Source organism: Accipiter gentilis, chromosome 25 (genome assembly GCF_929443795.1).
Source record: "Accipiter gentilis chromosome 25, bAccGen1.1, whole genome shotgun sequence".
NCBI classification, from domain to species: Eukaryota; Metazoa; Chordata; class Aves; order Accipitriformes; family Accipitridae; genus Astur; species Astur gentilis.
The window spans coordinates 14078731-14212871 of NC_064904.1; the positions used below are offsets into that span (position 1 = coordinate 14078731).

The window sequence follows — 134141 nt, forward strand, 5'->3', positions numbered from 1 at the left end:
CCTGAGTTGTTTCTCTGCCCCTATGCTGTGTTATCATCACCTTTATCGAGTTGTACCATCTCAGAACAGCACTTGGGTATTTTGTCAGGCTTCACATCAATAAGAGACTGTTTGTCTGTCTTTTAAAATCTGTTGTTCTTTATTCACTTCCTTCTGCTGATTCAATCTGCTGCAGAAAGGAGCCATTTCATGGTGGCTCCTCCGAGCTTCTGGAGGAGCCGTGCATTTGGGCAAGGTGCAGCCGTGTCCCCCACCCTCCCAGAGAAACCATCAGCTCCTTGTTCAGTGGTGGCCACCTCCTGTGGAAGTTCTCGCCCAGGACCTGCTGCCAGGAGGATCTGAGCCATAGGGGGTCTTCAGTTAAACTCATCCCAAAGCACCTGGTTTGGTCATGGGCTCTTTCCAGAGCCTGAGGAAAAATCACACATCCTCAGTTTTGCAAATGGTTTTTGGGAGACCAGGTTTCCAATGCTGAATGCTGGGAATATATGTTATGCATCATGGACGTAAGAGGCACAGCAGCAATAGAAGGACAGGGGAGGAGGGGAGACCTTAGAGACAGTCCCAAGAAGCTGAGTCTCTCCTTAATTTTAGCAAAGAGGACTGAGAGACAGCCTGATATACATGCTTTGAAGGGGTGAAAATATTAAGTGCTACTGCGATCTTTGGCATTACCAAAAGCATAGGTGGTTTAAGAGTTAAGGGCAAGCATATTCGAACCAGAAGGAAAGCACGCGACTGAACAATGATGGTGACCGGTTATTGGGACAAAGAGGCACTCCATCTCCCCGTGTCTTCAGAGCAATGGGGGCTTTAGTGAAACAAACTACTGAGCTCGAGCGATTGAGCTCAGTGGTCTGGGTAAATCCAGATTTAGCAATTCCTTCTGGCCATAAAAGCTATGACCCTGCTGGTTCTCACAGTTTACCAGTGGGAAAGGGCTGAATTTGGTAAACTCAGACATAAATGTTGTATGCTATATTTACACAACCCAGTGCAGCGTTCTCCTTGTAGGGGAGCAGCCCTGTCCCTGCGTGGCGGCAGTCACTCATCGAAGGGTGGCAGCAGGTCTGAGATGGGGGGGCCACCCCCTGGGAGGGTGGCTGGAAGCTGTCCACAGCTGTCCCTGGGTAGTGGTGGTACTGGGTAGTGGTGGTACTGGGTAGTGGTGGTACTGGCCTCCCAGACGGGCTTCTCGGCTCCCAAGGAAGCTCAGAAGCAGAGAGGGAGGGTTTTGTGCACCCAGAAAGGCACCGCTAGGAGGTCCGACATCAGCAGCACCCTGCAGCGCCTGGACAGGAGCCTGACACAGAGGGGTGTGCTGTTCCTGAAGATGCCAAATAAACAGCATCCGCACCACTGCGACCAGATCTGATGGTGGTCTGCTTCATTCCACATTCATGTAAATGCAATTCTCTGAACACCCAGAGACCCCTAAGCTTTACCAGCCAACTGCAGTAGCCCCAGCCCACCGATCCCCATGATAACAAAGAAATAAATGAATTAAAACACTAGCAGAAATATAAGCTTGTAACTCGCCAAACCCAGTTTGGTTCCAGGATGTTGCTCTTGCAAGACCGAGGACAATTTCCAGCTTTTGCAGGGGAGACAGCTTCACCCCCTGTGCAGAAACCCCTGGCATCAGCCCTCCGTTCCCCTGCAGGGCACACACAGAGGTAACCAGAAACGCTACCCCAAGCCCAAAGCTGAGCTTGGGCACTAGTTTTTTGCAAGGCTTGTGGTATTAACCAGGCTTCTATGAAAGGATCTTGAGCATGGAGGTAACACAGGGAGCGGCATGAAACCCATGGGGGAGAGTAACCAGAGCAGCAGCATCGCTATGGCAATGGAGATAAGGGGCAGCCCTCACACCGCAGGTGATGAGTGACATGTTTTCTAGCCCTTTCAATGCCTTGAAGTGTTTTCCTTCTTGACTCAAACTAGAAGTAGCACAACTTAAAAACAATTAATGTCCCCTTGGAGGGGGGAAAAAAAAAAAAAAAAAAAGCAGCGATTTTTCCTTCTATTTTTAAGTCTCACTTCACCACAATAGCTCCAATATTTCACTCCTGACTCAAAGGCAAAGTCCGAGGGAGCAGGATATGCTGTAGGGTATCTCTCCTGCCACACTATTCGTGTTATTTTCAAGTTCCTCTCTCCCGGGTTGATCTTGGCAGCAGATCACAGCACCAGCGCAGCACAATGTAAACCGGAGCCATTGTTACTCCATCTCCCGCTCCTCATCGCTGCAACAACATTTCCCCACACGCCTCCCAGCAAATTGTTGCCGTGTCCCGTCCCTCTTCCCCCGCTCCAAAATCCATTAGGCTGCTGCAGTTCAGCTATTCATCTAGCCCCCTCGGAGGCACCAAAATAAAACGGTTTCCCTTTGTCGGCTGACATTAGGCAGGCCTTTGACGAATGGTCTCGGTGACAGCAGTAAGTAACCATGCTGCAGGGCTGCCCGATGGTTTGCATCATGTGCGGGCAGAAAAGGGTAGCAGGGAAGCGGGCAGCTATCAAAACAGCCTTAAATCGCTTCATTCCCTTCAATCACCTGGCGAAGGCACAGCAGCACATCTGCTTGAGGGCCGGGAAGGTGAGCCCTTCACGTGGGGTCAGCCCGTTTTGCTGTCTGAGGAGTACACCAGGGTTTGGACCAACACAGTCTTCATCAATGGGGACCGGTCAATGGCAGCAGACTCTGTCTGCTGGGGCTTTTGCTTACACATTTGCGGCTAATGAGACCCTGATATACATAAATATGATGTTGTCATGGTTTAACCTCAGCTGGTAACTAAGCACCACACAACCTCTTGCTCCCTCCCCCCTGGTGGGATGGGGGAGAGAATCAGAAAAGTAAAAGTGAGAAAACTCGTGGGTTGAGACAAAGACAGTTTAATAGGTAAAGTAAAAGCCGTGTGCGCAAGCAAAGCAAAAGAAGGAATTCATTCCCCACTTCCCGTGGGCAGGCAGGTGTTCAGCCATCTCCAGGAAAGCAGGGCTCCATCACACACAAGGGTGACCTGGGAAGACAAATGCCATCACTCTGAATGTCCCCCCCCCCCCCCTTCCTTCTTCTTCCCCCAGCTTTATATGCTGAGCATGACATCATATGGTCTGGAATATCCCTTTGGTCAGTTGGGGCCAGCTGTCCCAGCTGTGTCCCCTCCCAAGGCAGAAAAGGCCTTGGCTCTGTGTAAGCACTGCTCAGCAGTAACTAAAACACCCCTGAATTATCAACACTGTTTTCAGCACAAATCCAAAATAGTCCCACACAAGCTAGTATGGAAAAAATAACTCTATCCTGCTCAAAACCAGGACAGATGTATATATGTGTATGCATGTGGGCTCACTCCTTCAACAACACAAAGCCAAAGGACACAGCACAGCATCAGCATGGTGCTGAACCTCAGGTAACCCACCTTGCTTCTCATGGGTGCACATCACCCCGGCCCCAGAAGCCGCCGCAGAAGGATGCTCAAGCAGCAAAGCCAGCCCCAACCCCACAGAAATCCTCACAGCCATGCTCTGCCCACACTTTGCCCAGGCTGGTGGTGGACGGTACCCAAGACGGGCTGGGAGCTGCGATAAAAGTGATGTCCGTGGGAGTTTACCGCCAACTTCAGTGAAACAGGATCAAGTCTTCTGTCACTTGGCAACCTGCTTTATCAACGTGAACTTGTATCTCTCTCTGCTGCTGTTTTTCCAAGGGCTATTCATGGTTCAAAGCTGTAGACAATACCGTTCCTTTCTTCACTCACCGCCACCTAGTTATCTCTGGCAGAGTGTGACTCTGGAGAGAAGCAATTTGAGAGAGGAAATACATTGGAGATGGAAATAGCATGGAAGATACAACAAGGACTCAACTTTCTTTTTTCTATCTTACTCAAGATTATGTTTCCTGACTGCATCCCCAAAGTCATTTGAGTTGCTCTAAAAATTATGGAAGGAACAAAAAATCTTTTTCATGCACAGTGCAGAAAAATCCAGAATGATTCTGCTGACTTCCACGGTGTGGAATTGGAAAACAGGGATCGGCAGCTGGCCCATGGCTAAAGCATGAAATATAGGGGAAGTCCAGGGGCATGAAAGAAAGAAATGCCATGTCCCAATCAGATACCTACGTGGGAACATTTATGTCAGCACCCCAGTTCATAGCCCATTGGAAAACTCATTGTGGTCTATGCAAACATTCAACGTCATAAAAATTCAGTAGGTGGGAAATTCCAAGAATAAGACTGTGGCAGGACAGGTTTCGTTGGGAGAAATGACTGATGAAACCCAAAGCCATGGTGTCAAATCTTGGGTGTGCTCCCCTTCCCTGGAATTCTGCTGGATCACTTCACCTGTACAGCAAGGAAGTTTGTCTTCTCATCCTGAGCTTACCCTGGCTTTCCTAATTTTACACTGGAAATTGGCTAAGAAGCTCTCACAAAATTGGCTAAGAAGCTGTCACGAGTTTCATTCACAGAAAGGTGAAATGAAATAGTGCACATAAACACAGGACAATTTTTGTAGTAAGGGCTTTGCAATCTCAACAAAACTTTTCTTGAAAGGCTAAAGTTATCCTCCCATGGGTAAATCTGATCTGATTGATTTGATTTTCTGAAAAATGTATACATAGACACCAGGTGATAAGTTTGTAGTGAATTAACAAAAAGGCGTGACGAAGAATAAACAGAATAGAAAGAAAATGACGGGAAAGTTGTAAAAACAATAACCTTGAGAAACAACCAAAAACTCCAAGCAGATTTTTCCCCACTTAGCTGACCTGCAACAAACAATTCGGGCTAAAAGGTCACCGAAGCCCCTGTGGGAGGGCTCAGCGGCGGGGGCCCCCCCGAGGCTGGCGGGGGCTCAGGGAAGCGCATCGCGGGGCACAGCTCCTGCCGCTGCCCCCCTGTCCGACACCCTCGACACAAGCCAGGACACCGGGCTACAACGCGGCACTGGGACGTAAGCTTGTGCCCTCCACGCTTCTGGGGCCGTGTGTCGGAAAGCGTCCCCGAGAGAGGGGCTCTGAAGAGATCCTGGGCTGCCCAAACTGAAACTTCTTATCTGGTTTGATCAAACTCAGCTGGATCGCAAAGCTTTTCCCTGCCTGATCCCAAATGGATTTGCAGACTGGGAAATTTATGAGAAATAAACAGCTACAGTTAAATAAACACTTGCAGGCCTCTGGCTATCCTGGCAGGAAAAAAAAAAAAAAGAAAAAGAAAGAAACCTGACAGCAAATATTAGCAACAGATTTTTAACAGGTGGAGGAATTATCGTATGTATCTGGGAAAGAAAACAAAACAGGCACTCCTAAATCAGCAGTGCTGATTTAAACATGAGCTTTTAAATATAGTGTGTGAGCAGCAAATGAGTTCTAATTGAGAAGAGCTTGTAAACAAACAACAGCTTTCATCTGCAGCATCACGCGCGATACAGGCTTTGTGCTGGGGGCCAGACCGTGCTGCCGAAGCCCCAGCCTGGGACCGGATTCGGGTGCGGGCTCTAATCTCCCTAATGAATTTCAGGGCAGAAGCATCCTGGAGCAATGAGGAACAGCAAACCTGGACTCCCACTTCTCAGGGTCTGGATGAGGAAAGGGAGCAGCGTCAGGTCAGTGAAGCAGGCACACGTGAGGATCCCGAGGCTGCTCCATCTCGTCCCGGCGCTGCAGAGAACCAGAGCGATGCCTGCGGGCAGCCTCGGAGCGGTCAGCCCACGATGAGAGTCCCTTCTTAAAACCACCCTTGAGAGATGCCACTTGTCTTGAAGAGGGTTGAGGGCCCTTTCCAGCGCCCGTGTGGGCATCTGCTCCTTGCCCCCTTCACTTTGCATCTCCTGCTCGAGCACCATGAAGAAGTATCTAAGGGGCAACCTGGGAAAGTGGGAGTAGCAGAAAGGAGGGAACGTGGCTGGAAGCAAGCCTCTGAAAGATAGCTGGGGCCGTGGTCCGGAAAGAAAGGTCTGTTGCAGCAAAGCATGCAAAGTTAATGCTCAGCCTGTGTTGCAAGAGCAGAGGAGATACAGCATGTCAGGAAACGTCTAAGCAGTGCAGATACAATCAGGCTGAAAACACACAGAGCATGCCAAGGAAGTAACCTTGAATGTCTGCTGGTATTTTTCTCTGGAAAGCAACAACAGGATATTATTACAAAGGGACAGAAACAGGGACATGGTTGCCATTGCTTACCTAGATACATAAATTACCTGCCCTGGAAAGGAGCATGAACAGGAAAAGTGTTCATGTGCGGTTCCAGACCAGGGCTCCTTAAAAAACAAGTGCTGGCTCTGCCGGCAGCAGTGCCCCACTGAGCTGTTGCAGCCAGCTGGAGGTTTTGACAGCGGGATGGTTGCACTCAGCATTAGAGCTCAGCTTTTCCACTGGATCTGCAGGGGACAGGCCATGAAAAACACTCCTGTTGCAAGAGGCATGGACCACAGTGGCCAAGCTGTGTGTGCATCAGGCACCTGCTGCTAGAAGAAAGTAGTCCGCCTTAATTCAGATTTTATTTCCCAAAGTTTTAATTGCTCTCTGCTCCAATAAATGATTAATCGCTCAGATGAGCTGAACCAGAAACTGGCAAATCAAAGCCGCCCTTGTTTTGAAAACACTTTGCCCACAAATCCCAGTTTAGCACCATACCCCACAGCAGGAGAAACACAAACCCAAGCAGAATATAGCACCCGCAGCTCCCAACCCAAGTACCCAAATTTAGGCATGTAGATAGAGCAGCTTAAGCCTGAGGACCCATATAGACCACCAGAGTCAATGGAAGCAGCAGGTGCTTGGAAACACTGCAAATCAAAGCACTCATTTAGGGCACTAAATATAGAGCAAAATTTAAACACCCAGGCTGGAAAATGTCGGCCACGTAGTCCCTCCGCTGCATTTCACTGCGGGTCCCGCGCACCCAGGCTGCCGCTGCACGATGCCCGTAGAAGGTGCTGGGTCTCTGCTCCCACCACCGCTGCTCATTAACAGGTTTTTATCCACGGCGATACGGTGCAAAGTAGGTTCTCCTCCTCACTTTTTTAGAGGATATTGCTGCACTCGAGATAACCTTGCTGGTTTATCTGTACTGAAAGCGTTGTCAGCGGGCTGTCAGAACACCTCCCTGCAGACCCGCCGTGTCCGCGGAGCCTCGGGGCCGTGCGCGAGGGTTGTCCCCGTGCCACCATGCCGGGGACCCTCACCAGGCTGAGGTTTGCATCCAGGCACCCCCAGCAGCCCACCAGAGTCTGGGGAGCCAAGGCAGCACCCTCGCGCTTCCCAGCACACGCACAAGGACATCATGAGAGAGCAGAACTCTGCTACCAACTTTTTAATTTTTGGGGTTTTTTTGGCTGCTACTTTATTTAAAAAATAAGAAAAGGGAAGGGAAAGAGAAATAGAGAGGATAGCCTGCTGATCCACACTCACATTTTAACTTGCCCAAATGTTCAACTCCAGCAATGCCTTATTTTGACTCCTGTTGAGAACCTGTTGCACTCAAGATTTCCATTTGCTTTTGGGAAATGGAGGTTAGAAAACGCTCCAGCAGTTGAACCTTCGGTGCCTTGCGGAGGGGCCAGCCCTGCCCAGGGAAGGTTCGGCCCCACGGAAGGCAGGCCAGGTCAGGAATGTCATTTTGGCTGGAGCAAGGGTGGCTTGCACATCTCCTGCGCAGGCTGACTTGGGGTTTCAGCACGAAACAGCCCTTTCTCATGCCCCTTTATACCTCCTTGTAAGTAACGCACAGAGGATTTTGGAGTGTAGCCCAGTCATGCAGACATACATCAGTGAAGAGACCACCAAAGGGGGAAGAACTAGATAAGCCACATGGCAAAAGGAGAAACAGACACAAACTATTCCTGAATTTCTAATCCATAGAGAGATCAGGTCCTGGGACTGCATCTAACAAGGGAACCAGAGGAGGAACAACCCCCCGCTCCCCAACAGCTATCATATACTATTTATAAATGATGTAACGCTTATAACTTTATATAAACTACAGCTCCTAAATATACAAAACTAATTTTGAGCCATCTCCGAATGGAGTTGTTTATGCTGTTGCTTTTTCCACCACCAGCAGGTACCAGGACCTAGAAAAACCCTGCCAGGGTATTTCCTCTGCTCCTAAAACAACGAGCTGTCTGCAGCAGTTCTTAGACGTGGGCAAGCTTCTAATAACGGGCAGTCCAGTGATGAACAGGAGCTGCTGCTCTCTGCCGGATAATGGTATGGAGAAGCCACCCGGGTTGCTCTCCTCCTGGCTTGAGCAGCCATGTGTCTGCCCAGGACTGGGCACAGGACAACGGCCACCAGCCACCCAACCCTTCTTCCTTCTCCTCTCGCTTCTCCCTTTTGCTTCTCCTCCAAGAGCAAATCACAAGTGCTGGTGATACAGCATGAACATGGCCATTTTGGCCTCACCTTAGAGAGCATGGGGCTGCGGATACCCCGCTTTTGAGAAAGACTCTCTCGGCCGTGACTTGTTCCACAGCTCTTCAGCAGCAGAGAAATGGAAGAGAAGTGAACCGATGCAACGTGGTACCTACCCAACCCTCACCTCTGGATCTTGCTGATGTAGCGTTCCCCAAAACACAGTCCTCTTCCATCCTCACTGATGCCCACATCCTTTTCAGCCTCTTCCCTGCTGGAGAGGCTGCAGGATTAGGTCTTCTACTAGCCTTGTATGCACGAGTCCTGGACACTGGCATATTCCCCCCAAACAAAGGGGATCACAACGCTCAGGCCCAGCGTGGACCCTCTCACCCCACTTCCCGGTGCTGCTCCTTGCAGACAGTCATGGGTAGGGTGAACTTCTCCAGGGACCCCCGCACTTGGAGCAGTGGATTCATACAGCTTTGCACCCTCGCTCTAACAAGAACAAGGCACGTGCGGAGCCAAGGCATGAAACAACCGTCTTCTGTTTCCTCATCAGTCTTGAAGCCAGCGGGGGCCAAAAAGTAACCAGCCTTCCAGAGACTGTCAGGAAAGGATTTGAATGGAGAACAGTGCTGGTCTGTGTGGGGTGCCCGTGCATCAGATGCTGTTCAGTTTGGTCATCTTGACTCAAAAGTGGTAGAGAATAATTTGGAAGGGCATGGAGCTCATATAGGAAAAACAGCTGGAGATGTGGAGCAGCATCTCTGCAAGTAGAGATGGAAGAGACCGGGACTCTGAAACCCAGAATTTAGGGACAGAGGGCTGTCTGCACTGTAAATCCCAAACATCATGGAGATGGGGGAGAGGGAACAACGGCTTGCTGTATACACATCATCTTATCAAGGAACAGGTTCACGACAAACAGAAGGAAGCCCTTTTCCACCCAATTCATGGTGCAGTTGAGGAACTCACTGCTACAGGATGTTGTGGAGGCCTGAATGATAAAAGGGATGACATCATGCCATGGAGAAGGGGTGCCTATCAAATGTGTCTGGCTCGGGAAGCCCCTAAACCACTGATCGACAGAAACTGGATGGGTCTGAGAAGGTCTCACGAAGCAATCTGCTGCTTTCTTGCACTTTCTCTAAGCATCTTCCACTGGCCACTGCAGGACACAGGATACTAGACTAGCTGGACCTTTGATCTGCAGCAGTATGGCTGTTGGCTGAATGAACTTCCACCCACAGGTAGGGCTTTGTTAATTAATAGGTGGGGTTATGCCCAGAGTTATGCCTCCAGGCAGATGGCCAAGCCTTCAAAGGGCCTTATGTATGCCGCTGCCACAGCAGTTTCCAAACCTGCTCCGCAGCTCCCTGCTCAACCTTCTTTCATATGTAGCCTATCGGCACAGCAAATCTGCCACAGGGAGAAGTCCCCTCCAACCCAAGCCTCCTTCAGATGGGTGGGAGAAAAGATAGGATAGCAGCTGAGAAAGATCGACAAGTTAACAAGTCTTTCTCTACCAAACAGGGCTGAAGGATTTGCATTTGGTTGGTTTTGTGGGTTTTTTTGACACAACATTTGAAAGCGATAGTCTCTCCTGGGAACCCATAGGCCAGAAAACAGCATGATTCCCTAGCCAGGGTCTTGCATCCTTACAGGACTGTCGCATTTACACCTGTGAACTGATTCTTCTGCCTTATCCACCACTGAAAAAAAAGAAATCTTAGTCAAATTTTCAGAAAAGCACACATTCTTTGTGTCTCTGTGGTTATAAAGAGTAAAATGGATGGAGTATCATTAATATGAACAAAAGCATAAAGCCTCCTAAACACTGCCTATATAAGGTTTCCATGATTTTATTCTTTTTTTGCCATCGAGAAAAATCTGACACAGCTTTGTTGCTGTGGAAGGAAATTTAGTTAATTTCCTTCTCTGAGTTTCTAAACACCTGGTCATTTTTCACTCAAGCTAGTTGATTTACATACTCCTTTCATAAAGGTATTGCAAAGTACCCCTTGAGAAAGATGTACTCCATCTGCATAGTTGTAGGACCAGGTTCTATGTATGAACTATGGGACTTGTTATTGGCTGCAAGAATCATCAAGATGGCATCGTTCAGTCTTTGGGAAATTACATGCCTTGTGCAAATCATGCTGATTCTCTGCAAATAACCTGGATTGTTAACTTTGAAGCAGGAGAGTTGGGTCCCTGTCCAGCTCATTTGTAAGACTGACTTGGTGCTATGAATACAGACACCACCCTGTACAATGTCTGCTTCTTCTTGCACCAGAAGTAGTATACACAGCGTAAAAAGGAGATTCATATAAAACACCCAGATTTTACTGGCTTTTGCAGAGGAAAAGGTGATCCAATGAACCATGAAACTTAGTGATGCTTGCAGGAAGAAGAAGAAGAAGAAGAAAAAAAGACATTCCATATAAGAATATTACCTATGACGTTCATTTACAAACATTTGATGGCAAGCAGATGTTTACAATCAGGTGTTTGAAGAAGAAGTATTTTTGCACTCTAAGTCCCTGTCCTGCTGAAAGAAATCACTTGTATACAGAGCAATAGCAAAAAATTCTACATATCCACATAGAAAAATTGTGTACATGAGAATGGGTGCTGTAAAAGGGATGAACGTGGAAAGGATTTAGTCATATCTCCTTCCCAAGCAGACCTTTTGTTCCTCTAGTTTTATAAGCCCATTCTTCACCCCACCATCTGTGATGAAATTAGGACAAAAGGCTAGTTAGGGACTGCTTTGCAGCACTGAACAAAGCAAGACTGAGATTCACATAATTTTTCCAAAGCAAGAGCAAGATTCTTACTAACAGTGACTCAAACACCTACTTTACTGTTGAGAAAGGAGAAAAAGCAAAGCCAGCCTCTACCCTCCTTGCTCACAATAAGCCCCCCAAAGGTCACAGCTAGGCTACCTAACAGAAGAGATGCTGACTGCCTAGGAAGGTTCACAAGCTACTGAAACTCTTCTCTTCAGGCTCATCCTTTTCTGTTGCATCCAAAGGACTGATAGCCCATCAGCACTCAAGAACAATGAGACAGAGATACCACACGTGTGACTGAATCAAACCAACCCAAATTCCTGTGCAAGTTAATTCCATGCTACCCCAGTCTCTTTCTGTCCAAGCTACATCACAACTAGCATTGCAACTAGTGTCCTCAGCAGCTTTTAAGGGCAGCGACTAAAATGCCTTTCAACTTTTAGGTTGTTCTTGAAAAAGTATGGGTCAGCAGTAAGTTCTTTTGCTATATGAACTAGCTTTCCATCCAAGAATAGTCTGACTTCAAGAGGACTAATTACACGGTCTACTGGAGAACCAGACAACAGAGAATGGCCAAAAGAAGCAAGCTCACTAAGAGTTTCAGGTTAGCATCAGATCTTGAAAAGAGCACCAGAGAAGAAAAAATTAGCCTGGAACTACTCATTGCTTAGAAAAACCTCAAGAAGAGCCCATTTACTAATTTTCCTCATTATGTAGTCCTTTAACAGATATGATTCTGGAAGTAATATAATGCTTAGCACATATGCACGGGCAAGAAGTTTAGATGTACAAGTTCAACATTTCATGTAAAAATAAGTCAAAAGGAAACAAAACTACTGAATAGGGTGATATGGAGCAAGTGGAGAAGAGATGCAATTAATTTAAGAGCAGCATAGAAATAAAATCTGCATGAAACGGCTCTAATGTTAAATCACGTAAGTAAAAAAGTTTACTCTTTATTCATCATCCTCTTTTATTCATCTAGTTTCACGTATCTCAGTCTACATAACTCACTCTTGGTCATGACATGAAGGTGGCATAAAATAATTCTTGGTTTTGGCAGGCAAAACGCACTGCCAAGTTGAATACTTGTCCATGCTTGTTTTGTGAATCCACAGGGGAACAAGTCCCTGACATGGTACCAGTCATCGGGGAATGCTCTGAACCTTTGTTTAGAACAGTGGGTGATGCTGATGACTACTGCTGTGACCCCATTACTTTATATACTATTTCAGTAATACAAAGAAGCAGAACTAGTACCTTAATGAGCAGTGAGCCAGCTCACTGCTGCATGACAGAATAACAGCCTTATTCTATATGTATATAAAAAAATCTATTATTTCTCCTTTTGCCTACAGCAGCAACACCCACTGCATGTAAAACCTCCAACAAGGAGCATTGTCTCAGCTATTTTAAGTACATTGTGACTATCAGAAATTGCCCTCTGCAGTACTCATAAATACTGCAGTCTCTGAGAACAGAGCATCTTACAAAAAGAGATTTTTCCAATCTGGCACTGTCCTGAATGGTTCTAGCATTGCTCCCACTATTTCTGAGGAGCTAACGACGGCCACTAAGTTTTCCCAAGGCACCATGGAGTTCATTTTAGAAAGTCATCATTGAAGAAGTGTCTGTTCCTTATCTCAGCTTTGGATTTCCCCCGACCCCCACCAACCTTTGCTTCAAGGGCAGGAGACATATTTAAAAAGTGGAAACCAGAGATAACAATAGAATTTGATTTTGAGAACTGATTTCGAAACAGCTCTCACTTATCAACATAAAGACAGGCCAATACTCCAAGGAAAATAGTAACAAAGTAACTGTATGATGACTGGAATAAAAACTCTGCTAGTATCTAGAATTCTGCTTTGGGGGTTGATAGCTACTAAGAAAATGCAATTTTTAATTCCATATTATCTTACATAAGAGTTCACCTTTCACTACAGAAAATATTCTATACAAAAGCCATTCAAGTCACCACAGAAAACAGGCATAGACCTACCAAACTGAAAAATTGAAGCATGACAAGGGCCGAATGACTGCGGAACAGAGAAGAACGGTATTACTTAAAAAAAAAAAAAAAAAAATCAAACTCCATTTGGCAAGAAAGAGCGTGCAGGGGCTTGAGGGAAACAGCCCTCTTATCACCCCAGGAAGCAAAACAATACTGCTTAGACAGGCTTCTGCTCAGCAGCTGGACAGAAAGCCATTTCAGAAAAGGCGCATCATACGCACGGTCAGTAACCGTCAGCTTTGCAAAGAGGCAGCACAGGGAGAGTCCCGGTTTAGGTACTGAAGGCGTCCCTGTCTCTAGACCAGATGTGGGATACCACCTCCCTGCGCAAACCGTTAGCGGTGCAGCAGTGGGCAGAGGACAACGCTGCCAAGTTGGCTCAGGAAGTATCGGCACTTGGATGCAGGCTGTAAGCTCAGGTTACAGGAATTACCGTGCGTTAAACCAGGACTTTCACTCCTCCGTCCTTCAGCCTCATCGCATCAGAACTCCAAGCACTTAGAAAGCAAACACAATCTGAAGTATCTTACACACAATGAGGGAATCATTTTATTAGATTATGGAAGACAGCAGCATTACAGTACAAAAAGTTACAAGAGTAGCAGAAAAAAAGTGTTTTTGGTTTAAATACTCAGGATTATACTGGGGAACATGAGAAGGATAGTACCCTTTTCTAAACTAACTCCTAACCAGGTTATCAAAATAAGTTTTGAATATTTAGCACAAGTAAAAAAGTTACAACAAACATCATTATAAAATGCTTTAATAAATAGTTTCTTTTCTGAAAGTTTTTTTTTTTTTAAGAACATGTCAAACAAAAATGTATTAAAACAGAAGATCCTGCAAAGCAAATCCTGCGTTCCTGTATAAAATAACTGGTTTCAAAACATTCATGTTTACATTGTTCATGGGCCAGAGTTTATACTCTCAAACATCCGCTCCTCTCACTGGTTGGGTAACTAGGTGTATGTAGTGTTATGCTTCTTCAGTAATTAAAATAAACTTATAGTTTGCCCAGTTAATAGCAATAATAAAGCCTTTTTAAAAAAAAAACAAAACAAAACAAGAAACGCATAAGCCTTCCATTACAAGTAACCATTTCTAATGAGGTACTCCCATCTTCTGAGCTTGCCAGCCTTTTTTCTTTAGAGCGAAAGATGAATAAAGCACAACACAAACAAGATTGAGGAAAATATTGTTCCCTTCATTAGGCCTGTATTTAAACGCAAAAAAGTAATACCACATGTAATTAACATATTCACAAAAGAAAAAACAATGCCTCGCTATGTTGGTACTGTACAGTAGATGCACCCGTTAGTGTTCTTGAGATGGGCTGAACATGGGGATAAACAAACATTTCTGGATCTATTTACACGTAAGTGGTTATGTTCCTATGTAAATACAAATGACCAACAGATTCCTAACATTGATTGTATTAACATCACTTTCTAATCTGGACATAATACCAAAAAAAGTCTTATAAACTGCCATAAAAACCTCCTTTTCTGCAACATAAATTAAAAGGAATGACATGTAAAAAAAAGACCAAAATATTTAAGTTATTAAATCAAATATACAGAGTGATTCATTTAATATGTACATATTTACAAAAAAGCACTATTAGAAAATAAATTGTGTCAGTTGGGGAACCTAGAGTTCTCACAATTTTAATATATTGATATGGCAGTCTTTGACAGTTGCTATAGAAAAAGTTTAATCTCAAGGCACTTGTCACATGCTTCAATACTGCAATTCTAAAGTAATTAAACAGAAATAAAAAGGCCACTTTTAAACCACAGTTGAAAGATCTCTATAATTTTTTTTGTTCCTATTACAAAGTGTGTAAGGCAAATTTGGAGAAAATCTTACAGAAGCTACTAACGTAACAAGTGCAGTGAGCTGCCATTAATAGAGATTCAAAGTCAAGAAAGCAGTTTAAAGTTCACACAATTTCCTCAACCAGGAGGTTTTAAAGCCACCATTAAATTAGAGCAAGTAATAAAAAGAAATACATTCTGTAAACAGTGTACAGTCTTTTGTAATAAACTTTACACATATTGAAAATACAACCTCTCCTCTGCCACACAGCGAGTGTATTATAAGTAAACTTTACAAAAATAGCAACTATCAAAGATTACTCATTTTTTTCATCTGACAGTCATTGAATAATTTATACAAGGCTAAAGAAACAAAATAAATTTTATTTATTATTTTTATTTATTTTTTTTTTTACGCAAAATAAAGAAACTATGAACATTTGACTCCAGATATTTTTAGTCCTTGATACAAAGTGGAGATGTCAATTTTTCTCCTCCCCAGTAAGTATAGGCAGACTCTGCCTACATTCCAAATACAGGTTAGTCTCTACTGCCTTCAAAGTTTGATGCGTTCACATTTTTTACAGATCTGTTGTCCATTTTGCCTATTTGATGGGATTTCTTTACTGGACTGCTCTCTGATGTGTCAGATGCCTTTGTTGGCAAAGGCTTCGCAAGTTTGTGAGAGAGGAATTTGTCCATTTCCTCATCTCTTTCCTCCTCTTCATCCTCCTCTTCCTCATACTCTACATACTCCTCTACTGCATCACAAGTTCTTTTTTGAGGAGATATGAAGTTTTTGCATTCATAACGAATGTCTTTGTTACTGTAAGATCTGTCTATAGGATTTCTTATAGGATTTAAAGGTGCCCACTGGTTATTGGCACCCTCTTCTCTGGGAGGACTTCTTCTCTCTCTCTCTTTTCTTCTCTTCCGAGTCCACCACACGCAGATGATTATACAAGTCAGCCATACAATGCTAAATACTGCACAAAGAATTGGAACCAAATAATCTAGGGGGCAAATGAAAAAAAAAAAAAAAACAACACAAAGTCTTGAGTTAACAGAACTAGATACATAGCACCAGACATCTGCAAGAGAAGTATCCACACGTAACTACAGGTTAGCCACAGAAAGACTTTTAAGAGAAAGAGAGATGTCATTACAGCACAGTGATAACTGTCCGAATGCACTAGTTCATCTAGGAATGCTCTTTACTAGTTTAAGTTAGTTTTCCCTGCTTAATGATGATGGGGGGAAAATGTTACGTTTGAGATGTTTTTTCCTCTCCAACAGACAAGCTGGTTATAAGCAGCATCTCTTTCTCAAGCACCTAAGCTAAGTTGGCCCAGAAAACCCCAGTAATGCCTCTCAAGAAAAAAAGTCTATTGTTGTAGGAGGCAGGCTAAAAAGAATATTATGCCTCTAAGTTGCTCTAGAAGTCCTGGCATTTGCACCAGAAATATGTCCTGCATTTACTATCAGAAAGAAGAGTGCTTTACCATCAAGGGTACAGACCATTATGTATCAACTGTCTCAAAAAACATTCAGGTTAGAGCTACGTAACCAAATCAATCATGCACTCCTTAGGATGTTCCAGTTTTACTTCAGAGTAGAGCCCCAGAATATTGTCACTAGAAATTGTCTTCACCGCTCAATGAATACACAAAAGGAGTTGAGGCAATTGCTTTTCTCCACATTCCCAATCGCAAACCCCAGTAGTGCTCTCCCAGCCACACAGACCCAGACTATTTCTCAGGGAAACCATTCCTGAAAAGTTATGTACGTTTCGACTTTCCCCTCCCCCTCCTCAAGGGCTTTACTGCTAGGATAGAACAACAACATTTTTCTCCTCTTCTTGATAAGCAAGAATTCACACATGGTAAGACGCAATAAGACATCAGGTGCTTTGCTTTTTGTAGAGACAGCAGGATTGCTCAAAAGCTTTGCAGACAAATCCTGTCAACCTAACACTCCTAGCCTCTGATCCAAACACAAATTCCCTCTACAGTTTTAAACAACTGCTTCCAGAATAACCTGCAAATGGCTGTACAAAAACAACCGACTGCTTCAACACCACAGTCATTCATTCTAATGTTAAAGTGTCTTCTGAACATACCCTTATGTGGAATATGTCACCTTCTCAAATGTTTCCTTCTGGTAAAGAGGGATGAATAAACTGTGAACATAGTTGGCCTCAAGCAATCCAAAAATTGTATTTTAGCAGTTTTGGGAAGAATTATACTCTTAGGAGTAACTGCTATTCTCTTCTCATTTTTCATAAGCAATCTAATTCTAAACCATGAATGGGGGGAAAATACTTTAAGGAAAAAGGAGCTCTTCATACCAGCTTCTTCAAAACTACAATACAAAACTTGCATTATCACTGCTATCACATCTATTATTTCGTCATATGACTGAGAATCCAAGTTTACTTAATAAAAGGTTCTTATACAGAGAAACTGTCTGTGTACAGATTCCAAATTCAGAATGTTTTTTCTTAAAGCTAGAGGAAATTAAGTGTCTAAATGATCATCTCCATCTAGACTCTTAAGGATCCCACAAAAATGAGATTCTCAACACAGACATAGGGCTTTACATCAGGTTTTGTGATAGATTTCTACCTATCTCACCCAATTAAGGGGTATCAAACCAAATCAAAGAACATGAGAGTCCAGGTTACAGCTTACTTCATAATAACTCCACTTAAAGAACTAGAGGCCAGTGGTCAATACTGAGCATCCATATTAAAATGAGGAGTCTGGAAACCATTCTCTAGCACTAGCTGCAAGAGAAGTCAAAGCCTATCCACTTTCTTAGGAGAATCTTTGAATTTTATTGAGGTGAGAGGCAACGTAATCTCCATCCCTTTTGCCCGAGCACTTAACACACAATCAGAAGAAAGAAAGGCTGAGGTACGTCAGAATCTCAGCTCGATTCTTTATCATCTAAGGGATTTCTGTTCAACACAAGACCAAAGCTGGTACACTCCTTCAGGGGAGCTGGGGAAATAGTACATTTGCCAAGGCTTTAACAGATGAAAGGCATTCCCTAGAAGGGAAATGCAAGGGAAGTGGAACCAGGCAATTTACTAATTATTTGGACTATGGGTGGAAGATCTTTCAGAAGATTATGTTGGGAAGGTCTAGGAAAAACTTGGGAGAGTCTCCTACTATTGTAAGATTTCCACTCTGGGGCTTAGCTGAACTGGAACCTACCAGGGGTCTTCCACAAGACTGTCTCCTGCCTCCCCCACGCAGGAACAGAGGCATGCAAAATCTTCAACTGCTTATTTTGGCATAGCTCTTGGAAAGCCAATATTCAGAGGTAAAGGTCTTTCCAATCACACCATATCCTCATTAAGAGGAATGAACATTACATTTTAAGCCAGCTGTGCACTAGTGAGAAACACATGTTGAAAAACAGAGCAAAGTTTTACATTATCGTGGCCAAGTATTGGAAGATACTAGACATCTTTAAGTATTGTTAAGGTAAATAAAACACAAGCACTTCAGAAGAGACTTGGTATCACACTACGTGTCTTCCCCCTCCCCATATTTTCGTTACTTCACAGCCTCAGTTTCTACGCTGCACAGCAGGATCAAGGGCTGAGGTTGGCTTAACATTAATGTAGGAGAATCAGAAAGGATTTGAACAGCTCATGAGAAGAACTCCTGATCTTGTGAAAGGTATGCTTAGACTGGAGAACAGGGTTGGAAGTCAGAGCCAAAACAGTGGCAAGGGTAGGTGGGGATGCTAAGGATGGGGTTAAGTTTAAACTAGCATACAAGCACAGAATTTTGATTTTAAAGCCACTTCCTCTTCAGTTAGTAATAGCAATTAAAGAAACAACCCGATCTATCATTTTCCCCAGCAAGTAATGGAAGACAAGACTGACAGTAAGGGAACAGAAAATGCTTACACACAGAGAAGATGTATGCATTGGGAACCTTACCTGATGATGAATTCCCAACAACGATGGTTTCTACTTTGACTTCAGTTACTGCCAACATAACAGTGCTGTTTTGCCGCTTAGTGATTGCATTTACTATTGTATTAGCAGCATTCTGTATGAGACTATTATCTTGTTCATCTTGATGTGGAACAAAAGACTAAAGGGAGTGAAGGGGAAAACCAAAAGTTATTGCAATCACCTAACCATGGAAATCTACTTTTTAAATTCAGCTACATCTTAATTGTGTTCACTAGGTTGAATTTACCTGACAGTAGTTACAAAAGTAACCTAGTAGTACAAAAGTTTACTGTAGCAATAGCATAGCTGGCTCTATCCAAACTGCAGATGCAGTGTCAGACTTGGTGGGTAACACGCCTACTTGTTAATCAAGCATACCTCAAAAGCCAGCTGACTTCCATGTTACTTACACTGCTGAGCTAAACTTAGTCATAGTTTGGAGCACTTCAAGTCATGTGGATTATCTAGATAGAAGCTTGGACTAATAACAGTCTGCTCTATTTATACCGTACACTTTGCTTCCTGCATCATGGCTCAGCATGTTCTTTATGGTACTGGTAGAGACAGACAGTCCAGCTTCTGCCTGGATAAACACTTTACTATGAAAATTAACTCTTTCTTGGAAACTAAGCAACATACAAGCACTGAGTGATTGGCCTGTAAATGCCTCTGAAGCTAGTCTTTAGCTCAGTAGGGCAACAGCTACTTTCATCTACTCAACTTGCACCTTCTTCTACTTCCCACTTAGCACATATGTATTTAATGAACATCCTGAAGCAGCCATACTTTAAATGCACAGCAAAAACTTCTTCACAAGAACCAGTCCAGCCACCTGCAACCATATCTCCTTACTGAAAAGGTCAATAGCCCAAGATTTCTGACATAACGGGTAGGTACCTGTTCACTAATTTGGGCTGAATTAGTTTTTAGAGTAATTTATCAGGAGGTTGTGGTAGCCTTCTGTTATTAATGAAACCTGCAGTTTCAGCTATCTGGCATTATAGGAAATTGCAAGATCACAAAATTGCTTTGCAGTCAGGCTAAGTCACAGACTGCAGTACCTGCATTGAAGTGAAACAAGCTTAAACCTCTACCCCAGCATAAGCTATTAAGAAAACATTTTTCTATATATTAATACAAGTCTCATACTTACAATAGCAACTTCCACTGCATTCTCTGTGGAGTAAGACAGATCACATAGTATTATCAGAGTTCTGTCCCTAGAAACAGTCCTAGTAGCTGGTAAATACCGAATTTCAGAACAGATATTTTCAGTTGTAGTGCCCTGTTAGAAGCAAGAGAGATTGCATGACTTTTAGTTTAAGTAAAAAATAGTACATAAAAGTAAACATCTTCAGAGTTTTTGCAGTTACTGAGACCTGACGAAGGCAGCAAGAAAGGGCAAAAAAAGTGAAGAACAGGGTTTTGGAATGAAGGGTGAGAAACTGAGCTTGCGTAACTATCCTAGTATAGTCTGAGCCCATCTTGAAATGTAAGAAAGTAGTTCTTTCAGATTTAAAAAACAAAAATAAAATATTCAGTACAAACCCTAATTTTGCCTTGCCCTTTAGACAAAGCACAATTAATAGCAATACAGAACTCTAATAATAAATTTTGCAAGTTTATGACAACAAGGAGTCATATTAGAAACATTCATCTTCCATGTTTTGACATGGAATATCCCTACATATATTGTCATACGTCATTAATAATTTTGTTCTCACCTGAGGGACTTTGTCTCCGTTAAAAATTAAAGTAATTCTAGCACAGTCATTGTCCAAGTACCCAGAATTAGGCAGACACTTGATATTGGCAGGCAGAGGTTCAGAGGCACCGCATTCTCCCCAGTCTGTGCATGGTGGCTGAAAACATTTCATATACTTCTCCTGGCATTCTTGACCCATGGGACACTGGTTATTTGAATTATCCCAGTGTTTGTGTAACAGACAAGGTTTTTTCCCACACCACACCTAGAAATTAAAAAGAACAAAGTACGGTTACAGTTAATTGCTCTTATACATCAAATCAAAATAACCAATTCACATAAGATGGTCAAGCTCTACTACCGTCTGCAAAAAATCCAGATTTCAATACTGCTGTAGTCCTAGTAGCAGATGGAGTTGCTCTTCCACAAAATGAGAACATTTCGTATGGACAAAAGAGTAAAAACGGTGCAAAGATTACCCAAGATACCACTGACTGGGCATATCTCCTTAGAGGCTTATGGATTTGTCCCACATAACTGAGTTATACAGAAATTCAAGCATCTATTTTGAACTAGTCATCTAGGCTTCTATAATCTAGAAAGATAAACACCTCCACAAGGATTAATTTCTCTTCAATAGTTATACCAAGATCCTTGCCACAGAAAGTTGAAGATCTTAAGGGCTGACGCACATTGGTGATAAGCACTGTCACTTCAACCACTCTCCCAAAAGAAAACAGTATGCTGGTACCCCCAAGTTACTGAGGTGTAGCAAGCTCCAAATGTGGCTCCATTTCATGATGTAAACTCTAAGATTCTATATAATACTATACAACTATTAGTTTAGGAACCTATGGATTTCTTAAAGCACAGCTGCAGCAAGAACGAGTATTTTTTCCATTACGCATGAAAGCGCCAAACACCATATATGGGTAAGTTGCATTTACTGCACCGCCATTTCTGAGATTCTAGTTACCTTCATGTAGTTATCTTCTGAAGACATCTCAAATTTGAAATCACACCACCATAAAGAGTCTAAAATAGCATTTCTAAATGACTTAGTTATTTCTTTGCCTACAGCGCATACCTAGCTAAACAAAATAAGATTAAGGCTAGATAGAGTAGTAAAACCCAGAGGTTTTTAAACTGGTGCTTCCAGTGAAACATGGGAGACTGCTCTGTAAAGTAATGTTCTAAGTGCTATTAGCGCTCATCTGGACCCACCCACCTAGCCCTACAACTTGTAAGCAGCACTGATCTTGTCTATCTCCAACTGTGATGTAAAGCTGCACAGGTACCACAAATCCACTGAGAAAAGCTATCTTGGGAGGGCTGAAGGCTTGGAACACATATACTAACATGTTCAATCTGCATTTAGCTGGTTTTATTTTTTTTCTAAGTCACAACCACCAGGATATAGTCCATAATAAATATATAAAGGTTGCAATTTGTCAATTCATAAACCTACTGAAGGACAAGGACAATACAAAAAGATGATTATTACCCACTGAAGAAACTTTTCTTCCTACATGTCCTTTACCTTGGAACTAATGTTTCACAAAATTAAGATCTCTAAAACTGTGTTTGTAAAGCTTTGTCAGAGTGATTTATTTATCCTTTCAAGGGTCATTATTCCATTCCAGTTCATATTTCCTCTTCTGCAAGAAATGCCTGTCTGCTTCTAGAGAGCTTCTTCTAGCAGGTAGAGAGCAGGACAGTAGCTTATGATTATAAAGACAATCCTATAAGTATTTTCACAGGAAGTCATTAGACACATTTTTCCTTTTTTTTTTTTTAACCAAAGGCAGTTTGGGGGAGACTTATGCAAGAGTCTAGATGGGAAAAAAAAAAGGAGATTAACTTGTGCACAATGAACAACAAGTTTGTTTCAGCCAGAAGGATGTAAGAATATAGGTCAAAATGCCTACCTTGGTGCAGTCAATACGGCCATCCAAACAGTGGCAGTTGTTGCATTCTTGATCCCATCTGCTGCCATGGGGAAAGGTCATTCCTTTAAGCCAGCAAGGCTTTCCAATTCCAATCACTAAGGAGGGGGGGGAAAAAAAAAAAAAAAAAAAAAAGCACACTCAGACACTTTACCTCTTCAAGTTACTGAAGCCATAGAAGTTTAAATCAGAAAAATACTAGCTACTGTTCCTTACGTATCAGACTACTATATATAAACTCTATACTGGCTACATTGTACCCTATTGTTTGGGTAAAGGTTGATTGCAGATATAGGAATACCTTCTTGGCACCTAGGACCAATTCTTCCAGGGGGACAAGTGCATCGGTATCCGTTTATTTCATCAATACAAGTGGCACCATATCCACAAGGGGAAGACTGGCATTCATCAATATCTAGATAGAAAATAGGTAAAACTCAATGGCAAGTATGTAGAACATTTTAATTAAACATTTACTGAGACGTAATCTGACAATACCCACTTTCTTAACAAAGAAAGTACAGTTTGGCTTCAGAATTAATCCTGTAATTGGATAGTTCTACCATTTCAGCAGTAACCTCCAACAGATTTCTTGTAACTGCACCCTAATTGAAGTTCTGGTGATCAAAGAAGCAGTCATATGCTGACTCATCTCACAGAGCAAAGGTGTTAGACAGCTGAAGGTGCTAATGTCTTCTCCACATTCAGCTATAGAACTGAAGTCACACATCCTGTTCTGATACCAATCTTAGGCATTTAGTCTTCCCAGAAAAGCACATGCCTTCAGGAAGTTATCACAGTGCAAGAGCTGTACAATGACTTGGCTCAACAGTGCTTGAAAAAAGTGACTTACTACAATACAATTCACCATAAGGAAGAAGAGGAATAGTTTAGTTTGTAACATTTGATGTTACTTTTCTTAATAACCTTGAAATAGTGAGTAGATTAATTTAGTACACACACAATTAGCACAAAAGCCTCTTAAAAACCAACCTTCAAAGATTCAGAGGCTTAGCCATAGAAATCTATTGAAAAAGGCAGGGAAGCATAGTCCATTTGATGGACAGCAGTGTGTTGTTATCCTGGGGAACTGACCAATACTAATTTATGCAATGGTCTGCCAACAAAGGCAACAGAAACCAACCTGTCAAGTTGCGAGCCACAGGCACCAACTGCTTAATTTTCAACTATAACCATTCTCTTCCAAAACATCTTTCAAAAGGTTTCCTTCCATTGAAAATGAAGGCCCACTCCAACCCCTCAGAAAAACTGTTTAAACACCAGTTCTTGACTGATGCACAGTATCGTTTCATCTTCCGTGTCTGAAGGACTGGACTTAGAAAGTGAACATGATAAACGGTAGTAGTGAGACTGTTACCCATGTAGGCCATGGAAAATACCAAATGGATGTAGAAGGGCTTTTGGTGCTATTCTAGCTTCTTTCAGAAGCACTCTAAGATGAAGTTTGATGCAAATACGTAAGTATCTAAACTATTACAGGGTTTAACTACTCTTTCCTCCTCTCTTCAAGCTATGTTGGTTTAAGATTATCCAGCCTCTGTATGCTGAAAAAAGTGACTGTTAATTCTGTTTCTGTTATTAGCCATAAGCGGCATTTTTGTCAGAGCTACTCCTTTTGTCTATACCAGTCTAAACATGAAAAAAAGTCTGCAGTCCCATTACAAATGCACAGTACTTGCCTTCAACTACAAACAGTCCTCTCTGCATTTCTTGTCTGGAAAAGGAGAATTCAATATCCCTCACTGCATGTCTGGATCTAGACACATGATTTATCTGCCATCCCTGGTTCTATGTCCAGAGATTACTAAGATGATGCTACCACAAGTACTAGTCACCCTCTGACTAGAGATGTTGGCTCATTTACTACCTGCCAGAATGAGGATGAAATCTCAACTTGAAAGCACACCAACATACTGATGGAGTAGAAGGACCAAGCCCAACAGACTCAGTCTGATCTTCTGAAGAGGTAAAAATAAAGTAAAAATAAGGTATCACATGCAAGTCAAAATGGTAATATTCCATTAAAAAAACAAACAAACAAAAAACACACAAACAAAAAACCCCACCAACAAAAACCCACCAGCTCTTCCACAACACTTCAATACAGTTTTAGGGTCTTTTGTTCTCCCTTCTTTTCAGTTTCTATCCTTCAGGATAATTCAGTGCAACAGGTTTGTTTTATAGCTTTGAAAGACCTTTATCATACTTCTGTTGTTCACATGCCAGCACTACAGTCCTGATGTTTTTGTTTTCATTTGCAATGCCTCAGTGGATTTCAGTTACTAACGTTAAGTGGAACACCTAGTGATATATGTCATCTTTAACAAGTTGCTTATCAGTAAAAATACTTAATAAGCTTCTATGAAGCCAACATCCCAGAACCTTCACAAATGTCTGACAAAGTTCAGCAACCGGTCTTTGAGTATAATTTAAGCAACGCAGTTCCATTTAATGAAATGAAGAAAGGAACATAAGTTGCCATTATTTACAAGCTATCAGTACCTGGCTGACTGACAGGTGGCTTCTGCTTCATTATTTGGAATTCAGCTAACCTAATGAAAAAAGGGTAACAGGGTGTTCTTTCCAATTTGTGCGTCAGAATGGTACAATCTTTCAGGTCTTTACCCATACAGGTACTTACTAATTCTGCAGTCAGGACCAGCAAACCCAGGTGCACATTCACATCGGAACCAATTCACACCATCAACACAGATGCCTCCATTGTAACTGTAAAAATAATAAACCTATCATTACACCAAGCGTTCTCGGTGTAGATTCACTAGTCTAAAGATGAGCAAAAACCATAGGTCTCATGCAGCGTGTTCAAATGCATATTTCTATTGTCCCTAGTCATAATACTTTCTCACTATTCAATAATGAAGAATGTTAAAGTCCATGCTAATTCATAATATGAGTCTACTTAATAAGCCATATACACTGTTTCATTGGTCTCTAATTAAAGCTTTGTTAATTAAACCTCCTGTTTATGGGGATGACCTATTCCCATCAACAGAGAAAGAATAATGTTAGATAAAAAAATACTGCTTGGTAAGTCACCTATAAAACAGCAACATCCTACAGAAGTGCATGCATGTGTGAGGAAGTGGATCAACAGAACTCAAGGAGATAAAACAGCACTGTAAAGTGAATATGAAGAAAGCCTAGGCTTTTGGAAAGTTGCTTTTTTGTTGTTTTTTGTTGTTGTTTTTGTTTTAATACACAAAGTCCAGGTTATTGCATCAGAATGGACAGCAGAGAAAGATATGGTAGATGGTTTGCCTCATCCCCATATCAGTATTTTTCCCTTTCAATCATAAATATCAATGTCTATATTTAAAATACTCCCACTGTATCTTCCAAAAAATTAATTTTGTTTTAAAAACACATTTATACATAGTATTTGATCTAACAGGACTTTTTTATATTATCTATTTATTGTAAATAAACAGGTTTTGATTTTTTTTTTTTTTTTTATCCTAAAACTCAATGGTAGGTGCTTGAAATGTTATGAAGTCTGATTCATTTCATATCACAGTAATTTACTAGTCAGTTCTGGTACAAAGACTACACTAAAATACTTCAACCTGTTCATACATGAATCTACTCAGCATTGTTTTGTTGTCTTTGCTGTCAAGGAATAGATAAGGCATGGCAAAAAATGGTTTTAAGATTTTTACAGAGGCCGGCTTTAATTATAGTAGGGTAGAATTAGTTCTAATCTGGAATGGAAATCCATATTACTATGCTCACTTTTATTTTCACAATAGTTACAGAAGTGGCATTCGCATACTTACCATGGATGAGGGTTGCAGTCATTGGTGTCTATAAAAAAAAGAATACAGACTAGTGTAACTAGTGGCACATTTATGTTCTAATGTCTAATATAGTTCAAGAGACACTATATTTGATGGAAAGCAAAGCAAAGTAATACAGCATTGAATGTTTTCTTCCACACTTGCAAAGAAAGTTCAATTAGACTTAACTGACCAATGAAAGACCTTAATTCTACGAATACACTCACAAATGCAAAATTTTATGACTTTGCTGTATTTTGATATATCAACAGCACAGACTGACACACAGTGTGATGGCAACGTAACGGAAATAAAACAGGGTATTGGTTACATTGGTCATGGATAATTCAACCAGGCTCTAAAAGCTTTCTAAAGGATTACTACTACTTCAGCATTTCATATGTATACCTGCAACTAGCCAGATTTCTTAAATGGCTCCGAATTCTTTGTTAGCATTTATACTAGCACTGTCAGCTTTAAAACAGCTGATTAGAGCATATATCAATACAACAGTAATTTCACAGTAGATTTAGAGTAAAAATGGAGCTCAAATTTAGATATTCCCCCCCCCCCCCCCCCCCCCGCCTCTGTCACACTTTTGGGGGGGGGGGGGGGGTTAAAAAAAAAAAAAAAAAAATCAAAGTTGCAGACTTTACTCCACCTAACCAATTCATTGTGTTGGTATGTCAACATAGTTAACTGCTATCCTCAGAGAAAATGGAATATACATTAATGCCTGTCTTTCCACATATTTTTCATTATTAAAACCACTATTTTCTGCAAGGATTTTTTTGCTCTGCACATGTTTCCAAAAATTGTATTTCTATAGAAGGCTCAAAGTCTTATTTTGGCAGAGACTAGGTACAAAAAGAAGCATGCCAAATTCTTCATTCATTACTCGAGCATCATCTTCTTTACCTACCTCCCACCCTGAATGATTCGGATGTTTTGGCACGTGAACTCTATCAACTTGCTTTGTTTCAGTTAACAGCTCCGTGCCAGACACTCCTAATATACCAGGGGAAAGCAGGGGAAGAAAGGAGAAAAGCCTTACTCTGTGTGCATGTACGTCCTTCCCATCCCTCTTTGCAGATGCAAGAAAAGGAATCTCCACTGCCAACACATGTTCCACCATTCATGCAAGGGTTTGGAATACAGCTGCTGTTTTTAGCTTTGAAAACAGAAAAGGTCTCGATTTAGCACAGAAAATAAAAACTATCTAATCATCTGGATATGTCAATATCACAATCCCAAAGAGCATTTAAGTCAACAGTACAAGACTTACAAGATGGTCAGAAGACTCCAAAAATAGTCACATCACATGATAATCTCTCACCTACCTTTATCACCATCCCAATTCAATTGTTTGATTGAAACATTAAGTTTCACAGAAAAATTATCTATTTTTTCCCTATCTGTGTAAGCGTCCTTCAAATACTTCTGAATTCCTACTTTGCAGTGAGTTACCTAGGTCATGAGGTGTACTTCATAATAAAATACTAGTATTTAAAGTTCAGATTTTCATTAAATGCCACAGTTGTATGCAGAAAGTAGAAAAGCTATACTAAGTTATCTTCATCCAACTTCTTGGACCTAATGGAAGTTTCGTGTTCAGAAAAATGTACCACAGAGACTGCATTCAAACCTCAGAAAGATCAAGAGTAGTTCCCTATAGCAGACAGTAACCCTGCAAATCCCCTAGGAAGAACCACTTCATTTCGTTTTTCCTGAGTATGTCTGCTCATATCCCTTTCGATCACAAACTTACTCCATTATGAACCTTCAAGCAAAGTGGGGGACTAAGTTACCAAGAAAACTTACACAGGATCTCTAAAGACTAACAGAGAAGTCAAGACTCAAGTCTAAGTGTTCCAAATCTGCTTAGGAGAAGCTATGTGAAAGACCATGTAAGCAACCTGCAGAGAACAGCTTTCTAAAAGTCAGTATTGTGTCAGGTGAGTGGAAGAAATTAATCTAAACTTCAGTCACCAGCCAACTGGAACAGCTTTGAACTAGCCAGCTAGAAGAATGGTGTGCCTATTTACTAAACAGTTAAGTATTATTTAAACACCTCTCCACCTCTTCTGGCTTTATCTGTAGACAATTTAAAAAGCTTACCAGTGTTGCAAGTACTTCCTATCCATTCTGGAGGACATGAACAGCGGAATGTATCTCCATCATCATAGCAGGTTCCACCATTGCTACAAGTATTTGCATCACATTGGTATTCACCTATCCATCACAATAAAACAGTTTTAATTTCCACTGGTCATGCTGAATTTTAAGACCAGGTACTTTTTGATCACAAAAATACTTTGAAAGAGACTTCATATTTAAATGCAACAGTACTAGAAATGCATCGTTCCACTTGCTGCGTTACAGTAAACAACCAAAAGAGTGGAATCTAAGGGCATCTCTTACAACATTATTTCACTACATGAAGGAATAAATTTTTTTAAATGTTCCATTTTGTTGCTGGGAAACTGGAAAAGGTAATGAATATATGCCTATTATTTCACTGCAATTGTTTTATTTTAAATTTCAGGAACTCTAGTCTCATGAGAAGAAAGAAAACAAATCTTTGGATAAACTAAAGATCAAAGTAAAGAACACTTACGTGAATGGCAAGTTTTGCCTTTCCAGTCATTCTTACACTCACAATAGAAGTCATTTACCAAATCAATGCATCGGCCACCGTTGTGACATGGATTAGGAGAACAGTCATTGAAATCTAGAAAAAGAGTTATTCAAATTAGATGATCTAGCCCAGCCAAGGCCATGAGAAAGTATAAAATACTTCTTCATAAAGGAAATAAATTGTGTACTACTTCGGAAGACAGCATTCCTAATTGTTATCTTTATATAAGCAAGGAAAAAACTCTGATTTAATACAGAACAATATGAAAGATTTTCTGACAGCTTAAGAGAAAAAGTGTAATTTAGTATGGCTTTTAAGTAGAGCACCAAAAGTAGTTACATTTTTTCAGCAAAGAAGCTGTATTCTGAACTTCAGAGAAAACTTTCTAGTAGGGACCACAATGTCCTGAAAAGGATCCCCAGCCCAGTACATCCACATTAGGTTCCCTCTCCTGCTTTATGTCTCAAAATACAGAGAGTTAAAGCCATTAAATGGCTTAACTGTATATACACATACATACATATATGTGTACATACACATACATATATACATACATATATGTGTGTGCATACATACATTAAACACATACATAGACATACATGAATTTTAGAGGAGGTTCTTTTCCCTTGAGAGAAACATTTTAATAGGTAGAACATAATCATTCCAGACAGAACTTCATCTAGACCACACAGAAAGCTCTTCTGACAGCGATAGCTGCCAAAAGCTTCTCAGTCTTTATTTCACATCTCAATTGGTGCATGTCCTGTAATAACTCTCAGCAAGTCCTTGCCATCATGTTTTAGAAGGGGCTTCATTCAGAGCAGAAAAAGAACCAACTGCAGTTTCCTCTGAGGTAACATAACCATGAAATAGCCTAGTAGGCTTCTTTGTCAACTAAGGCCCAATATGTCTCAAGCCAGAGCAGCAAGAGTGAAGGCCTGCTCCCATTGAACCCAGAATACAAAACACTGACTCATGATATTAATTGAGTAAAAATTCAGACTTCAACAGGTTTTTTTCTTACTAAAGGAATAGATATTAAACTTATAAATTTCTTCAGTAAGGTGGAAGTGCATTACAGCTTGCACTGGCTTGAAGCTAAAAAGCTTTTCAAGTTTGGGAACTACTGTGTATGAGTAGATTGGGTGAGGGACAAACTGTTATGTACAGTAAGTACTAAAAAGTATGTATGTTATAGCAATAAATGCAATATAATGACTTGACCCCCCCTAACAGGGTATATTCACTTTTGCCTCTACTCAGAAGAAAAAGAAGTTCTCTCCTCCTGAGATACATCCTGTACTATACCAAAGAATCAGATTATGGTCATATTAAAGGAACTGAGCCTTTTAGAGCTACTACCCAAAAATCTTCTTGAAAATACTTTTGCAAACAATACTGGGTAGACTGTAATTATAGAACAGAGAAACTACCCCATTATTATTAACCACATACCAACCATCAATAACTGTTACAGCAAAGTTGTAATATTTGACCCTGCAATGCTTAGCAGTACTCACTTGTGTCACACAATTCTCCTTCCCAGCCACTTGAGCAGAAACATCTAAATGAATCAACTTCATCAATGCACGTCCCACCATTCTTGCAAGGTTTCCCAAGACAATCATTGATATCTATGACAAAAAGTCAACAATTATCACTTAAGGCTGTCTTCACCTACCTAAAGGAGTGATCTACACTTGTGTCTCTAGGAAAAGCAGCACAAAGTTATAGTCCATTTGTACATACATAAGAACAGGTCAAACATCTGTTTTTCAAGTCTGGTAAGGTTTCTAGATGTAGTCTCTCATGTAGCAAGTCAAACCAGGGCATTAAGTTTACCTGGCAAAAATATCCAGGTGTTCAAGAAATACCTGGAACAACAATATACACACTCCTAAGTTGTGCTTCAATGTGTCTGTCCCTTCTTTATCATTCCCATGTTGGTGAAATGCATGGCGTCTTATAAGACTGTACATAAAGGTAGTGGGTACAGACACATTCACAATGAAGTTGGAGAAAACCAGTTTTCTTTCACAGAGGAAGCGTGAACCACTACAAAAGACAACTGTTACCAGAAGAAACTGGATTTCAAGCAGTACACCTGAAACAATGCTCTGTGAAACTTTCAAATAAAACATTAAGATTTTAATAATGTTGTTAAGATTCATAACAAAAACTAAGTTTTAGAGCAACAAAGTAATTTGGAAGAAACTCCTACTTACTCTCATGACAGTATATTCCAGTAAAACCTCTTTCACAGGCACAAGTAAAATTCCCTCCTGGCTGACTAATACACCGTCCGTGAGGCCCACAAACATTAGATGAAATGAAGCGAATTCCTTCTTGGGTAGCATTAGTGAAGACTTCTATTGTACAGCTGTCTATTACTAAGAATGAGAAGTACATCATCAGACTAATAATCTGCACCACCAATCAGGTTTTTTAGTTTTGAAAAAAGTTATAAAAAAATTAAGACTAATCACAATTTAAAAGTTACATAACTAAGTTACCCTCTACTTCTTCATAAATAAGGACTGTTACAAGCTTTTCTTCTCACTACCTCACTATTTCACAAAGTCCAAGTGAATACAATAAAAATGTTTCTGCATTATGCTATTCCCAGAAATAATACCTTTCTTTTTAATGTACCACCAATAAATTAAGACAAGTTTCTGGACAACAGCAGGTACCTTTACAAGAATTGTTCTTGCAGTGGTCCTTGAGATGAGAACAATTCTTTCCATCATAGTCATCAGGGCAGGCACAGTAATAGTCTCCTCCTAGATCATAGCACTTAGCCCCGTTCTGGCAAGGGTTAGGTTCACAGAAATCAATATCCATCTGTAAGAGAGACCACAGTTAGCAGCAGCTGCTTCATTTCCCAGGAGTAAGCAGCATTATCTATGTTGCCAAAGACACAGATGAAGCTAATGTACAGGGAACCTCAAGTTTATAAGAGGGTTTATGAATCATATATATTGCATTCCATCCTGTAACACAGAGAAACTTCAGGTTACATTAGTCAATCCTAATACAAAGCTTTTCTAACACTGCTAAAAAGTTATTCCTTTGCAAGAGGCTCAGTAAACACATTTGCAATAACTTAGCAAAGAAGCAGCCGTTAAAAGACATCTTACTGTGACTATTCTGGATTATTATAAGTCACTTCTCTGTCCTTCACACCCACATACTAAGTGCGATGATGCAAGTTAAATACCAGTGTGCTTGTCAACATTGTATCTGCAAGACACTTAAAATACACAGAACCTTAAAAAAACCCAACCCTATTCTCTAGAGCATCCTTATATCAATTAACACATAGAATTTTTTAATAGAACCACATAGCTTGGAAGGGACCTCTAGAGGTCAGCTACTCCCCACCTCCTGCTCAAAGTAGGTCTAGTTAAAATCAAGCTGCTCAGGGCCTTATTCTTAGAAGTACTATCACCATGCCAATTTGCACACGGAAATACTAGGTACATTTTGAACACTTCTTACCATCTAAACCAAAAAGCAAAACTTAAACCCAGCTTTCGTGACATAACCCTTAACACAGACAAATTGCTGTAGCAAAGCAATTCTGCTTCTTCTACATTTTAGACTGAAACATAATATCACTGATTGGTGATGTCCTAAATTGGCCTCAAAATCCACAAGGCAGCCTCAAAAGGTATACTGTTACATCACAGTATCTTTCCTCCAAATTGTTATTCTTAAGGATTGCTCTTCTCCCCCCGCAAATGAATTTTTTCCTCTTCACATATCTCTTGAAAGATAGCTTTCCTAAACCTTACAGACATAAAATTAAGTCCAATAGTGGATTTGGTCAATATTTTCAGTAGTTCTGTAGCTAAAACAGGAGAAAAATGCAAAGCTTACCAAAACAGAAGGAACACAAATAGTGTTAAGTATTTAATTCAGAGGAGCACATACAATTCCAGCTGCAATGGAGGGACTCACAGCAAGCTATTTCGTGCTCTCGTATGGAACATTCAAAGCAAACTACAAAGAATAGCTAAGGTCTGAGAAAGATTCTCAGATCTCCTCTATCAGATGTCTCCATTTGTTTCCTTCCATTAGTGTAAATTTCCCCTTCCCAATGCAAGTTCAGTAGCTGGTACTTTAGCATCTGGAATCAATGGTAGATATTTCCGGCAACACACAAGGCAAGCAGCCAACTCCCCCCTATTATTCAAACAGATTTGCTAAAACTTTAATTACACTGTATGGTATGAATCAGCCAAGAGTAAACCTCTAAAGCTATGATCCTTATGTAGAAATAGTACATGAGCTATTAGGTACTGCACCAGTTCTATTAAACCAGTCAGAATTTGCAACCCTTTTTAATTTTGAATAAAAGGATGGCATTGTTTCTTCAACAATGCAAATAATACAAAATAAAGTTACTTCAGCATTTAGAGAGATCACTCCAATGTCCTCCATGAAAAATTCTGAAGCAAATCAAACAAAATTCTAACCCAATGCCTCCAGTTGATGCTGTCTCGCTAACCGTAACACTTTCATAAATTTGGCTATCAGCGAAAGCAGAAAGGACATACTTAGGGTAATATAATTTTACATTGAAAAGTCTAATGTCCTCCCTAGAAAAAGGAAGACCTTCATTATCAGGAAGTACTTTATGAATTATCACTAGCACTTCAGTATTTCAGATCTGAATCCTTATTTAAACACTAGAACTACAGGTTCCTAAAATTATCTCAAACAGAAAGTTCTGAGAGTCGACACTTGCATATCTGCCTGCCTTTAATTATATGGATACTCCTACCAACAACAGCAGGATTACTTGAAAGGTAATTTCATTATGTACTTCAGAGTTATTAGCATGAAGACCTAAAATGTGCTAGCGTAACAAAAGGACACAGGTCCTGAAAATTGCAAAGGAAAACATTTCAAGCTTAAGGAATACTTGCAGCCTTAAAACATTTAGGAGAGCCAACACCTACATGCAACAACTCGCAGTTTACCAGACTGCAAACTCAAGTGTTACAGCTACTATGACAGCACTACACAACAAATTTGCTTATTCAAAGTATCATGTAACAGCTACGTTAGTAATGCTTTAGCCTTGGGTTACTCCCATTTAAACCCAGAGATATGTTTCTTTCAAGAATTCAATCCATGAGAAGTATTGCAATAATGTCACCACTGCCCTCACCTCACAGAAGACTCCTGAGAAGCCCTGTGAACACAGGCAACTGAATCCATTCACCAGGTCTTTGCAGCGGCCTCCATTTTGGCATGGATTGCTTTCACACTCATTTGTTTCTGTCTCACAGTTTTTTCCTGTGAAACCACGAGGGCATAAGCAATGGTAACCATTCACTTCATCCTTCACAGAGGGGAAAAAAAAAAAAGGCAAAAGTAGAAAGATTTGTTTATTGATAAAACTTGCACACAAGAACTCAAGTTATTTCTATACTCTGGATTCATGAACAGCAGTAACAGCACATAAAATTATTTCGTGAAATGGTACAAGAGTCTGCAAGTGCAACATTACACTTTTAACATTTAACCTCATTTAACCAAATGTAATTCCAAACTACAGAATTCATAACTATCCAGAAAAAGATTAGTTTTCAATATGGCACATAATAAACAAGAGTTACCTTACAAGTCCCTCCATGTTGACATTGTCCATGACAGTCATTAATATCTATGGATAAAATATGCAACACATTAGAATTTACACTGCAAAGTCAAAGTCTAGCATAAAAAATGGAGAACAAATAATTTGCAGGAAGGATTTTTTTCTGGATGTTTCAATGGAAAGCAAGGATGCTTGATGTCTTAAGAGGTTCTTATTTTAAAAAATATGCAATAGAAAACTACATATTACATGTTTCTATTACAGTGTAATAGAAATTCAATCAAATGCTATCAGATAAATTTCATATCTAACATTTTAGCTTAGAAGTATTTTAAATTTAACCAGTATATCATATCATTCAGAATAAGGGATGAGTGAGTAGGAAGACATTAGAGTTATGGAAGTGTATATCTAACCTCCTTTTAATACCATTTACATGTCTCAATAAATTTTCCAACAGTATTTTCAATTTATGTTGCTGGAAGTTAGAAAAATCCTGACAACAGGTATTTTTTCTTGTACAAGTATGTGTACTATCATTCATCATAAAACCTATTTTAAAGAATAGTGCATCCTATGGTCAACATACATACTAAAGAAATACTAACTGATATGACAATTTACTCCTGTCCATCCTGGAATGCAGTCACAGTAATATCCACCAATGAGATTTTTGCAAGAGTAAGCATTAACACAGGGTTTCCCCTCACACTCATTAGCATCTGTGAAAGAAGATAAAAGAAAGAAGAGAATAAAGAACAAACCCAGAAACAGATTACCACAGCACCAAGCAAAGTTTCCATGCAATCCAAGCATCAGAAGCTCATATTATACATTGGTAGAGCACTAAAACCATTTACATACCACAAGTTTTTAATGCATACTTGTCTATAGTAGCACATGCATATTATCTTACTTTTTCCCCTTTGCCAAAATTCAAAAAGGTATTATATGTTAGTCAGGTCAAATCCCTTCCTTGCCTCTGTAAGCTTATAGTCACTGTTCTGCCACCATGAAGGAGCTACCATCACCAATGCTGTATTTTGAAACAGAAAAGTTACTGGGCATTCTAGAAGAACTATAAGTAAGCTTAAGTTGCAGCTTAAATAGTTATAGGTTCCCTTGAAACTTCTGGCTTTAAGATCTAAAGAAGAGCTAAGATACCAATAGCAACACACATCTTCAATGTTTTCTTCAATAAAATCATGTCAGAAACACACTTACATAGAGTTATTCATTATTTGGGAATAATCTCCAGTAGTCTTCAAAACTTTAGAGGGTAATTACTTACCGAGCTGACATGTTGCTCCAATCCACTGTTGTGGACATATACACTCAAATGCATTAACGCCATCAATACAGGTCCCTCCTTGAGCACAAGGGTTAGATGCGCATTCGTCAATATCTGGAAAGTCAAAGTGTGCCATGGTTTAAAACTTGGCTTAACCTGTTTTGGGTTTGGGTTTTTTTTGTTTTGTGTTTTGTTTTCTTTGTTGTTGTTTTTTGTGGGTTTTTTTTGTTGTTGTTTGTTTGGGGTTTTTTAAAAGTTATTTTGAGATGAAGGGGGAGAATGTACAAATAAGCTTAGGAACAGACTAACATTTCTAACCTAATTTTTACTTAGGCTTTTCTCACATCTTTAAGATAGGGTACAGAGGAACTCTGAAATTTTCTATCTGCAAACAGCAAGAAGATTGAGTTAATCTGCCAATGATGAACACATTCATTGAAAGTCATGTTCCTAGACCATGACACAAGTTTAGCCAGGTTTTTTTTGGAGTTTTGGTTGGGTTTTTTTGAGGATAGTTGATGTTAAAAAATGGATGACACATCCCCCCCCCCCCCCCCCCCCCCAGTGTTCCAAATCACAGTCAACATGCAAACCAACTACATAAGTCTCCAATACATTTCAACTACTTCCCTGTCTTCCAAACCAGACTCCTTTAAAGAAGTAATCTACTTTTCTACAACCTTAAGAAGGGGAGAACCTTTCACGTGTATATTTGTATTTCTTAAAATGAATCCATTCTGTATTTTGCTTTAGACTAGCTAAAGAGTCAGAAAGTGTCCTACAAGCTTTGGCAACAGGGTATTTCTTTGGATATGGTCTAGTTATGCTTTTGATAACCTGTGGATTTCAACTGTTGTTAAATAGATACTGCTGGCTGCACAGTACCATTACTCTTTTCAGAGCTGTTAAAAGACAGGTAAGGTAAGACTGTCACCAAATTCCATACCCACAGAGCATGATATTGTCAAGTAAGCTGCATCAACCCTTCCAACCTAACAGGTCAGTCATCAATAAATGCATACCCACCAATGGCACATGTTGGTCCACTCCACCCTGATGGGCAGTGACACTTGAAGCCTGACGAAATTTCATGACAAATTCCACCATTAGCACAGGGATTAGATACACAAGCATGCTCCGCTGGAAAGAGGGAAAGAAATTCTTGCTAAATACTCTTCCAGTATCAATTAAGGACAACTTACATGGTTAGAAATTGTGTTCTGATTAAAAGTGACCAAGAACATGACCAGTGGAGAGGTGCCTGTACAGAAGTTTGAAGCCTCCCTCTCCCAGCTGCAGAGAGCAAGATTCCCAGTAGGAGACTGAAGCATGATTTTACTAAACGTGCATCATGCTTCAATATCTACTGACTAGAAAGCCTAAAGGTAGACAAGTCACTGTCTCAGTATCCCAGGAGCTAGAGAAGTGTCCTATTAACCTACTGCTTCCAGCCACACACTTGCACTTCCAGGGTGCTCCAGCACTGTTTTTTTTTTCCTTCAGTGAGACAAAACAGATATGCTGTATGCAGAGGTCTGAACAGTAGTAGTAGTTTCAGTATCAAAGGTCTGTTTAGCTTCATTCTAATACTGTTCCTTGGAAACAGCAAAGAATACAGCTACTTGCAATTATAGGTAGTACTGCTTGTTGTCACTCTATTTAGGGCTGTAACACTTGCAGAAGCTGCACTAAGCAACAATCAAGTTGATGGCGTACAACTTGTCCCTCCTCATTTTTAATATTTTCCCTCTCAAAAGCCAATGAAGCTTTTGGAAAGAAGAAAACAATCCCCTTACTAGGAAGACTTTCTAATTGTTGCTAGCATTTATATTTCGGAATCTTTCTTGCAGGCATGTTATCTAGTTTGAAAACTGAATTTACATTTTCATGATGTTAGGTACTAGTACCTAAAGCAGCTGATATACCAATCTACTGTACAGTTAATAATCCGTACAGAACTCATCAAGTGTATGGCTCCCTTTTTTCCCTGCCTCCTCATCTGAAGAGCCAAGGTGCTTCCCCACAACTTTCAGGGCAAGCAAAGACAAGATTTCAACCATTCTAGCTAAAACTTTGCATCACATTCTAACAGCTGAAGCAAAATTCAAGTTTTGATAGTATCATTAATATCACATAGCACTTTATAGAAGTTCAAATTTGTTCTACATCCTGATAAATGTGAAAACCTTCTGCTGATAATAGTTTAGTGAACTTAAGGTCAAACAGTTAAGTGAAGGAAAAAAATGGGTTCTTTCCACCTACACTTACATCTATCAAGGAATAGCAAAATTCAAAGTGAGAAGACTGGGAATACCACATTTTAAAAAAAGGGATTTAACAATCCATCATGGCAAAGAAAGTCACTGCAGAACACCCAACTGAATACTACACATGAAAAAGCTGAAGTGAAAGCTTTCCTTTTTCTCCAAACATCAAATCTTTAAAGCAAAATAGGAAAGAAATAGAAATTGCACACTTGCCCTTTCATCTGCAGACACAGCATAATCAGGAAAAGTCTCCAAATACCAAAATAGTCTCCAGTATGTGAAAATTTTGGTCCTTGTGCAACACATACACAGATAAAAATGAAAAAAGCAATATGCTATCTTTGTACTGTGGTCAAGATATGAAGCAGTTTTTCAAGTTGGATTGACACAGATCTGTTATGAGTCTAGTCAAGAAGGCGTACTTCATCAGAAATATGGTTCAAATGCTTTCCTCCATTTTGCCAATGGGAACAGGGAAGACACTTAACTTTGTTTATAGACTGCTCAAGGTGACTTTGTAAGAGGGCTTGAGCACATTTCCATAGTGGTTAACATCTAGATTATTAATGCAAATGTATTACAAGTCCCATATTAAAAGAAGATTTTAAAAATCAAGTTTCAATTGATCAAAAAGGATAGTGACCATATTCAGGCAGCTAAAAATTGGGCCAAAACCCCACACCACACTTAAAACCGAAGCGTTCATCACTACTACCTTCCTTAGTCTCCAGCTTGTATAATATGCATATTTGCAAGCAAGCCAGAAGACAACAAAATGGGTAGCAGGGAGAAAGGTAACAGGGAAAGCTGCACCTGTAACCCATTTCCATAAGACTATAGCGCAATTGCATGTTTGGATTAAAGAAGCAAAGAAATCAAAGGAAAGAAATATTCTCAGTCTTATCTAAATCCAAGGGAAACTGTTGCAGCATTTCTATTATCTTCAGTGGTTTTTGAATAGCCAGCCTAAGACACTAGACAGGAGAGACAGCTGGCATATCCCTGCTGACACACAAAGTAACAATCAAGTTGAAAGGACAAGCTGCATGACATCACTTTTCACACTTCCCCTCTCAGAAACCAAGCTAGCTTTTGGAAAGGAGAAAACACCTCCTCTAGAAAAATAAAACCAACAATGAGCATATAAAAATGCCACCTGGCTAACTAGAACATAGCCATGCCTAAAACAGTTTCAGATTTCTGAAGATACATGCAATATCCAGAAGTACCAATTTCGCAGTTCTTTCCGGAGTAGCCATCTGGGCAAGCACAGCGATATTCATCTGGTTCGGTATTCATACAGGTTCCACCGTTCAGGCAGGGATGGTGATTTCCACAGTAATTCAGATCTGGACAGAGAAAAGTGTCAATCAAGAGGGAGCACAAATCTCACCAGTTTAATCCCTTGTCAGACATACAGATACCTTTCTAGCTTGAACATTATTTACCCACATCATCCCCATATTCCATTAGTTAGCCTGTCACCTGGTAACTATCCATGGAACGGGGAAGGATGAGCAAGAGACAACTACATGAGTTAGAAGAGTCAGGACCATTCCAAGCCTTTTGTCATAAACTTCCTATACTTACGATGTTTAGGCATTATCTGCCATAAAAGAATTAGGCACAGAAATACTCAGGTAGTTGCACACTAGCAGAAAAAAATGGTTAATGAGTTATCAGTTAATCATGCAATTTAATTTATTTTTCCTGGACATTAATGTTAAGTACCTTTGTTACAGAGCAGGCCACCCCAGTTGGTTTCACAATTACACTGCCATGGTTCATTACAGCTCCCATGAGCACAGCCTGGGTAGCGGACACACTCATCACAGAACTGTCCTTGCCAACCATAATGACACCTAAGATGTAAGTTCACATGTTAAAAGTTAGCAACATGATGCTTAATTATCAGCATTACAGGTATTTAGAACACTACACTTACCATTCTCAAGAACAAGTTCAACTGTTCAATGGGCAACAGAAAACAAAACTTTGTTTCTCCTGTTTAAAAGGGACATACTAGTCCTGTTGAACATCCTTACTGGAACTCATCTTGCTCAACTGTATTACATACCACAGCAAACAACACCAAGCACTACTTGTTATAAGAACTGTACATAAATTAGTTGTTCTTTCAGGAGAAGTCCCATCTGCCAGAGAGGCAGCTGTCTTGTCAATTTCTCAGGACTTAGTTTCTCAAGAGAACCCTTTTTAAAGATTTACTCTATTACATCCTCAGTGTTCTCTAGTGACGTTTTGAAAAAAGTGCTCTTTGGAAAAAGGAGGAGAGAGAACAGAAACAAAAGCCACTAATAATTCATTTGTTTTAAACAGAGTTGAAATTTCAGCACAAGATTTCTTCAGAGACCAATATCTTTGTTATCTGTAACAAAATTCTACTAACAAAAGCAATTGTTTATGCTACAGGAAAAGTGCTAAAGTCTGAACTTAAAAAAAAAAGAAAAAAGGGACATAGGCTAATTTTTTTTTTTTAAACCTATATTTCACACCACATTTTAATAAAAAAGAAATAGTAAGCTTACTCTTTTGGGCAAAACCCCACCCCATTCGGCCTGTTATTTTAAGAGTATTTCTTACAAACAATTTAAGAGCCACACTAGCAACAAAGAGATGCATAAAAACACACTGAATGGGAGTTGGGCACATGCATGCCAGTGGAGCCCTAATGCCTAGGGGAAAAAAGCATTAGAATGGAAACTACATTTTTACATTTAACACCACCATTCTATTATTGGCATGCTTTGAACATCATAAAAGAACAGAAAATAAATTCTTAAGTCTTTGGGGTGTGGTGAGAGAAGACAAGGAAAAGTGTCAGTGAGGAGTCTTGGTTCCTTGTGAATCAATCTACTTCCACCATTTTCAGTTAACTGTATCAATCCCCAGAGGAATAGAACAGGTTATGCTGGCAGCATTTTATTTCAATTTCTACTATTTTCATAGGCAGAAAGAGTCTAGATGCAGATCTTTGCAAGTTTGGTTGTTGTTTTTTTAAAATATAAAGTTCTAGAACTACTCCAAGTTCTTAGTTTCAGTATCTGTTCCTCATGCTCCCTCATAGTCGTGGGATCCCTAAGGAGAGCCTCAACTGTGTACCTAGTCCAGAGGCCTCCAATCACTCATCTTAAGCAAGGCTGTCAGAAGCCTGGAGAACATACGTATTTCAGAAGCAGCTTTCTTTTGCTGTATTAGCAGTAAGAGGAAACAAATACTGCTCCTGCTAAATTTGATCTCTTCCTTCCTCCTCAAGGACAGAAAAATCTTTTCAGGGGCTGGTAATAAACAATAAAAAAATAGCACACTGTAACTCACTTTGCTGGCCCCAACCCAAATCTTCATCCATGCCAAATGTGGCACTACTGCCAGTGATTCACCATGACTATCCTAGCCAGAACCAACTCCCCACCCACATATAACAAGCACTTTCAAGGGCTGAAAGTCTGCATCACAAAGCAAATAATCACAATAACTCAATTTGGTTTCCATACCCAATGGGTAACGTGTCTTTGTTTAACACTGCACTAGTGATTAAGGGTGCAAAGAAAAATACAGCTACCTTCTTAGAACTTGAAGGCACCTTAAGGACCTACTTGAGTTTGTAGGTATGCTTGACTGCATTAAAATTAGTTCAACAGAAAAGGATTGTTGCTTTTTCATGATATTCAAGATAGTCAAAGTTTACTGTTAAAGTCACCACCAAGCCCGAGGGAAATAATTTCTAGAGGCTAAAAGCAGTCCAAAGGAACACAGTGTTTACAAGTCAAAAGGTTACTATGTGGTAAGCTGATCAGCCTTCAGTTTACAAGGAAGAGTAAATTAGGATTTCCTCTTGAACAGGAAGTCTGGTCGCATCCTACATTAGCAGGTGCTAGAGCAGCTTTAATTCCACTTCCTTCTAAAAAGATAAGTTTACATGGATCTCAGCTCACTCCTAGAGCAAGATCAATAAAGTGAAATCAATTCAGAAACAGGCATATTGTAATTTATGAGAAAAATATCAAGCCAAACCACAAGGATTAAAAAAGGCTAGTGATCCACTATGAGAAGCCCAAAAGGTACAGATACAAAAGCAACATCTTCTATAAAAAACCCAAACAACAAAAAAAAACCAACCCAAAAAAACCAACCAAAATTCATTTTCAAGTAACAACAACTTGTGTAAAAGCCAAAAGGAAACTACTAGTTACTTAATGGTGGGCTAGTTACTTTTTCCCTGCTTCTCCCAGGTGAGAATAATTTGTTGGAAGTTTCTGCAATCCTAAATTTTTCACATCTGACTAAAGAAAGCCAAATTTAGAGAATTCATAAGGATTCCCATTGTTCAACAGACAAAGAAAATTCTTATTGGAATCAAGATTCTACTTCCTTTGTCCTTCCCCTCTGCTGACTTCATGGGCTCTAACTCATCTTTACAACCAAACACACGCAAAACAGAATCAGAGATGGCTTAATCTTAGCCCTTGCTGGGTTATTAGCAGTACAAAAGAAGCTACTATAAATAGATTGTTACAGTTTAGTAACTTCCGGATGGAAGGCTGAAGTACAGGCATCTGCTCCCAGACCAAAGTGTCCCTTCAGGTCAGGATTAACGCAGAGAGAGTGCAATAGGAATAGAAGAACAATTGCTAGTTATCTTGAAACCAAGAACTTGAGGAAAGATCCCGATAATTCTACAGACATGCTTCACAGCTTCCATTTTCCCTAGATCAGAGTCTGGTGGCAACACAAAATGAGAATTTAAATACAAGGCTGGAGGAAGGGGAGGTGGCAGGAGTTAGCATTAGCAAAGCTTCTAGATAACATTTCAGTCTTGAGATTAGGGAAACTGCAACTGTGCAGGAAAAATACTGTTGTCATTAACAAGTAGATAAAGCCACAGTGGTTCAACTCATAGTGTATACTTGGTTACAGTAAGACAGTGGGGCTTCAAACAGATGAATTCCAGGATAAGGAGGAAAGACTTTCTACGGTAAATCTCAATGTGTTTAAAGTAATAAATTTAGTATCAAGGAATCATACAGAAGCACCCGTCACTACATACAGTTCAAAGATACATATGTACTCCGAGGCTGCAATAGGGGGAAGTGGGGAAAGGAGAAATAGAAGATTTGAGGGTTTTGCTATTTTCCTGGTGCTATTAAAAAAGCTAAACTGGTCAAGTTCAATAAAATAGAGATTTTTCTATAGAACTGTACTTTCCCTATATTATTCTGAAACAGTTATAATTAAGTAAAAAGCTGATACTCATCTTTGCTTTCCTCTGAGGAGGTTTGTGTTATAATTATTTAGTGAAAGCTAGGTTGAAATTGAGCATTTCCAAACCAGATGACACAAGGTGTTCAAAAGATCCCATGTTGCTGTATGTAAACAGATACATTATTTGTGAGGATAAGGCCCTGAGCAATCTGGTCAAACTAGACCTCCTTTAGGCAGGAGGTGGAACTAGATGATCCTGGAGATTCTTTCCAAACTCCATGATTTTATGGTAAATCCTACAACAGCAGTTATGGAAGTGATGTGGAAAGGCAAAGAGATGTACCCAGATCCTGATGGTCTGTAAACCATGGTCCCTCAGGACTTCACATGATTAGCTCCTCCTTAACCAAAGGGAAGACACCTGTTACATAGCAAAAAGTTAGCATGCTCTCAACAGTCAACTTTAACTCAGCTGTTTCATACTACCTTCACACATGGTGTATTCTCCTGGTTCAATCCCTTCTAGTTAATTGAGAGTCCTGAACTTTCTGCACAGAAAGTTCAGCTGAGAAATTTCATATTGCAGGTCTCATTGAATCACTAATCTACTCTAGTTAACCTTATCAGAAGGCTCATAATACACAAGAATGAGAGGATACCCAAATAAATTCTGTTCTATGCCTAGCTACAGAGTTTTGTCAGCACTTCATGCATAAATACACCTAAACCACCAATGCGAAGGAAATCAAAACTAAACTACTCTGAAGTCTAGATCAGAATATGGGGTGTAAAAATAAATTAAAAAAATCCTAGGGAGGATGTAGGCAATGTGGTATAAGCCTTTAATTACCACAGGTTATACCTTACTAGTATATTACACATCCTACAAAGGCTGAAGTGACGATCACATTTACACATCATTTTTTAAGCAGGCTTTTTGGAGGGAGCTTCTCCCACTCATATTTCAAGTGGAAACTGTGGCCAAAACACTAAACACAGGAAAACGAAGCAAAACAGTGACATTAAGAGCAGAAGCAAAATGCATCATTCAGGGGTGGGGGAGAAATAACCCTCTTAAATGGAAAACCACTGAATTTTCTAATGACGTGAACAGGATGGCGTTGCATAGGCCAGAACAATAGCTTTATATTAGTTATTTACTTAAAATAACTATAAGAAAGTCTGTTTAATCTTTTAAGAGATTAATTGTTGCATAGCAGGCAGCAATATGGTCTAGCTGTTAGATCCTACAATCCTGAGCCTCCAGATTCAATGTTATAGCTAGTATGGTACTCACTCCCTAAGATTTGTCACAGAAATGCTTTCTCCACTTTCCTACCTTTGAAATAGTCATGATAATTTTGTGACTAGGGAAGGAAGAGATGCTCGTTAATGAACTCAAATAATTTAATTACCTGAAAGCTTGTCAACTTTTCCTCTCACCCCAAGCATTCTTATTAGACCAAAAGATACAAACCTTTCACTACAAACTTTTTTCTCCTCTAATAAAGTTATTGAAAGCTAATATTCTCATTCCAGTACTTTGAGTTTTGTGAAGGAGCTGATAGAGAGGATGGCTCAAAATTGTTTAGCCAGAACATAATGAGCAAGCATCCCTCAGTTAACTTGCAGTAAGTGGCTCTAAGGGTGTGTCTATATTTGCATTAGTTCACACCAGGAGCACTCTTTTTAAGTGAGCTGCCTGACTATTCCTGTTGATGGTGTGTTGGTTCACATCACAGAGTTGTTTTGGAACAAAGGAACTGGATTCCTTTTAGGTTAAACTAAGGTAATGTAAAAACACTGTATGCCAGGAGCACACCTAAGGTGTTGCAGCTGCAGACAGGCATTTAGTCCACAAGAACAGACTAGAGCTAGTCTAAAATTAAAAAACCTGAAGTGTTTTTAGTATGAATATTGGGTTCTTAACACTGCTTTGATCTACTGTTCCAATTTGTCTGCACTACCTACTATTGTAGATACAAGTTAAAGCACTACATATTTTTACTTACTGTACACCACCTGCTCACATTCTCCTGGAAGCAGCGTCCACCTTTAGGATATATTCTGTGCCTTACTACCCACTAACCATCCAAGGAAGCCAGTGCAGGGCATGCAACGGTTCCTTGACCAATAAAGAAATAAAACATGGGATTCTTTTTTGTCTAAATTAATATGTCTACTTGGGAAATACTTGCCAACAATCCCAGAAGGCTCACCACTAGGACATGAAAAACAATAATAAAAGCATACTGGTTATGATAACAGGCAAGAGAACTTGTATGATGAGACACACAGCAACTATAATAATTTTACAAGTTCTTTGAAACTTGAAGTTGTCATACAGTATCTTGTATCAAAGAGGAAACAGGAGAAGATGTCCAGGTACTGGTACCAAGTGCATTCCTGCAGGGCCAAACAACAGCCCTACACTCTTTAGGGACCATAGCTAGTCCAAGATTGCAGGAATTGAAATGGTCAGATGACATGGCAGCTAGCATACTGCTCAAGACTTTCTAGTTTACTGTTCAGAGCAGCTTTTGAGATTTCTCATAATTCCAATTGTGGAATAATTGTGGAAGGAAGCCATATAATTTAGATCTGGATGATCTAGCTAGTATGGAAGTTCTCCATCTATTACTGTCACCCACTTTCAGAAGCAGGTATTGTATTTCCTTCTTTTTTCAGTCCTCTACAATGTTTTGTTAGTCCTCTACAGTCTTTCAGTAACAACCTGTTTTGAAATGCCTCACCAGATCCCCTTGTACTCAAGAATGAGTTTACAAGAATCCAGCTGCCTTTTTTTTCCCCCCCCTCTAATTTTAGGCAGAGTTCCCCAATGCTGATGTTAACCATGTTATCCACCCAACTGTCATGAAAACATAAATAAGACATTAAGTGATACTGGTAGGCCTCCTACTGAAAAGGACAGGAAGACTATGCAAGCCTTTAACATTTAACAAAGGATTTCTACAACACTACTACACCCCCAACACTCCAGGTAGTGGTAGCTCCTTTTGCAACTCAAGCATTTGTTCCTGCATCTCTGTGAAGAAAGCATTGAATAATAGTTGAGCAGGTTACAGCCCTTATAGGGACAGATTAAAGGAGCAAAACCACTTGGGAGAGGCCTACAGCATTTGCAGGCACTGCTGGACACAAGAAATCAGTGTTCCAAGCAGGGCTGAAATGGAATACAAGGACTACCAAAAGGCACGGCACTGGACATAAAGTTTGAGAAATCTGTTTCAACAGGACAAACATAAGATACATGATTAAATAAAAACAAACAAACAAAAAAATCACCAACACCGTAAAATCAAAATTTTGTCACATATAGTTCAAAAGCAGTTCTAGAGTAAGACAGTTCAAAGCACGTGGATTAAACAATTAATTTACTTTTAAAACTTTTAAACTGTATGCTTGCTTTGTTCAGCTTGCACAACTTCACATTACAGTACTATTAACAATCCCATTTCTAATTCATTTCAGTTAGTGTACACATTCTAAAGAAATCTTTGTATCACAGTTGTGTGAAGTAAGGTTTGCATTTCCCAGGACATAACCGAGGTCCTACCATGGCTCAAGAAGCTGAACACAAGCTGAGCAGTGTTAGGGATTTGACCTCTTTTGTTTTGCTTTGGAAGAGAAATTTAAACATTCAAAGGCAACAGGAAGCCTACAAAGACTTCTGAAAATACCATCATCCTGGCAGGAATATGACAATGTAGGCCAGATAGGATTGAGCCTAAACCAGTTATAAGCCATTAGATCCCATTCTTCTCTAGACAGTTTAATGGAATTTAACAAAGTACTTCAAATGATGCAAAAACATACAGAAGGCACCAATCATCATGGCTTGGCAATGTTGCTTCTTTGACAATCCTTCCTACTACTTAGGGCTGGTGAAGTGAGTCAAGACCACCATTTGGTCTGCCACTGCAGGCAAAAAAAAACAAACCCACAACATTACAGTGACCAAACACTTTGAGTCTTGATACAGATAAAGGTTGGGTTTGGGTTTTTTTGTTTTGTTTTGTTACTTTAAGATTGCAATTTCCCATCCTTGCAAGATTCAGCTAAGTTGCTTTTGTTTTCCTCAAGGAAGTATTTTTGCTCATTATTCAGTAATTTTTTTATTTTTGCTGAACTGCCTCCACAATGACAAAAACTTATCACCTGGACCCAGCCATACCACAAAATTGTTTCCTATGTCAGGTCATTTGAGACATCAGGTCATCCCCTACTTAATTTCCATCCATGAAAGTTCAACAAAAGAAATGGCAAACTTAAAACCACCCTAACTTCCTCAAAACAATGGTTACATGAATTTGCCCAACAGACAATGCACAGTTACAGCTGATGGCATATCCTTTATTAACAGTCTGCAGTCATTTAGCTACTTTTAAGATCTGGTTTTGGTATAACATTTAATCCAAGAACAGCTCTAAATTACACTGGAACATCAAAGCACGGAGGGTAGGTCCTTTCTGTGAGAGTTACGCTGAAGCCTCAGAGCTATTGCTTAAGTTACCTGCATGTTCATGCAAGTTGAAGATGGAAAACGTTTTCCAACTTCTCTATTTATAAATGCCACCGCAGATTTTGGCAACCAAGTAGCTATTGGCATCAGCAGATTTCCATACATCTCACCCATGTTTTTCTCACATTTTCATTTTCTTTCTGAATTAGAAAAAAGACATTGTTTTCACCTGTTATATGACAGTGGCAAACTGTCCAAAAACCAGGATGAAGGAATCTAGATTATAATTCAATAGCACTAAACATAGCTGTTTCTTTTAAATAACAGCTTCCTTTACACTGCTGAAGATAAAGGTCATGCCTGTAAGCCTTGCTTATTTTTAGTTCAGCATCCTTTTTCTACAGAAAGTATTACCCATTTGGGTTAAAAGCAACATTTGTAATATAACCTAATAACTATTACAGAATACAAGTTAAAGATACCTATGTGAACAAGCTCAAGCTACCAAATCACATTTAAAGAGGTAGCTGAGAACCTTCTGCAATACTGCAAATAGAGTGGCCAGACATAGAAAGGCCATTGTTTTCCTTCAACCTGCTGATCACAGATCTATTGCTTCAGCAAATAGGCATTAAGAAAGAAGGCAGATGGCATACAATCCATCTGAAACATTAAGTCCCTTATTCCTTCCCCTGGGTACTTTCTTTCAGGTGAGAGAATCCATCTAACAAAATAGTGAGATTTCTGGTCAGAGTCCTTCAATAGACTCAGTGTTATTTTTGTGAGCTTTGTTTAGCTGGGCAGGTTAGAAGGGGGCACCTAGACTTACAACACTAGATGCTTCTTCATGCCAGTGACATGCTGAGAGGACAGGCTTTGCTTGTATGAGACTACTTATTGACAGACACCTTAAAAAATAAAAGGTACCATAGCCACCCAGCCCCCCCATCTTCAAAGGTTTTGTATTCCCTTCTTTAAACCTTCTTCCTCCTCTCCAACTTCTGTCTTCCCAGACACAGTTGGTATGAGAAAAATGAAAGCGAAGAAGGAAACTGCACCACCCCCTCTCACCTCCCCCCAAAGGGTACTGTTTTGCATTTGCTTAAACCTGTTGCTTTTCCACCTTTATTCAAAGGCTCCTTGCATTCGAAAAGCAAACATTCACACTCCTTTGATACCTACAGGACTCCAGAAACCCTTATATGAATCAAAATTCACTAGAGTAGGTTCTCAAGGGGAAAAATGTGTTCTTGGAAGGCTCAAGGAAAGGATTACTTCTTAGGCAGAAGTGATACTGGCCCAGCTCTCAACCACAATCTCTATTTGTAACCTAAAAAAAAAAATATAATCACCAACAGCAGTAGGGCCACACAATACTTGAAATCACAAGCAAAATATTTTATGATATGAAAAGATCACAAAAAAACACTAAATAGAAATATTCTTTCCTACAAAAAGGAGGCCATAGTTTAAATATCTGCCTTGAAAAACATCTTTTAAGGGCAGTTTTATAGCTCTTCAGAAGTGAAACTGCAAATGCACTCAAGTGCTGCACTTCATACACTGGAATTTACAGTTTCCAGTCAGATTTGAGAGCTACAACACACCAAATTTTCTACAAGACAGCAGCATCTGATGGAAGTTTCAGGAACTAAGAAACCACTCTGCGGTGCAATAATTTAAGACTTACTTTGTTATCTACCATACCCCACTGTCAGAAACTTCAGGGTCTCCAGCAGGGTGGGACTTGTTTGCACGTCAGCTCAGAAACTGGCACTTCAACCCCAGCTTAGCTCTAAGCCTAAGCTAAGTGACCTGCACCTTATTTCTGCCACTTCTGTGATGGCTAGTTACTAGTAGGAGGATGAAGCAGAATTGCCTTAAACTATCACAGCTTGCCACAAATGGTACTTGTCAGTTCTCGGGGAACAGGCTTCTGGCAGCCAGTTCAGTTCCACATCATTCCAAGCAAGCAGATTCACTACAGCTTACAAAGGAATCACTGCATAAATCTACTCTTGCAACAATGCATACAACTCTGACCACAAAAGAAACTCAAGAACTTACAGCATCCCAAACTTGCAAGTAGACCTGTCCTATTTAGCCAGTGTAAAAATAACACCCATTTCCCCCTGACCTACTATGTTGGATGCCTGAACTCCTACATGGAAACAATCAACTCCTTTTGCTATCGCAGAGCCTACTTAGGCTTCATCACCAAGTTAAGGGAACATTTCAGACACTGTTCTCTTGAATTTAGGGTCAAAAACCACATTCACCTGGGGTAGAAAGTTTCGGTTGGGGTTGCTACTGTATCTCCATTGCCACCAAAAACCCCTTTTTTCTTAGAAAAGCTAAGTCTACTATATTTTGGTCATCAAACATGTATATTGAGTGTTCTAGGACTGTGAGCATTTCCTAGTCATAACAGTCCAAAGAGAAAGTTCCCCTTTTTATTTGAGGGTAACAAATAGTACATAGAGATCAAAGCTCCTAAGGATTTTGAAAAGAAAAAAGATTATTCTCACTTGATAAAGGCATAGTTTTGGATTACATGAAGCAAATCTGTTCAGGCCTATATGTACAAAAAAATAGCATAGGATTGCAAAACAGTATGAAGTATATGCAGTTCTTACACATGTGAAATCTACTTCAAATCTATTTCCATCCATGTTCCTCTATAGAATTTTTTCCATTTTAAAGTAGACTTTTAAAAAGTAGCAATATACATGGAAAATGCTAGAAGAATCAGTACTTACAAAAAAAGATACTCAAGCATACAGACTTACTTGCATTCCCCAGGTGTACTGCAACCACCATGGAGCAAATTACATCCTTGTTTACATACAGCTGTAAATAGAAAAAGATTTAGGCATTAGTCTGGGCAGCTAGGTATCCATCAGTACAGCAGCAATCTGGAACTGTTCAGCTAGGGCTTCTGTCATTTAGCCTATATGTTTTTTGTGCAAAGCAGACTACCTTTTGCCATATTCCAACAGTTGTTGCTTCCAGCTAGCTATTTCACAAACCACAACCCCATTACAACTGTTTATGGAAAAAAAACCCCAAACCTTAAGATAAGTCCTTGAAAAAGTTCATATCGAATAGGTTTGCAGCAAGAGTGTCATCACTGAAATATTTATCAAATACAGTTATTTTTTAAACCTGGTATTAGACTGGCATTATGCTGGAAATCCCAAGCTTCAAAAGATACACATGACCTTGAGTAAGCCCTAAAAATGGTCTCCCTTGTCATTAACAAGGTTTTGCTGACAAGGAACAGAAAACAAAACCAAGAAGCCCTCAACAGAAATAAGAGTATGTCAAGTAATTTTAGCACTAATTACTCACCAAGACTGAAGGCAAAACGCAGAGATTTGATTGAGTGGTACATTAAAAAGGAGGACTGCACTTGAATTTCTCTTCATATTAAGAGGTATCAAAAAGCTTTCAGCTTTGCATACATTACACTTAAAACCTTTTCGTTTGCAAATAGTGTTACAAGGGTATTTTTACAGGATTAAAGTCTACAGTTATACTACTGATAACACTGTTCAATAAAATCTTACATTAACAGATGTGATACATCATTTTGTTTTGAAGTAACACCACTATTGAATAAAGTCAAATAGTAAAAAGATGTTTGACTAGTTCGAATCCTGAATTTGTTGTGTAGACCCCATAGCACACACCAGAAGCAACACTGTATCCTGCACTAGGCTCCACTCTTCAATAAAGGATGTTTTTTTCAAAGACTTGTATTCAAAGGACAAAGTCTGTATGTGTTAAAATTAACATGCTACAGCCCCGACACTACAGAAACCTCTCCTGCAGTTTATACTTAACATATATACACTAGAGCTAATCTAAAATGAAGCACACAGTACTACCTTGTTTACATTCTTCTCCCATCCAACCTTCCATGCAGGCTTTGTTTCCATTTTGATCACACGTGTAGTGACCAACAAAGTCATCTCGAGGACCACAAAATTTATTGCACAGAGCACTGTAGTAATTTTCATCACACTTCACTCTTATTTGTACTTCAAAATGGGCAACAGGACCATTAAATTGTAGTGTCTTCCACCGATCTTCCGGGTTGATCATGCCAGCATGTGCCACTCGTTCTATTAACAAGTCTTCACCTTTTTAAAAAAAGGTAAATTCAACAGGCAATAAGTTCGATAGCACACAAGAGCATATAAATTCAAATCAAAAGTATTTAACTGGTTAAGAGAAAACCTGGTAAAGAAAATGTTAAGATGATAAAGATCTACTGTATAACTGAATTTTCCTTTGCCTTGCAAAGTTCATTACAGGAAGGCCAATTTAAAAAAGTGTCCCAAAGGAAATATTAAAAACCCCTGGAACATAATCCATAGGAAATAGCTTATTTTCCAAGGCAGCCAAACATACCACACCCACACGCTGACAACTAGCAGCTTTATCTTGATCTGAGGCTCTTTTTGGCTCCTTTCTGTTCTTATAAAATTGCAAAATCTGCATAACCTAGTAGCTGAGATATTAAAGTTCTATAGTGCAAGTTTAATTTTAGAAATAAAGCAAAACATAGTATACTCAATTTGCTGCAAAATTACTAAGCAATCATAAACACTCTGGTAGGCTTGCATTATGTACATAAACTAACTTGTTTCCATTTTATCATTCTCTCTACAGTAAAGGAAAATTATCTTTAACAAGCATTTCATAGAACACGGTGTAGCTAGTATTTGACATTTTGAGAAGAAATATACAAGTGAACCCAGGATTGTCAAGGGGCCATTCTCAACCCTGTATCCTACTTATCCTTATCCCCAGTGGAACTACCGATAATTGTGATCACTGTTGCAATATACTCTATAAGGATCCTGCCTTGCCCTCAGAGAAAGCAGCAGCACTGCTACTGCCAGGTTTCATTAACTGAGACCAAATGTGCACAAAGTATTATCTATCACATGGGACAAGAGGATTCCAGGATATAAGATTATGGAACTGCCAACACAAAGTATTTTCATTTTTATGAATATCCATTTTGTATTTTTATCCATTTGATTCTTGGTATAGAAGCTTCAGTACTAGGAGTTGAGACAATTATAGTCAGTACAGTGAAATTATACGATTGCTTCAGTAAATGTTAAGAATAAGCAAAGCACAGTAAGGGTAAAGATAGACAGCGAGTAACCCCAGTAATAAGAATTTTCAAATGTTTTCACTATTCAGATCTGGTAACATCCTACTGCAAGAATTTTTCTAGGTGACTCTGCAAGCTGTAGCTGGAACTCCAAGCACTATTTAAGGACAAGAAAAAGGTACACAAGCTCCACTTTTATACATGAATTTCACACCCATTTATGAAATAGCGATAATATTGCCAGCTCAGAGCTTCAGAGTCTATCTTCTTTAAATAATAAAGATAGTTTAAAATTCATGTTGAAAGAAATGAGGAACCAAAAACTTGCACAAGGCAAGAGGCTGCAATGGTAGCGAGATAAAGTCTAAACTTCAGATTATTAATAATATAAAACACACCAAGCTGGGAGCAAGCAATACTAAACTATCTTTTTTCAGCAAAGGCATTTCACCTACTTTCTTTCTAGAAGTCATTAACCTAATCTATTTAGAAGATAAAACCAAATGAGTGACTGTTTCTCACCTAGGAGGTTATTGACAGCATAGAAGTATCTTGTGCATCTGTTAACAAAACTGCACTTCCTCCTCAGTGTGTAAAAGGACTCAAGCAACAGTTTTCAGTCACTCCAACATTAAAGGAAAAGGGAAGCTACAGAAGTAGTGGGCCCTGCAATGTATTTTTGTTACCTTAACATCTTTTTTCAAGCTTGCTTCTACCATAAAATCTTTCCCCTTAAAATTAAAGAATATTGAACTTTAAAAAAAAAGCTGTTTTAATCAAGCATTGAGAGGTTCTCCAATTTTCAAGAACTCAAAGTATCTCTCTGCTTTAATATTAAAAGTGGTATTGCCATGTATAGGCTACAATTCATGCTTACCTGGACTAGTCTGCATAAAACATTTTATGGCTAGACAAGACACACTGATGTCTATCCCTGTTCTTTAACTCTCTAAATCCTGCATGTGAATTCCTCTGTCATCCAGCAGCACATGGTCAGTGGCAGAGTGGACAAGAAACATGCAAGCTAGAAAAGGCTGCCTGCATTTTATTTTTGACTGAACAGGATATCTATCATACCACCAGCCACCATTAAAAGCTTCATGATTAGATTCAACATCCTTTTATAATCATCTTCTTCTCTAATGACTATTGATCTGAAAAACTGTAAAGGAAAAATGCTGAATCATTGAATGGTCTAAGAATTTGAACAAATAGCAAATAGGCATTATAGAGCTATTTTCCAGCTATCAGCAACACAGGCTCATTAAAAATGGCTGCAACAGCCACTGCTATGAAACTGTTTTCTCAAAGTGCATCAGATGGACTGAAGAACAGGTCCCAAGATTAAAGGAGTGACTTATATAATAAAAAGCTTATCAAGCATCTTCAGGCTAATGCAGATTCAGGCTCAGTTAAACAACTGGAACAAGCATTACAGCCATTGCAAATATACCTATGCAGAACAGTCCTCTTGATACCTGGGGTCAAGAACAGGGGAAATAACCCATTAGTTCCTTTTTTTTTTTTTTTTGAACACTCAAGCTTTATCTTCACAAACTCCTCTGAAAAAGAATGTATTCTGAGTCTTAAGAACTTTTCCTCTAGCTTATATCAGCAAAAGTAGGGCTTAACAGCCTAAATAAGCAAGCCAAATAATTTACCCTGAACCACAAAAGGCATCAGGAAATCAACTCCAAAACATTTAGTTTCTAATGCTAAATTCTTAAATACCAGAGTAAGTATGAGAATTCTGCTTTACTTCAAATTTAAAACTGATCCCAAATAGAATGTGCATCTTCCAAAGAGATCTGTAATTGCAGGGAGGAACATGTCTGTCGAGGTTCCTCCTTCCTCCCCCACAATGCCAAAGTGTTTCTGAAGATATTCAGTCTCACGTTTAACCGTTCTAATGAGACAAGTTTGCTCCCTGCATCTGGTTTACCATTAAAATTCCCCTTAGGAACTCACACAAGTTACCTTTAGCCCTCAGTAAAGGCAAAGAGCTGCGTAACTGCATTTGTCTGGCTATTAGTCAAAAAAGCAGCATACACTACTAGAACCTCCTCCCTCCAATACACCTCAGAAGCAATAAGGCTTCTCTTCCTTGATGACTAAGAGGTTTTCTACAAGCCTCTCTAGAAAAGCAGATAGTGAAACAGACATTTGCATAAAAGGACATAATGGCTAAAAGGTGGTTCTTTAATTAATGTTCCCAAAGCATCTGATTTTTGGAAGAGAAAGCCTCATCTGAAGAGTATCTAACTGTGCAATCAGGAACCATCACTGCACTTAAATAAGAACACTGCTCATCAACACCCTAACTTTTAGCAGAGGTCAGACATTCCCAACAAGCCAGTCACAGGGCAATACAAAAAGTGATGCTGGTAGCTGTTTGCAAGGAAACACACACAGTAGTGTATGGACTTCATGCCCAAAGGAACAGGAGGTGCCCAGCTCAGGAAGCACATTCTCTTCAGCATTTTTCAAGCAACCATTTCAAAAAGCTATAAGGACAGATTAGTCTCCTACAGACTAACATGAAAGAGGAAGGCAACCACTGTATCCCTGCGGTAGACATGTAGTCAAATGGAAAGTTACTTTACACATGAAGATGCCAACTTGCTTCATAATGGCAGCACCGGGCTAGGTGTTGCCAAGACTTCTGCTATATAACTAAAAGTTTGCCAAGTCAAATCACTTACCTGGAAAGCAGTTAACTGCTGTGACAGATGACAGAGAACAGGCCCTTTACAGTGACTTTGTATCTAAGGCAGTTTCCTCTCCCCCTCCTCCACTCTCCCAAAGCAAACAAGCCGTAACACTATACTGCCACAAGCTACCCTCCGAGCCAACCCTGCTGCACAGAGGAGGAAAAAAAGCACAGGAGTAGTTCATGAATCAGTGTCTGAAAGCCCCTTAGAATTTGTAGTTCGAGGTAAGTATTGGGGAAACACTTGCCCTACCAGATTTGTTCTTGAGATGGTACTTCACAGATCTGCTCTGAGCACCCTTCTCTTGCTTTCGATGTGTGCAAGGAAAAATATAGGATGCTAAGACATAGAGGGGAGGATGAATAACAGCTGTTCTAAATCTTCAAGTTCTTCACTGGAACCCCCTCTTTCCAGGTTTGGGGGTTTTTTGTTTGTTGGTTTTTTTAGGCTTTTTTGGGGCTGGTGTTGTTTTTTGTTATTGTGTTGGGGTTTGTGTTTTTTTTAAATACCCACTTGAAAGTCCAAGCTGGAACACAGGACCTGCATTTAACTTTCAGCCTTACTCATACCCATTAAAGGAAAGCAAAACCTGACTTTGGAACCAATTAATCAGCTTATAAACAGACTCTTGCAATTACTTTGATTAATCTATCTTACAGTAGCAACAGAAGACACATGTAACCTGATCCAGAGATCAGCGTAGTGTTCAGGATATGTTAGGGAGTTCAGCTTTCCACAGATAACTCTGTTCACCCCTCCAGGATGCAGATATTGTTCGTCTTTTCTCTGGAGGAGTTGCCATATTCCCTTTCCTATTCTCTTAGATATGAATTTTTACTGATTTTTCCCTGTTAGGCAGTTCAGTACATCTTGCAGAAATACAAGGTAAGTAGTGTCTTTGCATCTTGACAGATTCACAAAGGCAAAACCTGCTGGAGGACTCCCTGCCAAGACCACTCAAAAAAAAAAAAAAACAAACCCCAAAAAACCAAAAGAAACCCCCACACCCACAAAAACCAACCACAAATGAAAAACTTCAGCATTAAGAATTCTTCCTAGGAATCTAACATGCAAGTCTAAATTGAAGCATGGCAAAGCAACAGGTCTGTATCATGGAATCAGTAAACAGACTACTGAAACATTTAACCAAGACAAGCGTTTAGCTAAGTCTTCTGCCAAATTACAGGCCAAGAAAGCCTTCCTAAATTCACATGACAAGCCTTCTAGGTTTCAGATGCAATACAACTTAACAGCATCTCTCTGGCAGCCTATATTAAAGGGAAGTTCAACTTCCATTAGCAGTTTCTCATGAGAGCTAAGTTGTCATCTGACACATACAGACTCCTGGAGTTCATGGAAACTTAAATTAAGGAGATGGCCCACCAGCCCTCCAGAAGACACTATATATCCTGTTGGTCTGAAGTTCAAGGAAAAAAGTTACATCAATGCAAGTAAACAGATTTGTTACAGCATGTTAAAAAACTAAAAAGCTAAGAAAGACTTAACAGAAATCTAAAGTGATTGTCCCCTTACCAAGTGTATTTAAAAAGAAACGTTGAGTTTTAAAGCTACAGGTTTGCAGAACAATTCTGCAGATTCTAAGACATAAACATAGCAAGTTACAAGACCATTATTTGTTAAGTAGCTTATTAAAAAACAAAATTCAGAAGTTAAATGGATACAGATCTGTTTTGCAGGATAGGCTCTTCATGTTCACTCCCTTCTATACCATCTCATGAGTTAATCTGCTATCTAGAGCTGGGGCATGAATATTCCACTAATTGCTGTACTAGCTGCCTCTAAGTAAATTATTCCCAAGCTGGAAACTATTTAAAGGAATTAACTTCATGTAATACTTTTTGAACAAAGCATTCAAAAGGTTGCCTCCAATCTGTTGCTATGTAGGATATCTAAATTTATTCAAGATTCAGGCTTACACTGCTCAGCACAAGAGATCTCATTTTGAATACCATGTCCAGCTTTGGGAAGAGCCCTTCAAGAAGGCTGTGGACCAACTGAAGGGTTGCAGCAACATGAATTAGCAGAGATCTAAAGAAAACATACCTATTAGAAAAGGTTAAAGGAGCTGTTAAACAAGACACAAGAAGCTTAATCTAACAGAGGGTGGGCTCAGGAACAAACTACAAACTCATCATTACTTTGTCACTGGAGACAGAGTATGTTAGAAAAATCTCTAATTTAGGAATGTCCGTCAGGAAAATGGAGATGGGACTGATCCCAATCTTCAAGGAAAAGGACCTTGAAACTCCTAACACAGCCTTAAATTCAATTGAACTTTGCCAATTTTTTATGCTTGATGCATCTTGATAAGGATGGTCAGTGAAGCAGCACAGAATGGAACCTATAATTAGAAACTGATGATGATTTGGGACATAAACCTTTGCCATCTTAATGTTCAAACACTTTCTTCTCTATATTGATCCAAGCTAAGGTTAAATAGTCCATAATTAACCATACAAAACGTTAAAGTCTGAAGTTCACTTAACACATAGCCAAAAGCATCGATTATTTTAAGACATGTTTGTAAGCCATTACCAAAGAGTAGGTTCAAGCTGGAGTCCTACTTCAGCAACAATATGGCAACCAACACCTTCACAAGATTTTTAAGTATTTATACAATAATCTTGCTTTTCCTTCAGATCAATAGCTCTGCTCTGATACTGACCATTACCATTTACAGACCAGAAATGCAAGGTAACTTTCAGTACTTGAGGAGAAACAAACACAGAAGGAATCATACCATGACTTAAAACACCTTCATCCAAAACATCAAGCATGGTTTCTTTATGGGGAGCAAGAATGCTTATTTGTTTACCTGATAATGTAAACTGTTGCACAACATGGTTATGGGTAAACTGAGGAGAATTTAAAGTGCAACTCTACAACACAATTTTCTTTTTTTTTAAAAAAGGGCCTACCATGATTTTTAAACATTTTTTAAAGCTAATAATTAAGTCATGTATTACAACCTTCACTTACTACTGTCCATTCTTTTTCCTATCAGTAATAATTTTTCATAGTTCCTAACCCAACATTCACTGCTTGGATTTGTACATGCCCTTTATTTAGACAGCAGGTTTGCATTCAGACTCATTTGGAGGGATGGCTAATTGCAGCAGCATACCATTTCCCTCCTCCCCAAATCTGTGTACACATAGCAGAGAGTAAGTGAAAATTGCAAGTTTTACATAAATACTCACCACCTTTTGTATCATTATCCCAATCCCATGCTTCTATTATTAATGTGAATGATCTCTGAAAAGAAACAAGACACCAGTTAGATAGAATAAAATACTATCTGTTACACACCAGACACAAACAGTGATTTGCAATAAGCAGATACTGCTGTTACAAGAAAGCCGACTGAAAGCAGTTAAAAATTTCACTTCTCTGCTGTCATGTGAAAGCCCTTGAAGGCATCTTCTCAAAAGCATGAAATATAACAGCATTAAAAACTGTGGGGCAAAACATGCTAACAGCAAAACAAAAACATACCTCCCCCTCTCCCCCAACCAAGGACTGAATTATTCTTCTTCTCCTCCTACTGCATCTAATGCTCAGCTTTTCTTAGCCACAGAAATCCTTTTCAGAAGTAGCCCTAAAACATTTGAATGAAGTGAGGGGTTCTGAACCTTAGGAAACAGCTAGGATATTTAAGACTTAAGCAACTGAAGACCAAAAAAAGGAATAAAATCAGACCCATCCTTTAGGAAGCACATGAAAAATCAAGTCTATATAATAGATCTGTTTGCTGTTTTCTAGAAAAATGTATCTGAAGAAGAAACATACAAAAATCTACCCTGCATCTATCAAGAATTTAGACTTTTCTCATGAAAGGGGTAGTGTGAAAAAAGGACCTGCAAAAGACACGGCAGAAACATAATTGTTAAAGGAAGCGTACTTGGTACTATACTTCCCCATAAGGAAAGAGGAAAAGCATTATTTCAGACAGTTTTAAAATTATTTGGAAAAAACCATGAAGGCTTTAGTTCACTAAAGCTAGGCTTCAAGCATTTTACTTGGGATTATGACCAAATATACAGGATAGATGTTGATATTCAAAAACTAAACTTATTTAGGAAAAAGTTTCCTTACACATACATGTAATGTTTACCTGTTTTAACAAGAGTAGCTGTCAAACCCTTCAGCTTTGATAGTTTCCAACTTGTCCCAGTTAACACCAAGATTCTCACATACATTTAAAACCGAGGAAAAAACCTCCAACAACAGAAAGAGTTAGTGCAACACTATCCTAAAACCCTCATGTATATATCTTTGTCCTTAGAGGCAAGCCACACCAAAACCTGAAGCTCTTTAAATACAGCAGAGACAAGCTTTGTGCACAGAATTCACAGGCTAACAACCTATGAATTCACATGGACCTGGGGACATTCAGCCAAGAAATTAAGAGCACCATTTTAGGAAGAGGATTATGTAAGGATTCAGCTATCTTTCATAGAGTGCTTAGAACTATTTTACTATTACATCAAGAGATGTATATTTTTACTTTGAGAAAACCCATAAGTGCTTTGTATGCCACTCGCCTCCCCACCAAGGTGAGCTGATCATAACAATGAAATCTCCCCATTTTAGAACAGCAGCAGCAACAGATCAGTGCAGCACCCTAAGCAGAAGGGCTCTTTGCCTGAGGACCTTCATGACTGCAGCAAGGAATCAGTCTATTCAGAAGTGCACTTAACCGAGTGTGTATTTTTCTATTGCTTAGTTACGTTAACATGTAAACCACAAACTATGCCTTTGAAAAATGTCTGTCTTCTGTACTTTCAGCTTCAGATGTATGCTAGGGAAGGTGATATTCCATTATTACAGTCAAGGAAGGAGTGAAAAAGGAAGCTCAGCAGCAACTATACTGGACAGCATACTTGAGCTGGAACTGCCTTTAGAAAAGGCCAACTGATAGAGATCAGCTGAGAAAGCAAAGGCCTCTACTTCTAAGGTATGACAACATAGCACAACTCAACTCCACAAATTTTTTGAAAACAAATGTTAGTTGAGCATTTCAGTAGCTTCACCCTCCAACTCCCTGCTCTGCCCTGCCACCCCAATCTCAGCATTTACGGAAGCAGCATAGGATCCTACTGTATTCTGAAAACACTACCTGCCACCCCTCTCCTAAACTGCTACCTGAAAAATAAATGTAGAGCGAATCCTACCAGAAAATAGGTACTACATAGTATTGCTGTAACCTTATCTTCTGGCAACTGCAAGTCTCCTTTCTTTGCATCAAAATTAAGTGCTGACCTAGGCAGAATTCTGCAAATCAGTGCATGGCATGATCCAAAGCTTTGTTATCCACCTCTCCTGCTTTTAACAACTGATCTTCTAACATATCCCTCAGTTTTCCTGTGTTCCATTGATTTGTATTAGAAGTACAAAATTGTGCTCAAGTGCTTCCAGATGTCCACTTACTGATCTTATGAAAGTGCTGGTCTTTCCTACTGCAAATTGGCTGTTGCATCTGACTGCCCACACAGGCTAAGGCGGAAAAAAATTTAAGCTGGACTTGCTGTCTTAGGAAACAGATCAGTCAACTATGCCTTCCCGTCATTCCAATTGAAAACAGATTTGTATCTTTGCCTAGGATGCTAGGGAATTTTTGTCGATCAAGAGAGTTCCACACAATGCAGTGTTCCAGCATGCTCATGCTGGAAGGTATGAACGGGGATAAAGAAGCATTCTACCAATTTTAAGATGCTTAAAATAAGGAGCCCCATAGCTCCATGGTGGCAAATCTGACCATCTAAGCTGGCATAGACTCTGGAGTTGAAAATACTCCTCTACTGCCTTATAGAAAATAGTATGTTACAAGCAACTATGACGCTGGCACACAGCTCTTCTTCCAAGATGTGGAACAACTGAATTTGTGGCCAAATAACTGATCTCTGGAGCCCGCACAGCTCGTGCTGCCTCCTGGTGGCAGGCAGGGCAAGGACATGGCTCTGCAAGCCCCAGGTTCCACAGGCCTGATCTCAAGCATTTGCTTTTACCATCCTCCCACTGGTGACCACCAAGAACTATAAGCCCATCTACAAAAAGCTTAAACATACACAACAAAGACAAGACCCAGACTATTAAATCCTTTCACTTACTGCCATCCCATAGCCTCTTTTCCACATGTCTACTTATGGGCTACCGGGCTAGCACTTGGCCATTTACACATGAGCAAGCACATGGAGCGTGACATTTTAGGAAGGCTTGTAGTCACACTTGCAGATTAGAGATGTTATTCAAATGGCAGTAAACAGTATTGACAGACAAATGGATGTTTACTGGAAGATCAGTTTCAGCTGGGACAGTTCTCAGTTGTGCAACTTCCTGCTTTCTACTGACAGTTACACAGTCACCCTTAAAAACCCCTAACAGACAGTAAGAACGTAACCAGATGATAAAGTGATTTTTGTGGCTATTCTACCTCTGGAGAAGACGGTTAAGGTTACCAACACAACTTGTTACCTCTTCCTCTCCTCCAGCTAGTCAATAACTTTGAAGAGGAATTCCTCTCCGTGGTAGCATGATGGATTGTCACACCGCAATTACTACACCTCAAAATTGGAAACAGATCCTTAAACTACTGGTTCAAAAACCCCCTCTCTCCCACCACCACAAGCATCAAGTCTTGCACTAGATCTGCTTAAATTCTTTAGAATTTTGCACGTTGCTTTAAGAGAACAGCTGAAAACTTAGAACGAAGCATCTGTGTTACTGAGTATATTCATGGTATGCTTCCCTGAGAGCTTTCCAGTTATTGCTTAACTATCAGAAACATTTGTTTGACTATCAAAAACATTTATTAGTGGAAATTTTAATATCCATACACTCGCCCATACTGTAACCCTGCCCAATAACCAGAGTAAGAGCTATAGGCTGAATAACATTAATGGATATAAGTTTTGAAGAATATTTTTAACTTACGTAATGGACATACCCATTTTATAAAAGCTCCACCATTGGTTTGCATTAGTCATCTCTGTACTTTTCAACAGCAAGTCTAACACAAGACAACCCAGCACATCTTTTGCTAGCACCAGCTGCAAGTAACTCTTCTGTAGCACAGATACTTACACCAGACAACGTCCGTCTTAAATTGTGCATATGGAAAACAATTACAGAACTTGCATTAATTTAGCTCTTGTCCAGAATCTAATGTCTAGCCATACTGCAAATCATTAAACACATCACATCATCCAGTGGTGTATTGGCTCTTTGATGTATCTTTAATAAGAACAGGCTTGCTTAAGAGCTATTTAAGGTAAGAAGGCTATTGATACAGATATGTGTGTTCAAGTTCCTGCATAAATCTAATGGAAAACTCTATATTTTCTAACATCTAACAAGTATCCTAAGAATGGCCCAAATTCATGAGTCTTTTCCACCTAAAACACACACACCACCACACCCGCATTTCTAACTTGCACAGAACTCTTGCCGTCGGCTGATATGACTAGCACCTCACAACAGCAGGACATGCACATTCCAGCCTGTTCTTATATATAAGAAAAGCTTTGCGAAGTAGTATCTGTTATTCATTTAAACTAGTACTAGCAAAATATTTAGAAAATATTTTAAAAGTGACCATGGCACAGATTGGAGGGGGAGGGGATGGGGGTGAACATACAGCACTGAAAATAGATTCTACTGACTTTGGTGTCTAGGTTTATCTTCCAGACAGAATTAAACACAAGACACCATTTGTGCTCATCAAATAAAAAACCAGAAGATGTTAAAGGCTAAAGTCAGAAGACCATCAGCACACTTCTGCAGAAGAGCACAGATTTATGAAAGAACCATTTTGTAGGAGTTAACTAAACAGATATGCCAAGTAGTTTGGAAAGATACAAATTAAGCCTGTTTATCTTGGTGATGCTGCTTCAGTTGTGTTTTTTCTCAGGATTGGTGTTGACAAAAGCAACTTCAAAGCATTATTCCATTGTTTACACTAAACAAAACACTCCCCATACTATCCCAGCGACCTCCTTTCTGGGGAAAGGGGAAACAAGACCTGTAATATTGGTTTGGCATTGTCTTTTCATGAACTATTACTATTACCTTGATATTTGCAAATCAACACTCAAAAGGTGGGGTTTTTTTGGCAAACCAGACATGTCAGACTTTTCATCCCAAGAAAGATGATCAATCTGCTGACAGCACTTTCAGTCAGGTATAGAACTTATATTCTCCAACTCAAAGTCTGAAAAACGCAAAAAGTGAAGGTTGAGCTGAAATCAGTACTTGACTTTTTCTGCATCAATAACATGCTATTGTGTATTAAAATACTTTTATTCCAACAGACAAAGAATTATCAATTTCATGTGAATAAAAGGACTGACTGGAGTTTCTACAGGGGAAAAACCTTGGAAGAAATCAGAAATTGGCTATGAAGTAGAAAAAAGCATGGCCCCTAAACAAATCCAGAGCCCATGTTTATCTTCCTGTTCCATACTCACACAGTAAACGCATGGTCTCATCACCAGTCAATACAGTTTCCTTTCAAACCTCAATCAAGTATAGGCAACATTTGTATTTGAACATTTCAAGTGTAAAAGCAGGTCAAAGAACAGCAGCATATCACTATTCTTACTACTAGTCTAATTTTCTTAACCTCTGGAGTAAGTCATCACCAATATTTCTTACAACCAAGTCCATTAAGTCTTGATCAGCACAGTCAACTCTCATACTCGGTTTCCCAGACAAGTGAGGCAAGCACAGGTCTGGGGGCTTCCCCCCCCCCCCCCCCCCCTTTTTTTTTTTGCAGCACCTCTCCCCCTCCCCCAAGCAGCCTAAAAAGCTGACTTCAAGGCAAGCATTTTCCATTTCCTTCCCCAGGAGCTCTGCAGCAAGTTCTTACAACTTCCTCATGAATAAACTAGAAGTGCAAAGGGAGTAAGGAAGAAATGAAGAAAGATTCTGAGAAGGTCCAGGACTCATCCTCAACACAGGTTTAAGGGCAGACAGATGGAACAAGCTTGCAGGTTGATCTTTTAGAAGCAGACATTATAATGGAGACCTTTACTGAAGGAAGAAAAGCTCCCTGGTTTGGAGGGGAAGGGGGGGGGGGCAGGAAGGAGGCTGTTTTTTGAGACTTGAAGGATATTTCAGCCACACTCACATGCAAGAACTTGTCTACTGAAAGCAAAGGCCATTCCACCACACAAAATCATAAAGATGCCCATCCTCTAAACCCTTATTCTTCATCGGAGAAGTAAGCACCACTAGCATAGCAAGTCCTAAACACAAGCTTTCCCTTTGGAAACCAGGGCCAAACAATCCCATTTTGTCAGGAGTGCTGTGGAAGGCTGGGTTAGAGTACTGCAAACATCGGCAGCAGATAGCAGAAAGCAATTGAGCAAGTTGAAGCCTTCTATTTGAGAGCAATTACTGCAGTTATACTCCTCTTGGCCCAGTCACAAAAGCAGGATGATGTTTACAAACTTTGGAGCCCTACTGTTGTGTGAGGGGAACTCTTTATGAACTAGCCCCACCTGACAATCTCTAGGAAGTCTGCAAATCTTTGGGGCAGAGTAGGGTATTTTTTGCCATGGTTACCAGCCAGCAGGCTGGTATCTCCACCTTCATGAGTCTGAACACTTCATTCCACTCCTCCCCCGAACTAAGCAAAGTCAAAACTGGAGGGGTGTGTATGCATATGGGGGTGGTGGGGGAAATCTAGATGTCTAGACTATTAAGACTCATTTCATTGCAAAAGGAGCACAAATGAAAACAACAGGTGAATAAGTCAGAGCCAGTCTTGAAGTTAATATATCAAATTTAACACCCAGGTAGAGACTCACCTCCAGTTAAAGAAAATTACCCATCAACTAGGCGGAAGAATCCTACCAGCAACCAGCTGCATGCATCTAAAAGATAAAACAACTTCAAGGAGGGACTCAAAGGAGTATTACAACATCAATTTGGCAGCGCCCAGTGCTTTGTGCAACAGGAGCACAGTGTGCTTCTCTCCAAGAGGATCAAACTACTAGATCATGACATACATTACCAGATGATATATCTGTAGGAAGATCTTCAAGTGAAGGTTTGAAGATAACGCTGATCCTGCTGCAATGGCAGAATACAGCAGGAGCTTCTCGATATAAGGGGGTCTTGATATATCATGGGACAACAAACGTTTTAGCTGTGGCATTCTAAAAATCATCTGAAGACACATATTAGCCTGTAGAAACAATGACCCATTTTCAGGTATCTCACAAGAGACCAAAATGCCATGTGTCCGACTAGAGCTCCTCAAGGGAGAACATTAATGCAGTCACCTCAGACCACATACAGAGCAAAGAGCAAGCTCTCTGGAGTTCCATCCATATATGAGAAGCTAAACCAACAGAAGAAAGACTCCACAAGCTTCTCTTAATTTAGCACACTAGACAGAAACTCAAAGCAAATCTCAGCCAATTCAACCTTGTAACAAATGACATCTTAGAGACGAGTATATGTTCCCAATACCTCTGTACTGGCCCTGACCTTTGGTAGCACCCTCTGTCAGACAACTGCTGCAGGCAGAGCAGCAGCATCCTTGAGTGAATGGAAAGCATGCACCTAACACTTTTCACAGACCCAGAAGCAAGTCATTAGCTTCTTATTTAGAAAAACTGCAGGAGATCTGACCCAGCAGTAGTCATGTCAGGACTTCATCTGAAGAAAAGCTGATCTGCTAGCTACTCTCAGCTCACAGGACACTATGGTTCTAGAAGAGCCTATCCCTATTTTAAAGCAGTGCCTTTCACCATTACACACATAACAGCAATGTTAGTCCTGTGGAATAGAAGTAACTCCTGCCTCTGCTTTTTATAGCTGTCTGCTACTCATCCCCACCCTACTCCATCCCCCCTCCCCTGATTCCAGCATATACACATCTCTGCTGTAATTGGGAAGATTAAGTTCCAATTCTGAAGTCCAAGCTGTCAACTGTGGTCACTTAAATTTGAACAAACACCATCGGATTGGCTTCCAAATAATTTGTTTTCCTTATGCTTCCAGAACTAAACAAAAAAAACCCCAAACAATCAGTGAAATCTTAGCTACTCAGGTACAAGGGCTCCTGCGATAACTCGCCTTTGCTGAGACTTTCCAGCAAGAAACGAGAAAAATATCAATGTTTAATACCAATACAAGCTATCATTACCACATTTACCAGTTTCGTTGAAACACTTCTATTTTACTGCAAATGCCTTCTGCCTGTGCCACCTCTAGGCATCTCCTGTGTATCACAAGTCTCAAAAGTACTTGTTTATAAAACTAATCAATACATCAAGGATGACAGAATTTATTTATTTTTTTTTCCAACTGGCTGAGCAAGCACAATGCTCATGAAAAAAATAATCAATTTAATCTTAGGTGCATGATCAGTAACTACAATTTCACTCTAGTGACTAGAATAGTGGCATTCTAGGAGGTGTGGAAACCAGTTCTTGGACTAACATATACACATTTTAATCTTACTGATCATTTCTCTTTCCACAGTATCTTTAAGAATTCTTCGTGCCAACTGTCATTAACAGGCATACAGTATTTCAAATCTTGCCATTTAAACCTCCAACCTTGCTGAATGTAAACACGTTTTCAGAGAGCCTCATATAATCCTGAGTTAATGACAATTGTGACTTCTTCTATGCAAATTTGTATTGATAAACAAGGTTTCGCAAAACACATCTTGTGACCTGTCAATTCCGTAAACAGTTAGTCCTTCAATCCGCCAAAGCTAGCTTGTTTCACAAGCTCGACACAATTTCTTTGATCAAGAGATCTGCTTCCCGCCCTCATCCATGTCATAACTACTTAACATTCAGAAGTCAGCTGGAAAGTGCACCCTGGCTAGAAAGGGAGGCTAGAGAACAGGGGGAAGAACAAGGAAAAAGACATTTAATGTTATGCCACTGTGTGATTCTAACTGAAGGTGGAGGGAAGCAGTTTGGTTCCATTCTCCCTCCCCCATGAGATGGGATGAATAGCATCCCCCAAGAGAGGAATGTTGGAAATCAAAGGTCCATGGAAAGGCAACAAGAGGGAACAGAGAACCAAATGATTTTGATGAAAGGAATGAAAGACCTGGTCAAAACTCTGCAGCCTGGCAGAGAGACAAGTGGAGTATGTGATAGAAGTCTACAAAGATATAAAAGGCCTTGGGGATGGTTAGGAATAGATCATCCATTTTCTTGTTCTTGACAAGAACTAAGGGGCATCAAATTAAGCTAACAGGAGCCATGGTCAGAAGAAAAGAAATAAAATAAGATGGCACTTCATGCAAAGCTTGGCAAAACATTACACAGGTTGCTTAAGGGCAAAGTGGTTTTAAGAGCTTTGTGGGTCCAAGGGCAGACTGGCACAAATACTTCAGAGAACCAATCACTAGTTCAGGAAGTTCCCAGTTTGAAAACAAAGCTTGGAAGAATGAAAATAAATTTTCCATAATCTTGGCCTTAGACTTCCATGAACATTTGCTTATGTTCCCTGAACTCTGGTTTCAGTATGGGTGCTGTTCTGAAGCAAATATTCCACTTTTTCTGATGGCTAACATTAAAAAAAAGACTACTAAAAAAAATTTTACACTGTAGAATCTTACAAACCTGCCCAAGCCATTAGTATCTATCCCAGGGTAATCAAAATTGTGACCAAGGAATGTTATAGTAGAAAAAGGGAAGGAGAAACAAAAGCCAGTTCTGAATTAGATTTATAATTAAACCTCAGAACTCCTCTTTGAAAGCCGTGACAGAAGTTGTAATTGAAAAATCTAATCAAGACTCTCCTTTCTGCAATAGTGAAATTTCACATGAAAGAAAATAATTGCAAAAATCACCAAACCATGTAATACAATACATGCATAGCAAGCCACGTACCTGTTGCAGTAGATGCAACAAATGCTATTCAGAAAAAAGACAAGCTGAGCTAAAGCTATTAATTGGGAGATCTCACTATTTGGAATAAAGGTTTAGAGGACTATAGGCTTCTGAAACTTCCCCTGAGGAAAATGTAATCCAGTCTTTTATAAGTGATTAAGTCAGGTGACACAAAGCAGAACATACTGTCATCCAAGGCAAGATAAGAGAAATGCAGCAAGCATTTATCATTTATTAACTTACTGAAGATTGACAAGTGCCAAGCGAAATACTAAGCTTACTGATTTTATAGCAATTTTTCACACAAAAATTTGTCAGCATATTTGTGATAAAAGTCCTGGTTTAACTAGACGAAAACCAGTATTTGTCTTGGGGAAGACTAAACTGAGGTTTAAACAAAATAACTAAATAATTACACAATTCTTCTCCGAACTTCAGCTATTCTATTTACAGTCAAAGCCAATCCCGACTGGCATCCATGCAACATAGATGAAGGCTGATGCTATTCCTAGTTACTCTTACTCCACTAAGAAATTGATTCTGCACTGTCTATATATGTCACCGAGCCAAGTATCACCGTTCCAGACAGACATGTTCTTCCACACTAGCTGAAGCACGAGCAAGAAATGCCTCCCCCATTAAAAGCCGCACCTCTCAAGTCCCTCAGGAACCAGTCTAAGAAGGTAAAAAACAGCTTTCAAAGTATCACCTATATTCTCCAGGCAGAATTGGAGGAAGAATAGAATAGGAAGGGTGAAGATCAGGCTAGCATGACTGGCACAAAAGCTGTGAAGGCAAGAGCATCTGTGACAGTCTGGAAATACCAGCTAACAAGAAAGAAGTGTTAGAACTTTAAAGCTGTAAGGGGGAAAAAAAACCCAAAAGAAAAGTCACAAGCTTATTGCAGAAGTTTCCCTAACTTGACTGAACCACTTCAAATTTAACACTGCTATCTGTAAAACGTATCTTCAAATACTGTAAGGAATCCTTGTCATTACTCAAGATCCCAGACACAAACTACAGGAATAAGATCCAGTTTCTTCAGAGCAAGCCAGATTGATTGCCTAGATTTATAACAGATGCTCCTAGATTCTCTCCATGGATACCTACAGTACTCCTGATAAAGGGAAACAGTAGATATATCCACTTAGCCCTTTGGGTCTGCCTCAGTAGCAATGTATCTGACAGTCACTGTAGGCTCAGTCCAGGGCTCAGACACCACAGATTGAGAATTTGAGCCGAGATCAGAATCCTTAGTGACCTCAGGAAACACACTTTGGATGAAAAGGAACAGGGGTGGGAAAGCAGGAATTAAGACATCACGGGCCTTTCGGAGCCATACCTACTGAGGTAAACCTATTTCAGGTAAACTTTTTGATTTGAACTTTTGCACACTGTCCAGTAGGGAAAAAAACACCATAAACATTTTGGTCAGTACCAACAGAAGACCTTCTCTTTCAGGTCTCTAACAAGTCATGGGAAAAAACTTCCAGAAACTCACTATTGTTCAACAATTCAGTAAAACTTCTTTTCTTCTATGCAAAGGAAGCCCACCCCTCCACACGCATTCCAATCTACAAAGAGCATGGCAGATTTTGGCTGCATCTTGGAGGTGATCCTTAGATGTGCTGGACAGAGCCCTAGCATCCCACAAAAAAGCTTTAGGCATGTGGAAAACAGGCCCCAATAAGGACAGCTTCTCCCAACTGCCAGCTCTTCCACAGTTGCCCAAGCACTGCAATGCTCTGTTCATACATGACTGCTGTGGAAGAACAACTGATACTGTAAGGAATAAGTACACAAAGCAAAATCCACCTAAAACCAGAATCTTAACAAACCATCCTGCTCATCCCTTAGCTTTGTTTCAATAGCTGATCAGAGCTAATGATGAGCGCAGAACATGAAAGAGCTAGTGCCAACCAGCCAATACCAGTACTCGAAAGCATTCAATCATCCTTCCTAATGCCACAGCTCCCCTCTACTAGTTAATTTACCTAACACATCTCCATACACTAAACCTTTACACAATCTGATTAAAAGTTAACCCATCTTTAAATATCCTTTGATATAGGTGTTAATGTGCCTGTTCCAATGAGGTTTTCTGGAAAGCAGATTGGGATATAAAATAGCATCAACAAGCTTTGCTTCTACACCTTAGAAGAAATCAGATAGCAGAAAAGCCAATTACCGAAACAAAATTCTTTTAAATATAACAGCTACCAAAACAATAGAATTTGGTATGCTATACTACCACCATACAAAAAGAAGAGACAAGATCCTGAGGGTAGTCAAACAAGTGCCACAGTTTGTATTGTACCTGTCTCTCAGATGGGAGAACCTAGCATAACCTCCCCAGATTTCGTTTCTCTTTTTGACGGTTCTAGAGCAGAAGCAGCAGGAAGGAAACTGAAATGAACCCCACGTGCATCAACCCTGCAAACCTGCTAGAACCTCAAACAATAGACTTCCCTTCCATCCTATTTGGGGAGAACAAAGGGTGTTGATTTTTAATTGAGATTAGAAAGTAAAGATTAAATCAGAAGTTACAGACAAAAGAGCAGCAATTCCAGCAGATGTTTCTCTGCTAGCATCTGATTTCAGTGGAGAAAAAGATAAGGTGGAAACCTACCAGAAAACACTTGTTTTAGACAGAGGGTGACAGAATTAAGTTTCAATAGACGTTCTGCCTGATCATTACATAGAAGGAAACAAACAAACAATTTACATCTTAGATAATTCCATGACTTTGCAGCTATTACGATACAGTCCTTTCCACCACAGCTGAAGTTATTAGCAGTAGCAGTTTGCAGAAATCCACTGAGTTAATCCAATAGCAAAGAACAGAAGAAAGTATTGATGAAATCAGATAAGAGAGAAAAAAAGTCATTTGGAAAGAGACCTGTACAATACCATGCAGACAGCTGGGTACCATCTTAACGTCCTTTTATTCGATTTAAGCTGAAGCTTTCAGCCTTCCTACCACCTTTGAACTGTTTCAGACAAACTTGATATTAACCAAGTCTCCACATCCTACTCCTTTCCAAAAGTTTTGGAAGAAGTCCAAGATAAATTAAGCCCATTATATGTACACTTTCTTGTTGCATTAATGAAAGTGTAGCTAGATTGCCTCTTTTGAAGTGTATGTAACAACCATGAAGACCCATTAATGGTTAGTACAAGACTTGTTTTATGCTAATATTTAGAATTCAAAGATGAACTAGTAATTAATACTGTTCTTTCCCGTCCCCTCTGCACTCCATGTGGCATGGATATTAGTGTCCTCTGGGCACTTCAAACCATGCATCATTATAATTTCAACTTGAAGTCAAGAGGGAATTAAACTAACTATGTAATAACATACTTTAATTATTGTTCTAAACACAGAACACCTGCATGCACTCTTTTGTATTGGAAATATGCATACTAAGAAAGTAGGCAAATACAAGAAAAAATAGGTATGCCCCCAAGTTCTATGTATGCAACTTTCCCAGGAAGAGAGAGTAGTGTTTTAATCTTAATCCTTTTAAATAATGTTAGCTGTTGATAGCACTATAGTCTTTCCCTTTGTTTTTGAAAAACACAAATGCCTAAAAAACCAATTCAAACTAATGAGCCTGGATGTCTTGCCCTAGGAAGAAGAGGCCCATACTCAACTTCTGTTCTTAAGGGAGCACAGAAATTAGGGCAATGTTTTTGTAAGTCCTCCACAACTCTCTCATCAGTCCTACCCAACTGAGTCAACTCTAGAGCTAGATGGGCAGCACCAGTCACATTTGAAAGAGGACAGTGCGAGGCAAAGACTTCCCTGGCCCACAGTGATGGCAACCACTGACTAATCAAATGTTTGTATAACTTCAAACAAGATGCATCATTTTTCTCCAATGGTATTGGCTTCAAGCACAGGTATTGTCATAGGCCTTTCACCGTAAGGAACACAAATGTCTAGGTTTTATTGCTACATGAGTTGCAAGACAGTTTCAGTCAATTTGAACTTCACATTCACACAAGAGACTTATCAAACAGATGACTGATTTCCTCACAGCTACTAACAAAAGTGTCATTAACCCGGAAAAAGGGGAAAACACACTTAAATTGTCCTTCATTTCAGCCCCAAACTGAACACCAGCTCAGTTTTGAATTTCTGCACGTGCTGAAGAGGCTGGCAGGGAAACAGAAGAAGAACACCTTATTTCAGCTTCACAGATAGCTGCTTACCTTCCCTTAAAACCTCCTCAGCTTTCTGAACCAGGACACTGCAGACACAACCAAAGCTATATCCGTATCTTGCTGTTCTTCATAAATTTAGAGGAATAAGTTGAGTAGAAAAATAAGTCACCACTGTAAGAGATGGTGCAAGTTCTTTCATGTAGATCAACACATGCAAGGAACTTGAATAAAGGATTAAACAAGGATTCTGCACACAGACATGCACACTTAGTTAAATACACGTGGGAGCACCAGAGTTTAGTTGTGAAAAAACTAAGTTTATAAACATGTTCCTGAAACAAATGCTTTTATCGTATTCCAGCAGCAGGACTGAATCTTCTGAACAGTACTTTGTGGCTACAGTAAAACTTTATCACATTTGCAGCACCAACCATTACGTTGTATTAATTACTATTGAAAATGAACTGCTTACAGCAGCAAATAAACACAGCATACAACAGCGTATGTAGCCTACAATTCCAAGGTACCTATTTGAATATATGACAACCAAGACTTGATCAATCCCACCATAACAAAACAGCATCGGAACTTTAACATCAAATAATATCTTTCAGATTAATGTGAACTGGAGTGGATCCGATATAACTTTGTATTATTACAAATCAGACAAAATCCACAAATCAGCAGGCCTTTAGCAGGAAAGCTTTGTAACAAGTGTAGCAAGGTACAGGGAACAACCTCTGAAAGCAGGCACTTGCCCTGTAAATTTAGTCTAAGCAAGTGAATTAGGAGTGCTTCTCTATTTTTCTTCCCTTCTCCCGTTGGCATGGATCTGGAAGCTATGAAAGGGAGATTATCTCAGCAGGTCAATTTCATTTCATTGCTGACCCCTAGTTACTTCTCTGGTGGGTACCAATGTTACAGCTTTCCTCGTAAGGATGAATGAATATCAATGGAGAACAGAATGAAGCCAAATAAAGTAAACTAACATTAAAAACATGGAGACTAATTCTGCTAGTCCAAAGCTGGACTCACAACTCAAGCATGTGTACTAGTGAATACTTTCCAGCTTCTTTAGTACTTCATTTGCCAATGACTCTTCCACTGTTCTGTCTTCTCCAGACTCCTTGGCCAGCTGAAGTTTCACAGACTACCAAATCTTGAAAATTCATCCTAAGGGCTTAGGAAAAAATAAATTATCACTGATAGCAAGCTGCGACAAGTCAAGACTATCTTCTCCTCCCAGATAAAGCTTATTTTATTTACCTTTCATTTGCGGTGACCTGGGAGTACATATGAACAGCTTGAGAAGATTTGTGATATGCAAGAGTTTATTCTTCTGCCTAAGCCCTGTGACAATTATGTTATGATAGTCCACAGTTTAAGTCCAGGACATGCAGTGTTAGAAAAAAGGGGTCTGAATTCTGGAAATCAACCTCTGAAGAATTGCCACCAGCTAGGCTTGAGCAACCACTTTACCCTTCACCTCTTACAAAGCAGGAGGAGATGTGAAGTGACTACAAACTATAAACCATACAACCCTGAAGTTATCACAGCTTAACAGCAAACATCAGAAGGCACTGTAGGGGCACTAAATACTTGACAACCAACATCTTAAGTGTGTATGTAAGTCTAAACATTTCAGTTTCTCTACTTCCTTCCCTTCCTCACTTTCTGATAGAAGCAAGAACTAGTCTGTGTGGATGAATCATGGAAACAATACTCTGTTCAACAAAGGTCTCCAACAGCCAAATACAACACTAAAACATTTTGGGCCTATATATAAACATATGGTTTAAATAACAGTTTATAACCAACACAGGAGGTGCTATCAGCTCATTGTTGTGTACAAAAAAACCAGTCATTAGTGAGGGGCAGCAGATGGTTATACTTGCTCTTAATAGTCCAAGTAAACATGGTCTGACTTCTAGACTTTGCTGATCGGATGCAGCTAGTTACAGGAAAAACACCATGTTGTGATAGAAGGAAAATCATGTTGTCATAACATAAAAGAGAATTAGAACTGTAAAAAGCACCCCCAAAAAAATTTTTTGTATGTGATGTAAAAGGAAGGAACTGCCACCAAATCTATTGAGCAGCAGCACAAGTTACCAGATCAGTGCTATTAAAATTGTCCTCAATCAATAAGAACAGTAAATGGTACCATGCCATAGTTTAACTCCAGCTGGCAACTAAGCACCACACATCTGCCTCCTCACTGCCCCCAGTAGGACAGGGTAGAGAATCAGAAAAGTAGAAGTGAGGAAACTCCTTGGTTGAGACAAAGACAGTTTAATAGGTAAAGCAAAAGCTGCACACACAAGCAAAGCAAAACAAGGAATTCATTCCCCACTTCCCATGGGCAGGCAGGTGTTCAGCCATCTCCAGGAAAGCAGGGCTCCATCACACGTAACGGTGACTTGGGAAGACAAATGCCATCACTCTGAATGTCCCCTCCTTCTTCCCCCAGCTTTATATGCAGAGCATGACATCATATGGTCTGGAATATCCCTTTGGTCAGCTGGGGTCAGCTGTCCCCTCCCAACTTCTTGTGCACCCCCAGCCTCCTCGCTGGTAGGGTGGGGTGAGAAGCAGAAAAGGCCTTGGCTCTGTGTAAGGGCTGCTCAGCAATAACTAAAACGTCCCTGTATTATCAACAGTTTTCAGCATAAATCCAAAGCATAAGCCCATACTAGTTACTATGAAGAAAATTAACTCTATCCCAGCCAAAATCAGCACATACCGAAAACTGCACACCCTAAAAAAAACTTCTACTCCAGTCTTGATTGGAGCAGATCAATAATTAAGGTACTTGCATATTTCTGAACTTACTGCTTAAAGCACATCAGTCAAGCCTTCCAAGTGTGAACATGCTCCCTAATTAGAACTTAAGTTCTCCAGGAGGAATCCCAGACCTTTAACACTAGAAGTGTAGACTGTGTTTTAAGGTAGACATTTCAACTTTACAATGCTATAAACAGAATTATACATATTCAGGGAAAAAAAAGAGACTGAAAGAATCCTATGTGATGTTTTAGGTTAACTACCAGCTCATATGATATTTCACTACAATTTGCATGTACAGAACTGCTTCAGGAGGAGTAAGGAAAGCTAGCTCTACCTGAAACTAGCATTTTCTACCAATTGTGGGATACTGCATCAATAGAAATATTGCCTACTCACTGAAAGTCCAGAAACGTAAAATTTATCCAATTTGAATGTTAGATGCTTGACGTTACTTATGCTGGTATGTGCAGAGTACTAGAAAGCATAGGAGAGACTACAGACCTAGTGGACTATCTGGAAATAGAAGAGGCATTGCTAGAACAGTTTAAGTGTGATAATAATCAGAAAGTAATGTACTGAACAAAAACCACCAGAACACATCCTGCTGGGAACAAAATATATATAATTAGGACTTTCAAGCCCAAAGTAGGATGTAAACAGATTGCAGTTTACGTACTAATACTCCAGTCTTATCTCCGATTTAAAAAAAAAAACACAAAACCACAACTTCAGAGAATGAGCACCTGTGCATCTGTCCAAGGGGCATATAATTGGTTACTCAAGGACTATTAGGCTGTTTCTTAGCAACCTCTGCAAACTCTAATCAAGTAAGACTAAGATTGTCATTTAGCCTTGAAATGCCTTGCCCCTTCCACCTAATACTGCATTCTAACTGCTACTGGGGAGCAGTTGTTTCAACCACAGATAAAAATCCATGTTTACTATGTGTTTCAGCTGAGAGTTCCTCTTGCTTTCAGAGTATCTTCACGTCAAATATGCTTTTCACACTTTATTTAGTATCTGAAACAGCAATTAATAAAATAAACCTTGACATTTCCCCTTTTTATACAAAATAAAGGCTAACTACAACTCTAAAACAATGACATTGGGAATAAAGTTTAATAAATGAGCATAAGCTATAGACCAACTCTTAAACAACAAGATCTTATAACAGTAAAACATTCTCCAAATGTAATTGCAAGAAAAAAATATCAAAAGCAGCACTTGAGACATTTCAAGGAAATAGCAGGCATTTATCTCAGAGCTGGATGACATGCAAATCTGTGGTGACGCTGAAATGTATCCACTATGTTGCACACATTGGATTTCTAAAACCAAGTATCATTCAGCAAAACTCTGGCAATTAGACCAGGGGAAAAAAAAGTCAAAAGAATAAAAGTAATTGAAAAATAAACTCATCTGTTCAGTCCTAGTCTAGCTTCATTGTTCATCTATAATATCAACAGACATAGGATAGTCTCCACTTAAGACAGCAGTCTTAAAAATTAAGTTTTATATAGAGTATTTTTCCTTATACAGTAAGCAAAGGTACCAAAAGTCTATGGCTCCATCGGGTATGGCCACTCCTCCCTGACTCAAGATGATCTACACAAAAGCCATCACACAGCTCTCTCCAGCTTTCTGCTTCCTGACAGGACTCCTTGGGTGTAACAGCAGGGGAAGGCAGCAGCTCTAAGAGGGTCCCACCACCCCATGGGAGGCAAAAGTTCTGCAGGTGCCCAGTATGACCTAGCACAGATGGTCTTAGCCATCTATACTGGTTCATTCGCCAACCCTGGGGGCAGGGGAAGGGGAAAGCAGTCAGGCTACATGTTCCCCTCCTGCTCACACGACAGCTTAACATGCAGCTCAAGAGCTACCAACTGGATATGGCAGACAGTACTGCCAGTGGTCATCTCTGGCCAAAGACCAATCAATTTTAGACACCCATTAATCAGAAGCCAGAGCAGCTTTCTAGCAAGAAGCCCAAAGGCATATCACAGTGCTGAAGAGGAAGAGAATGATGGACTTACTGCCAAGGAACAGTAGCAACTATCCTTTGGGTAAGCATCTGGCTAAGCATTAAGGAGCCACAACCAATGCCAGTATACCCTTATTCCTCACTCCTTGAAGTAGCCTCTCCTTCCAAATTGCTGCTCCCAAGCTTCTTCCAGATCAGAAGATTACTAGCAGCTAGAATTGGAGGACCAAAGGAAAGTAAATTGATGTGCTATCAGGAAAGTGACCCTCCCTTTTAGTCCCTTCAGTAGGCTGAGAAGCTCTGAAATAGAACACGCAATGCAAATAGGACCCACACAGAGTTGGCAAAACATTGGACTTGTTTTCAGAAGAGGAGGGAGGGAAGCTTTCAGGCACAGAGTAATTTAAAGCTTCTGCAGGTGACTATACAATGCAATCATAGCTGCTTCATGAACTTAACAGAGTAGTTTCTAAAGTATGTTCACAGCATGTATTTCAGAGCCAACACTCGCACAAACCAACACATAGGAAAAACAAGTGAAGGACTTGGACTACACAGAAAGGATGAATTCCACTCATCTCACCTGCACATAGTATGACTCGATGGCATTGCTCAAGTGGGGCCACACAACCACCAGCCCACAATGCCAGCACAAACAAAAGTAATTTTAAAAGTAAAAAAAAAAAAAATCATCATTTATCTTGCACATCTGTCTCAAACACAATCCTTCTCATAGAAGAAAAACTGTTGTTAATCAGTTGCCACAAAAACAGATTAAAAATGCACTACGCCATTTTTGGCATTTTTTTCATGCAGAAAACATAGCTCTTTCACATCATTTATTGTTTGACAGAAGCTTAATTTTTTGCAGCTTTTGTGCTGACAAACAGTGAACTCTAATAGTAACTCAAGGCAAGCTGGACTTACACAAGGAATACAAGCAGTAGCATCAAACACAGAAGGCAGCTTTTACAACACAAAGCTTCTCAACATCTACACCAACAGATTTCCTTGAACTTCACAGGATCACTCAGAAAGTCTACTGTACAGTGGGAACACAGCCCAACTAGGCCAAACATCACAAGTCTGATATAAACAATTATGGTTTTACCCCAACCAACTACGTTAAAGATAAATCTGATTGTTTAAGATTAAAGCTACAAGTAGTCATGTCTTTAGCAGACCTTTCATATGCAGGCTTTTTTTTTTTTTTTTTTTTGAGAAAATAGTGTTTGAAACATCTTCAAACAGCCCAAAGACAGTGCTATGAAGCCTCCATCACATTGTGGTGAATCAAACATGCTCTGTTTCTACCTTGCCCTCTTCTCTAGCTCACATCCTCTAGTGTAAGAGTAATCCTGACTACTTCAATACCTATTCCATTTTCAAAGATTTAATGCCTGCACCAGCTGTGTGGCTAAGAGTGTAGCATTTCACTGATAGGCTGGCTGCAGCACCTTCTGGAATAAAGATTAGAAAGTTGACAAGAGGTGTCTAAGCATACCACTCTCAGTGTCTGGGAGGTAAGGTTATTTGTCTGCAAGTTTTGAGTTCAGCCAGTGTTTCTAATAAATAAGTGTTTATTTAAGGAAACTTTCAAGGAGTATAAATAGAAGTGTTCTTTACTATCTGACCATCTCTGTGACATTCAACCCCCCCACCAGAACTTTAAGGTATAAAAGCTTAAATAGTTAGCAGAATACTGTCCTCTGAGGCATATTTATTTCAGACTTAAGAAATTCTAGATTTAGTGACATCAATGTATGAAAGATTAAAAGTGCAAATAACATTTCTGCTTAAAATTAGAAGACAGATTTTCTATAGTTACATGAAACTTAAGTCTTTAGGCTTTCTATTCTGGGCAAGCTGCAAATAGTTGCTGGCACACAGAGCATGCCAATAATAAATCCCTTTTTCAAAGAGTGATTCTGAAGTGCTCACCATTAAGGCCTTGATTCTTTTTTAGAGGTGACACCTGCAGCTGCTATTGAAATCAACTGGAGTTGTCACTACTCAGCATGGCTAAAGTCAGTCTCTAAAAATTTTAATCACCTGATTATCTTCTTTTACAAAAGAGTATAACAAAACCTGCAAGCTACTCTTTGCATTTGTGTAACATGAAACTAAAAGGATATCATTTGGATAATAAACCATTCCCCCAAACTCAACCTTTCATTTCTGATCAAAGAAGTTTGAAGGCAAATACAGTACTGAGCAGATGAAAGCATAGAATTCCCTGATCTACTTCCCCAAGACTGAGGAAACATGGATCCACATTTCTGATCCACAATACATCTGTCCATGAATTGTGACAGGCATGGGAAGGCTTTATGAGCATAAGGGCTGCAGGTGTTTTGTCAAAATAAGAAACAGTTTGGCATGCCAGTTACCACAGCAGCCCTAGAATCTACTGACAAGCCAATCAGGTAGAGTCAGTAAGCAAGCAGCAATCTTGGGGCAGGGGGGAAAAAAGTGGTCAAGTATTATAAAGGAAGCTTTGTGCTATCAGCAGAGCCTTCCACCTGGGGAAAAGAGTTAGGATGCTGGCAAATAAGACATTAAACATTTATGTAGTTCATCAATATATGGCTATCATCTACATTATTTTTTCCATGCTGACCTCCTCTGCTAACAAGGTGTGGTGCATGAACATTATTATAACCCATCACTGTACAAGGTGAATTTTACATCTTGGCTTGAGGTCTACTCTCACTACTTATTGCTGCCCTCAGGCCTTGCTTGGAACTGTGTGTTTGCATACACTTTTGTTTTTTAAAAAGGGAGTTTCAATGGAGCGAACAACAACTATTTAGAGGTAAAGCTTGCTGCGTATCTTGCACTTGAGGATGCTTCATTTGTGAACTTCTGATCTTTTTCATGAGAAAAGTTTACATACTGTTCCTCAGGTACAACTGTGGACAAGCACCTTTTTCAGTGCTAAATGGCCTAACTTTAACCTGCTTAATTTAAGCGTATCTGTCACGATGGGCTGTCATTCAAGCTGACAGGATGCACGTTTACTCTACCAGGGAGCAGAGAGTAATCTAATCCAGGATGTTTTCATTACAAAGCCTCAAGATCCTGATCAGAGTGTAGTGATGGCTGTGTTAAGACAGAAGGTAGACCAACTGTAGATCTACCAGCCAAACAAAAATAGACAAGAACATTTCCGACAGTCAGGCTATCTAGTTCCCTACAGGCACCAAGGATCCCAGATAACATGCTTCAAGGCTAGATGCCTTCCAGGGCCTAACCACCTTCAGTTTTCAAATTAGAAGGATTGATAGAGCTTGATGCAGAATTCTATAGTGAAGTAGACAACATCTGAAAGTGCCAAGCAGAATACTGTACCCATTAAGTAATAAAAGCTATAAAGTCAAGTCTTTCTCCTCAGGTTTTGGCGGGGGATGGGAGGGGTGCTTTCTAAGAAATTCATTATTTACTGCTGCAGCCAAGTTACCCTCTCAACAGCTCTACATATTTGATGGTTCATACTCCTGTGTATGTTTTAGATGAAGTTGAACCCTTCCAGGCATTTGGATGAGACTCACATATGGACTGCACATGGATTAAACTCACACAGAGTCTGAATATTCAGTGTATATACTTTCACATATTTTTATCTACCTGAAAGTTAACAATACCTCAGAAGTTTAGAGAGAGGTGCTACAATCACACCCTAAATAGGAAAAACTTAAGATCAGTGCTTAAAAAAATAATAAATTAGTTGACCACATTCTAGTGTGGAAAGTACCCTCTACCCAAGCAAGTTGCCGAGGGCTGCCTGAACCTCTACTACCTCTTCTTCAGAGAGGTACACAGAGTCCTAGCAGAGCACCAAGGAAAGAGAAGTGAAATTGCTTGTTTCTGCTACTTATCCCCAAGGCCCTGAACTCTGAAGTTCACCTGTGGCATTCAGAGTACAGTGTACTCGTATGTATACTGCACTGACTGTCAGTCACAATAGAATCTCAAAAACAGAGGGGCTGAAAGGAGATAATGATGCATACTGTAATACATGATTTCAACATCCACAACTAGTCAGAACAATTCTTCCATATGACTAATTAACTGAAGTAATGGATGCCATACCAATATTTATGGTGCAGAAAAAGCTGTGAATTCCCCGAGGGAAGGAACAGGGTGGAGGGAAAAACCACACACACAACTCCATTTCATGCCATCTTGCAAAGGAGTATGAAAAATGGTTCCACATAACCCATCACAGCAGAATGCCTGTAACATTAAAACATCATCTTCAGAAGCAGCCTTCAATTAAACCCAAATCTAAAACTCTGCCAATAACCTAACTGTTATTGATAAATATTGCCATACAAGGTATTTCTGAAGCTTCAGCATCTGAACAAACAGCTTTGTGCTAGAAAAAAAACAACACGCTCAAGACCAATAAGCCTAAACTGTGTAAGTGATCAGAATCGATTCTCCAAAACTACTTGAATTCTTCTGTCTTTTTTGTTTTAAAAGTTGCATATAAATTTTAATTGCATCATTTGTTTGTTAACAATCCCAAATGAGCATTAAGCTTCAAGTTTTACAGCAGGAGGCAAAGAAAAAAATGTGAGGTAGGTGGGTGAAGAAGACAGCTGTATTGTTCTAGCTGTTCCTCAGCCTCTCCCACTGCCAGATTTCTGTGGATGATGTATCCCAAGGTAGCAATTTTAAGAACTTTCTGGCAATATCCCAAGCTCCTCTTGCAAATCAGAGATCAGACTAATGATATTAAAAAAAGACAGGAAATAGGAATAAACTGGATAAATGACACTGTATCAAACAGTGGAAATCACTGAAATCTGGTACTGCAGCTTTACAGAAGAGACACTTGTCCAAATTTCACCATAAAATTTTACTATGTAAAACTAAAAAAGAAAAAAAAAATCAGGATAACAAAACCAAGGCCAAAACCCACCTTTCAAGATACTACTTGCCTTACAGCTACTGGTAGCTCAGGACACTGCAATATCAAACAGACATCAAGAAAACCTCCCTCGAGCAATTTATACATTAATACGTTAGTCTCCTTAAGCAAGGGAGTTACCATTAAGATGAGGTTCAGTAAGAAGCCCACATATACCAATGCTGGCTGTCATTAGGGTTGGATTTCTCAGTCTTAAAAATCCAATCTAGAACTACTGAAGTAAGTCCTTCGCTCACTCCAAATTCATTTCATAAGTGAAAGACAATTTCTGATTCTCTTCACTGTTATCCCTTCCCAGCATATTCAGTAAAGGAACATTCATTTCGTTACTGTTGCATAGCAAAAAAACCCCAGGTCATATGAAAAGACTATGTCTGTATTGTCGTTTCTTGTTTGCAAACTTGAGAGAGAGTATTATTTGAGAATAATTTTGAAATTACCCCAAAGAGTTGAAACCTAACCCAGGAACTCAATCTACTTAAAAACCCCTTGTGTTAAACTAGCACTACAATTAAGCCTCTCCTTGCAGACTCTATACAGCTTATGTACAGTTGTGACAAAGATGCTGCGTTCCCCACCAACAGACCGAATGTCCAGAGTTCAAGACGTAACTACAACATCCAGGAGGGACTTCTTTCCGTAAGTGCATCCACGGACTGTAATACAGGGACTGTTTTTAAAGTACAACTACTCCACAATCTATTTTTAGAATCGAGGGTGGGCAGGGAGAATATTCTGTAAACCTTCCAAAAATCAGCCGGCCGCCCACTAAACTGCAGTAGCACTGTTTAAATAAGTTACAGGCTGCTTTGCAACAGCTGCAAAAAAACAGTGGAAAGACAGACCAAAGACTTCAAGTCCTTTAAAATGCTTGAGGCAAGGATGTAAGAAACAGCAGCAGGCACAGTATCACATGCTAGAGACACTGTGGTAATTTACCTACAAGAGGTAGGTCAAACAGGCCTTTCTTAAGACTTGATGAGCATAGAACAACAATATCCGGCAGCTGCAAGGTAGGAATGTGCTTATTCCAACAGAGAAAAACCAAAGAAGGCTGGGTTTAGGGACCTGCATTGTAAGGATTATCAAGCTCTCCTCTTGTTTCAAGTAGCAATGCTAGAAACTGGCAAAATAAAAGCATGAGTTAAGTTGCCTTTACTCCCTCATGCAGATAACATACGAAGTTTGAGGTGCTAATGTTACTGAAATCTCCTACTGAAGAGCTTATGATTTCGTCAAGCCTGTGTTAAACGGTCAATAAAGAGGAGAAAGACTCTTAATTTTCCCTTTGATCTTATAACTTAAAAGCAGAGTTCCAAATACCCTGGTTTTATGGTATTGGCTATACCTGTTAACGGGAACCTTTCCACATTCAACAGGTTACAGGACTAAAAAAGGCAAACCACCCCAACTTGGCAACCAGAATGTAAATGCCTCTGTGCAGAGAAATTTATCGGTTGTACCACTTTTTTCTCCATCTAACTCCAGCAAAACTCCTACTTTCAAACAGCGGTCAGTTCTTAATTTGAGGTACATGACCACCAGGCTAGAAGGCCCCTGGCAGCACAGAAAGTTAAGAGATTTATGTGGACTAGTCTCCTTCAGCACAAAACACAAGCAAGCAGTTTTGCCCCTGACCATTCCTAGCAGCGGTTTTCCAAGTAACAAGGATCCCGCGAGCTACGTATCTCAAGAGGTCGGCGAGGGCCATTTCATCCGTTAGTCACCGGATGCCAAACCCAATCTGAAGGTACCGGGGCTTCCGATACTCATCTCCCTCCCAAGCTAGGGCACCGCACCATCCCCATTCCTCAGCGCCTCACAACTTGCCAGCTTCCACCCCGTGGCCCACTTGGAAGGGCCGAGAGCAACAGCTGTGAAACTCCCGGCAGGATCCTACCTGCCTGCAGACGGGCAGGAAGCCCGGCCTTTCCTCCGCCCCAGCACGGGCCCCTCTCCGAACCCCGCGCCCCCGAAAAGGAGAAGGACGGGGACGGGCCTTGGCCTGCGGCCCCCGCGGATGTGGCCCCTGGGTCGGGCGCCGCACGGGGAGGTGGGGGCTGAGGGAACGGATTGGGGGGGGGGGGGTGTCACAGAAAAACCCCGAGATCCCGAGGGGAAGGGACGGGGGCAGCGCCGGGGTCTCGCACGCCCCACAGCTCCCACCGCCACACAGCCGAGCCACGGATCCGGTTTCCGACGGGATCCAGAGCAGGGCTGCGCTTCGGACGCTCCCTCCCGATTCGTGCCCCCGGAGGGGGGGGGGGGGGGGGGGGGGCAGCTCCCACCTCCCTTCGCCACCCAGGAGGCGGAGAGCGCCCGCGCTCGCCCCAGCGCGGGTGCGGAAGAGGAGGATGGGGGGGTGCGGGGCGGGCTCGCAGCGCTTGGGACGCGGGAGGCCCCCGCCGCGGCCCCCGCCTCAGCCCTCACGCCCACCTGCGGCGGCGGCGGCGGCGGCTCCCGCCCCTCCGAGCCCCGCGCGCCGCCGCCGCCGCCGCGCGGCCCCGCCCGCGGCCCCCAGGAGGGGCGGCAGACTCGCGCCCTTCGCGAGCCGCGGCACGCGCCCCGCGCCGCGCCGCGCCCCCCACCTGCGCCGCCCGGCAGCGCCTCCTACCGGGGACAACCCCACGTTGCGCGGGAGCCGCGGGAGCTCCGCGGCCCCGGGGCGCGCTGCCGCCGTCGGGGTTCGGTTTTCGGGTGGGTTGGGGGTTTTTTTGTTGTTGTTGTTTGGGGTTTTTTTTGGGGGGGGTTCTTCCCCATTTATCGTTTTTCTTCTTCAGTTATTCGCGCAGCAGCCGCCGCGAGCCCCACCTGCAGCCTGTGCGGGAGCCCGTCACGCCGTCACTCCCCCCCCCCCCCCCCCCCCCACACACACACACCCCGCCGCCGGCCATTCCGCAGCCGCTCCCCGGCACCGGCACCCCCGGGGCCGTCCTCGGCGAGGCTGTCGCGGTCGCCGTGCCCCCCCCCTCCGCACTCCCCTTTACCCTCCCCGCCCGCCGTGCCCCGCAGCCCCCGGGAGGCGGCCGGCCCCGCCCGGGCAGCGCACCGGCGGCTCAGCCCGGCTTTCTAACGGGGGAGCGGGCAGCCGCTGCAGAACCGACGGGAGAAGCGGGGGCGGGGGGACGACAAAAAAAAAAAAAAAAAAAAAGGGGGGGGGGGGGGCGATAACGACAGCGCGATCATCTACCTACCGGCCACGCAAACTGAAAGGGAATAACAATCCTGCCCGTCTCGGGGGTTCTGCCTTGATGGGAGTATTTGTTGCTGTTCAAATAGAAAATATTTCCACCGAGAACGGGGGTAGATCCGAATCCGTAGTTGCAGGGTCCGACCGGCGTGATCTTGGCCTGATATTCCTTGAGGCAGACTTTCACGTAAGTGTCGCACTCGTCCCGGGTACAGTCCAGGTTCTGGGGGCTTTTCATGCCATCGCAGCATTCCCCATTGAACAACTCGCCGTTTACATTCCGCACCGAGTTAAGCTGCAGCTCGAAATAGCCCGTGGACCGGGACACCTAAAAATAAAAATCAAAGGGGAGACGGCCTCGTTACTACCGCGGCCGGGGGCAGCGCAGGGAGCGCGGGGCGGCGGCGGCGAGGGGCTCCCCGCTTCCCCCCCCCCCCCCCAACCCACCCTCCAACTTTCGCCGGCTTCGGGTTTAACCCCGCGGCGGCGGCGCGCGTAGATACGAAAAACCGCGGCGAGAAAACACCGTCCACGGAGAAACGCGCAAGGTGGAAGGGGAGCGGGGAGGAGGAGGAGGGAACGGCGGCGGCGCCCCGCGGCCGGGAGCTGAGCACCCCCCCCCCCCCGGCGCCCCCCTACCTGCACGCAGGAGGCGAGGAGGAGCAGCGCCAGGCCGAACGCGGCGGCGCGGGGGGCCCGGCTCCGCCGGCCGGCGCCCCGCATGCCTGCTGCTCCGCGCGGCCGCCTCAGAGGAGCCCGCCGAGCCCACCACCGGCCACGGACCGGCGGCCGCTCGCGGCATGGGCGGCGGGGGAGCCGCCCGCAGCGCGCCGGGGGGCGCAGGGCATGGGCTGCCGGCGGGGCCGCCCGGTGCGCTCCTCCTCCGCCGCCGCCGCCGCCGCTCCCCTCCCGCGGGCTCCGCTCGCCCTCTGTGCGCCTCGGCTCCGCGGACACCCAACAAGTAGGTGCCGGAGTGACAGCTTCATTACCCATTCGCCGCCGCTGCCGCCGCCTTCATATTAATGAGGGGGACGGCCCGGCCCCGCGGCCGGCGGGTGGGGCCAGCGCCGCTCCCGCCGCGGCTCTTAAAGGGCGGCGGGAGGCGGCGGGCGGCGGCCCCCGCCCTCGCCCTGTCCTGCCTTGCCTTGCCTTGCCCGGCTCTGCCCTGCCCTGCCTTGCCCTGCCCCGCCGGCAGCGGGGGGTCCACCAGCCCCCAAGGCGGTGGGGGGACGGGGAAGCGCCCGACGGGCGTGGAGTGAAGCGCGAGTGGGGGGGGTTCCCGGGGAGCCGGAGCGCCCGCAGCCGCGTGTGAGCGGGTGGGGGGCGCGCGCCGCCACGGAGGAGCGCGCAGGGTGGGGGTGCGCCCACGAGCGTCGGAGGAACGGCCGCGGGAGATGCGCGGCCGCGGCTGTGGAGGGAGCGCTGGGGACACGTAGAGGCAGGGAAGGGCACGAGTGGCACAAGCGCACGCGGCCAAGGAGATGGGCTTGGCGTGGGGGCACCCCGGGAACGTGGAAGCACGCACCCACAGCTGTGGAGGAGCGAGCAGGGTGGGATCGCCCACAGCTGTGGAGAAGCGAGCAGGGTGGGATCGCACACAGCTGTGGAGGAGTAGCGTGCACTCACAGTCACGGGGGATTGTGCTGGTTGGGAGTGCCCACAGCCTCGCAGGAGCACGGCGCTGCAAACGTAGCTGTAGAGGAGAATGCGGTGTGGGATCAGCCGCCGCAGTGGAAGAGCGTGCGTGGGGCATGCACCCGCAGCTGCGGAGGAGCGTACGGGGTGGGTGCACCCACGGCTGTAGAGGAACACAGAGGGTGGGAGCGCCCGCAGCCCCGGAGGAGCGCGTGGAACGCGTACGCCCAGAGCTGTGGAGGAGCACCCGCGGCGCACGCACCCGTGGCCGTGGAGGAGCGCGCGGGATGCGCGCACCCACGCTCACGTAGAAGCACAAAGGGTGCGTGCGCCCACAGCCGTGTAGGAGCTCACACGCGATCGCTCATGGAGCGCTCTCGGTGACATGTGCGCGGCACACAGAGCAGATGGCCAAGTGGTGGGATCGTGTCCTCCTCCAGTGGTGGCTCAAGCAAGTATGAGAGTAACCGAGCAGAGATTTCTCCTTTAGTTTAAGCACCCTGTGATTTTGATCCCTGCTGACAACTATGAAAGCTATACATCCAGACAACTGCATGCTATGGATACGCTACCAAAGCCCAGATCCGCATTTAGGACCCAAGTTTTCCTTCTGTTGCTCGCCCTCCGCCCCCCCCCTCCCCATTTAACTCTTTAGTACTGATCATGCACCGGAGTGGACAATTGGAGAACAAACAGCTCAGAAATCAAAGGGCTGTCATGTTCCCCTCCACGGAAAACCTTTCACAGAGCTTCCCCCTGCCTTTTCAGTGCCCCGGCTGCCTCCCGTCCCTCCAGCAGCCAGCCGGCACGCTGCTCCTCTGCTATTCATGGCCAGCGTGCAGCTGCAGCTACTCTCCTAGGCTGACACAGCAGCAGCTGCTATATGTGTGCCAGCTGGCTAGCCGCTCTCCAAAATCCTCTTGTCCGCCCGCTCTCCAAAATCCTCTTGTCCGCCCGCTGCCCTTGCTCTCCTGCTTCCCCACCTACAGACCTGCTTCTCCTTCCCCACCCACGTCTCCCACTTGCCACGCTCTGCTCCGGTTTCCTATCTCCCCGCTGTCCTGAGCCTACCCCTCTGCTGTCCTGATTCACCTTACCTGCTCTCCAGGAAGCATCCCTTACTTTCCCTCTCATCCCTCCTGAGCTCAAACGGGAGCTCTCTGAAGTGGAGCGGTGAATATTGCTTTTAATTATTTTGCGTGTCCTCTCTTTGAAACTGTGCCTCCCAACATAACTGCATTCAAGCATTTTTTTGGTTAAGATAACCTCTGGTATAACCACCTTTAGAAGGTGGCAAAGGGAAAGCAGGGGGAGCTGAGGGAGGGCCGGCACCTCGGTTTGAGGTATTTTCAAGTTGCTACTTTTTGCTAATCAGAAACTCTGCTGGGCCCATACCCTTGCCCAGCTGCGCTGCTCACTGGCTTCTAAATGGACAGGCAAATGCTCTTCGGTTTTTAATTACTTTTTTCTGGTGGCTGAAGGGAAGGAGTTTCTTACACGAGCTTTCCGCATAATGATTATTTTGTGGTGGATGGCAGCCAAAATATTTTGCAAGACAGGTATTTTGTTTGCATGTATCATCATAAACAAACATAAAACCTCATAATCTACGTTCAGCATTGTGCGGTCAATATGCCTGTGGAGGAAGACATATATTTTTATCACCAAGCTAAGCAAATGTAATACAGAAGAAAGATGATCCAGCAGTTGCAGCATATGCTCGGTCTCTACAGAGCCAAGCTCGGTTACCTGCTGTATCACAGAATTTCTTTGTTACCTTGAGCACACTGCATGCTCTTTTTGTGCTTCGGTTTCGCCTTTGTAAATATTCTGCAGTACTCAAAAACTCCGATGCCATTTTAAAATGGCTTTTCTCGCTGCAACCTGACTTCACAGGAGCAGAGAGGGGAGGTACAGCTATTTCCAGGCATTCTCTCTGCTCAGGGAAAATTTCATTTTATTCTTCTTGGTGCTGCAGCCCCATTTTCAGCCTGAACTCCTTAGTTCTCTCGCCGTGGTTATTATTTCTCAAGTGCCATGGATTTTCACTCTATTCTTCTCCAGGTATGGAAAGTTGTTTCGTTATAGTTATGCACAGATAGTGACGGTTTTCAGGAAGATCAGCAAAAGTCTTTCTTAACATATGAGCTTTGAGCTTTTAAAAAAGCCCGGTGGCCAGATCTGTGGGTGAACGCTGAGCAAGGCTAAGAGGAGCCGTCCCTCACAGCTTGGCCAACCTGCATCAGACCGTCCCTGCGGGACCAGCCCTGAAGGGGAACAGTCCAGCCTCCGGCACAATCTCTGCCTTCCCACCGGAGCTGCCTCCCGTTAGCATTTGGGGGGGGGGGGGGGGGGATGAAGTTAGGTAAGATGAAAAGCCAAAGGTCCTGCGCAGTCCTTGGGGTGCCTTGGTCACTTCCAACGGGCCACCGAACTCTTCTGCGCCCAGGAGCGCGGTGGCAGGATTTTCCCCCCTCTTCCTTCAGCGTTTGCCAGGCTCTGGACCCCTGCCGCAGGACAGCTCTCGCCACCGGGCTTCCCTCGCTCCGAGCAAGCACGCTGGAGGCGCCCGGCTCCATAACTCATTCCCAATCAGCTGCACTCTCCAAGGCCTGCTCAAGGCCCCCGGCTGCCAAGTGTAATGTGTCTCCTCTTACACCCACACCTGCAGCCCAGCCTGCTGTCACCCAACCCGCCGCCTTTCCTGGCCGTCCTGCATCTGGCTGCACCCTGCGCCGGCAGCCGTCCTTTCCCCAGTGGGTGAGTCTGGGACCTTTCCTTCCCCGCTGCGGGGTCATCCTCCCCTCGCCTTCCCCGGAGAAGGGTCCCTGTGCCTTTGCGTTGAGTCGCGGGGCTGTCTGTGCGGTCCCGTGCGGGCAGGCGCTCGGGGGAAGTCGATATAAATTTCCCCATGCCGAGCACCAGCTTTGAGGTGCCCTTCTGTCACTCCCTCCCCGCCAAAACAAGGGCTAGCGAGATCCGGATTAAAACCCCAGAAATATCCTCCCACTGCTGTTCCCTCACTTCCTCCTGCTGCTGCTCCTTCTCCGTTCTCCAGCAACCCCTGCTGAGGGCAGCGAGTGGGAACGGGGGGCTATGCATGAGAGAGGGGTGGAAATAGGGCTGAGGAAACTTATGCTTGACTTTAGTCGGGGTTGGAGCTTGCAGCCAGCAGTTCGTTACTCATCCTGCGCAAGGGCCGGGACCGGAGAACATCGGTCCCTCTGGCAGGGGAGGGATGCGCTCACCGCCAGCCTCAGGCAGGGTGGAGTGCCGGCATCCCGCACCTCCTCGTTCCCAGCCCTCTGGGCCAGGATTTTTGCTTTTGTGCTCTGGCTGTGCACTTGCACGAAGTTTATGCCTGTATGCAAATCCTTTGCAAGTATGCTCATTAAATCATTTGCATAAAATATCCCCGGAGGATCATAGCAGCTAGGAAGGGGCAGGGTTTATCCATTTGCCTTAGAGACGGCAGAGGTATAGGGATGTCATTTGTCAGTATGCATATGGATATGGACATATATCTCATTTACCCAGGCCAGAATGTGTCCGCTTGGGAAAGTTAAAGGCAAGAAGATCATTTTGGATGTTGTCCATCTGAAACTTGGCAGGGTAGGAGTTAATCCTCCCTTTCTGGCCAGAAAGGCTACAGCTGCCTGTCCTGAGAGCAAGGCATTGCAGGACCAAACCAGCTGTGAAGAATTAATTTCTCTCTTTCCTCCTCCATGAGAAGCCTTGTGGGCTGGGGCTAAGAATATGAATGGAGAAGACTGCTCAGGAAGAGAGCTAGAGGGTAACCAGAGAAGAAGGATTTTTCTTTCTCTCTTCTTTGTGGAACTTGGCTGGAGCAAGGTATTTTGAGCTTTGCTGTGGACTTGGCAGGGTGAAGATATGTCTTCTCCTTTGACTTTGACTTGGAAGAGTCCTGTTGGATTTGTATGGCTCATGTAATGTCTTTAACGACTGTGTACATGCATGTGCGTGCTCCTCATGGAAGCAAAGCAGACTTGAACTGCAAGGATTTTGTTTTTAAATATCTTCCAGTATAAGACCTGGGAGTGGTTTCTCTTAGTTAGGATTGAGCTGCTAGTACAGTCCACGAGAAGACCAAGCAGAGAAGGCATAAGGTAGTGCTTATATCTGTCTTCCTTCCCAACTACTACTAGGAAAGTAAAGTTATGCTTGATGGAAGTTGTGCCAGGAAAGAAGCTGAGATCTTGGCACCACCCTTTCCTATTTCAGTGGTTGCCCAGCTCTGAGCTGGCGCTGGTCTCTGTGGGCTCCAGAGCAGAAAGAAGGTGGTTTCCTATCGTTTCAACTTTGCTGCCTGGCATGCTTTCTGCTTTTGGGGCCTGGTCTTCTGCCAGCAGAAGCATATGCTCAGTCTGGCCCGAGAAGTCGATTGGTCTCAGTTTGTGCAGCTTGGTACTAAAGACCAGCAATATTAATAAAATGAGGGAGCTCTACTGAACGCAGGCTTTGAGACTTCCTCCCAACTGATCACCTGCCATGTTTCAAAGCCCTGCCTACAATGTTAGTGTTTTCTAGTTATGAGAATGTGGTGTGGGTGTCAAAATCCCTAATAAAGGATAGTTTTGTTGGATCTACTAGTTCTTGCAAACCCTGCTGCCCTGGTGACAGGAAAAATATCTGGGTGACTCAACAAATTTGTGTTAGCTGTTACTTACTTCCTTGTTATTTTCCAGATGTTTATAGAACATTTCTTTATCTGTTCCAGTTCTCTCTGGGAATTCAAATGAGGTTGGCTTGTGCTTTATTCTTCAGCTCCTCCATTTTCCAAAAAGGCATTATGTCTCTCTTCTCCAGTCTTCTGACACCTTGCTGGTTCTCCGTTGAGTCCCAAAGAGCTGCTAACAGCCGTGAGGTTGCTTCAGCAAGCTGTCTAAGCACAGAATATTTAACCCAGCTAAGTATTCTTCACTTATTCTTCTTTCTAGACTGAGATCTTTCTGTCATCTGTGGCACTAATTGTGTTAATCATTTGGGTGCGAGTGGTCTTTCTACTGAAAGCTGAAGCGCAGAAGGCAAGTACTTCCACTGTCTTCACATCATGCACTACTAGCTTTCCTTCCCCATTGGGTAGTTCTTCCATGGCCTTCATGTCCCTGCTAATGTATTTTATGTTTTCTTGGTGCCCTGTTGATCCTGTTGGTTGTAATTCTTTTTACATCTTGACTTTTCTGGTTTGGTCCCTACATCTTCAGCCTGTGCATTTATATTCACATGCAAGGGAATCTCTTTTCCACTTTCTGAATGCACTGGTTCTTGCATTAGAGGTCAATGAAGTGGTCGTGATTTAAGCAAATCGTCTGTCTCTTACGACAGTTGCTTTCCCTTCTCTGCTGGGGATTGTTTGAATTGATGTCCTTACTATTGTTTCTTTAAGGTGCTGCAAACTTTCCTGAATTCTCTTTTCTTTGAGACTTGTTTCTCATGATTATCAGTTCTATGAGGTTTTTGAAATATGGTTTCTGGAAGTCCATTGTATTTATTTTGCTGTTCTCCTTCCTTCCTTTCCTATGACTTGTGAACTCTGTTGTTTCATGGTCATTCCCAAGCTGCATTCCTCTTGCATGTTATAAGCAGTTCCTTCTTTTTGGTTAGAGTCAAATTCAGTTCTCATTTTGATTATGTATCAAGGTTTTAATCTCTTCTTTTTTTCTTCTTTGTGCTGTTTGCATTATTTCATCAGGTGATCCATTTTCCTCTTCAGCATCCCTCCAATGATTTTCTTATGAGTAATGGTATTTCCCCTAGTTCATACACCCCTGCCCAAGTACTTGATGCTTGTATTTACCTGTTCACTTTTGAAACCAGTCCTTGCAGATCCTAGCTGCATTAATTCAGCAGGTCAGGGCATAGAGATGCTCTTCCTGCTTTGTGAGTTGAATGCCACTCTGACCGCCCGTTCTTTTTCTGGAAAATCCATCCAGGTTCAAGCAAGTCAAAACCTTCTTGGTGATACCACCTGCACAGCCATGCATTCATTTCCAGGAAAAGAGTTTCAAGTAGCTGGTGCCACTTGTGACCAAAATAGCTAGTGATTTATTGATGGAAGGGATTTTCCCTTCCTCCTTTCATACATGAACTGGTCTGACCAATGCTAAGAAAGCCCACTCTGGATGTGTTGGTTCTAGCCAACTGCCAACACATCAGATCTCTAATTCCCATGGAAAATTCATAGGGAAATTACCCAAGATGCAGTTAGAAGTTTACTTAATTGAAACCCAATCTAGATTCAGACTGAGCCACTGACATCTTGGATAATCTGCTGTCAGAGGAGGGAGGTCTGACATCCCCCTCCTGTGTCTGGACCACCTGGCAGAGCAGGAGCTGTTGCTGACCAGGAAGTACTGTTGTCCTCCCAAGAGGTGGTGGCAGAATTCAGGAAAATGCAATAACATATCCACGTCTGTGGAAGGGACATATTCAATGAGTAGGGAGGAAAACAGACATGTGTCTATGCAATGAATTGTTAAGGTGCAACGGGTTGAGGTATCAGACGTATGTGCATAGATATAACCATAGAATCATAGAATAGTTTGGGTTGGAAGGCACTTTTAAAGGTCATCTAGTCCAACCCCCCTGCAATGAGCAGGGACATCTTCAACTAGATCAGGTTGCTCAGAGCCCCGTCCAGCCTGACCTTGAACTCTTCCAGGGATGGGGCATCTACTACTTCTCTGGGCAACCTGTGTTTCAGTGTTTCACCACCCTTATAATAAAAAATTTCTTCCTTATATCTAGTCTGAATCTACCCTCTTGTAGTTTAAAACCATTGCCTCTTGTCCTATCACTACAGACCCTACTAAAAAGTCCGCACCCATAATGGTACATTTCTCTTCATACAGACATTCCTTTCACAACATGTCATGTGGTTGGCCTCGACTAGCTCACATCTTGTTAAACTTAAATGTGAGTAAGGTAGAGAGTATGGTGGATGACAGAAGAAAAAATACAAGGTATTTAAAGGTATTATTCCATCTTCTTTGTTTGAAAGTTTCCTATTCACCATCAGTAGAGTAGGGTTCATGCATTCCTCACTGATACCAGGTTGTCGCACAGCCGCATCCTCAGCTGATACTGTCCGCTAATTCTGGTCACCTGAAAAACCCATCCAACTCTGGAGGAGGAGGGATTGCTTTTTATTAGGATCCTCTGTCACATAGAGACCACTGTAATACAATGTGCTTGAAAGTAAAGCAGTCAGACCTAAGGAAATGCAGATTTGTACATGGCGCTGCTGAACACCACACTGGTGATGTCCCAGCGTGAGCATCATGCCAGTCCAGCCTCAGCAGCAGAGACGTGCAAGAGAAGCTCTTCCAGCACAAAGGCTGAGTGATGTGCTTACACATTGACACTGATTTGAAACAAAAATAAGACCATTAGCTATGCCATTCTTATAGATTTTTTCCAGTTACTAGTGCATATTTGAATCACTGCTTGATGCATAATTTGATCTGTCGTGCATGTTCATGCAATCTTTCTTCTCCCTTGCTGACACCTCCACCCCCTTGTATTTTGATAAATAAAATAGTATTTCTTTCAAAAAAATTCTCTCTCTGGGCTTCTGTATAGCTGAGGTTGTCAGAGAAGTGATCATCCACATCAGAGCTCTTGAACTCAAATATTTGTGCCCCCTGCCTCCATTAACACTTGGATCTCAGTCAGTGTTTGACCCTTATTTCAGACAGTGCCTTCTAGCGCTTTCTGCAAGACAGCGATGTGCAGAAGCAGACCTCTAGCTTGAAGAAGACAGCTCAATTCATTTGAGATAAGTGACTCAGATCCAGGACCATGCCATCCATTGTGCTGGATCAAAGTCACATTCACAATTCATCTGTTTATGCCCTGATTAACCATTCAAATAAATTTTTTTCACTCTTAGTTAAAAGCAGACATAAATGAGAGCTTCCTTTTCTGAACAAGAGACCTTGCTCTGAAACAGAATTCCTTCTTCCTGGAGCCAGGCAAAATAACCAAGAGGGGCAACAGATGATTCATCTACCAGCACTCTCCATCAAAAACTGTAGCTAAAACAAGATTACTGAGAAGAAGAGCGCTATTAAAGGAGGAAACTGCTGCTGTAATTTTGTTAAGGAACATGAGATTATTTAAAAGCCTTTTAAAAAGTGTGTTTGTTCCAGGAGAGGAGGGGTGAGGGAGGATTTTAGAGGCAGGGAGAAGGGAGAGACATTATTAGTCTTTCTTGCCTATAAAGATTCATGCTGCTTACTTTGCCTTAGCCAGCAAGGGTAGTGATTTCAGGAGCCATTGTAAGTCATTACTCCAGCCCTAATGAATAGGGCACAACCTGCACCTTCGCTTTGCAGAGGCTGAAAGCATGGGAATAAAAAGGTTGTGGGGCGTAGAGGATTTGGTGCACTATACTGCACGTAATTGCAGGTTAAGGGTTTTTTCCCAGCCTGCGTTTTTGTTCCTGGCCATGATGATCCCTGGCATACTCACACAGCAGCAGTCTCACATTGTTCGGTATTTCTTTATAAACTCTCAAAGCCATGAACAAGGAAGCCTCAAAGCGCGTGCCTCTCTTTGCTCACCGATAGCCCGTTTTGCACCTGCTTAGCGCACGAAGCAGCGACGAAGCAGGTAGTGGAACAGGCTGCCACCTCTTTCAGCAGGCTCCCCCGTATCTTATTCACGGAGAATTACACAGCACGTACATGTTAGTGCAGTGACCCTGTAGGAAGCAGTGCAGGGACCTACGGGGCAGAACTCCAGAGCTGGGGGGAGCAGGGATTTGGGTGAGTCTGCCGGGGCGGATCCGGCACTGGCTGCAGACCGTAGCCAGGGTCTGCTGCCGGATTTGGTCTGTCCCCGGTGTGCCGGGTCTCCCACGTTGCCGGGCCAGAACAGATGTCCCTGGCAGATCAAGGGCAGAGCCTTTGCCTGGAAAGTTGGAGATCCCGTTCTGCTTCTGAAAAGTGGCTTCTTCGCATACCAACTGGGTGTATTGTAGGTAGTATTGAGGGAGATGATAGAAAGAGGGTTTGTGCCCTGCAGACACAGATCGCTGGCCAGGAATTACACGTAGCTGCTCCAAATGTGATTCTGCGTAGAAAAGGCTCAGGGACCGAAGGGATCCATTAAACCAGATGCTTCAGTCATACAAAAAGCATTTTGTGTACAGTGTCAACTCACAGTCAGAGCTGTGCATTTTGATCAGATTTTCAAGGTCAGATGGAAACCTGATGGTGATCCGGTCTGACCTCAACTGGTTTTCAGGCTTTCACTCTGTTTGCAGTCATTAAAAGAGGCTCTGCAGCAGGGCTCCCCACGTTCGGTTCAGGAAGGGCCACTCACTGGGCAGGATTTGGCTCGGGGGCTGCCCAAAAACTGCCTCCTGAGAAAACCCTGCTGAGAGGCAGAGAAGCAGCTCTGGGACCTGGCACAGGTTGTGTCTCTGCATTTCTCCTGGACGAAGAAGAGTGCTCTGGAATGGAGCTGATACCTGTTCGTTAACTGTGTGTTGAAGTTGCACAGCTATTGTAGATTAATGGTATGTTTTAAATGCAGAGCTCCACTGAACAGAATGTTGTAAAACTTTGGCTTTGTAATGTGGCGGAGTGGTGGGGGTTGGGGGAACTGTGGCAGTTCTGGACTTCAAAAAAAGAAATGTTACATGAAGGAGCTTGGAAGTTGAGAGAGGTTCCAGTAATGAACAATTCTGAATAAAAAGATTGAATTCATGCTGCAAAAAAATGTTCAGGATGTGGCTTGTTTTCTGTAGTTAATCCCTTCTAAATATTTAAAAAAAAAAAAAAAAGAGAGGGAATGGAAATGGTGCTTTGTTTAAAAATAGGATCAGATGTTCTACTAAACACATGAAGAAATCCCACGATTTATTGTACCCTGGGATCCCTCCCCTCAAACAGGCTCACCCTACTCAATGCAGTCCTGAAAAGCCAAAAATGAGTTTGCATTTTAAAAATGTACATCTAGGATTTGGTAGCCTCCGAATTTGGTTTCAGTCCTCAAAACGTATGTCCAAAGCGTGCGTCGCACACAAGCCGTGATGTATGTATGCAAGGAAACAGGGGATCAGACCTGCTGTTACTTTAATGTGCAAACTGAAGCCCGTCTGGAGAGAGACCCCCCAGCTCCCGTGTCAGACCCACCGTAGGGCTGGGCAGCCTTCCCTCGCTGCCATGCCCTATGAAATCTCCCTCCGCAGGCCAGCAACGTGCCCGGGGCCTCCAAAACCCTGGATCTATCCAGCGTGGACCAAAACACACAGAGCTGGCTGCATGCCCAAACGCAGGGTTTTGTGGGTGTATTGTGTCCTTGCATACATTTCCAGGCAAAACATATTACACCTAGCTTCGAATGCCAAACTTTTCCAATTATGAGAGAACAGTAATTCACCAAGGAGTAAGTATTCCTTCAATTTCCTTTGCTTGGAAATGATACCGAGAATCTGTTCTGAATGGAGGCAGATGAAAAATGCTACATGTTAATGCATATTCTGGGTTAGCTGTCTTTGTTAAATTAGAATGAATGCTGCTCATTTCCCATCTGGTCCTCTTTGACATTACTTCCAGAATATATTCACAGCTCTTATTTGTACAGTACAAATGGCTGGCTGTAGTACCAACTTTACCTTTTATAGGCTGCTAAAATGTTGGTGCCAGATCGCAAAATAACATTCTACTTCTAGGAAGCATCTGTGGACATTACTGGCTCCAACAGCTTTCTTTTTTTCCTCCTCTTATTTTCTTTAAATGTAACCATATATGTGAAGTGAGTTTGTTGTCAAACCAAGTGAAAGTTGACGGTTTGACAGCCCTGGAGCCTGCAATCTTCCTCACGCAGCGAGGATGCAGCAGGCAGATCAAGCAACGTGCAATCAGCCTTCTCATCTCTTCTGCACAGCCTTCCCCGAGGGCTGAAAGAGCAGATATTTCTCCATCTGCAGCTGCTCGTCGGAGCCTTTGCTGGCTGCTATGCTGAGGGATTTTGTACTCTGGATCCCTGCACACTCTGGGTTGCCCTGAAAAATACCAAAGCAACAGAAACCGAACAGCTCTCAGCCAGTTCTGAATCCAGTGCTGCTGACCTGAGCTGGTTTTCTGATTATTCCTTAATCTTCCCATCCGCTAGTGTTTGTTTCTGGCAGTTTCCTTAGCAGGCTCCCCGTTCCAGCAACCTCCGCCCCTGCCCTCCGATGCATTTCAGACCTACCTTGGTAAACAGAGTGTTGTGATCCGAAACGCCCACGTTTGTCTGCCCGGAGTGACCAAGGGCTGCAGCACCGCGCCGGGAATTCTCACCATAGCAACTACCGGCATTGACAGAATTTGGTACTTATTAAATAGGCTGTTTGTTTACCTCTCAGGCTGCGAGAGTAGACTACAACCTGCAGCGAAACACCCTGAGCTGAACAATGCTGGGCTGCCGCTAGTATCTTCATGTGTAAAACAGATAATTACAGTGTTCTGTAAATGAAACAGATACGGAAAGCCTGCGTGTGGTAGGAGTGTTGAAGAGGTAGGGTGACATGGTATTATTATAGGAAGATCAGCGAGCACGCTCATCAGACGCTGCTAGGTGGTCTTGATGGATCCAGCAGAAAGTGAGTCCTGCCGGTCACATCTCCTCAACAGATAATCTAAGTGATCATGTTCACAGAGGTCAGTTCATGGGCTTAGCAAGCAGCAAATGCACGGGGAGGGGGGGCGAAAGAAATTATTGGTACCCCAGCAGAAAATAAGCAAGCTCGCAGATAGAAGCTCAGCGCTCAGCCTCTCAGGGATCAAATGTATGGAAGTGGTTTCTAAGATGCTTGTCAATGCCCAAAATGCAGAATCGCATAACAGTGCAAAAGTGATTTTCACAAAACACCTCCTGTCATCTGTGCAACTGTTTCAGTTCCAGCAAGGCAGCATTTGCCAGCCTCTGTGCAACCCTGTGCTTGCAGTGGGCCATAACCTAGTGCGGGGCTGCTGTAAGCTATGTTCAGCAAAGGATATAGGTGATAAAACCAGGAGAAAGCCCACAAGGCTGAATGTCTCCCGCTCACCCCAGAGCTGCCCAACCACCTTAGCAGTGCCTCTATCAGGGCAATGGCTTTCAAGACCTACACAGGGGTGCTGCTGGGCACCCACCATGGCTCAGGCGGGAGCGGGTCGATGCTCAGCCTTGGCACAATTTCTCCAAGCTGTGGTGTCCCATGGGTGCTGCGCACTGAGAGCAAACCGTCCGTGCATGCACCCTGGCAGCAAAGCCTCTGGGCAGCCCTGTAAAATCAGCTAATGAGTCCCCAGCACAGCCAAATCCCTGGAGAAGGGGCATGTGCAGGCACGGCCAGAGCACAAACTGGGAGCATCGAGCATTGAGCATCAAGCATCTCAGCACATGCAGCTGCAGTTTCTGTCCAGCACCCGAAGACGTTGCTCGCTGTCCCACACGTCCCCTATAAGCCTGCGATCTGGGTGGGAATTCCTGCTTGCCCCTGCCTACCTGCTGCCTGAGCCCCACTGAGGTTTAGGATGTTGTCGGCAATGAGGGGCCCGATCCAGGCAGCAGCCGCAGCTGTAAGATGCTGAAAAAGGAAAGAGAAGCCGTATTGCATAAAGCTCATCTGGCATCCCCATTAAAAGGGGCCAGGGCTGCTGCTCAGGTCCCTGCCCTAGGCAGGGAGGGGAAGGGAGGTGGGCTGGAGTCACTTTCCATACCATCACCTAATTACAGCATTTCTGTCGGAAAGAGGGACAGGTCCAAGCCCCATCCCTTCACCTTTTAGGGGAGCACCATAGCTGTCTGGTCACAGATGGGATGCTTAGGACTTTGTGCGGGCAGGTGCTTGTAGGAAGGGAGGGCAAGGGGCAGAAATACCTCCGTGACAAAGGTGAGCCTGGAAACCAGCCTCCATAGCTCTGCTGACTGCAAAATCCAGGGACTCCGTAGTCTTTTATTAACACTTTACCTTGAACTAACCTCTCTCCCTTCCTTAGGCAGTAATTCTTGCTCTTTTTTTCCCTAACCTTATCACTTTGCTAATAGTCCTCTTGTCCGTGCAGGTGCTAATCCTTCTTTTCACTTACCTTAAGTAATTAACAAAATTAAACTCAAGAAATTGTGCTCAGATATCCCTAGACTGGAACTGCTGCTTCTCTTTCAAACCCAAAGAAGGGCTTCTAGAGCTGGAAACCTGCCTGTTTTCTCTAACCACGTGAGCTTGTCTGATGAAGGTCATTATATCTCCATACAACCCTGCCCTTGCCTAATGGCAGGGAGAGGAAAGCCCTGTGCTCTTGTCCCTGTTCCCCCAACTCTTTCAGCTTCTGTTTAATTCTAAATGCAGAGTGTTCTCCTTAGGGGTGCCCTGACCATGAGGCAGGGTAGCTGGTTCCACTCCTCATCTGGCTAACGACAGCCTCAGGTCTTTTTTTGTTTCAGCATCAGCAGGAGGAGAGATGGAGAACACCACTATATCCCAGCCACGCGCGGGTGCCCTCCTGGGGGACTTCCAGTGGGTTTGGGTCCTCGTCTGAATGTGCCCACGGTGGGAACCAGGGGGTCTGCTCCCCACAGCTGGACTTCTCCTTGCTCACAGCAACACTGAGATACCCCAGAAGGCAGTGGGAAATAAATTGCTACCGCAGCAATGGTTTCGGCTACCAGGACCTTGGGAGGGCTTGTGCAGGCTGGGCCACCACAGCTTTGCTGTCACCACCCAGGGCGCAGCTCTGGGCACGGCTGATCTCACCCAGCCCCACACCTCGACGTATGGGGTGGCACTGCAGTTCACTTGGACGTCACAGCCCCTCACGACTTCAGTGTCCTCCGGTTCTGGGTGCTTGACTTTAGATGGCAAAGGTTTCATCTTCTGAGGTGCCAGACTCTCCTCGCTCTTGCTGTAATCAGGGCAGAGCCCATCAGAAGCATCAAATTAGAGCCTCCAGTTGGGTTAGAGAATGGGGATAGCAGCAGCAGCATCCCCGGAGGGGAGAGGTTATTGCTCTCCTTTGAAAGGACAAGGATGGAGTTCAGCGAAGGTATGAGGATTAAGCAAATGCTAATGGTGAGCACGTAAATGGGTGATCAGATTAGAGGGAGAGCTGCAGGCCCTTACATGCGGGGACAAGCGGAATTGTAGGGCAGCTACCAGCCAGGGGCTCTTGCTTTGGCTGCTCCTGCTTCTCAGAGAGGTGCTGCTGAGCCTTGTTTCCAGGCTGGTTGTGGCAGGTTGGTATGTTGCTCTTGTGGCAGCCTTACCACTTATTACGAGCACTTATTATGGCACATTTCACATTTTGAAGTATTTTTCTACTGACTGTCATATGAGGGGGAGTATGACCCAAAACGTGGCCTTGAGTATTTCAGGGTGATCATATGAAAGACCTTCAACAGGTAAAATTTCTTCAGTGTCGGACATTTGGTGGGGCTTGAAGATGCAGGGGTGGTGAAAGATGGTTTCCTGTCATTCCATACTGCAAGGAGAGGGGCGGTGGCATGTGTCGGGCTCTGATGGAGTGTAATTCCTCACTCACTCGGAGGACCTTTCAGTCTGCCTTGCGTGGGGCTTCTTCAGTACAGGATAAAATCATGATCCCTTGGAAATTCACCCTGAGTTCCCATGGACAAAAGGACACTTAGAAATTGTATCTTTGCTCAAGAAGTAAGCAATGTGCAAAGTTAATTACATTAAACAGAAAAAAAATATTTGTATGTGGATTTTGTACATGAATTAGCTAGGTAAGAGGGGATATGGTTTTTTCACCAGAATATTTCTTTCTGCTTTCCTACTTCCATGATTTCTGATGAACTGCAATTCCCCAACTGCACTTCAAAACATTAAGGAAAGCAGTTGTGGATAGTGCTGAGTTGAACATCAGAAGAAAACTGGCCCATTTTTCTCAGTTCATAAGGGGGTCCCAACCTGAGTTTTTTGCTGGACTCAAACTATCCCTGAACACTAGCAGTCGTTTCTGGTTACTGCTTTAGAATAACACCCGTGGCTTTCCTGGGGATCTGTTCAAAGTAGGGACTGCTCTGCATATGTACATGCAGGATTTCCCTGTGGGGAGGGAAGGACCCGACTTAGTGCACATCAACCCTGCTGTACCCTTCCTTCCCCGGCCGCGGTGCTGGGCTGCGAGGGAGACGGGGGTCGGGAGCTGAGCCTCTGTCCTCCCAAGCCCTGAGCTATGGGACTGCCTGCACATCCCCCCAACCACTTTAAATATGCTCCGTCCCACTGTGAGGCTGCACATCCATGATCTGGGGCTGAATCGAAACAGGCCTTCGGGGGCAGCTGAGCCCAAACCAGACCTGAGCCCCCAAATTTATCCTGGTTCAAATACCTGGGAGATAACTGCTATGGATTAGACAATAAGTCCCTTTGTTTCCCACTTCTGACTCGTCCTCTTTTACTGCCTCACGTTTCCAGCAATGAATGAGTCCAACTGCCAGTTCAGAGAATTATTTTTGTGGCAGAGCGTGCCTGATGGAAGAGACACCCATTGCTATCCATTTCCATTAGCAGCCTGTCAATAGAAATTAAATTACATGAATAAGGCGCTATCAGTGCCAACATCACTGCAGGAAAACATTAATTAATCCTCATTTACATTAGTCAGTGCTACCATCAAATAGACTCTTCTGTTGCTACAAAAGACATTTCCACAAATGATTGTTGCTGTCTGATAAACAGATTCACAGAACCTCACTGACTCACTTGTTGGGCACTCGCCATTGCATTCGGGGTCTGAACGAAACAAATGCTTTGTGGGATCCTATTCAAAACTCAGGTTGAACATTGGGCCTCTGAGTCCTATTCAAACCAACCCAGACACTGCAGAGGTGGGGCTTCGAGCTTTAAAGAAAATAAATCCCCAATTAACTTACAACAGTCAAAGCAAATTTATTTTTCTAAGGAGTTTGTGATGTGCCTGTCACCGTTATATCTAAACATCACTAAGGGTCTAACGATCTTTCAGAGGGTGCTATACAATAGGAGGAAAACAGAGGGGACTGATCCTTCCCTTCTGGCTTGAGAAGGAAGGATTAAGAGCTAAACTCTTGCCCAGTGAATGTTTAAGTAAGACATGCCCTATTTAAATCACAGGATGTCTTTACTTTGGGATTTTTGAGCCCTGCTGAAATCGAGGTTTGCAAACAGGCTCTGTCTTCACTGCAGACTGAATGAAGCTCCTACACCCCAACATCGCTGCCCTTTGAGGGTCTCTGAGCCCCAGCTCTGCAGCATGGCTTCCCTCAGGGGGCCCGATCCTCGTCTGCCTGCCCTCCCTCCGGGGAGAAGAAAGCGAGGAGCAGTGCTGCTGCATCAGGAGAGCTGTCTTCTGCACCCCGCTTTTGGGACGTCAAGAAAACACAGTACGTGGCCAGATCCACAGCTGGGGCTCATCCAGTGCAGAAGTGACAACAGTGTCACTGTAAAGAGTCCTCATGACCCTGGAGGCTTCCCTGATGCTCCCACACTCTCACCATCCCATCCGTCCGTTGAGCAGGCACAACTGACTTCACCGCCGAACAACATGGATGTGGATCTGTAGCGTAAGCGATGCGACCCTGTTGCCGTCAGGCCTCGGTTTCCCCCCAGAGCACCTCCTGGGAAGGGAGGGTCTACAAACTGGGATGGGTCAGAAAGCAGTTTGGAGACATCAGGTGCCAGCTTTGGGATTGTAAGCCCTGTTCCTGGACCTGGATACTGGACGCAGCAACATTTACGCTATTTCTAAGTCTTCCCATGGATGTGGAGGGAGCACTGTGACCTGACCATCAGTCCCAGACGGGGCACGTTGTTGCTCCAGGAGCTGTTCAGGTATCGGCTCAGGCTGAGCGACACACCAGGCAGAACTGGTCACTGTGGGTGGAAGCCAGGCATGAAGACAGGCATCCCGGTGGCAAAAAAAAAGAGGGGTGAAGAAGGACTGAGGAAAAAGCAAAGAAAGCACCAGAATGTCTCTAAATCATGGCAATGGCTTTCTAAATAAGTTGCATTGCATGGTTGGCTTTGCTGGCCACTGACGTGACCATGTACCAGCATCTCAAATATTCTCCTATGCTGCAGGAGACAAATTGGTCTAATGGGAGGTGAGAATGGGTGGAAATGGAAATTGCGATCGCCAGCAGCTTTTACCAAGAGATAAAAAATGCCATTAGCGGTTCTTCTCTGAGGCAGACTGCTGGGTCATAGGCGCTGCTCCTCCTCCCCGAGTGTTCAGAAGAGCACTTTGTCCATCCACCACCACTGCCGAGGAGTTGTTTGGAGGCACAGAGCTGCAAATTCTTATCTCTGCTGGAGACCTGTGTGCTTGTGCTCAGGTTCATTCTTTTACCCATGTGGAAAAGTAGTGCTGGTACTAGTCTGTACACTGAAAAGTGCTATTTTGAGCCAGTAATGGGAGTAGAGAAATAATAGAAAAATCAGACTAAAATCTCTGGATTTTGGTAGGTTTTGAAATCCTGTTCAATGCTTTGGCTGTATAGTGTCTGGCATGAACTGCTGGTTACTGTAATAAGTCTCTAAATCTGCTGTAAGTGCTGTTCCACTTCTTTCCTTCCTTTCACAAGGCATGTGTTCAGGCACCAAATGACTATATGGGGATGTATTAAGCAATAAACAGCAGAGTCCAGATAAAAAAGCTTAGCTGGGATAAAGATAAGGCAGTATCCACACAATCAGTACATGCACGGGCAAAACCAAGAACAGGAAATGTGGGATGCACCTCACCAACGCTGCGCACGAAAGCAAAATATACCCCATAAACCTCCTGCCATTTAGAGTGAGGAAGTGGCGATGTAAACAGCATCTATTTATTGGTCCTGCCCCAGCACAAATTGTCCGGGGAGTGCAGGGATGGGCAGTGGTTTCCACCCTGGGTAGGAGGTGCTGCAATGGGGCTTTGAAGGCAGCTGGTCCACGCAGGGGCTGCTTTCTGCAGTGCCCAGTCTGGTCCTGCTGGGTGTAGGTGTGCAGATCATCGACCTTCTGCTCCATCTCTCTCTACAGGTGTCAATCTATAGGGAGACAGAATATCGGGGCACATTCCCCCAGAGCTGAAGCCTGAAAAGATCTCAGCAGGAGATAATGGTGAGCAGCCCTCAATGAAAGCGTGAGCTAAATCTGATTCACAGCGATCGTTTGAAATGTGTTACCCAGTCATCTGCTACCTTGTACTGCGTGCCAACACTAATATAATGAACCGCTGATCGTTCACTTAATAGCTACACTGTGGCTGAAAAGCTGGGGACTCCTACATCATGTAAATTTGCCTAGATTTCATACGCCTACTGGTGACCTCCAATCCTTTTTAAAATGGTTTAGTTGCTCTGACTAGAATGGATTTATTCTATTTTTTAGAGTGAGGTAAATGAAATGGGAGTCAGCTCCCTAACGTTATGTTAAACTACGGTGAATTACCTGTGGCAGAAAATCTCAGCTCAGGTAAAATGGCAGGTATTTAAGATTTTTAAATGCATATCTCTAGCTTCCCTTGCATGAGCTGCTTTTTTTCTCCCAATGAGTAAGTCTTTAGCCACTTTTCCAGATCACGAACCTTTCTGCTTCAAAGCCAAGGGTGAGCATGTGAGGGCTGTTACTCCAGGGGATTCTCAACAGGTGGGATGGTAAAATTAGGAGTAATCAGATAAAAATAATGTGGCACCCTGAAAGACTGGTGGTACTGAAAGCAGAGAAGAAACTGTGGATAGTCTTACCTCGGGGGGGTTTAAAAGCAGTGATTTAAAGAAGTCAACTGCAGTATGTGCTAAGACATCAAAGCCAAAAATCACCTTCAAATTACTCATCACCTTAGAAAATGCCCATTTAATTGAAAACAATCTCCTTAACTAAACTCAGAGACTGGTTTCAGTCAAGACCCTGTACCATCTGGCCAAGGCTTTATTCAGCATGCAGCTGGGATATCTCCCATGTGGCCAGCATTCCTATGGCGTGGTGAACAACCTGGGGTCCATGTCCCTTGTGCCAAGCGGGGTGCAAGGGGCAAACCCAGTGGCGGTGACAGAGGTGATTTCCTTCTCTTTTGCTCCTGGACACGAGGTGAATCCAGCCAGCTGGAGTCTCGGTTGATTGTAAGACAGGGTGGGTGACTCTTGCTTCCCATGCTGACTGCCACCTCCCTCCAGCCTCTCAGTCTTGGTGCTCCAGGAGGGGCTGGGGGCTCGCTGGGGCTCTGGGGGGCTTTTTCAGTGTCTGCCAAAGAAAGCAGGTGGTGAGTTAGATAAGGGAGAAGAGATGGTCTGAGGAGGGTGTTTGAACACCAGGCTGGAGAAACCGTTTTTTTTTCCCTGCACCTCCCATCATGCAAGTTGCACAAAGTATGTGGCAAATTACTTGCTTGCAGTTTTTTTAATGAATTCCTCATTTTGTACGTGCCCAGCATGAGACACTCGTTTATTTTACTGTGATACATTGCCACCACACTTTATAGCACCTGAGTGCCTTCCACGTGAAGTGGGGAGCCAAGGTGAAGTCCCTGGACATCAATGGTCATTGCATTATTTGCTCTCTTGTCTTTCCTGTCCCTTCATGGGTCTGCTGAGCATGCAGGTACGTATGCACTGGGGGAGGGAAGAAAGGGGAGAGGTGGGAGATATCCCTTGACTTGGCTGGGCTTCAGTGGGGATGTAAGGGCACAAGCACTGGGTTAATACTTGACTTCATATTTCCAGATGTCTGAGTTCTTACAGCCAGTGCGAAGTCTTTATATTCAAACCACAAAGTCTGCTTGATGCTGTAAAAGATGGAGCATTCAGAAAAATCTCAAGCTGAGCACTCCTAGTAATTGGGAAGGTGGCAATTTTGACCTTAATCTCCTACTTTGTCCTTTTTCCAGCTTTCAAAAACAGCTAATGGCACCAGGTCTCTCAGGGCGTCATGCTGGTGGGCTCCTCAATGCTGGCAAACCGCTCAGCTACTGCAAAGAGCAATTGTTAGCAATGGGGCAAGAAAACTGAGGTGATGATGTAGTTAAAGACATCCTTAGTTCTGCTGTCTTACCTGTGCAGTATTTCATTTTCCAGTCCCATTTATAGTTTCAAAGATATGAACAGTTCCTTACTGGCCCATGAGAAATAAGAGGGGGAAAAAAAAAAAGATCATCCTCAGAGATCATAGTTTCATGGCTTGATCCTGGGACGGTTGTTCATTGACTCAAAGTAACTTGAAAGATTTTTCTACCTTTACTGTGAGTTACATCTCAAATGAGACACAGCAACATGGTGGGGTGAAAAGCTGCTGTGGAAAGGAGATGGAGAATTGCCAGGATGGTGAGATATCGAGTACATTTGGCTACGCACACTTCTTATTTGTGTTGCTGTAATCCTTGGAGGCCTAGCTGTGGTTCAGCACCCCATTTTGCAAAGTTCTTGTTGGTTCTCCTCCTTTGTTGCACACTTGCTTTGAGATAACAGGTAATTGCATGGGAAATAGAAGCTGGGCAAGAGACCAGGACGGGCGTTTGCTCTCAAAGGCTACCCAGAAAAAGTGAGGCATTTCTATGGATAAGTACATGCCAGACATCCCATCAGGATTGTGCTTAATCAGTCAACAGTGATGACCCCCCTAAAAATTGCCATTTGCCTTAGATAAGACATATCTCTCTGATAACCTCAGTATTTGCCTTATTCAAGATATTTCCCATACCGAGTACAATGAACTAGATGCTATTTGTTTAAGCAAAATTATTTATGTAGGGAAGGCCAGCGCCGTGACTCTCATGCTCGCAGGCACTCTCGGGTAACCGACGGTCACAGCGATGTCCCGTTTCAAAGGAGCCACGTCCCGCAGGGCTGCGGTGAGCCGCCCCGCTCCCCTGCCCGCGGGCAGCCCTGCCAGCCTGGGCAGCGAGCGCAGCACCTCCTGGGTCTTCCCACCCACTGCCCCTGGGAAGCTCACCCAGATGTCTGCCACAGCCCAGCTTGCCACGGAGAGACTGAGCGAAGCTGCCAATACATTTTTATTCAGTGTTTTCTGTGTCTTTTTTTTTCAGTTTTCAGCCAAGATCTCCCCTGGTTTTCAGGTGCCTTGGTGGCTCTGGCCAGGAGAAGGCGGTGGGCAGGGAAGTGTAGCGGGTGAGGATGTGACTGGGTCCCTTGTTTAGGGGACATGGAGGTGGACTAGAGCTCGCGTGGCTGGGAAGGACAAGGTCGCGGCCCCAGCCTGCGTCTTTCTTATCTGGTAAAGCAAGAGGCTGAACATAGGAGACGTTTCTATGCAAGCCAAGAAAGGAGGAAATGCTATGGAAGGCAAATGGAAGACGAAATTTCCTTCCAAAAGCAAGGCAAGCTTTCATCTTCAAGAAAATTTCTGCAAAAGAATCAGCAGAAATTTTAATTTTTTCACGGTAGTTTATAAATATATATTTTTATTTATATAAATATGCATGGGGGTGTGTGTGTGTGTGTCTATGTCAAATCCCCCAGACCAAGCATGGTATGCTGACCACTCAGTTGAACCTGTGAAGAACATTATACAGACCTACAGACCCAGGAATGACAAGGATTTTACAAGGGGCATATACACACACAGGACCTTGAAGCCTAATAAGGAAACTCTTTACCATTTGTTTAAAGACTACGTAATTTATGTTTTTCATCATCTCACAGAGGAGAGAAGGTTGTTTACTTTGATTTGTTGATGCAGCAATTTTAAACATACTGTATGGTATGTCAAGTCTATCTGGAAAAAACCACACCTTACTGATTGGGGTGTAACCAACCCAAAAGCCATGGCCTGTAAAGAAGAAAACTGTGTGTAAAGGACAGAGAGTGTACCATCCTTGCTCATGTTATGCACCAGCAGCCTTTATGCAATGTTTGTGATTGAAGACACCTTGCAGGAAGAATTACAGGAAAAGTAAAAAGAAAGGCTAAAAATGCCAGATTTGAGGTGTGCCTTGAGGGCAGAAGGAGAGAGAGGTACCCACGGAGTCTCCACGGGCTGCACAGCTCCCAGAAGCCGTGGGTCCAGGTTTGAGCTCTCGGGGGCAGGTAGCTGTGAAACCAGAGGAACAATAGCGAGGTGACTCCACGGAAAATGTGCAGTGATGAATTGTTTGCTCTTAATATAAGCAGGTTCATAAACCAATCTGATCCCTGAAGCTTGAGAGAGACCAGATACCAGAAAGCACATTTTCAGCTGCAGAGCTGGCAGAAATCATACCTGGGATCCTGACCCAGGTATAGCGTTACATCATGCTTCAAACAGGTTTGATTACTTGCGATGTCCTCCCTAGGTTACCCAGCACTGTCACGTACGGTGAAGCGCTCAGAGCTAAAACAAGCTTTGATTTTATCTTCACAGGCAGAGCGCTGTGTCTTAGGTGCCCACAGTCCGTCTGACAGCTCTTCAGGAGAGGGCTGCCAAGCAAAGCGGCATCGGCTGCGGGGCTGAGCCTGGCCCACCACCGCTACCTGCAGCACGGAGGTGGGCAACACGGACAAGCCCCCGGGATGCGGTTCTCCCTGCAGCTGCCCTTCCTCCGGGGGAGCCCGGCCAAAAGGTCCCCGCTTGGTTGCAGAGCGGGCGCAGCGGCGATGCTAACCCCAGCTCGGCCGTGGGTACCAAGCCGAAGCCGGGGTGACCCCGTGATTTCCCTCTGTGCATGTCTCATCGCCCCGTCCACCCTTCAGTCCCTACAGCAAGGAGTTTAAAGCCCCTCCTTTTGCTCCAGTATCTTCGCATCTTCTCTTGTTTTCATTTGCAGTACACAAGCGCGCCGATGATCGTAAGTGGGGACAGCGGACCTTCAATTCTTCAAACTTTTTACAAGAAAAGAGTGCACTTTGCCTAATATGGGCTGCTCCCTGGGCTCTTTGCTTACATCTATAATTTTAAACAGAAGGAGTGGGTTTTGCTGGTGGCTTTTATTCCCTCCTTGCTCTCATTTGTTTTACTGTAAGGAAAATGTGGCCATGTAGTCTTACTTCTTTGTGCAAAGGATTCGCATTCAGGCAAGAGATGAGAAGTACCAATTTAAGTTTGATAGCACATTTTCATACACCTGATATGCAAATGATAGAGATACACTGAAAAAGCCAGATTCTGCCTTCAGTTCCTGAGCCAGATTGAAGTAGGCGGGCTAACCAAACTAAAGATCTAATTCAAACCTCTAGCTTTGTTTACAGCGACTACTTTTTCCATTCTGAATGCTCTTAACATAAATTGTTACTTTTTTTTTTTTTTCTTTTGGTAATGCTTGTCTTTTATGTTTACAACCTAATGCAGCTGGGAATTTATTGGCAATATCTCTTATCAGAACTTCTTGCATTGTGCCAAACATTTATTGAGGCATTTTGTAGAGACAGAAAAAATAACTTCATCATGCAGGGACTCTTCCCTGTCCTGTAGCTTAACTTTTTATTAGAGGTCATGAAATCAAGATATCAAGTAACAAAGTGGCTAATGGCTAGAGTGGACTAGGAAAATCTTCTCCTTATCTCTTCCTCCCCTTTTCCAGCGGAGATATTTTTCAACAAAATGAAGTTTTAGCTGCATTGAAGCATTTTGGCTTCCCTCAGGAAAATCTGAGTTTCTTTTATGGAATAGAGAAATGGTTTTTTTACTGTAAAAATTACTGTTTCTGCTAGCAAAAATGTCTCAGCAGAAATGTCTCAAATAAATTTACCAATAGCAGTGTGCCCTCTGTTCTCACGTATTAGTAGGCTATAGTCCAGGCTGTACTTGAAATTAAATAGACAGCTATTAATACAAAGTAGTATTCCTGAATTCTTATGTTCAGATGATTCAGTCCAAATTTTCTCTGTTCATGCAATAATCCTTATTTTCCTGTTTGCGAGTTGCACTTAGTTTACCTTCAATGTCCATTTTGCACCGAAGACCTGATCAGTTGCCAAATGTGACCAGCATAAACATGCAAATGGTTTTCAGCATCCCACCCCTCTGTTCCCTTGGTTTGTACTGTAGTGATGCCCAGGTTGTCATTATATATACATATAAGACCTGCTGTTATGATAAACAGCAACAGCTAAAGGAGCATCAGGCAGTGCGAGGGATGGGCAGCCACCACCGCGTTGTCTCTTTTGGAGACTTTGAAGGCCTGAAGGTGATGCCTGTATGGCTCAGCGTGGTGGCCCAGGTACTGGCACAGTACGGGGTGGTGTGACACCTTGCTCTGATGCACCAGCCCAGGACAGCGACCCATCTCTGGGCTTGCTAGCTCCAGCCACACTGAGTTTCAGCCAAACCAGCACTTCCCATCCCTCCCTCCCAGCCACTTGCTCCATCCTCTTGGCAATGCCTGCAGGAGGGTACCGGGGTCTGGTGAGGACAGTGGCAGAGATCAGATTTGGCTGTGGGGAAAATGTGATTTTTTTTTTAATTTTTATTTTTTCTCCTTCCCTGCGTTATTTTCCAGCTGGATGAATTTCCTGGGCTGGATGATGGAGGTGCTGCATGGGCAGGTACATGCCAGGAGGGTTTCCCTGGCGCTGGTGAGGGACAAGGCGGGGAGAGGTGCAGGGATGCTGAGAGCCAGCCGTGCTCTTGAACGAGACCTCTCACCCCTGCGTCTTGGCCCAGGTGGCCAGAGCAGCCCACGGAGCTGCCTCCAACAGGCTCTTGATTAAGCCATTATGTTTGTGACTAATTTCTTAAATATCTGCTTTCCTTCTTATGTTCTCTCAAGAGCCTCCCGCTCCGCAGTTGACTCACACACGAGCAGGTGCTGCTGGCAGAGATGGTGTGTGTTGGTTTCTCCACCCCTGCCTCTGTACCGAGTCCCAGCGCTGCTCCCCCGGCATCCCCCGTCCCCAGTGTTGGGGACGGATTCTGCCCAGACCTGTCCTGCTGCCGGTGGGGTCAGAGAAATGATACTGTGAAGTAGCTCACAACATCCAAAGACCCATCTAGGTGAAAAAAAAAAAGCAATTTCACTGTTTCCTTTACCTCTCGATGAGGAAGAAAGGGTTTTGCAGTTCACAAGGGAAGTCTAGCATCAGAAAACAAAGCATTTTCCACCCAGGAACTGTCTCATAATTTCTGGGATACATCCATATTTCTAAAGAAATCACCATTTTCAGTGCTGAGTACTGCATGGAGCAAGTTATGGTATCGTGGACGGGCGATCAGGGTAGGCCTGTGAACGAGTTGGTCAGCTGCGTGGCGAGGATGAGAACTGGATTTAACTGCAGCTGTTACACCACTGACAAATGAACCTGCCTTCCTAACCGAGTCAGTCTTTCTTAAGGGAATGACAGGAGGGGCCAAACTGACACGATGCTGTAACGAAATAATCACTGGAGCACTTGTTTGAAAGTTGCAGATCTTGCGTTGCCTGAGAGTAGAGTAATTTGGCAGCCTCAGCCCTGTGTGTACAGCTCACCGTGCACTGAGACGAGGCACGGACACCACAGCTGGACCTTGCTTTGCGTGTAGGGAGAGGTCGAGGGGGAAGTCAAGGGAAGGAGTTGCATTTCCTTGAGTCAGGCATGGGCAAGGGGATTTTGGCTGCGGTGCTGCTGCGGGGTGTGTCCTCCATCTTCTGGCAAAGCCCTGCCATGATTGAGGCGTGATTTGGGGTGGGCTGTGGGAGAGGAGAGCAGGCAACCGTGTGTCACACACCCTCTTTGCGGTGAAGTTCCCTTGGTGGCCCATAGGTCACATCCCGGTGCAGCAGCTCCATCCGTCCAGAGACGACAAGGAAGGGTTGTCCAAGCAGCGAACCCTCCCCAAACGGCTTCCCGACTGCTCTGCATGGATGCTGGGTTTGGCCCGCTGAGACCAAAACGGCACAACTCAACTATTTTGGGAGCTACAGCTGCTCCTTTGCTCCTGTGAGCCGTTTGCCAGCCTTGCTCTGCCCTCTCCGCTGCTGGAGGACCTGCACGGTGTCAGCGAGGGCCACGAACACCAGCCGCCCCTGCAGCGGTGAAAAACGTCACCTCCGAGAGCTCTGCTGCGGGAGGAGAAAGGGCAGCAGTCATCTGTCTGCAAGGACCTCACACCACGTTATTAACGTTTGGTGGCAAGGAAAACATCACTGGGAAAGATTTTCCTCCCCAGTGCTGGGGCATGGCTGTGCTCCGCGTCGGGGCTGTGCTGAGCCAGCTGGTGGATCTATACAATTTCCAGACCCCTTCCTTGCTCGTCCTTAGCCTGGGAGAGCAGATGCAGCACCACTGAGCTCATTCCTGCTTTTCCTTCCATATTAGGCAGACCCCTAAGTGTCGTGCCCTTCGCACAGCTAACATGATCTCCAGATAGCAGCAGATGGCACTCGACGGCTTGCGTTGTGTCCGCGACTCCTCACACATGTCTCGCCCTTCTCTGGGCTTCAGTCCTCTCCCCCAACATTGTGCCCCATCACATCATCTCTTGGGGGTGCAACCGCTGGACCACGTTCTTTCTCCTGTTTAAAGGTACTCAGCTGCCACCAGTGGATGTGGGCTCCTAATGAGCGGGTACCACTTGGATCAAGCTGCTGATGCTGCGGAGAAGTGTTCCTCAAAGAGGTGGCAGAGATGTCTCTTTGCCTTGGCCGGTGGCCTCCCTGTGACCTGCAGAAACCGTAAAAAAGACAGCAGGATAGCTGAAAAATGACATATATCCTTTGTTAGCCTTGGCCTCCGCTGACACCTCCTCCTCCCCTCCCACACCATCGGGCTGCAGGGGAGTGAGATCATCCACACTCTCACTTGCAGCGGGTCAGCCCTCGCTGGCCCACCTGGTGCTCATGTTGCTAAATATAACGAGGATGAGTGGCACCAGCAAACACATCTAATTGTCGTGCAGCAGATTTTTACAGTAGATGTCTCGTGCTGATTTACCGCAGTAGTCATCTGAAAGATGGAGCGTGCACAGGACAAAAACCTTGGAGGTGCCTTACAGACACTTGTCTGTAACAAGTGAAGCTCGTCCTGGAAACAGTTGGATTTCAAGCCATTGCAAATGTTTGAAATACCTACGCAACATATATATCTTAGCTTGTGGCTTCAGCCCTGAGCGTGTTCTGCAGTCTGTAACCACGGAGCAAGGGGGCTTTGCCTCTGCCTGGCAGAAGAAATGGCCTAGCAATCTGTTTTGTGTGATTAATGTAGCCAAATGTTAAGCGTGTGCGTGAAATGGAACAAGGCGTTGCTTGTGCAACCCCCTAACCTGGCAATCAATCTGGGTCAAGAGTCGTGAATTTATTTTCGGGTGGGCAGATAGATAAAACTTGCTTTAATGCATAGAGAAGTGACTTAACCCCAGGTATGCAAAAACAAAGGCTTGATTTCACGTGGCCGACTCCCACAAACGAATCCATCATTTTGGCACTTGGTATAAACCAGAAGATGAGAAACAATGGGCTTGCTTGATAAAGAAGAGTAGATTACATGGGTCACCTTCTCGGGCTGAAATATACCCTCTGCCTGTGTGGATTATCTTTATTCCCCAGCTGCTCAGGGGGGATCCTCAAGGATGGATCATGGCAAAGACCAGCTGGTGTAGCTCCCCGTGCCTCCTCTCCTTTGCAGACCCTGCCAGCCCCACACAATCCTCTGACTTTGCTTTCTCATCTCTGAGGGTATTTGGCCTCAACACCCATTTCTTCAGAGCCTGGGCAGAGAGTTTCACCACTACCTGCCGAAACTCCCTGTCTTGCCCTGCTATCAGGGAATGGTGGTGGCACGTGAGGTCTTCCAGCCTAGTGGGAAGGTCGTTTCACAACTTGTCCTTAATGCCTGCAAGGCTAACTTCAGCGTGGGTGCTGTGCAAGGAGGAATACGCTGATATTTGGGACAGTGTTCAGATTTTTGCTTTCCCCTCCCATCACAGAGCAGCCTTTGCAGCCAAGAGGAGAAGGTGTGCACTTAGCTCATAAAAATAAACAGTGTTCTCTGCTGCATTCCTGGACGTAATGTTTGCAGATCTGATATTCACTTGTGCCGCTCCGGCAAGCATTAGTTGGCTCAAATACTAAATATTTACATAGCGTATGTCACGTGCAGACTGTGAGTAGGGAAAGCATCATCGCTCCCACTTACAGGGGAGTTAAGTGACTTGTCCATGGCTGCTCTGGAAAGACCCTAGCAGGACCTAAAATTCAGCAGAGCCCTGGGGCACAGGGCTGCTGTCTTTCCCTGGGACGTTGGGAGCCATCCTTTTGGGGAAAGTTGTCCCTTGCCAGTGGGAAAGGAGCAATAGGGAATTCAGCACAGGCAACTGGATAAAGCTTTGGGTGCTGCGTGAAAAATCAGGCCCTTGCATACACTGCAATGGCATCACCGAGACCAGGCGGCCGGACCTGGTGCACGGCTTAATTTCACGCGGGAGACGATGCCAAAGGCTTTAAAGAAGCAGCTGCCTCCTAATTCCAGAAATCACTCGGACTTCTGAGAAAACTCATCTCTTCTAGCCTGCACAGCAAACAAATTGTTGCTCTTTCTGTTGACAACAAGCCATAAATTATCCTGTTATATAAAAGGGAACAGCAGCCTGAGGAGCTGTGCTCTGGCCAGCTAGCAGGCGTTTTGTTTTAGAGGGAAGGGCAAAAACCCTTGCGTTTAAGTGAGATGCCCCCAGTTTACCAGGGTTGTTGCCCAGCAGCCTGCTGGCTTCCTATAGGTTTCTACAGTAAAGGACGCATAGGTGGCTTGGGAATAACGCACTCCCCTTGCTGCATGTCAAGCGGATGGAGCTGAAAGTCCCTCAGGACTGGTTGTCTCCTGCATGTTTATTTTATTCAGTGGTATCATGTCAGTGTGTCTGCCTAAATATAGCTTCTGTGAAGAACATTTCTAAGTTTCCTGTTACAGTTTCGCTCGCAGTTACCTTACAGTAAATGGAGGAAAATCAATGTAATCTCCATTACGCACCACGTCTAAATGTGCCTTGCTGGAAATTCTGCCTGGATTGATTCTCCTCTCATGGAAACTGCTTGTCCTCTCTGCCTCTCTCCCTCCCTCTCCCTCCTTTTTTGTTGGAATAAACCACAATTTTGTCATTTAAAAACCCCTCACTCTCCTTTGTCTGATGTGCCCTGCAGATAAGGCTCTCACAGGAACTGACAGTGCAGAAACCATGGAGTCCCTGGACAGAGTTGCAACTGCAAAGCCTGGATTAATTTACTCTGTGGCATTTGGACATGACCATTTCAGCAGCTTCTACAGAGTAAATTGAGCAGAAGGGTCAAATTCAAGGTAATCTCTGAATAGCAAACATTAGCCTAGAGCTTGCTTCTTTTGTCTTTTACAGACTACACAATCCTACAAGTAGCAAGAAAATGATTGATTTAAAAATGTATTCCCTATGCTGTGGTGTTTAAATACAGCTCCTTTACCCGTCCTCACTGCCTTGCAGTAACATGTATCTACAAATACACAGAAAAAAATACTATTATCAAATCCCTGCAGTGTCGGTGTCAGCTGGTCACCAGTAAACAATCACAGCTATAAAATGATCCAACAGATGTTATGCTAGAGATGAGTAGTCCAAAATAGAAAGCCTAAAAATATATCCGCAGGGCCAAATCACACCCTTTTTTTTACACTGTGCTCTGCCATTTTTGGCCCACAATTGGCTCCTCGGTTCCAAAGGTAGGTAGTCCCGCGGCCACCAGCACGTGCTGGGACGGGGCAGGATGGGGGGATGTTGTCATATGGGGCCCTGCCTGCAGTGATCACCCAAGGAACAGTCATTATCCAAACAGGTTCATTTGAGATTTATTATTATTATTATTTGCCCCTTAAATAACTCTGTAATCCAACACCAGGGGCTTTGCCAATTCCAATAGACTTTCAGAAGTGGCGCATACTGATATATATTTTTAAAGACTTGGACCTGAGGTAGGATTTAATACCCAGAGGGGTTGTGTTGGTCTGTGCAAAAAGCAAAGCATCAGAGCCTCAGCTGCTGTGGAAAAGCGGAGTGGGTTATGGCACAGACAGATCAAGTCACAAAAGGGGCTGACACCACTGTGCTGCCCATGGCAGGGTGGGGCTGGAGCTGGGGGTCCTGCACTCCCATCATGGGTCCCCAGGCCCTGAGTGTAGCAGAGATGTTTCATCAAGAGATTTTGTTTTTATCTTGCTTCCACAGCCTGAGACGCCGAGCCAAAAGGAGAGCACAGAGCCCTCAGGGGTTAAGCAGCTGCTTTACATAACAATATCTATCAAAACCTGGAGACAAACGCAGGGTTATTTTGTGCTTTTTTGAAAGGAGGGACCTAGAAGATATATCAGCAACATGCTCTCTACAGAGAAGGGTGCTGTGGACAGGAGGACCTCAAAGAGGGACCCTACAGAGCTGTCACCATCGGGTCCTCAGGGGCTGGTTCCTGCAAGTGAGGAGCAGATGACACCAGTCGTTTTGGCCTGCGATTGTACTATCTCGGGCTGTGATCCTATCAGACCTCGTGAGCCAAACAAGATGAGGCCACGGCAGCAGCTGGCTGGGAGATTTCCAGGAAAAAGAAGCAAGCAAGCAGCCTTTACAAATCTGACCCTCTGCTCAGTTCAGTGGCAGTGCAAGAAGATTTGGGCATGGGGCAGGATGGGGCATTAAAGCCCAAACTGGGGGTCAGTTCAAAGACCCCAGTCCCAACCCACCTCTGTGACATGGCCTGGGCAGGAGGAAGCATTTCCCAGCTCTCCTGGGCTGTCGATAAGAGTTTCTTTGGCTGTTTAAAGGTTGTGTCTTCTGCTTGGACTACCGTCAAACAGAGACGGGTGGACCCGACACAATCCCTGAGCAGAAATGGGATCTGCACAGCCAGAAAGGAGGGACGGGGTCAGAGGAAGAAAAGCTCCGGGGAGGGCAGAGACTGCTATGTTCTGCTTTCATCTCTGAAGGCAAGTGACCAGCCACTTCAATAAGAAACAGCAACGGCCAGAGAAGCCCTGGCAGCTTCCATCAGTGCCAACTTCTGGGGCAGGAGGGACGATCCAGAGGACACAGGCAGCTGGCACAGGGGATATCCCAGTGCCCAGGGATGGGGCTGGCTGCCCCTCCAGCCTGCTTGGCAGGACTGGTGTGCGAGGGGCCTGACCCTTCAGGCGTACTGGTCCATGCCAGTGCGGCACGTCCATCGGCCGTGTATCCATGGAGCAGTTGCCCTGTGTGCTGCCACTTCCCTGGAACAGACATCTCTGCTGGAGCAGGAATGGGAGGGCAATGCCCGGTCCCTTGGGCTGCAAACACTCCCCTGTCTCTATGGACAGGAGAAATGCAAGCGATAGGACACGAGGGAATGGAATGAAGCTGTGTCAGGGGAAGTTCAGTTTGGATATTAGGAAAAGGTTCTTTACTGAGAGGGTGGTTGGTCACTGGAACAGGCTCCCCAGGGCAGTGGTCACAGCACCAAGCCTGTCAGAGTTCAAGGAACATCTGGACGATGCTCTTAGTGATATGGTTTAGTCTTGGGTAGTCCTGCAAGGAGCAGGGAGTTGGACTCAGTGATCCTTGTGGGTTCCTTCCAACTCAAGGTATTCTATGATTCTGTGATTCTATGTATTTTGATGGCTCTGGGGACATTTGCCCGTAGGAGATTGTCACTGTTGTTCCTCCCAGTCTGTAGTGGTGCAAAGACAACCTCCATGTCCCCAAGCTTGGGATGAGATGAGGGCCAGAAACTTAGCAGCTCTTTGAAGGTATTGCTCCAGCAAGTGCTGATCTCTTATTTCACAGCTTGAATAGACAGTTTGACGTGATCACAGGGTCTGCCCCCTTCTCCACTGCCTTTGCCTGGTGGGGAACATGCTTGTGTCAGCTCAGTTTCAGAGACTGAACCATGGGACACCATCTCCATTGGCAATACAGGAGCTACCAAAGACACGGTGGTGGCTTTGTAATGGAAATCAAATGAGATGCCTTCTAAAACACGTTGCCTGGAAGGGTCCTGGCCCAGGCCCAGCACAGGTGACGGCCCTTTGGTGCTGCCTGGCACAGGCATTATGTGAGCTTTCCCCTGCCCAAAGGACAGGGCTTCCAGGGATGGTGGGCTTCAACCGTCTGCATCCTCCATCCAACACCTTCTCAAGCTAGGGCACACGGCACTAGCTAGGATGATCATGTTCCTTTGTGAAAGAAAATAGTAAAACCAGAGCAAGTTTCAAGGGACGCACAGCCTGTGCTTATTTTCTTCTGAGATGGCTCACATATCTCTAATTTTTCACAGATTAAGTTTTTCTCCCTATGTTGTTGTTTTTTTCAATTTTACAGAGACTTGAAGCTGAACTAATTTACTCTAGAAAGAATGCTTCTTGCTTCGGCTTCCCAACATGGGATAAAATCAATAATGCTAAAGTTTATTTTAAACACTTTAGCTTATCAAAGCAGTTTTCTCGGCATTCCAGCCCGCTGTCAGTTTTTTCACTGTTATTTGCAATGCATTAGGTGTAGTAAAAGAGTATTTCACAATCCCATCTGCTTTCAGAGACCTTTCTAACAAACTCTGCAATGAGGATATAATTCATTTGATGACCTTGGTCAAAAACAAACACAGGCCCCAAGGTGCAGCATGTGCAAAGGGATTGATACACTCACAGGCTTTTGTTATAAAAAAGGTTTTATGTGCCACTGTCTTACCAAAGCTGGCTGGCCTTGTGTACACCAGCAGCATTGCTGCTGCTGGCTGGGAAGCTAACTATTTCTTTGGCTCATTTGGAAACCATGAAATATATTTATGCTTTAAATAAACCCCATAGCCTGGCAAATTTCTGTGCCCATGAGCTGATGTTTGCAAATACATTACACTGTTACCTCATCAGCTGAATAAATGCATGTGCAAAGTTGCTCAACTGCAGAGCTCAAAAGGGATGCTCAGACATTTTTGCGGGTGAGAAGAGTCTGGAGGAGGCGAGGGGGGGTGAATAAATTTGCCACAGATGAAACACCTCTGGAGGTAAGTCCCCTAATGAGAGAGCAGTTATGTTTTAGATGCATGGTGTCCTTCTGTGTTGCAGACCTGCCCGACTGGTGCAAAACAGCTCATTCAGAGCTACAGCAGACTCAACTGCTTCCATGGAGTATCAAGCCATACATGGACCAGGCTTTGAAATTTCCCCCCACTTCTGGAAATCAGGTCACCTCTTGGGTGCTGGCTGTGGCATTAGAAGTCTAATTTTAGGCTCTTGGCTGCAGCAAGCATCCCTATAAATGCGCAGCTCCTCTGCCAAGCTTCTGTAGGTTGGAGTGGAAATTGCATCAGGGAGGCTTTACCGTCTGCGCTCCGAGCTGCTAAGAAGAAAACAAGACGCAGAAAGATCATCTGGATAGAGCTACCTCAGAAAGGGCAACACATACAATAGAGACAGGATTAGTTATTTTGTTTTTCAGCACTGTTTTAGGGCCAAAGCTGTGACTTCCCCCATCTTTCCACCCTCCTCACATCAGCTCCTGGCAGCTGGAGGCTGCCACCGCACTGACCGTCCCCGGGAGCCCGTGGGGTGGTCCACGCTCGGTGCCAGCACCAGGACTTACATGTAGAAACTAAACTGAACCAGAGGGTGGGTGTAAGCGGCATGAGATGTGTTTGGCTAGGTTGTCCCATCTCACATCTGCTGCACACGGGGAGGGAGATGGGGACTGCAGAAAACCTGTCTTCTTGTGGGAAGGAGGTGGGAGCAGGAACGGATGGGGGAGGCTTAGGGGAAGGAGGGGACGGCTGCTTGCTACCCTATACCCATGGTTTCACATACATAACCAATACTCTGAGATGACCCCCGGGTTATCTGAGGATGCAGATGAGCTAAGTACTTGTTTGCAAAGGACAGTTCTTTTACAGTGGTGTGAGTTATCTGAGATGCAGGCTATATGCATGAAAATACAATACTTTGAGCTCCCCGATTCAAAGCACCGTGATGTGATAGTGAGATACATATTATAGGGTCTTAAATCATGTCTACAGCACTGATTACAAATTCGCATAGTCCTGTCTCAGCATGCACCAGGATCAGGGTCAGACCTGGAGAAGATTCTTTGGGGATGGACTATCCAAGTGCTCCAAATTCCTGCTCGGTCTCTGGGAGAGGATATTGCGTAAGTTCTACCTTCATTTTCCAAGCCTTTCAGCTTGCAGAAAGCCTGTGCCACTTGCATAGAAGGTCCTGCAGACGTTTGGGACAGAGCAGTTATGTCCAGCTACCGCCACACTCCTTACACAGGATTATAGACACAGGGCAACTGGCAGAGAGTCAAAGCCCTACCAAAACTAGTGGATTGACTTGTGCAAGCCAGGGTTTCACCAGAAAGGCTCACTAGAACCTAAAATCCAACTGAACAGACCAGCCAGGCACCACTCGGAGAAATGCAGACATTTTGCAGTGTTTGGAGGAACAAGGGTGGTTACCACGTCCCTTTGTCCTGGGTCTATTGTGCCCATTGGCTAGGCAGCATCTCAATAGCTAACCACAGCACTAACTTCCCTCCAGCATTTTAGAGGGAACATCTGGACCACTCCTGCATTTGCCCTCACTGAGGGACCTTTGCCTCTCCAGGGATTCTGGAGGATGAACCTGCAGCTGAGCTACCTGGTGTGAATGGGTAGGCTGATTTTCAGAGGAGGGTTTTTTTAAAAATATTATCTTTATATTTAAATGGCAATATTAAACTTTTGTTGTAAGTTCTGGTCCAATGTGTCATATCCAGGGGTGAGACCCACGGGATGTTTGAGGCAACCACTCTGACAGAGGATCCAGAGACAGCAGGCATAGGTCCATGGAGAGAAGTTAAACAACCATCCTGACCCCTCCTGTGTGTACGCCAATACAGACCCATGCACAAGGACTGCTTTCAGCAGCTGCGTTTTCCAGGGCGTATTTCTAATGGAGAGAAAAGCACTCAAATCTGAAGACTGTGACTTAAGGGCAAAAAGTTTTAATCTCTCCAAGTCTCTCTGAAAAACCCTAAATGTAGGAGGCCCAGTACAGCTAAGGAGAAGCTCTTTTTAAAATGAGCCTTACTTAAAGAAGACCCAGTTGGTGTGCTGAAGGTGACTTTAGATAGGGGCGTTAATTAGTTTGCAACCCACAGCTGTGAATATCAAACGTTGGGAAAAGCTTTTTCTTTTACCCAACTCTGCAATTCTACAGAGGAAATAATGGCCGTACGTTGGAACTGAGAATTACTGGGGTAGCCTCAAGCCAGGGCTGCTGATAAGCAGCAGCAGCAGCGGTAAGGTGGTAAGGCAGGCAGACAACATCTCGAGGAGCCGCAGGGCAGGGCCTCGCTGGGGGCAGCCACCGACAAATGCTCGAAACGTTTTCCTGAGCAGAAAAATGTCCTGGGGGGAGCACAGAGACCGGTAAGGCTCTGGAGGGAGGGAAGAGCAATTTCTCTGCACGTTTCCATCCCCATGTCCTTTTTCTGGTCGGCAGTGTGATCAGAAGTCCTGAAAACCCTGCGAGTGCTCCTTTTCCTCAACAGCAGATCTGGAGTTCAGTGTTGACAGTTCCTTGTAAGCCAGACATGTTGCTTCAGGAGCTGTGCCAAAGCAATCACGGCAAAGAAAAGTCATGCTATCTTCCTGTGTCGTGTAAGTCAACATAGACCCTTCTCTGAACAATGGAGCTGTTTTTATTTGCACCCAACCTGCTTTGGCCCCGAGGCTGCAAATAAAGCCATGTCATTTCCATCAGGACAGCGAGCAGCTGAAAATTTCCCTCTGCTTTCAGAGACCTCTTGAAGCAGGGATGACTCTTATTTCCAAGAAAATTGGTGAAACCTGAAAGGATTAAGCCACAGTGCTTTATCATTACAGCGTGGGACACCTGGACTTCTCGTGGAGGTGGCAGGAAAAGGATATAATTTGAGATGATTGGAAATTCAACCATGTTTGCTAAGGTCATATACATGCCACATTCGAGGGTGTGTGGACAAGCCCTCACCAGGCTCAGGCTCCCCGGGCTGATGCCGCTGAACCTTCAGGCATGTCTGTGCTGGGCTCAGTGGGGCCACCAGCCCCGTGGTTGCCCCAGCCTGGGCACCTCCATCCTGCTGGAGCCACACTCCCACATGAGGACGGAGGAAAGGCTTTCACGGTGGATATTTATGGAGTTATGATCCTTTCTGGGGCCCTCGGCCGTGGTGGGTGCTTCATTTGTGCTGTGGCACAAGTCCATCTCCTCTTGGGCGCTGCAGGGTGACAATGACAGAGCGCTGTGTGCCACCGAGCACTTTCCTCTCATCCCTGCTTGAGTGGATCCAATCCTTTGGGATCCTGTGTCTTTTGTGATGATTTTCATCAGTGCTGAAAGCACAATGAGTTCAGTGTAAATATAACCCCTTAGATGGGTACCAACACGCAACTTACTGGGGAAAACGCCTTCTTGAAAAACAGCCCTTCAAACGCAGCTTGGTTTAACTCTGTCCACTCTCAGTGCAGGAGCAAAGCTCCTGCTGATGGCTGTGAGTAAAATTAAGAGCTTTTGGCTTGTGTGTCTATAATTAGACTGAGCAGAAGGCAAAATATTCTGTTATGACAACTTCAGAGTTGAAAGAAATAGGTCTGAGCAGATGTTGATTTGCAGGATAAACAAATTAATTCAATTCAATTTAGTCCCTCTACTGTTTTAGTCCTTTGTTCCTTGATTTAAAGTGTCAAATACAGCGCTCATGGTGTATGCATGACAAAAAACACATGCCAGGACAGACACATAAATCTGCAAATAGAAAATATATCCAGTATCCTTGTAGGTCTGCTGTATTTCCCTATCATCCTTTAACCTTCAGGACCTTGGCTTTTACCCAGGGCTGGTGTTCTACAAAGAAATACTCCATTTACAAAGCTTTAGCAGCTTGCAAGTGAAATAACTGCCTTTGATGCAGACACCTCTCGGGATTACAGTGCTGCGTTAGGTTGTACTAAATAAGCAGATTGAGCCTCCTGGTCTCCAAATTTCCAGGTGGAAACAACATCCCTTATAAAAGGCTGTTTGGTGGCATGATGATGGGAGGGAGTCCGACTGACCTGCAGACACAGGGCTGGGTGCTGAGTCCCTCCCTGCACATCCATCTGTGATCATCTGGACAGCATGGTCCTTGAGGCTGGGACTTTCCTTGAAGCACTGGAAAGCCCAAGCCCATAAAGCATGTTAATGCAAATTGTTTGGAAATAAGTTTGGTTGAAAAGAAACAAACAAATAAAGAAATGAGGGATCCCTCCTGAAGTTGCAATGCTCTTTCTGAAAAGCTGAGCTTGGATTTAAAGGACTTGACTTCCTTCAGAGGTCTTGGAAAGTCTGTGGCTCCTCTGACTTCCAAGTTTAGAACAAGACATAATTCAGCCCTTTTAATAATTGAAAAGCATTTGAGTCTTCTTAGTCCAAAGGAACAGATAGTCAGCTTTCTGAGTACTCAAATTCAGGCTGGTTTTATAAGGGGCATTAGTGCAATAGTCTTTCCGTGATTAATAACGTGTTTTGTAGCCTAACAGGAATATTAGTGTACACACAGGCTTAGAAGAATTGCCTAATATTTTTACTGTTTGGCATTTACATTTCTTTAAACGTGAATGCCAGACTATTGCAAGCTAGGTCAGTATTATGAGCTGAGATGCATGATCTTTGTTGTGAATATATGAATACACTGGTACGCTAAACAGCAAAAGCTAAACGGTTTAATTTGGCAAAGAGGACGTGAGTGCATTCAAAGAGTCACTGCTCAAACACAGATCCCACAGCAGAGTGTAAACAGATGGATCAAAGAAATGGGTCGAGAGGAAAATGTGATCCTGGCCTTTGTGCCACAACACAGTTCCTGAAGTCCTGGTGCTTTGCTGACTGTTTTTTACTTGTTGGACTTGTGTGCACAAGTGTTGAAAATTACAGAAATTTTAGAAGAATTGATTTGCTCTAGAGCATCCACGGTCTGCACACAAAGGGCTGGCGGGTGGGCTGAGCGTTGCATCAGTTTAATGACCTGGAATACCATCGATCCGCTCTGTATCAGATGCTGCTGCACCGGTTCTAACATCTCCAGGTGGAACAAAGGGGCAGGCACACCCCTGTGCCCCAGAACCACCCAGCTGGTCTGAAACCAGTTAAAGGGAAGGAACTAGTTAGTTCCTAACTCGCACACGTGGCTCCTGCCAACTCCCCTGTCTCATCCCCGTAGCTCAGCCTGGTGTTAATGGCAGAACGTGCGCTGCTTTGCTGGCAAAACAAGAGGAGCTGCGTTTGATTGCCTTCCTGTAGGCGAGCACTTTGCTTTTGATTTAAACAACGTATAGGATGGATAGTTGCGGCTGGAGGATGGCTGTAGCGGGAGGGCATGTTGCGTGAGACACCAGACTACTGCCCCTACAGCCCTGCGGACCCTTCCCCAGCACTAAAGGCTTCCTCGTGCCGTGGCAGTCTCTGTTGGAGGTGGGTCCTGAGCCCCCCGAAGCATGCGGAGTGGTCCTGCCTGGCTCCAGACTTCCCTCCCAGACCTACCTGCTTCCAGGGGCTCAGCACAGGGCCTCTACTTTTCTTGAGAAAAAACCCACCCAAATTCTTATTCCACATAAAAGATCTAAATATACTACCCGAGGAAAACAAAATTCCTCATTTTTGTATCAAGAGTAAATGCTCTGTGTTAATTCTGCACTGCTGTATGCACATTTCACGTATGCTTTACAAAGTCAGCGAGGCAACGCCAGCCCTCAAAGCGCCAGTTTGCTGGACCGCCACGCTCAGCTCCCACCTCTCTGATCTTTCCCAGAAACTCGACCTTACAGAACAACATGTTTTACAAGGAAACGACTTTGCTACATAAAAATGAGTCATTTTATTTAACATGAAGCTAGTCGCATTGCATGTTTCCATCTCCTCTCTCTCCCCGCTGGGCAGCCCTGGGTGGGTGCCTGGGTGCAGATGGCAGGAGAAACACCGGGAGAAACCTGTCACCGTGCAAGCGGCTTGGGGACCGGCTCCGTGGGATGCTTGTGTCTCAGCCCCATGGGCATGCCCTCTCCCATAGCATCGTTAAACCATTCTGGAGCGACTACCCCAGCCAAGAGGTGCCGGGGGGGGGGGCAGTAGCCGGCGTCCCTGCACTCAGAGGCAGGCTGCATAAGCCCTGTTTCTCTGGAAAAGCAGCTAAAAATAGCCAGGGGAGATGTGCCACAGGCTGCACGCTCCCGGTGCCAGGTTTGTTTTATATTGCAGCAGCGCTGGGACTCGGGCCCAGGGCACGCACAGTGCCCGGGGGAGAGGGCTGGGGCTGGGGGGGGGGTACGGGGCAGGACAGCCGTGAGGCAGCCACCACAACTGGGCTGCGGCCAAATGCGATGCCCTGTGCCCTGCACCCCTTCCCTCCGAGCTGCGGTCCTCGCTGGGTGCCAGCCTGGCTCCCGCGGGACCCCCAACCCTCGACCCACATCAAGAGGTGCCTCGGGATGAGCGTTAGGTCTGAGGAGGTAACGAGGAGGATCGAGGCGTTCTCGGTTTCTTTATCCCTTGTAAGAGGGTTTGCACTATAAGATGATACCTTACTCCAGAGCAGCCTGGTCAAGTGGAAACCAACACTAGCTAAGTAAACGCTGATCATCCTGCTTAGGGACTTGAATTAAAAAGCTTTGCCGATCAGCCTTGACTGATAGAAAAAGGACAGGGCATTAGGATCAGTCGTGCGGCTTTAGAAGGCAAGACCTTCACTTCAATTTTTTTGCTTCCCCATTAATCAAACTAGGAACAGACCTGTATCATTAACCGCAGAATATTTACACATCGCTTTTGCCAGTGAGAAAAAACAAATCTACACATTAGTGTCCATCTAGGAGCTAAATTCTGTGCTGTCGCTCTGCTGTGATCAATAAACCCGTTAGCCTTTGCTTAGTGCCTTGGCTCTGGGAGAGCCTCTGGAATCAGATCTTATTATTTTGATGTATTGGTGTTATTTTGACTGTGCTCCTCTAAGAGACTGAGATCAGGTTGTGTGGAAGAGCAATAGAAGAAGGAAAAAACCTGAAGGAACAAAAAAACCCTCCAAACCCGAACAAAGGCATTAGAGGTAAACGAAAACCGTTTGAAAACACGAAGCTGGCAGCCTGTCTGGGAAGATGCAGCAGACAAGAACATTGGGTATGAAGCTAGTACCTGGCTTGGCCATCTCCTGCACGTTGCTCCGGCTCCGTGCAGCCCAGAAACTGCTCAGCGTGACACCGCTGCCGCAGACCAGAGCCGCTGCAGATGGGACAGCCTCCACCCTTACAACCTCGGCTGGCCAGGGATGCAAAGGGCTGTGGCTGCTTTGGAGGGCCAACGTGAGGCTGTGCAATTTTCATACACATCCAGCATCGGCCTAACTCTGCTCCCTTTTTGCGTTGGGAGGCTGTTGCGAGCCCCTCTCCCTGCTCTTTAAAGATATTTCATAAATATCAGACAAAAGTATCAGAGGCAGAGGTTGCTCACCCCAGCAAATGAGGTTTTCTGAAGCACGTCCATGACTAAGCACAAATCTGGAACGTGACCTCGGCCACTTTACCCATTCCTGAAGTGCACTGATGCTGGTCCCCCAACTTCCCCAACCACGATAAGAAAGAGATGGGACAGATCCTGACACCAGTCCCGAAGACCAGGGAGACACATTGTGGATATCCCCCTCCCTCTCCTGTTGCCTCTGGAAGGTCCCAGCTCCGGGGGCTCCGTATAGCCCCCATACGCTTGGGGCTCCCCTGCGCTGCCACAACCCTGCTAACCCGCCGGAGCGGGAGCAAACGTGCTGCAAACCCGCCCTGGGGCTCCGCACATGATTGATAGCAGCATGGAGCGGTGAGGCTGGCAGAGTGGATTAGCAGCTGATGGATTGCTGTAACTCAAGCCCCCGCATCCCTGCTGCACCACCAGCTCCGGGGTCAGCAGCACTCGGGCTGTGGTACAAACCCAGCCAGGCCAGCGAGCTTGAACTTAAAGTCTGCTGAAGTTGGGAAGCCGTGGAGGGGCAAAACCTGAGTTACGTCTCTGGGAAGACCTGCGGGGAGTGTTGAAGTCCTGACAAAGTCCCTCGCTTTCACGTTGAATAGAAAAGAGGAGCTGGAGATAGCGTGGCACGGGCTCGCGATACCTCTGGTTTTGTTTTCCTGATTTTATTGCAAAAGGAGCACCCCGAAACCCCAAGGTGGGAGCGGGGGGAGCCTGAAGGACGAAACGAAGGAGGTTACGAAAGGAGCGGAGCAGGTTATCGGTGCGAGTGCATTCCTGCGGGGCCGGGCAGGCCGGGCAGCTGGGGCCCCTTTCACAAACCCTGGGGAGCTGTTTGCACAGTGCCCGCCGTTTGTCCCAAGAACATTTCTTAAATTGTTTCTAGGACTCTCAAGTGCGTGATTGTGCCTTGTCCAGCTATTTCAGCGACCGCGGCATGAGCAAATGCGTTACCCGAACACCCCATCCCCACGAACACAGGGCAGGGCTGCCGGAGGGACCCGCACGGCGGGCAGGAGCTGGAGGCATCTTTTATTCACCGCTATCACCTTTGGCCAGGCGCATCGGAAACCCGATTAGTGACTCTGGCCCTGAAACCCGTCCCTATCCCCAGGCTCGTAGGAGCAGCTGGAGCAGCGGGAGCTCTGGAGGAGACCAGCAGGCTGGAGCACACCGTATCCCACGGCCCCGGCCCCTGCCTGTGGCTCCTGGGGAGGTTTTAGAGGTGGCAGCTGGGCTGTGCCACCCATGGGGCACAGTGAGCACCCAGCTCTGCCCACCAGCACCCGCTGGGGGCTTTGGAAAGGGCTGGAGACAGGACCGGCGCTGTGGCAGCCCCCCCGATGCAGTAGGGCAAGGCTCATCACCAGCGTTTTCCATTGCACCTGGAGCCAGGTGGGATGTTGTCTTCCCAGGCTTATTTTCAGGGGCATTAATTAACTGCTTTCTTTTCCCAAGCTCCTCTCCACAGCTCCAAGGGAACGGGGTTAAAACCAGGCTGAGTTTACGGCGTGACGGACACACACTCGGATGGCCTGATCGCAGCAACGTTTTGCTCTTGTAAAATGATAAAATCGTGTTTATCTTACTGTTGAATGCTCTACCCATCGCACCCATACCCCGAGCACTGAACCACAGGTGGGCACGAGAAGAGCCCAGGGATTTTTCTGTTAATGAGGCTGGGGCATGAGGGTAGCCATTAACTGACGATGGTTGACAGCCATTCCTGCGTTGCCCATTCCCAGTCCATTTTCATCATAACCAAGTGTCCGAAAGGGGTTTCTCAGAGCACTACTGCTTTTGAATGTTTTATTAGAGACCGAAGCCAGCACAGGATATTGAGTACTTCAGCAGCAAAGCAATACAGTGCGTGGTTGGCAGGGTTTAATACGTATCTGATTGTATTTCCAATTACGAGAAATGCACTGAAGCCAGTGCTGAGGCAGGCCAGAGAGCTCTGAGCGCCGCAAATCTGGGCCATTTAGCTACATTACGACTTCTTCTCCTCCCTCATGATTCATCTGGAGAGCAATGAAAGCCCTTGTAAAAATGTGTTCCCAGTTAAAGAGTGAGACTGGCTCTGAAGGATTACACAAATTGAGGAGTAACTTTTGCAGTAGTGCAGGATTTGTGTGAGCATCCCTTTTTCTGTTCGTATCAAGCAGAATTCTGTGTGAACCAGTGGGAATGAAAAGTCCTGCTGAAAACCTGCTCGAAAGTCCACGGCGCCCTTCCTTAAATTAAATTCGAGTCTGGACTGGGGCTGGGGTTTTCGGAGCTCCACCTTACTGCTGGGCTGTTTGAGATGTAGCATCCCAAAGCAGAGCGAGCAAAATCCTTTATGGAGAGGCTGAGCCCGAAGAGGGGCTAGATTGCAAATCACGGGTACCTGGTGGCAGGGCCACTCGCAGCATCCCTGGGACTGCAGAAATGGGGACCGTGGTCTACCGCGTCCCTGCTCGGGCAGCAGCCCTGCCCTGCCCGTTACCTCCAGCCCGGCACAGCTACCGAGACCGAAGCTGCAAATCCGTCCTGTGCGCACAGGCCTTATTCTGATCCCTCTGAAGCCGCTACATGCTTCAGGCGGTGGCTCCTAACAGCTTCAAACAACCGTATTAATCTGCGACAGCCTCCCCTGCCAAAGCGCGCAGGGCGGCGAAGGCGCAGGGAGCACAGCGGGAGCTGCGCAGCCAGACTTTTATGGCCACAAAGGCCAAGTCGCACCTGCTAACGGTTGTGAATAGACTTGCAGACAGCACCAGGTGTGCCATTTCAACAGATTTCACAACTGGGTGTGCCTTTCATCTATGTATAGAGCCCCAGCGAGGGGATGAAGTGTGCTTGGCAATTGTCCTAATTTAGCAAAAATCCTATTTGTCCAGCGGGTCACCCTGCTCGGTCAGCACGTGTATTTCAGGAGCAATTATATCGGTTGCCCTTGGCCTGGCCCCGGCCGCGGCCCTGCGGGGAGTCGGGGAACGCCGCTTTTATCGTTGGCGGGGAAAGATGGTAATGAGGGAGCAGGCAAAAAGGCAAGCGGCTGCCTGCCCGGGGAGCACGCTCCCAGCAGCGCAAGGAGCATCCCCACCAGCCCGGGGGAGCAAGGGGGGCCGGGGGACCCTGCACCCCATCCCCGTGCCTGCCCCCACCTACCCCGCGGTGTGATTCGGCTCGTTTCAGCTCCGTGTCGGGCTTTTTAGAGAAGGCATTTTAATCATATCACTGTTCAGTGCTCAAGACCGTGAGACCTGGGAGCAGCTCGAGGCTTGCAGATACTTTACAGAGAGGGTAATAAACAACAATAACAAACGAGGTCCACGTACTCCCAAGGTGCTGGTGACATCTCTTCTGCCACCTAACAGCGAGCCTGACAGCGACATTGCATTCAAGATTTTATAATTTCAGGCTTCATTAGAAGCCTGAGTCATAATTTCAGTTTCATTAGATTATCTCTATATTCCAAAGCCACATCATAAAGATGAGAGAGATGCTAAGATTTGTTTTTTAAATGAGGACCACTCGACTGTACTCAATAAAAGAAAGACGCTGATCTCATGGGGATAGTTGGATGAGATCAGATAAGATTTTTGCAGGCTGGAGTCAGTATTCATTACCAGCAAATGGGGACCTTGTTTTATTCCAAACTGTCTGCTCTCCATGGACATATGTGTGGTGGCACGTCCAAAGGACGCGTCTAAAACACAGACGTGATTTCAAGCTTCCATTAGAAGCACTTTTTTCCTGCCTGGGCTTGGCCGATGTATATCGGATTTACTCTAATTATGATCTTTGAAATGAGCCCTGATGAGAGAACTGGTATCTGAATTGTTCTGGTTGTATTTTTACAAGTATGAATCATCTACTCTTTTGAAAAAAGTTCAAGCCCTTTCTCCTGCATTTTCAAACATTCCTAATTCCTTATAAAAATCCCCACCAAAATTAACAGGGAAAAAGGAAAAGGATGAAGGTACATTCATATTTAATATTGCAAAGCCAAACACCAGACACACCATCGCCTTACGTAGAGCTTTCACTATATTGCATCACTGATGTTTCTGTGGAAAATTCCCAAACTGTGGAAGGAAACAAAAGTAATCCCTTGACCATTTTGCTTTTGTTTGAGAATTACAAACTGTAGGGGGACGGGCGGGCAGAGCACAGGGCCAGGGTGTAGCATCCCTTGGGGTGTAAAGGCTTCAGAACCACCGCAGTCCCCCAGGATTTTGTAGGTGTCTGCCCAGTAGACCCCTGAGGAGGGACAGGCTGGGAGGTGGGGGCAGTACCGCTCAGCTTCTTGCCCGGCCTTCTGCATCATGGAGAAGTGCTGAGGGACTGTCCAGCTCATGCAACTGCCCTCCGCTGCGGTTATCCAGAAAAGAAATAACAGTTGCATAAAAAATGGTTAGTCTGATGCCCCCAGCTTGCATTGGCGAGGTTGCCTTGGAGCACAGCGGAGGGCTGGTGCCGTGTGGGTCTCCCCACGCACCGAGGTTTTAGGACCTTCATCCTCCCCCTCGCCGGGTACGGCCGTGCTCCCTCTGGCAGCCCGTAGCTCCTGATGTGCACGTTGTGCGATGGCACAACAGATCCAGCCCTGGCTGACCTGCCTCCTCCAGGGGTGGTCCGATGAGTCCAAACCGAATGCAGGACCTGGGAATTGAAGGCATTTCCAGACAGACTAATCAGCGAAATGTGTATTTAGTCTCATGAATCACGCCCTTGAGCGCTCGTCACCCACACGGGTGGGTCAAAGCCGCGGGCTCTCACCGAGATTGTTAATGCAATGTGAGCGCACCGTGCGAAGTACCGACTCCAGGTCCTGGATGCGGCAGGAGAGGGAATGTCTGGCCGGGGGAAAGCTCTCAGCGTCACGTGAAGAGACTCACTAGAAGCGGACTGTTGTCCATTTGTAATTCTGGGACAAACGATACAAATACATAAATGCTGCTTTGAAAAGTTTCAAACTCTGCCCCCCCTCCACTACAGCAATTTATTTTTCCGAATTACTGCATTATACAGCAAAAAAGGCTTTTGACATGTATATGCACACATTTATTAGCTTGACACTAAACAGATCATCGAGCTACTCTGTAAGAATTTTGACACAATCAAATAGATGATACTTTGGTAACTACAGCCTGGAATAAAAGACACTATTTATTACAAATACTGTAGTAGTTCGTAAAGGCCTCAGCAGCAATCAGGACACGTTGTACTACAGACCGTAAAGACACAGAGCAGTGGAGACCCCGCCCTAAAAACACCTTCCAATGTAAATACATTAGACAGAATTTATTTGCTTTTCATGATAACTCAGCCCTTGACTCACAACAGACCAGGCACAGTTCAACGCAAATGTGTCTGAACTTTCACAAAAGGTGTCTGACTCCCACAGACGAAGGCTGCTCTTTCTTCGGTGGCTTTCCAAGGACCTTTCCTCCCTGTCAGCAGGAGAACCATCAAGTACCAGTTCTAAAAGCTTTTATAAAAAAATTATTTATTCATACACCTATTTAGATATGCAGTGATTTTAAATCAGCCACTGGATACCATCAGGCACCTGTACTGCATTTATTCCAGCTGCTATAGGAAAGTTTGCGTAGTCACAGTACTCATCTTCTAAACATACTTTGTACCTCAGTAATCCTAGAAGCACATACAATGTAGGCATGTTAATTAACACTTAAGTCAGTGCATAACATAAACCAGTGCATAATTAAATTGCCAGACTTGATTCTCTTTCATTCATGCTCTTAATAGTTTCACATGAAAAACAGTCCGCGTCTAAACTACACTGATAGAACAAGTAATATATGTTCCAATTAGACCACTTTTTATTACATCAAATTGTGTCACTCAGTACATCTGTGCAGGTTGCACGGGCTTCAATGTAAACTGCACAAATGATGATAAAATCTTGCAATAAAGCACTTCAATCATTAGATTTCAAGGAGCATTATCTGAGGGGCAAGTGCCATTCTTCCCATTTGGGTGATAAGGAAACTGAGACCACAGAACACCTCAGAGAAATCACTTGTATTAGTCACCTCAGAGTCAAATGAAAAGAATTTGGTTTCTTGAGTCCTGCTCTAGAGGACAAAGTTTGATCTAATTAATCAAATATTACCCATAAAAAAACCAAAGAAGCATGTGTTCCAGTAGAAGCCCCCAGCATTCATCCCTCTATCACCATCACTGCTGCTCAGCATTATAGTGGGAACAAACAGAAGCACATAATCTTACAGCTGGTCTATTGTCAAAATGACACATTAGCACAAGGATTTACAGACATGTTTGCTTACGAAATAAAGGTTTGCATGTTCAGAAATGCAAACGTTTTCTCCGTACAGGAGCTACACGCCACAAAGAAAGCTGCTTCCTGAAAGCTGTGTAGAACTCAAGAAC

At 43.7% G+C, this 134141-nt stretch overlaps 1 protein-coding gene across 2 annotated transcripts; it reads right to left on the reverse strand.

The window, feature by feature from the left end:
• Positions 1-13718: 13718 nt before the first annotated feature.
• JAG2 (jagged canonical Notch ligand 2) lies at positions 13719-86720 on the reverse strand. 2 transcript variants are annotated; one of them, XM_049828825.1, is made up of 26 exons: positions 86367-86720; positions 85732-86055; positions 59001-59055; positions 51828-52082; positions 50727-50787; positions 39966-40096; positions 39464-39583; positions 36994-37107; positions 35968-36081; positions 35285-35398; positions 34696-34742; positions 34245-34418; positions 31759-31909; positions 31291-31455; positions 30586-30699; positions 29045-29158; positions 28546-28659; positions 27482-27598; positions 26428-26455; positions 25275-25360; positions 22914-23027; positions 22595-22710; positions 20686-20931; positions 20115-20246; positions 18944-19100; positions 13719-16001 (listed from the first exon to the last, which is right to left on the reverse strand). In XM_049828825.1, the coding sequence occupies exons 1-26, from the start codon at positions 86718-86720 to the stop codon at positions 15529-15531; spliced, it is 3990 nt and encodes a 1329-aa protein (XP_049684782.1). In that variant the 3' UTR covers positions 13719-15528. The 2 variants fall into 2 exon arrangements, with proteins under 2 accessions (XP_049684782.1, XP_049684783.1); XM_049828826.1 differs by having other exon boundaries at positions 59004-59055; positions 86367-86554.
• Positions 86721-134141: the final 47421 nt, after the last annotated feature.

Excerpts from the sequence above, each read along its gene's own strand:
- JAG2 (XM_049828825.1), bottom strand. The coding sequence starts at position 86,720 with ATGGGTAATGAAGCTGTCACTCCGGCACCTACTTGTTGGGTGTCCGCG. Across the intron at positions 34,419-34,695 it reads AACATGGAGGGACTTGTAAG|GATGAAGTGAATGGTTACCA; the intron begins GTAACTCTTGTT and ends CCCTCTGTGAAG. Across the intron at positions 19,101-20,114 it reads ATGCAGTGGAAGTTGCTATT|TCTTTTGTTCCACATCAAGA; the intron begins GTAAGTATGAGA and ends CACTCCCTTTAG.